General features: G+C 43.5%; 7 protein-coding genes across 14 annotated transcripts; 2 read left to right on the top strand and 5 right to left on the bottom strand.

The window, feature by feature from the left end:
* Positions 1 to 9,378: 9,378 nt before the first annotated feature.
* fstl3 (follistatin-like 3 (secreted glycoprotein)) lies at positions 9,379 to 12,906 on the bottom strand. The gene is made up of 5 exons (XM_078946506.1): positions 12,537 to 12,906; positions 12,241 to 12,426; positions 10,891 to 11,106; positions 10,587 to 10,814; positions 9,379 to 10,517 (listed from the first exon to the last, which is right to left on the bottom strand). The coding sequence occupies exons 1-5, from the start codon at positions 12,604 to 12,606 to the stop codon at positions 10,465 to 10,467; spliced, it is 753 nt and encodes a 250-aa protein (XP_078802632.1). The 5' UTR covers positions 12,607 to 12,906; the 3' UTR covers positions 9,379 to 10,464.
* A 30,173-nt stretch (positions 12,907 to 43,079) lies between these two features.
* cbarpb (CACN subunit beta associated regulatory protein b) lies at positions 43,080 to 68,173 on the bottom strand. Of its 7 annotated transcripts, XM_078945736.1 has the most exons (12): positions 68,037 to 68,173; positions 67,063 to 67,145; positions 62,446 to 62,608; positions 60,959 to 61,031; positions 59,685 to 59,827; positions 58,588 to 58,643; positions 57,028 to 57,190; positions 56,577 to 56,748; positions 56,263 to 56,415; positions 55,649 to 55,883; positions 53,795 to 53,984; positions 43,080 to 48,230 (listed from the first exon to the last, which is right to left on the bottom strand). In XM_078945736.1, exons 4-12 carry the CDS (start codon positions 61,004 to 61,006, stop codon positions 46,730 to 46,732), a joined length of 2,661 nt encoding a protein of 886 aa, XP_078801862.1. In that variant the 5' UTR covers positions 61,007 to 61,031; positions 62,446 to 62,608; positions 67,063 to 67,145; positions 68,037 to 68,173; the 3' UTR covers positions 43,080 to 46,729. The 7 variants fall into 7 exon arrangements, with proteins under 7 accessions (XP_078801862.1, XP_023809860.1, XP_023809862.1 ...); XM_023954092.2 differs by lacking the exons at positions 67,063 to 67,145; positions 68,037 to 68,173 and adding an exon at positions 63,158 to 63,357 and having other exon boundaries at positions 62,264 to 62,608; XM_023954094.2 differs by lacking the exons at positions 67,063 to 67,145; positions 68,037 to 68,173 and adding an exon at positions 63,158 to 63,293 and having other exon boundaries at positions 59,685 to 59,812; positions 62,264 to 62,608.
* On the top strand, positions 68,147 to 70,948 carry atp5f1d (ATP synthase F1 subunit delta). 2 transcript variants are annotated; one of them, XM_023954100.2, is made up of 5 exons: positions 68,147 to 68,316; positions 68,964 to 69,117; positions 69,336 to 69,424; positions 70,609 to 70,769; positions 70,849 to 70,948. In XM_023954100.2, exons 1-4 carry the CDS (start codon positions 68,197 to 68,199, stop codon positions 70,729 to 70,731), a joined length of 486 nt encoding a protein of 161 aa, XP_023809868.1. In that variant the 5' UTR covers positions 68,147 to 68,196; the 3' UTR covers positions 70,732 to 70,769; positions 70,849 to 70,948. The 2 variants fall into 2 exon arrangements, with proteins under 2 accessions (XP_023809868.1, XP_023809867.1); XM_023954099.2 differs by having other exon boundaries at positions 70,609 to 70,773.
* A 323-nt stretch (positions 70,949 to 71,271) lies between these two features.
* On the bottom strand, positions 71,272 to 76,767 carry rex1bd (required for excision 1-B domain containing). Its single transcript, XM_023954101.2, has 5 exons — positions 76,593 to 76,767; positions 75,030 to 75,112; positions 73,191 to 73,395; positions 71,740 to 71,828; positions 71,272 to 71,640 (listed from the first exon to the last, which is right to left on the bottom strand). Exons 1-5 carry the CDS (start codon positions 76,593 to 76,595, stop codon positions 71,568 to 71,570), a joined length of 453 nt encoding a protein of 150 aa, XP_023809869.1. The 5' UTR covers positions 76,596 to 76,767; the 3' UTR covers positions 71,272 to 71,567.
* A 706-nt stretch (positions 76,768 to 77,473) lies between these two features.
* On the top strand, positions 77,474 to 86,049 carry fam78bb (family with sequence similarity 78 member Bb). The gene is made up of 2 exons (XM_004067685.4): positions 77,474 to 80,111; positions 82,419 to 86,049. Exons 1-2 carry the CDS (start codon positions 79,846 to 79,848, stop codon positions 82,939 to 82,941), a joined length of 789 nt encoding a protein of 262 aa, XP_004067733.1. The 5' UTR covers positions 77,474 to 79,845; the 3' UTR covers positions 82,942 to 86,049.
* A 2,656-nt stretch (positions 86,050 to 88,705) lies between these two features.
* On the bottom strand, positions 88,706 to 94,326 carry slc35a3a (solute carrier family 35 member A3a). Its single transcript, XM_004067684.5, has 8 exons — positions 94,030 to 94,326; positions 93,756 to 93,965; positions 92,028 to 92,182; positions 91,813 to 91,935; positions 90,310 to 90,484; positions 89,862 to 89,980; positions 89,635 to 89,768; positions 88,706 to 89,561 (listed from the first exon to the last, which is right to left on the bottom strand). Exons 1-8 carry the CDS (start codon positions 94,058 to 94,060, stop codon positions 89,471 to 89,473), a joined length of 1,038 nt encoding a protein of 345 aa, XP_004067732.1. The 5' UTR covers positions 94,061 to 94,326; the 3' UTR covers positions 88,706 to 89,470.
* A 1,040-nt stretch (positions 94,327 to 95,366) lies between these two features.
* Positions 95,367 to 140,421, bottom strand: notch2 (notch receptor 2). Its single transcript, XM_023954090.2, has 35 exons — positions 140,036 to 140,421; positions 126,069 to 126,150; positions 114,652 to 114,926; positions 114,319 to 114,526; positions 114,102 to 114,235; positions 113,760 to 113,882; positions 112,973 to 113,206; positions 112,672 to 112,827; positions 112,416 to 112,601; positions 112,083 to 112,196; positions 111,886 to 111,999; positions 111,563 to 111,796; positions 109,875 to 109,985; positions 109,610 to 109,802; positions 109,328 to 109,473; positions 108,327 to 108,440; positions 108,121 to 108,240; positions 107,897 to 108,049; positions 106,592 to 106,820; positions 105,808 to 106,009; positions 105,580 to 105,733; positions 105,259 to 105,443; positions 105,041 to 105,173; positions 104,596 to 104,847; positions 104,373 to 104,485; positions 101,610 to 102,136; positions 101,197 to 101,538; positions 100,981 to 101,126; positions 100,714 to 100,918; positions 99,618 to 99,705; positions 99,388 to 99,541; positions 98,989 to 99,305; positions 98,764 to 98,911; positions 98,549 to 98,646; positions 95,367 to 98,041 (listed from the first exon to the last, which is right to left on the bottom strand). The coding sequence occupies exons 1-35, from the start codon at positions 140,106 to 140,108 to the stop codon at positions 96,632 to 96,634; spliced, it is 7,473 nt and encodes a 2,490-aa protein (XP_023809858.1). The 5' UTR covers positions 140,109 to 140,421; the 3' UTR covers positions 95,367 to 96,631.
* Between the last annotated feature and the right edge of the window lie 2,132 nt (positions 140,422 to 142,553).

Here is a 142,553-nt window from a genome sequence, read left to right as displayed (position 1 = left end):
AGGGAACCACAAGGGGCGCTGCTATAGCTGACTGCAGACCAGCCAAATGTAGGACTACATTTGGTAAAAGCTCATTCATAGTAAAAGAATGACATCTGGAACACCAGACCTGCCAAATATAAAGCCCTCTCAGCTTGAAAGCAATTATTTGTAAAGCAAAACAATGGCCTTACTCCAATCAAGCCTGTGAACATTAGAAACACATTTTTACCAGTGTTTTCTTGTAAATAATCTGTATTATAAACGTATTGTATGAGTTAATGGACCTGATCTGCATATTAGCAGTTAGCTGTGGACATGGCATTGGTTGCATTTGAAACTGTAACAATGTTTATTTATCCTGTGCCTTTTAAATAAATAATTAATAACAATACATTAAACCTCTGAAACAGTTGTATTGTGATGTAATGAATAGTTCTGAACACCAATAACCAGTCATCTGTATTACAGCTTGGAAGTAACTTGCATAGACCTGCATTTCGTACACCGAGGCTGTGACCAGTTTCCCCCTCTTCTCACTATAGTGCACAATATAAGACATTCACCATATTGTTAGGGTGTCGGAATTATGGACACTTAAACAAGAACTGGGCTGAGTCTATCACCCCCCCCCCCCCCCCTTCGTTTCAAACAGGAAGTACCCACTGCATTAACTTCAATTAGTTGGAACCGGAAGCGAGGCATTTTCAACGGATGATGCTTATGCGATTTGTCCAGTTATTTCTTATAGTCAATGGCTCGTCTCTGCTCTGTACCGGACCATGTACCTCATCTTTTCTCCTGCTCCTACACCTGGCTGTGGATCCTGTCTCCGGCTTGTCTCGCGCCCCCGCCCGTCCCCCCAACTTCATCTGGATGAAGCTCGTCTCCTGGACTTTAAATTTGTAGTTGTATAAGTTAATTTTTCTCTACGAGTTCTGGTAAATTGCCTGTCCGTCCTGGGGGAGGATCCCTCCTTCATGTGGGCACCCCTGAGGTTTCTTCGTTTTTTCCGGAATCGTTTTTTTTTAGGAGTTTTTCCTTACCGCGAAGGGGGGTCTGAGGGCAGGGATGTCCAGTTTAGCTTAGTCAGTTTGTTAGTTCAATTTAGTATTTTCCTATTGAATTCTATGTATTCATGATCCTTTTGATTTTATGCTTTACCTTTTAAATTACTTATACGAAAGCCCATTGAGACGACTTTTGTTGTGAATTTGGGCTATACAAATAAAAAAAATTTAATTGAATTGGTGAGGATCCACAATTCCAAAATCCAGTGCCCTGGATTTTCCCAGAAGTCGATGTTCATTAGATTGATGAATAAAGACCATAATGCATTGCGTTTGAACGTGTTATCATTTGAAAAAATGTAAGTACATTTTATTTTTTTCAAATCATCCCAGTGGATTCATCAATAGACTTTGTAAAATGTTCATGTTTATCAGGCTTTCACTTCAAAAATTGGCCTTACAAAACATACAGAAAAAGTGGGGAGCACGTGTCCAAAGTGCGTTAAAATCTCAGACACAGGATAGTTCTGCAGTATATGGTCTTAAAACTATATACTAAAACGTATGTGGTCACTTAAAAGTGAACTAACTTTAAACATATAATATATACCGGTTACCTGTATGACTGTGTGGTTGTGTAAACATGAACGTTGCTATTGATCGTTTTGTCTGTATTTTCTGATTTGAGCTCCAAACAAATAAAACAAAGATAATTTTTTTCAAAAATCACATGGATTGGCTTATTTTCATAACATAAAAAATGTTACTAATCCAGACACGCCGGTGTGACCTGAAGCGCCGCCTGCAGCGGTGTTGTGTCTGTGGGAGCTGCAAAGAGTGGTCTGAGATACGGAGAGTCCGATAGCGCCGAGGTTTGTTTTGTCTGCTGCTGACGGGAGTGTTTGTCTACGCCCAGAGCGACACACTGAACGCACATTCTAGAGATGGAACCAGCAGAGTGGGACCGACGGTCAGGAGAAGGTCATGAAGCAGCAGAACACGACCTTCAGAGGTACACTTGGCTGTTTGGGTTCAACTGAACTCATGATGAAAACATGGAATGAAAACAGGGAGACACACCGAGGTTCTCCTCCAACCTCTGACCTAAACATGAACGTAAACATCCAGAAAAGAGGATCAGACGTGTTCACATCTTCACCACGTCAAACACGTTTACAGACTAAAAACGCAGCAGACTGAAAGGAGGGACTCTCTTACACACACTGAATAACACACGCAAACCGAATAACACACACACACACATAGAATAAAACACGCACACCGAATAACACACACACAGACTAACACACCCAAACCAAATAACACACACACCGAATACCACATGCAAACCAAATAACACACACACACTGAATGACACGTGCAAACCAAATAAAACACACACCGAATAACACACGCAAACCGAATAACACACACACACACATAGAATAAAACACGCACACCGAATAACACACACACAGACTAACACACCCAAACCAAATCACACACACACCGAATACCACATGCAAACCAAATAACACACACACACTGAATGACACATGCAAACCAAATAAAACACACACCGAATAACACACGCAAACCGAATAACACACACATACACACTGGATAACACATGCAAACCAAATAACACACACATGAATAACTCACAAACACACCGAATAACACACGCAAACCGAATAACACACACACACACACTGAATAACACACTCAAACCAAATAACACAAACACACACCGAATAACACACTCAAACCAAATAACACACACATCAAATAACACATACACACCGAATAACCCACACACACCTAATAACACACACGCACGCACCGAATAACACACATGACCCACACACACTGAATAACACACACACACCAAATAACAAACACATACATTGAGTCAGTAACCAAACACACATTCATAAAACACATGTACAAGCACACACACTTAAAAACAAAAAACCCAAACTCTTATACACTCTCACACTTATGCACATACATAGCACAGACACACAATCATTGGCCAAGATAAACACACAAGAATGTGTACGCAAACACACAAACAGAAACAAACACACATGCATACACAACATCTGTTCCCTTGGAATCCATCAGAATTCATTTGTATTGTTGCAGTTGTAAAATCATGTTGACCAAAATACAAATGTAAGGACCAGAACTCCACATCTTTGGCTTTGGAAGATCAAAACATTAGTGAGGGTCAACATGTCTTAAAAACACAAACCCGCCCATGGACATGGACGTCCCATGGACATGGACGTGGATGTTGTCCTATGTCTGTTGCAGGAGGTGTCCTTCTGTACGATGTTTTTCTTCTCGTGTTCCCGGACAAAAATCCCATGGTACAGGAATCCCTGGTATATAAATGTTTTGGATTACATCACGGAGCAGCTAACAAAATAGGGATGTTGATGGAGGAACATATGTGGACAATTATCAGCCCAGGTTCAGCGGTCTCTGCTCTGAAGGGAAGCATGGAGTTGATTGGTGCAGATGTTTCTGCGGAGCTGAACCTTTTTTGCTTTTATTTGCGTATTGCTTTAATTTTATTGGATAACTTATATTCAAGTTTCTGTTGGTGAATACCACTGCTGAGTCTGTTTTTGTTTTGAAGCATCCAACGTGTTTTATCTATTTAGGTGTCATGAACCTCAGAACAACACCAGCTGGGTTTGGTTTTGCTGCACGTTTCTTCCTAATCTTCTGTTAAATGGCGCCACTGCTGTCCGCTTTCACGCTCCGATTGTTTTTAAAATGTAAATATGATGAACTTATAAAGCAGTTTTTAATCTTCTTTAAGGGACTTCACAGTTACAGTCCCATTCATTCATTCATTCACTCATTCATTCAGATTTGTACACTGATGGCAGTATTGCTGCCCTGCAAGGTGCCAAGGATACGTAGGTCACAGGAAAAGGCCAATGAGGTCATCTGTTTGTGTAGGAAAACCATCAAACATATGTAATCTGGCCTCAGAAGAAGGATCTAAAATGAAGTGACTTATAGCAATCTTTGTTAAATGAGACAAATAGGATGATAACTGTTACTACTTAAATCACAAGGGGGCACAACCTAGTGCTTTTGTGTGCTGGTCCCAAGTATGGTAAATGCAGAGGGTCATGTCCAAAAGGACAAGTCAGTCATGTCCATCCCCAGCAGGACGTCCTTCCAGGTTGGTCGTGAGCAGATTTATAACCAACCAACACCAGTGCTGTTGACTTAGAGGGTTCTGGAGGAAATTGGACAGTTGTTGGTGCAAGACGGAGGAAGGCATAAGACAGGAGCAAAGGACTCAAACAATACGTATTCTACAAAAATGAATAGTGTGATAAACAACATGGAAATGCATCTGTTTAAGACATTAGTGGTTCCATTCAGTGTGTCAAGCCGCTTACTGGTGGAAAATAGCTTTTAATACTTTCATTCTTGATCTCAGAGATCCAACCCTTGTCTGTAACTTTTCTGGTTCAAAAAAAGGAAAATATTTTAACACTTTTATTAATTGTGTATTTTTGTTTTTTTTTAATGACTGGTGGACTTTTAATGTAGATGCAAATTAATTGGTTGTAATTTCCTGTGCAGAACAGTTTCGACACTTGATTGATCAATTCTTTTATTTCAATACTTTGGCTTTTTAAAATTAAATGTCCGAGAGTTTTCTGGAAGTAAAAATTATAATTATTGTAGCAATAAATATTATTGCCTCAGTTTGACTTTTTTCAAATATTAGCTGAAAATTAGTCTATTTTTAAAACAAAGATGACAAAGCCTGAAAACATTGTCAGATTAAAAAAGTAATAAAAAGGCTTCACAAACAGCCTTAATTTAGAAAATATTTAATCTAGAAAATCCATCTGTTTAGGAATTGTTACAGGTACAGATGAGACGGATGACTGGCTCCGGGGCTGAAGGGCTACTTAAAGGTTTGATGTAAATTTGTGATTTTTTTTTTCCTTCTTCCTGCTTTAGTTTTTTGTGCTGCTAAGGTGAAGATCCGGTCATAAAAACTCACGATGTCAGCGGTTTTCTCAGGTTGCATTGGATGCAGAAATCCTTGATGTCTCATCCCTCGTTTCTGAAGACGGTTGTGTACATTAGAATCAAACCTTGTTTGGACCAAAAAAAAACAAAAACAAAAAAACAAGGTACAATGTATGCTGGGAAACAGATGCAACTCTGACCGGTGAGGCTTCTAAACATTCCAGAGAAACAACTACCAGGTTTTGATTTATTACATTTGTTTTCTAACAATCGGTCTGCGAAGCAAAAAGGAGGGAATTTAACCTTCATCCCAGTTAAAGTTCACACTTTACTGATCTGCATTTTAAAAAACAGAGAAGTCATTTCCGTGATGGTCGACTTTTCTCAGTAAACAAACACGAAAAGGTTCCACTCTGAGAACCCCACAGATCTTGTCTTAAATGATCTTCATGCTTTCATAATGTTCATACCTGGAACTGCTCCACAAACACAAAACACAAACTCCAGAAGTTGCTCCTCAAAGTAGGTCAAATCCAGGAATTACGGTGAGTGGAGCTCCAGCACGCGTGAAAAGAACGCTGATACTTTTCTGTTGTCAGCAGCGACAAGTCCATAAATGTTCTGTCTTCATAAACACCTGAAAACTTCAAAAGGGACAGCAGAGCTCAGGTAGAACTGTGCTCAGTGATCTGTCAAAGCATAGGGTTTGAAAATTTCCTCAAATTAGACTCAAATGGACCAGAACCACCGACAGAGGCCACACAGGCCGCCGCTCAAAGGGTCACTACAGGGCAGAGAAGTAGATCTCCAAAATAATTGGAGTCAATTACAGATCGCACAATTTCCTGTTTCTATAGATTAGAGCTTTGGATTTTTAGTAGACGCGTCTGGAGTTTGCAAAGAACTCCGAAGTCCTGCTGTGAAGACGCGTCCTGTTCCCGACAATCCCTCTGACGTCGTGAAAGCCTGGACTTTCCTCGGCTGCATCACATATCGGCAGAGGACAGAGTTTTATGGAGATCTTTAAAACATCTATGACAAGATCAGGAGCAGAAATGCCGAAGTGTGGGCTGTTATGTCTGGATAACAATCAACTGTCACTGTAAAATATGGAGCACATGTGGCAAATGAAAAGACTTACTGTGTAACATAGCAACCTGGGAAAACACTGTCTGAGAGAGAGATGTTGGGATGGAAAGACAGATCTGAAATCTATTAGTTTCAGCTGTGCAGTGGGCCTGTTTACAATCCAGCGGTGTGATCCAAAGAGTGGGTGGTCTCAGAAACAATCCAGTGTTTTGCTTCATCACGTCAGATCTTAATCCTGGCCGCTAACATACTGGAAGTAACATGGCGTGTTGGAGGAAATGAAACCATGTGGACGTCGTTGACAAAGAGGGTTGACATATCAGATGGTGATTACGCATCCCTGGAAAGTTAGTGGAGTTGTAAACAACTCAGCCGGAAGCGTAGGTGTGATGGTGTGACTAATGCTGTGGTCATAACAGGTGAGCTCCAGCAGGAGGAAAGCATCCGCAGTTTCCTTCCAACACGCTGACTCGAGTAGCTGTACTTTAAAGGTTTCAGGCTGTTTGGACTCAAAGCCCAAAGAAATGCAGAGAAAAAGGCTTAAGGTGTCTTGTTGAGTCTAATAAAACTGGCTCTGAAGTTACTCTGTAATCATGACTGTGTTGCTGTGGTAACAAAGCATCTCCTGCCAGAAGAAGCAGTCTGTCAGTATTTCTATATTCAAATCGTTGTGAATCAAGAGTAGATGAAAAAAGTCTGTTGGAAAAAGATTGTGTTTCTGACTGTCAGAAGTCAGAGATCTGTCTCCCCCTCTGGTCACCAACGGGAGCCGTTTCCAGAGTACTGAATGCACTTCGTCTCCCAGCAACCCCAACACACACTTCCTGGATGCTGCACACCTGACTCTCATTCACTCAATCAACCACAGCATACTTAAGCACTGTACTGAGCCTCAGTCAGTGCGAAGTATTGCTTGCGCCACTCTGCCTTCTATACTGAGTGCTAGAGTCGGTCTCCGGTCTCCGGTCTCCGGTCTCCGGTCTCCGGTCGCAACTCTCACCTGTGCTCTGACTACCCTGTCTCTTCTCTGATGCTCTCATACCTGTTATTGACCCCTGCCTGACCCTGATTTAGCTTTGTGGACTTTTAGCTGACCTGATAAACCTGCTGCATTTGGATCCAGCTGTTTCCTTTTCTTGTGACACTGACATGGAGAATGTGCTGGGCGGAGCCATAAGCTCCATGCTCCTCCCCATTCTGATGGAGATGACTGGATTTATGCATGTCTTTGTTTTCCTCATCCGAGCTGGTGTTTTTATTGCACCGGTAATTTTAGGTTGGGGCTGGAAGCTAGTGGGAGAGCATGTAAACAGAGAAGTCTGTTGTGGGTGATTGGAACGGGGGCAGAGCCCACAACTCAGAGGGGAATTCTAATGAGCTCCTGCCGCTCTGCAGAAACTAAGAAAATGACTCAGGTTTTTACATTTTGGCTATAAACAGCATCATCATAATTAAAAGATCACTGGGAACACTTTGAAAATATCCAAAAATGATCGGAGTGAGACTTCATGTCAAGCATTTGAATGGGAAGGAAGGGGGTTTAAATGTCTGTGAGCTTGCCTTTGTTCCTGGAACCACAAAAAGATCTGAGTGTTGATATATCAAGATTTATCCAAAAATAATAAAATATCTAAATATTTGAGAAGAGATGGTATAAAAGAAAAGCTAAATGCACAACAAAAATCTGCAGAACACCATCTCCAAGTGTCTAAAACTCAGAACAAAAGGACACCTGTGAAACTGAGATGCAAAACTCCTCATTTCAGAGGTGACATCCAGACCAAAAGCTCAGAAATGGATTGAACACCATGAAAGCATGGATCCACTGTCCCTCCAACCAAACCTTCAGGCTGCTGGTGGTGGAGGAACCTGCACAAGGTTGGTTTGTTGATGTTCTTTGGGTCTTCAAGTAAGTTTGTTTTAAACAAAACAGCCCACAGTGCTGTAGACCACCTCCAACCCGTCATGGCCACACAAATCCACTTTACAAAGTGCAGCTAACGAGATGTTAGCGTGCGGAAAAGTCCTGGTGTTTGGGTTTACAGGTGTCCCTCATTCATTGCAGGTCACGTTCCAATGACACATGATGCAGCGTCTGTATTTTCTACATTAACTCTGGATGTTTTAAGGCTGTAAAACTCCTCACTACACACTTTCTACTGCAGATGTCAACATTTTCAGACTTTTCTCTCTCAAAGTTCAAACCTTCAAAATTTCCAGGATTTTAGAATGAAAACAAAGAACTTATCGCAATGAAGATTTATGTAAATGTGTCAAACCAAATGCTGTACCGGAGACGCGGCATGGAGGAGATTGAAGGACAAGGTCCACAGCCAATGAGGATGCAAAGCACAATACACTTTCAAAAAAATAGATACAAAGTTGCGTACAAAAAACTAACTATGAAAGGTTAACCATGATGTAGCAAGACAAGACTAATGTGTGTATTCTGGAGGAATTTACAAATGGAAAAGAGAAGATTAAAATGGAAAAACACTCCACTAGGAGATTTATGTTCTGTGAAAAATAGGAGGGATTTTTAAAATTCAAAATTGTTTCTATGAAACAAAGACACATATAAGAGCCCTTTGCCAGCGTCTCCATGGTCATTCTTGATGGAGTTAAACATCCCCAGAACAGCCTTCAGTCATGGACAAAACAGATTGAAAACATCGACAAGAACGTTTCTGTAAAATGAATTTTTGAGGTTTCATATGTAGGCACAGCAACAGCCCATGTAGGCATTGTTATGTGCCCCATTCAAGCTAACAAAAGCATCAAAATCCCTTTGCTGTGAAATAAAAGGGTACTTGGACAGTATTATATAAACATCTCCCTAAAGCTGAACCAGATGCTGCAGCAGCGCTGGGTCTAGAGGAGTTTGGAGCAGAAAAACAAGGGGTTACTTTATACAGGAAAGCCTCAGTGATTCCAAACTTTCATTCCTGAGCTCCGTCGCCTTCCGTCCGCCTGACCCTGCAGGTCTGGTCCTCAGCAGTGGGACATCCCTGAGGAGACAGGCAGGGAAGCAGGCTGGCCTGGATTTCATTCTGTACATGACCCTGCAAGAGGTCGCCTCTGCACGCACAAAAGAGGAAGTTCGAGCCCTGCACGCATTCGCTGACAGTCTGGCGTCTGAACCACTGTGAACCTGCAGGCTGCAGGAATTGTCGCACTTGGAGGAAAAGTTTAAAAAACTCCTGAGCCTCAAAGAATATGATTTCCCAGCTGTGCACATGATTAGGATGAAAAACGTTCCACAAGAGAGGAAATGAAAGGCAGAGGACACATTTGCATAAATCCTTTATGTTGATTTAGAAAGGCAGTACAAAAATACACAAATGTTGATACAGTGAACCATCAAATTTCACAGTAGATACAAAGGGAGATACACAGGTAACCTTTATTTACAGAAGACCTAACTTTTATATAATGCACTATAAGCCGTTTAAAGCTCAGACATCTGCTTTGAGTTTAGACAGTTGAACTATATCTGTGCTCTGGGTCTGCAGAGCCAACAACAGAACACGCCACAGTCAGGCGCGTTCAGCTGATCCGAATGGCAGACGCCCAGACAAATCCGATTTTCTGTCAGGTCAGGTGGTGCTCGGACTATTTGTCTAAAAAAAAAATCCATTCAAACCGAAGCAGCAAAGCAGCATCAGGACTTGCATGACCTACAAAAATCCAGCCAGCATGGAACAGAGGAACGTCTGTTGAGGGTTCTACTAACAGTTTTCTGGTCTTCCCACAAACACAACAAAGCAGGAACTTTGCACACCAGCGGTGGCTGAGGCTTTGGGGCAGGATCCAGATGGAAAGATGCAGATGGAGAAGACTGCACAAGTGTTTTTGGGATGAATCTGCTCCACTCAGCGCTCCGAAGAAAAAACAAAAGTTGTTTTGTTCCAGTTTGTGGAAACCACAAACCAATGGGTGGATTGTGAAGTGGTATCAGCTCTCCACAACAATTACCATTGTTTTCCCTCATTTGGGGGGAAAGCTATTTGTTTGTGGGCCCCGGACGCCGTAAAAACGCAAAAAGCTGATGCTGCTGTTTTTGCCACACACAACACAAAATAAATAAAGATTTTCACATCTGTTTTCCTAAGAATCTATGACTTTGTTACTGGGATGAGAATAAAAACCATAAATAGGTTTTGATACCTTCTCCAATAATAAATAGTACAGGTGTTGTATTTACAAAGTGCACACACCTCTGCCTCATTCCCACAGGCTGAAGCTTGACTCGCATCGTTCATTTTCTGAGGCAGGTCTTTCAAACAGATGTTGAGCATTGGGGGGCTGCAGAGGTCACTGGAAGCTCTGGGAGTCAAACGTCAGTGGGTTGTTTCGTTCTGACTGAGTCCACCTACAAAGAGTTCTCTTCGCTGCCCTCAGACATGTGGGATTTCCGAGGAGGACCTGCGCACAGATATAAAGGGTCAAAAGATGTTCTTGCCGCCAGCGTGCTGTGCAGGCGAAGCGCCTTACTGTTGCAGTGGCCGTAGTGGCGGACCCCGATGGAGCGGCCCAGGAAGCAGGTGGCTCTGCGGAGGTGGCAGGCGCTGGGGTAGGTGATGTTGTCATTGCCGCAGATGGGCTGCTCAGACTGGCTGGGTATGGGGCATGGCATGGTGCGACACATGACGCAGTGAGCGCTGTTGGTCTGGTCGGTCACGCATGTGTGCGTTCCTGGACACACAACGTTGGAGCAGGACTCTGGAAAACACGGAACGTTGGAGAATGAAAACGTGTGCAGGCTCATCCAGTACAGAGTCGACGGGAGGCGTCCTACTTTTGCATTCCCCCTGGTACATGACCTCCAGGTCAGGGTGACCCATGCAGCGGGCCATGAGGAGGGCACACTCATCTTTGTAGGAATTGCCATCACTGCCACACACGGCGTGCTTCTTGGAAAGGTGGGAGCAGTCTGGAGAACACACACACTGAGGCCTCTCCATCTTCATCTTGCAAACCTTGCCGGGGCTGCATTTCACTCCCTCGCACGTGTCTGCAGAAACACAGTGAGAGCTGAGCCAGTCTGTCACTCCGCTGACATCAGCCGGAGACCAGACTAAAACCTGAGATGTTCCCCAACGAAAACCCAGAGTCCAGAACAATCCTGTGTCTTTATTGACCGACACAGACACGGATCTTGTCTGCTGGAATGTGGTTTGCTGTGTTTTCATAACAGATCTGTGTATGGCTGCACACGAAGTGGGTGGAGCTCCAGCAGAGGCATGGGGGGGTGCTCTGGGGTACATGGAGTTCACATGTCTTGTTTACAGCCTGACAGTCCAGCCTGGGCTCCCCTAACACCTCCTGTACTAAGAAGGTCCAACCCTGAACGGAAAACGGAGCGGAGGCCCGACCAGCCCCTTCAAACTTTCTCTGAACCTCTAATTACCACAGAGCTGGTTGTTGGTTCTAAAAAATCTTTCTTTTTATCCTCCTTTCTCCAGGTTTCTCCATCATTCCATGATCACATTTTCTAAAAATAAAAAGAACACACAGAGGGAATCTGGGGAAGTTTTCTCTGATCTGATGATTTTTGTTGGCGTTGCCAATCGAGTTAAAAGTGCGACCCTCCCACATTGTGAAGCCCAGACGTCTGGGCATGTGGCACGAATTCCTGGCTGCAGGAATGCATTTTCTAATTTGTCAGTGGAAGAAAACAGCTTGTTATTTTAAAAGCTTTTGGAAGTTTTCCGGGTGTACTCTAAGGTTACCAGGATGGAATTCGAACAGGAATCGCACGCTTCTCACTTAAAAATTCTGTAAAAGCCTCCACTGCTGATCCGCCACGTGCAGAAAGCAGGTCGGACTCTTATTCCCCAAAAAATCAGATTTCTACTAAAACATTTGAATTGGTAGAAAGTCGTACAAATTATGTAGTTTAGGTTCTGTTAGGCATGCAGAGCATTGTTAAGGTCAGAAGAGAAGCAAGAGCATAAAACTGAATTGCAAACTTAAATACCTAAAATCTGTCATTACTTAACAGCAGAACCTCCACTCCTATATGTAAACTAAGCATTTACAAGCTTTACAACCATTTGACCATTTAATTTAACCATTTCTTTAAAACCAATTGTGTGGGGGAAAAAAGAATAGATGACCTTAAGAGCTTTGACTCTTGTTTACCTACCTTTGCATGGTTTACAAGAGACGATACCCAGAAAACCCAGCAGGCTGACTTCATTGATGGGGAGGCTGGTGTTGGACCATGCTGTGTCCGGACGACCCCCGGAGCAGCACTCCTCTCTGCTCACAGCCCTCATCAACACCATGTCGCAGCGCTGGTCCTGGCTCCGCTGCTGCCAGCACACCCCCGCTGCAGATGGGCCAAAGGAGCGCATTTCACTCAGAATCGCCTTGGTTAATGTGACTTCTTTTCCCTCACGTGTGTCTCTGGAAGGGATTTTCAAAATAAAGGTCACTCACCACAGGCAGGATTCCTCTCAATCTGACAAAAAGTGAGAGTCAGCCCCAAAAGCAAAACCAAAAGCCTCATGGTGTGATCAAAGTTAGCGAGAATATGGTGAGAGCAAAAACTCCTGGTCCTCCAGCAGGCAGAGCAGGTCGGTCTAAGCTGATGTGAATGGATGGGTTGAGGATAAGTGATGTTGTTCCTCCTCTGTATAAATATTTAGCCCAGATGGAATTATGCAGCTGGGATGGGCGATCCACCCAGCCAGTCATAAGCCAGGGCAGGACCCAGTTCGACTATGACTCAATTTCCAGACTTGGGAAACGATCCGTGCCCTCCAGCTCCAGATGCTGAGATGCTGACCTCACAAAACATTTTCCGAAATGACACTCGCTCCAAATATCAAAAGTCTTCACCCCCTCAGTGAAAGGGTTTGCTGATGCAGGGAAGCAAGAATGAAACATCAGCATAGATCCCCGTTTAGGGCACACGTTTCCACTGTTTTCATCTTATCATATTTTACCCATTAACATCAAAGTGTCTCATAATGTCAGGCTTGTTTGTCCTCCGGACCTGATGCTCGCCTCATTCAGGCAGATCGGGTTCCGTTGTGAGTTCTGGAGACTCGCTGTCACTGAAGGATCAAATTCAGGATTTAAGTTAGAAAGATTTTCCCCACAAATGGTCATTTTCTGAAGAAAAACTGTTTTTTTTGTACAAGGTAATGCTTGATCTTAACCCCTTAATGCCTCAATAACCACTTTGGGTCCAAAATTACCTAAATGTTTCTTCTTAAAAGCAAAAACATAAGTAAATGGTTCTCATAGCTGGAATTCAATTCAGACATTAAGAGGTTAGATTTATTTTATGCTTCAGCGGTTGAATACATGGTATAGGTATGTATCATGAGACAAGCATGTAGTCATCATCTCTGGATCGGAACATGTCTTCTTCCTGCACTCGTTCACCTCCTGGCATGTGAGTCTGCCCACCTGGCTGCAGTAAATGTGAATGATTTTCGGCTTCTTCAGTGGAGTTCCCAGAACGGCTCTGGAATGCCGTCTGATCCGGGACGCGAGGTAAGACGCAGAGGCAGTGGGTGGCCCGCCTCTTCCTCGGGTTTGTGCAAATTCAGACCCTCATATGGTTTGGATCAAGCATGGATCATGAATCCAGCGTGGAGGTGAGTTCTGGAGAACCCATCCTCACCTCTGGGGGGTTAAGATCTGTTTCAGTGGCACTAGATTTGAATCAAAGATCTGCCCAATAATTAAAAAAAAAGAATGTATAAATGATTCATTGACAAAGAACAGAGATGCAGACGAAGCAGGTGAAGAAACAGAGCAACCATTCAAAACAGGTGAAAGCACTACTGCCATCTAGTGGAAAAGGTTAGAAACGCTACTTTGACATGAGACAGACTTTTTTTTTCGATCCACCTCATACTTTTCAACAGAAAAAAAAATAGACACCTGTGTAATAAAACATTAATTAACAAGACAAAACCCATCAGATGACCTGAAAACCAGACACTTAAACATGCTGGGGGCAGTTAGCTGTGAATCATGATAAACCCAAAAGTGGTGTGACTGAAAATAAGGAACAATTCAAAACTGATCATGACGAAAAACTGAAAACCACCAAAATCCTCACAGTAGATACCAGGGGTCTGCACCCTGGGGCTCCATTGTGGCTTTCTGGCTGAAGAAAAATCAAATGACTGAGATTTCTCAAAGAAAGGGTTGCTTAGTTTGCATGAATTCAATGTATATTCTAAATTCCAGTAGGGGATTCCTAAGCAAGTAAATGTGCAGAATTACATTTTCTAAATGATAAAGTACAACAGCATGCTGCTAAATGAGGCCAAAACACAGCAACAATGTGACGTGGTTAAGAAAGGGTCTATGAAGGTAAAAATGGGTCTAAAAGGACGAGCTTGTAGATTGGATGTAAGAACTTGTAAAACAGAATGTGAGAACTTGGCACCAAAAATCTGCATCTGTAACACAGACAAATTACCATTCGCATGTGTTCATTTAGATCAGGGGCGCTCATTACGTCGATTCGGGATCAACCGGTCGATCTTCAAGGACATGAGGGTAGATTGCAGGCCAGTAAAGAGAAATACCATAATAAAAAGTACTTCTAAAAACATTTCAGCGATTCAAAATACTCACTGAGAAGTACGGGAATTGATTGACATGCAGAACAGCCAATCAAACATCCTCTGAGACATATGTCACTGCACATGCATATTTAAATACACTGAGCGCAAATTTTGTCAATGGGGGACCTTTCTGTGTGGAGTTTGCATGTTCTCCCTGTGCATGCGTGGGTTTTCTCCGGGGACTCCGGCTTCCTCCCACCGTCCAAAAACATGCTCCATAGGTCAATTGGCAACTCTAAATTGTCCATAAGTGTGAGTGTGAGAATGAATGGGTGTGTGATATGTGGCCCTGTGACAGACTGGCGACCTGTTCATTGTGTCTCCTGCCTTTGCCCGTAATTGGCTGGGATAGGCTCCAGCAGCCCTGTGACCCCGAAAGGGACAAAACGGAAGGAGATGAATAAATGAACTGCTTTGCACACTCTTGGCATTCTCTTGATGAGCTTCAAGAGGTAGTCACCTGGAATGTTTTTCACTTCACAGGTGTGCCCTGTCAGGTTTAATACGTGTGATTTCTATCCTTATAAATGGGGTTGGGACCATCAGTTGTGTTGTGCAGAAGTCAGGTGGATACACAGCTGATAGTCCTACTGAATAGACTGTTAGAATTTGTATTATGGCAAGAAAAAAGCAGATAAGTACAGGAAAACAAGTGGCCATCATTACTTTAAGAAATGAAGGTCAGTCAGTCCGAATAATTGGGAAAACTTTGAAAGTGTCCCCAAGTGCAGTCATAAAAACCATCAAGTGCTACAAAAAACTGGTGGGGTTTGGGTTAAAGCAGCAATGTGCATTTGGCCACAAGGTTTGTGCTTGGTCGCATGTAAATACTTGCAAATATAATCGACCAATAGAATGTCAAGTTCCATTGAAAATGTTCAGATAGTTTTAAGGTTCATTCAGACTTCAAACTAAACGTACTTATCTTAAGTTATGGATGTTAAGCATTGTAAACAAAGCTGATGTAACGGATGCATTTCTGCCTGGTTGTAAGCTTAGTTCGTGATACGCCCAAAGAAATCTGCGTTGTGTTCTTGTTTTGCTGAATGGATGAAGACACACACGGGGTCGCTATATCCTCTAAGTTGTCTCAGCACTACCTGAGCATTTTACACATTTTCACAAAGTAATAATGATCCTAAACGTGAAGCATTTCTCTTCCTTGATAATAAATATCACAATAAAATAGAACAAAATATTGAAAGTTCTCGAAATGTTCAAATAAATTGAACTAAAAATAATATTAGACTCATCCAGCATTAATATACAGAGCCCTCGGCTCCAGGGGCCAGTGGGTAAAAAGAAAATAAAGTGGACGAATCCGTGAACACGGATTGGTAAACCGTGGGCACAGCTTTGTCCGATTTTTTATTTTTTTAACCACTGGCCCCTGCAGGGCTCCGTATTAATATGAATTATATAACAAACACATGCAACAGAGTCCATACCTGAACATATCAAACAAATAATAAAAATAAAAAAAACTCGGTGATGTGTAGTTCCCTGTTCACACACACGGGGTCGCTGTATCGTGTTGAGCAGACAACAGGAAACCTGTCCACACGTGTCTACAACAAACTTGTAACACATATCTACAGAGTTTTTGCAGTTGACTGAACACTACTGCATGTTCACCATGCACGGTTACACTTACATTTTATGTTGCATTATCAGCAGTAACTCACAAAAAAACATTAAAAATGCAGGCAGAGATCAAAAGCATCACCTCCTGTCAGTTGTCTCAGCACAAACAGAGAGGGTGGTTGGTCCACAGAAAACAATAAAGTTCTCTTACAGCAGTGTTTTTCAACCGGTGTTAGTGTGCCGCGGCAGATGGTCAGGTGTGCCGTGGGAAATTCCCCTTATTAACTGATCTAAAAACATTTTCCATCTCCAGGATGTCAGCTCTTTGTTCATCCAAACAGGCCCTGATAAAACACTGAGTAGTTAGGAATATGAAAGATCATGAAATACTTTTTTCTTTATTTGTATTTGATTCTATTAAAGACATTTTGATAAGAGTGACGGTACCGCGATTTAGCCGTATCTTCATCTGTTTACTGAAAAGTCCCGCCCCTTTAACTGTCTCCACCAATCATTCTTGGAGGCTTAATCATAATTCATCAGTCTGACCAATCAGAAGTGGGTAAAGTCTTTACTTCCTTTTTCTGATTCTGCTCATAAAGTCGCTCAGTTCCAACAAAAATACCAGCTGAAGCTCGTCTTTAGCGGTTTAGCTTTCCGCGGGATCCGATTTCAGACCATGGAAAAAGTGAACAAAACAATAAAGCTCAGAGACGCGAGTCTGTCTGCGATCGGCGGCAGTTTTCACACTACATCTCCCATGATGCATTGGGTCAAAGTGACAGCGTCTCAGCGCACAATGAGTCTTCCTTGTTAAACGTCTTGAAACAACAACGAACACACATCAAACATGTTCTTACTTAACTTTTATTACATCTTTTAAAAAAAACAGCTGCAGCTTCCAGCTTTTTCTGCCACAATTATCACAAAAATGCACGTGAGATTGCAAAGGGACTGTAGATCAATACAGACTATAGAGTTTCTCCCTTTTTTAATTTTTGGATGCTGGTGTGCCGCGGGATTTTTGTCAAGGATAAAGTGTTTCGTGGCTCAAAAAAGGTTGACACAAAAACACTGTCTTACAGTGAAAGTACAGGTATTAGCATTCATGTCTCAAAAATACGATTAAGGTAAAAATGTGTGAACAAGCTTGTCCATAGAAACATAAGTACCTTCATGAGGATCCACCGTGTATTTAGGCGTCTGCTTTTCTGCCTGTCACACATTTGTTTTGTTCAAGTTTGTTTTTTTAAAACCGTGAAGTTTTCACCATCAAGCCTTGTCTCCTGATTTCTAAGTCCTACTTTACCGTCCATATTACATTTTTTTTACGCTAAATAAATTGGAAATAGGAGAACTAATCTCTTCTGTGTTGTTCTTGTTTCCCGTTGAAGGACTTTGCTCTTGGTAAAAAATGAAACCTCGTGTTTTTATCCATCGGCTGAAGAAAGTTCAGGTAGAATCCTGACATGAGCTGAAGTTTCCATGTTTTCAAGATCAAGTCTGAGAGATGACTGAATCTTATTTCTTCATGGAGGTACTTCACCGCCTGCAGCTGAAAGTTGAAGTTGTACATCTTCAGGTTTTTAGAATTACGTTTTCTAAAAGTCAGAAAGAGTCAAAAACCTTTTGTGTCAGAGAAACGATTCAGTAAAACCATCTCTTTCTGCAAATCTGCCTGTTTTATGATCAAATGGCTGCATTAGACCAAAATGACCAGAAGGGGGCGCCTTTTACCTGTGCTCTGTGCTTGAGTTACACAACTAACAGTTTTTCACTGGTCGCTGTCCTCGCCCCTCCCTCTCCTGCCCATCATCCTCACGCTGCTGTCTGTCTGGCCACAGATTCTAGTCCACATCACAGTGGATATTCTCCCTTGCGATGCAACGAGGGAAGAAACGGCGTGCATGTCACAACCATCCCCTACACTGGTCTCCTGTAATATCCTCACACGCAGCAACCATTGCATGGAGCAGGGACCTCTGATCTTGAGCCAGATGCTTATACACTCTCCACCTCCAAGCGGAGAAAAACTTGTCAATGGGATTGAGGAAAAGAGAGTAAGGTGGCAGGAACACTATGACCATCCTTGGATGAGTAGTGAGCCAGGCCCTGATGAGCGGGCAACGGTGGAAATTCACATTGTCCGATACAATAACATATAGTGGTAGGTGAGGCCCTAAAAGTCCTCTCTCAGTTTCAGGGATCAAATCAAAATGAAGGCAGTCCAAAAAGATGAGGAGCTTCTGTGTCTTGTATGGGCCAAGACTGGGGATGTGAGTGGCCCCACCATTCTCAGATATGGCAGCACACATAGTTATATTGCCCCCTCGCTGGCCTGGGACATCCTCCTTCGTTAGTCAAGTAAACATAAAATCACCTGACTGTCAATTGCTGTAATGCATTTATCAAATGTTCCAAGGGATTCATATATCGTATTCATGGTATTATGTTCTTGACTAATTTTGACAATTGAACAGACTACTGTGAATGTGATGACTTACACAATGAAATGATGCTGACTCATTTTGGAGAGAACAACAACAACAATCAGTTTAGATCAACAATAATAATAATAATTATACATTTTATTTATAATGCACTTTTCATTAAATGAAACCTCAAAGTGCTACAAGATATGAATAAAACTCAATTAAAAAGAAAGAATGTGCACAGTTTAATACAAAACTAACTTAAAACTATAAAAGTAGCACTTAAAAGCAAAAAATAAAACTATCAGCAGTCATAGGCTTTAAATAGAAATGTCTTTAGAAGGGCTTTAAAAGAGTCCAGGGAATGTGATCTTCTGAGATTGATAGGAAGGGAGTTCCAAAGTCTTGGTGCAGCAGAACAGAATGCTCTGTCTCCCATCGTGTGGAGCCTGGTGGGGGGGGGCCTGAAGAAGGAAGCTGCCTTATGAACGGAGGACACAGGTATGTTTCTGGGGAATGAGGAGCTCCTGGAGGTATGGTGGTGCCGGCCCGGCCATGCATTTGTAGGTGATGAGGAGAAGTTTGTATTCAATCCGGGATGAAACGGGAAGCCAGTGCAGCGATTTCAGGATGGGGGTGATGTGTTCATATTTCCTGACTCCTTTTAGGATTCTGGCTGCACTGTTTTGGACGTACTGACGTTTTTATATTTTTTTTGGGAATGCCAGAAAAAAGGGAGTTGCAGTAGTCCAGCCTTGAGGAGATAAAGGGATGGACAAGAGTTTCTGCGTCGGGAAGTGATAGAAGAGGCCGGAGTTTGAGAAGTTTCGTAGTGGTGGAATGAGGTCTTGTATAGATCCTTTATGTGGTTGTTAAAGTTTAACTGAGGGTCGAACTGTACTCTTAGGCTGGTGACTGAGGAGGAAACAGTGATGATCTGACCTTCGAAAGTGAACTGGGATATGGAGGAGGAATTTATCTGCTGGGGAGTGCCAACAAGGAGTGCCTCAGTTTTGGTGCTGTTTAGCTGTAGGACAACAAGACTACAACAAGAGTGACCAGATAACAAGATCTATTCACTTGGAAATTGTGCGAAATGTAGGCTACCTGTACTTAATCAATTGCAAAGATTTACTGAGACATTGAGACATGTGCTAAGACATTTGCAATTTGATGAAATTAATGAGAAATTCCATTCTGTTGTGAACAATTGTTGTCCAAGTAGTTTGGAGATTTGTCCATGTTGTTTTGAGAATATAATTTCTGTTTCAAGAAATGAGCCAAACCAATGGAGAAAAACTGTAATTACTTTTAACTGTTAAATTATAAATTGTAATTGTCAATCTTGATATTTATTGCACGTTCCTCTAAAAAGCAGTTGTTATTTTAAGCTCCACCTCTCTCCCACAAAACTAAAACATCCAACTGAACAGTTCTTTACAAGTTTGAAGGCGGAACAGTTCAAATAATCCAATAAATCCGATCATTTCCGTTCTATGAAAACAGCTCACTTGCTGCTCTTCTGCTGATGGAAACTGTAAGCTTCATGCATTTCGGTGACAGCATGTCTGCTTTGGCTTCTTGAAGGGATGAAGTTTGCTGGAGCGTGTTGGCTCTGCTTTCAGGTTCGTTTTATGTTGTTCATGTTGGTGACGTGTTCAACAGACTCTTTTTGTTATTCTGGATGTTGGGATTGAGTCAGAAAATCCGCAAAGAAGATGTTCTGAAGAATGACATCAGAACTGGAATGAAGAAGAGACACAAAAGACTTTGTTTGAAAGATTAGTCAACATTTGGAGACTCAAACATCCGTATTGATTATCTTTTACATGGAGTAATAAGACTAGAACAGCCCTTTCTCAATTAGACTTTTGGTTAATTTCCAGTGACTTACAGGATAAGGATATTTCAGTGAACATCTTGCCGTGTCCATTAAGTAAACATCAAGCTTTCGATTACAGACGTGGAGTTTTGCTCCTTTTATGAAGCTTTATGTTGTGAGGCAGAAAAAAGAAATCTTTGCGTCACTTAGTGACACCATAAAGTCATCGGTGAGTATTTCAGCAGCTTTTATGGGATGTATTAGTAATAAAGCAGAGGAAACAAGGTCCAACCCTACAGGGACTGTTTTATTTGATATGATTCGTTTGCAGAAGAGAAAAAAAAATCGCTTTATTTGAAATTATAGAGTTAAGTCTGAGTAAAAGAGAAAAAAGTATAATGCTGCTTCAGTAAGACTGAAAATAGTAAATAGTCGAGGTAGTAATGGTTAACTCAAAGTAAAAGTTTGGATTACTTTGTATGTTCTAGTATCTTTAGATATTTAAAAAACTAGATTTGAACAAAAAACTATTTGTAACAACAAGGCTTTCACTGATGTCTAAAGCAGCAGAAGCTGAAAAATAAGTCGACTTGTTTATTTCATATTTTTAAGACATTTGTTAGAAGATGATGCCATAAATCAACGTTTTTGCAGACATGAAGTATGCTAACAAGACCCGACAAGGTTTCCACTATCAGGAATTAAATGATAAAGCAAATGGCTGGATCACGCCGGACGGTTCATTCATTTCTGAAAACGACATTTTCCCGCTTATGCCGTGGTCACTTGTGAAATAAATAAATAAATATGAAATCCAGTGTTAGTATTTTAATCTGCTGATTGCTAAGGTTTCCATTGTTTTTTTTTTACAAAAAGCAGACTGTTCGATGTGCGGTGCTGAGAGTTGTCATGGCAACGGCTGCAGAGCCTCCACCAACCTAGCGCTGCAGCGGTGGAGGAAAGAGGTATGGACCTTTATTTTAAACAGAATGATGATGAAGAATTTGTGCCCCTGGAAGGAAATACACAAATTTTACTGAGTAAACAGGTAACTGGCTAGTTCAGGTAAAAGTAGGATTCTATCAGCAGTGGCTTATTCCTGCCCACCTCTGTGTTGGTCACACAGCAGAACGGAGCTCTGCTTCAGGCTGAAAGCAGCTGCATCTTCTGTCCTCTCAAATTACTCCTAATGTCTGTTACTGCCTGAACCACAACTGAAGGCAGCAGAAGTGACTGGGGGGAGGTCACCCCCTCCATCCCTCCTCCACATCAGCCTTCCTTCCTGTGTCAAGCCTCGCCCCACAAAGTCCCTCCAGCGCCTCATTAATGGGGAGGGATGATGCCGCAGCACGCTCTCCCTCTTCACCTTTCTGTTTCCTCTACATGCTTCCGCCCCGTGACCCCCCTCCGGGGTCACTTTTTCCGCTCTCTGGAGCAACCCCCCACCCCGTTGTAGCAGCTTATGGAGGTTGTCTTCCTCCAAATGTGCCTTTTATCTGAGGACTCTCCTCACAAGACAGGAAGGAAGTAATGGTACCAGAGCCGTGAATAAATATAAATAGGAACAGCCATTTTCATTGATCTGGTGTCTGACACGTCCTGCAGTCCCTGTGGGTCCAGTGGTGGTCGCCAGCAACTGAAGAGAGACTGCTGCTAATCTCCTGCAACTTCGGATGCTCTGGCACCTCGTCCGGATTTTCTTCCACCTTTAACCCTTGTGCTATCCTATGGGGTCAAGAGGACCATTGACGTGTTCTCCCTACCATGACAAAGGTGGATAAAGGTGGAAAGATTTCATGTAATCCATGGACACCAGTGAAGATCCCAAATCATTGAAGAAAAAAGGTTCAGCGCACTGTCTAGTGGGCCTAGATGACCCAACTCCCAATGTCAAAGTGCCTAGGATAGCACAAGGGTTATCCCTCTCAGACTCTGAACAGACAATGGACTAAACCAGGGGTCGGGAACCTATGGCTCGCGAGCCATATATGGCTCTTTTGATGGTCACATGTGGCTCGCAGACGAATCTTTTTTATTATACTTTTTTTTTCATTAGACCAGTCCTTCTCGGGCGCGATGCGATGTCAGAGGCGCGGAGTAGTATCGGTGTATGTAGAGAAAAATCAGCGCCAGCATTATCAGTTTACTATTATCTATTATTTCACAGAGTTTGTACCAACTGGAAACCTGTGAATTGCCGTGCCTAAAACTGCGCGCTCCCGTCTCTGAGAAAGAGCGCGTAGATGCGGGGACGGGATGTGTGAGGAAGAAAGCAGAGGGTGGGGGTAGAGCGTTGTGGGGACAGGCAGCAGGTGAATCGCGCAGGGATTGTAAAAACGTAAAACCCGCTGCCCGTCACTCACTGCAGCGTGCGAGTGTGTGTTTGGCTCCGTATCTGCATGTGAGCAGTCTGTCTCACATCTACAGAACATTCAGACCTACGATCACGTTTAAAGTCTCAACGCCTGCATGAAGCAGAAACTCACCATGGATCAACCGGACTAGACCATCAGCAAAACCACCACGAGCAATACTCATCATTTATTAGCAACAGCATAACAAAGTTATTAAAAATAATCCACAGACTTATTGTACTTTGAAAATGTTGAAATTAAATAAAATGCACACATTCACTTGTATATTTAGTTTTAAACATATTGTCGCGGACTGAGTTTTACTGGGCGGCTGTTGGGCCGCGTTAAAAGTTCTGGAGTTCGTTGAACGCATCAAGCAGAGATCTGATTGGCTCTCAGTTCTGTCGCTCAGCCTGTTGTTAGGTAATTTGGACCAATGGGGTTCAGCTATGGGCCGAACAAGGGAAATGGGAGGGCTGGAGCGGCAGTGAGGGGAGACGCTCTCTTGTCTCGGCGGAGAGATTCAGGAGTTGCTGAATTAATTGTTCGGCGTTTGTTGTGGTCTGCAGTCACCAGAATAAAGAACCTTAAAAGAGGTTAAGTCTCCGTGCCTCAGTGTGGAAAAGGGACACTACATTTTTGTATGGCTCTTTCGAAATTAGTTTTAGTTGAACGAATTAGTTGAACTACTGAAAACATTTCCTTAAAAAAGGGGATCATCGAGAAGATGTTTAAAAAACGCATCTAAGGGAGAGTATCTAAATAGATGGTTGATGGGAAGTGGGAGTGGGGTTGCTCTACATCAACACGTAATTCAGAGTTGAATTCATGATGAACTCCTGCCGCTCTGCAGAAACTATGTCCTAGAAAAGGACATAGGTTTTTATATTTTAGCTAAAAACAGCATCATCATAAGGAAAAGACCACTGGGAATGCAATGAAAATTGATCAGATTGACCATTTGAGAGGAACTTTGGGTTTAAAATTTATAAATAACATGAAACAAATCAAAGAAAAGAGTCAAACGAAGAATCCAAACCAAATTCAAAGCTTTTCTTTCATTAAAGCTTCAGGCATGTTTCCCTGCATAGCCTTTCTGTGGTGTGGTCTGCCAACAACCATGTGGTGTCTTCACACTCTGAGCTGCCTTATGTCACTCTGAGAAGCTGCTCACACAAACAGTGTTCGTCAGACCTGTTTGGAGCTGCTGGTTCTGCTGACTCAGTTCCTATTTTCCTGTTTGCATTCTGGGCTTTTGCCGAAACAGATAATTATGAGAAAGTCTGACGTGTCGAGCTGGAGGAGGGAGAGTGACCACCAACCAGGAAGGAGATGAAAAAAGGAAACCTGATCTGAACAAGAGGAAAAATCCTTTTTTCCTAAATCATTGGTGGAGCTCAAAACCAACATTAAACAGGTTTTGAAGAGACAATTGTGTTCGTTTGACACGTTCAAAACCTCATGTTTGCCATGAAAACACAAGTGAGTTATTTGTGTTCAAGTATCCAGCAGCTGTGATGAAAACGACAGACTGGAGCCGGATCTGTCGGCGCTCACAGAGGTTCTCCGTCCTCCTTTCAGCAGTTATCGCCCTGGTTGCCCTTCAGTCAAAAACATCTGAAAGGAACCACACGCGACATTTTATATGAACACGAACGCCACCTCCAGTGAATTTCTGTGGTGTGGATGAAAGCTTTTGTGTCTCCCCATCTAAACCTCAGCCTGTGACAGACATCCGTCCACCAAAAAGACATTTTCATCCTCTTTTGTGTCCTTTTGTTCCATTTTCGGAGCAGCTTGAGCTCTGCAAACACGCAGCAGGAGTCTGAGGCTTTACAAAACAAACAAAACAACAAAAACCTTTCTCTTCGTGTTATATTTTGTCAAATTAAACCTTGAAAGACACATTTGTAACCGTTCATCTTCCTGCTTACTGTACAGCATCTGCAAACTAGCCCTTTAAAGGCACTTGACTGCACAGGAGCACCAGTTGCTATGGCAGCAAATGACTAAAGTGTGTCTGTTAGCAGTGTAATGCTCGATGCCGTCAGAAACAGATAAATAAACGAGAATGTGGAAGGAAAGCTTTTCTTCTCACTTACAAAATGAGAGGTCTTTGTCATGACTGAAGGTCGGGTTCGGCTCTTCCAGCCTAAAAATGAATCATCTGTTAAAAAAAGCTCCTCTGTGAGTCACTGATGACGTTTTGATCATTGTTGACGGCTAAATCCTTTCAACGCACAGCCCATAAGATTGTCCATTTTTTCTAAATGTGGTGTTTGACATGCTGTATAATAATTAGAACAATTATTTCAAAAACACTTTTGATTTTTAAAAAAAAATTGGAAAATGTTGAGTGTAAAAGCGGGGAAAATCCCCAAAAACTCTATTTAAAAAGCAGGTTTGGTTGTAATATGCAAAGTGATTTCTTTTTTACCACAATCCTGATTATTTCTGCTTTAACTATATAACGAACAGTTAACTATTAATGAATTGTTCCACAGATCAGCCATAAATAGGAGCAGTTTCCTCCCGTCAGGTATAAATGGCAACCAGAAAAAAAAGATTAAATATTTAACCACTTTAAAGGGCAGATGAGTCTTCAGAATTAATTACCCCACATAGGGTAAATATGAATGTGAGGCTCAGTGTCATGAGCAGAGGCTCTTTGCTGGAATGTATGCAGTATTAATGAGAGAGCCCCCCATGCACCCCCCATTTAAAGTGAAACCCGTTCAGCAGCAGCTGCAGTCTTGGATGTCTTCAGAACCTTTCCCTGGACGCATGTATGATGCAGGTGGGTCACAGCTTTCCACAGGTCCAGAGGGAAACATGGAGCCTCCACAGCTGTCCATTCCGCCAACACATTATGCAGATAGATGTCAAACTCCCAAACACAACCTTCTTCCCCATTAAGTGGTTCAAATCAGCCGGAAATTCCCCTGAATAAATGTTCAAATCAAAATACCTTAATTTATGTTAGGGGCCATTAAACATGACTGCAGATAATCAAGGCGCCATCCTGTAACCCTTGTGCTATCCTAGGCACTTTACCATTGGGAGTTGGGTCATCTAGACCCACTAGACAGTGAACCTTTTTTCTTCAATGATTTGTTGATTTGTGAACCTCACTGGTGTCCATGGATTACATGAAATCTTTCCACCTTTATCCCACTTTGTCATGGTAGGAAGAACACGTCAATGCAAGGGTGGGGTCACTTAAAATAGCACAAAGTTTAAAACCCAAAATATTAAAAACAACAACTAAAAAGTTCAAACAATTAAAAAAATCAAATAGTCAAAAAATTACACTGATTAAAAGGAAAATAAAATAAGATTATTTAGATTAAACCATATTTCTGATACAGATATAAACCAGATTATTTAAAGAATACATATTTTTACTGTTGGTTTCATCTCCATAGCAACAGTTTTATGTTTTAGTTGCCTGCGGATGACGAAGAGGTCTATGTCATCTGTAGAAGATTCAGCAAAAGTACATTTTTGGATTTCCTTGGAATTGGAGGTTTTTTGTTAACCACACCCACATTCAGCTTGAGCCAATGATTTGTGTATTAAATTTCACAATAGTCCGGCAAATAAATGATGTTCAAAACCTGGGAACCAACATTTTTTCCAGTGATGCTCCTGGAGTTAGGACTTCTCGTCATAGGAGGAGTTTAAATTTGTCTTGTTTTTTCTTTTTAACATTCAAGATGGCGTCCTCTCCCCAAGGTCAAAGGTCAACCAAACATCTGTTGTGGTTATAAACATAAACTGGTGGCTTGGGTGTGAAATTTTATGAAGATCAATCAAACAAAAGTTTTTTCTTCCCATATTGTGAGAAAATCGCAAAACTTTACAGGTTGCCACAAAGTGGCCACCAAGCCGTAGGTCCAGTGACCATCCCATAATAATTTCATAACTTCCTTTGATATAGCTTACATGAATGTTTTGGTTGCCCTAGTGGATTTCGAATTCTCTTTTGCTGTTAGTCTCAGAAGAGATTTGGGCCCCATTCATTTTATTTATTTATTTAATAACTCCTATAAATTTTTTAGATGAATTAAAAAAAAAAAAAAAACAAGAATTAAACCGTGAAGTCCAAAATTCAGCAACACATGAGTCTATAGGTGAACCTTTTTGTATTGTTTTGGATTCCAAACCCATTTGTTTTTTTTTTAATGGGAAGTATTAAAGATGTGTTTATGTCTTTAAAACATATGTTTGATGTTGGAAAACAAGAGAAAAATGGAAAAGTACACTAGGTTGCTGCACAAAATAGTCATTTATGAAAGTGATGGAAATTGACAAAGGAGGCAGAAAAGAGGCCGATCATAAAGCACGCAAACATGGGCCGTTCATGTGACAGCCGCACAAAGAAGCCATTATTTCAGCGCTTCCATCCGCGGTACATCCCACACATCTCACACTCTTAACAAACTCACACCTCCTGAGCTTTGCCCACACAAACCACTTCACAGGGTTTGATTACAAAAAAGTGCTCTTCCAGCTCGCACAGCCCCCCGAGGCTCCGCCTGCATCACCCGCGCTTCCGTGAGCCGTAACAAAACAAGAGCTCCAAACATTACTCACCGCCTCACGGTGCTGCTGACCGTTACATGGACTCACCTTTTCATTCATTAGTCCAGTGGGAGGGAGCTCTTTCCATTGTTGTCCTTTAGAAGCGGGAGGGGGGGGGGCACATACTGAGATTTTTATTGACTGTTCAAACTGTTGTCAAACTGAATCACTGTCCTGTTTCTGCATTTACCATCAAACAGCTTTTTAAACTTTCGTGTCACAAACCTTCAGAAATAGAGATTGTGAATAAACTCATTTTCATCTGCGATTTTTTTAGAGAGGTCGGCTAAAATGGGAAAATCTCAGGAAGAAAAAGAACTACAAAGTTCTGTTCATGCAGTTGCTCGTTTCTATTTAACAAGAAATCTGATAAAACGTCGAAATTCAGAAACGAGGAGTTCCACACAAGAATTTTTTTGATTTTTTTCATAAACCCAATTGTGGTTCATTTTGATGACAGTGACAACAAACCTGTGTAATCAGTGGAAATTACTCATTTAGAACAAAATATGAACAAAAGGAGAATCTTAATACAAGTTGGTCCATCTAAATAAATCCTCATAAAATCCAAAATTGGCACCCATTCTTAAAACACAAATCTACATTTTTCCAAAGTAATGACAACAAATGCCAGTCTGACAAAAATTACTGTAAATCTGAGTTTTAAATCATTGTCAAGAGTTTGGAGCAAAAGGATTTTGACTTATTTTAATAATCATTTTATTATTTCTAGATCCTAGAAAAAGATTATCCACTGTTCTAAGTTTGGGAAAAGCTTGTAAAAGTGTAGAGAGAAGAGAAGTAAAAAAAACTTCAAACCTGCTAAGATATCTTTGATGTCTAAAAAACAGGTTTTATATCTTCGCACATTTGAAATAATTTGCATTTTTAAGTTTTAACAACAATTATCAGTTTCAAAACCTTTTCAACTAACACAAGTCCTTGTATCCATCTCCAGAAACAGCTGAATCCCTTCCCAGATCACAAGGTTTCTGGAGCCCTACCCAGCTACTGTTGGGTGAAGGCAAGGTTCACCCTGAACAGGACCGCACACACATGCACACATAGGGATATTTTAGAGTCAACAATTAACCTATGAAGTATATTTTTGGACTGTGGAGGGGGGGGTGGGTGGATATCCCAGAGAAAACCCACATGTACAAATGGAGAACATGCAAGCTCCATGCAGAGGACACCCAGCTCTGCATGGAGGGGAGGAACAGGGACGATGTTGGGAAACGGATGCTGAGGTTGGAGATACCAGGAGAGGAAGACAAATGTAGCGGAAGAGGACATGAGGAAAGTAGATAAAGAAGGCAGAGGAGGGAGGAGGCAAATGATTAGCTGTGGTGCCCCCTAAAGGCAGCAGCAGAAAGACAGAATAGAAAAAGGTGTGTGGATCCTGCCACTATGTGGGTGGAGTTTCAAACTTCACTTTTGGGTGAATGGGAGTGTGGATGTAAAGCTTTTTAGGCATTAAAGGAAGGTAGCAAAACACTATACAAGTATCCACCATTTACCATTGATGTAACCCTTGTGCTATCCTAGGCACTATAACATTGGGAGTGGGTCATCTAGACCCACTAGACAGTGCTCTGAACCTTTTTTCTTCAATGATTTGTGATCTTCACTGGTGTCCATGGATTACATGAAATCTTTCCACCTTTATCCACCTTTGTCATGGTAGGGAGAACACGTCAATGGAAGGGTGGGGTCATCTAAGATAGCACAAGGGTTAATATATTTAATCCATAGCAAACACAAAACCTTCTTATGCATTTTTTTTTCCTATTTTTTGCTGTTTTGTGGAAATGACAATAAATAAAACTAAATAAAGCTTTTTTTATATAGTGAAAAATCAGTTGATGACCAGAAAATTGTAAACAAATATCACATGTGTGTTTTCTTTGTGTGGGGATGCGGTTTCACTCTGAAATCAGGCCTTCACCTGAATATTTGGTTGAACCTAAACCCAAAACTGAGGAAGCTTTTCTAACCAATCCTGCAAACAGCTGCTTTCACACAGGAGGCTCACCTGGACACCTGCCTTTTTCTATAGAGGTGTTTGTACCTCAGCTCTTCGCAGATGAAAGCTGCCTATAGTCCTCCTCTAACCCCCACCAGGATGAAGTGGGTGACTCTAATGGACGATGAAACAAGTTTTTATTTCTCCCGCTGCAGTCTGGTGGAGTTCGTCACATGCCAGCGGCGGTTCATCAGCTCCCCCGCCTGCTGGTAGAAATGAAAGAGAAATATCTTTTATTTGCTGTTATTACAGGTTAGTCTGAGTGTACAGCAGTTTAGAACTGAAGTCCTACCTGTCTGACAGGTCATGTGGGAAATTATATATTTACCAGCCCATCTTCTTTAATTGTGTTAGTGTCTGAATTGGGACATTCATTTTCCCATAGAGGATCTTAATGAGCTGCTGTGAACAGAGGATGTGTCCACACAGGAGCCAATTAAATGAAACACAGGGCCCGTTCTTCTTCAACACCCCCTCTCTTTCTGTGGTTTCTGCCCCCCCCCCCCCGAGGTGCAGGATGTGGAGGGGCACACGGTCAGATTCATTTTCACTTAATTGTAGATTAAATGTGTCAGACTCTTGTTTATGTGTGGAGGGAAATTAAATGAATTCTTCTTCTGTCTGACATCAGCGTAGCTTCAGGGCGACACAAAAGTGATGAGTCCTGAAGGAAAGTCATTAAAGGTGGAGTCGTGAGGCTTTTTATGGTTTCTGAAATGAAGATGTTGAACAAGATTTTTCATAGAATAACAATCATTTCAAAATTGGGGGGCTTTTGGTTCATGTTTCTGTGTCAAACTTTTGATTTAGGCTTCCAGTAGGCTTTTAATTTACTTAATCTAATTTCTATTTCTCCGTTTTTTTGGTTACTATGATTTTTTTTTCTACCTAAATATCCCTGAAAGTATCCTCAAAAAAATATAAATATCTGAGAGGGAAAAGGGTTAATGCGTGTGACAGTAACTCTTTTTTTTCATCTTCTAATGTGTTTGTTACCTTTCGGGGTCACCAGAGCCTATCCCGGCCACCTGCGGACGAAGGCAGGGGAAATCCTGGACAGGTCGCCACAATCACACATCCATCCACTCAAATATTCACACCTATGGACTATTTGGAGAAACCAATGTTAGCTATGAAGCAAGGAGGAAGCCAGAGTCCCTGGAGAAAACCCATGCATGCACGTGGAGAACATGCTACTCCACACAGAAAGGTTCCCCATTGCCGGGACTTGAACCTTCTTGCTGTGAGGCAAGAGCGTTCACCACATACTGATAACAGAGGAAAACACATTTATTTCAATTAATATACATTTTAGATGATTCCTAAAAATGATCCAGATAAAACTTTTTTATTTGTTAGAAAGGAAAAATGGAGATCTGGTGATCATTTTAAACTCTGAGGTCAAAGGGAAGAACACAGCAACCCTAAACTCCAGAGATTCATATGGACAGATAACATCTGTATTTTGTAATCTAATCGGATTTGCAGAAAAATTCCTCCCAAACCCCAAAAAAGAAAAAGAAAATGTAGGACACCGTAGTTCCTAAAACGACCATGGGGGGCAGTTTCCTATTGACTCTCTTGTTAAAAAGTTAGTCTACAGCTAATATAACATGAACTGTCAGTTTTTAATCATGATTTTAATGTTTATTGCCTAATTCTCCCATCAGGAAAAGTGTGTGTGTGTGGGAGGGGGGGGGGGGGGGGTAAATTCCCCCTCCCTGACCACTTCACTTTCGACTTGTATATTCTTCCATCATTACTTATAATATTAATATTCATCGTATTAATTTGACCTGTTTTTGCACTTCAAAGCAATGATCTGGTGGTGTAAAATGCTCCTGGAAATAGAGACTAAAGGCGCAAAACAAAAGGCAGAAAACATAAAACCCAGTTAGAAACCAAAACTAGAACGCCACATTTTTAAGTCAACGTTTACACTCTTCATGATCGAGACCTGAAAATCTGGGGAAAAAAACAGAGTAAAGCAAAATCTTCTTATATGTTATTCAAATAGGAGCTGGATTTGAAAAAGTTTTGTTTATTTTTAGATATAAATAGCATTGAACATAGTAATGTTATCGTGTGCTTTTACTTTTAAAACTATGTTCCTGATTGAAGATAGAGATCGTATCTCGCATCCTCTGTTGTCATGGCAACCCTCTGGAGGCCTTGAAGTTGCATTCCTGACTCTTCAGATAACATCTGGCCTGACAGCAAGCAGAGCTAGCAACATTTTTCAACTAAACGGATTCCTGCAAAACAATCCGAGCTGTTTGTGTGTGAATGGACATAAATGTTAAATATATGTAATTAGAATTCATGTTAAAAACACATTATATAATACTACACAAGTAGTTTTTAGTATCCTTGAAGAGGAAGATTATATAAGAAGATTTTTTTTAAATAGTTATCTCACTTGTTTTTTTAATGTGGCAAAATGTTTCACTGGAACAGATTTGATAAGAAATCATGGAAAGATTTGAGTTAATTTGCATTACAACAGAAACACTACAGAGGAGTTTTGTTTAGTGTTGGGCTATAGCGGGTATAGAAAATGGATGGATGGATGGATGGACGGACGGACGGACGGACGGACGGACGGACGGATGGATGGATGGATGGATGGACGGAAGGATGGATGGATGGATGGACGGACGGACGGACGGACGGACGGACGGACGGAGGGACGGACGGACGGACGGACGGACGGACGGACGGACGGACGGAAGGATGGATGGATGGAAGGATGGACGGACGGACGGACGGACGGAAGGATGGATGGATGGATGGATGGATGGATGGATGGAAGGATGGATGGACGGAAGGATGGATGGATGGATGGATGGAAGGATGGATGGATGGATGGACGGACGGACGGAGGGAGGGAGGGAGGGACGGACGGACGGACGGAAGGATGGATGGATGGATGGATGGATGGATGGATGGATGGATGGATGGATGGATGGGTGGGTGGGTGGATGGATGGATGGATGGATGGATGGATGGATGGATGGATGGATGGATGGATGGATGGATGGATGGATGGATGGATGGATGGATGGATGGATGGGTGGATAGATGTGTGTGTTAACCTTCCAGGAGCATTGACACCCACACTATTTCACTTCTATAAAGGAGAAAGAGCCTCTGGCCTCTACCAGAGCAGAGAACCTGATCCTTGGAGGTTTGGTTTTGCGTTTGTTCACCTCAGCCCGGCGCGGCATCCACCACAGGCCGGAGTGGCGTTCACCTCAGCCCGGCGCGGCGATCACCTCAGCCCGGAGCGGCATCCACCACAGGCCGGAGTGGCGTTCGCCTCAGCCCGGCGCGGCGTTCACCTCAGCCCGGAGCGGCGTTCACCTGAGCCCGGAGTGGCGTTCACCTCAGCCCGGCGCGGCGATCACCTCAGCCCGGAGCGGCGTTCACCTGAGCCCGGAGCGGCATCCACCACAGGCCGGAGTGGCGTTCACCTCAGCCCGGTGCGGCGATCACCTCAGCCCGGAGCGGCGTTCACCTGAGCCCGGAGCGGCATCCACCACAGGCCGGAGTGGCGTTCACCTCAGCCCGGCGCGGCGTTCACCTCAGCCCGGAGCGGCGTTCACCTGAGCCCGGAGCGGCGTTCACCTGAGCCCGGAGTGGCGTTCACCTCAGCCCGGCGCGGCGATCACCTCAGCCCGGAGCGGCGTTCACCTGAGCCCGGAGCGGCATCCACCACAGGCCGGAGTGGCGTTCACCTCAGCCCGGCGCGGCGATCACCTCAGCCCGGAGCGGCGTTCACCTGAGCCCGGAGCGGCATCCACCACAGGCCGGAGTGGCGTTCACCTCAGCCCGGCGCGGCGTTCACCTCAGCCCGGAGCGGCGTTCACCTGAGCCCGGAGTGGCGTTCACCTCAGCCCGGCGCGGCGATCACCTCAGCCCGGAGCGGCGTTCACCTGAGCCCGGAGCGGCATCCACCACAGGCCGGAGTGGCGTTCACCTCAGCCCGGCGCGGCGTTCACCTCAGCCCGGCGCGGCGATCACCTGAGCCCGGAGCGGCATCCACCACAGGCCGGAGTGGCGTTCACCTCAGCCCGGCGCGGCGTTCACCTCAGCCCGGCGCGGCGATCACCTGAGCCCGGAGCGGCATCCACCACAGGCCGGAGTGGCGTTCACCTCAGCCCGGCGCGGCGATCACCTCAGCCCGGAGCGGCGTTCACCTGAGCCCGGAGCGGCATCCACCACAGGCCGGAGTGGCGTTCACCTCAGCCCGGCGCGGCGATCACCTGAGCCCAGGGCGGCGTTCACCTCAGCCCGGCGCGGCATCCACCTCAGCCCGGCGCGGCGATCACCTGAGCCCGGAGCGGCGTTCACCTCAGCCCGGCGCGGCATCCACCACAGGCCGGAGTGGCGTTCACCTCAGCCCGGCGCGGCGATCACCTCAGCCCGGAGCGGCGTTCACCTCAGCCCGGCGCGGCATCCACCACAGGCCGGAGCGGCGTTCACCTCAGCCCGGCGCGGCGACCACCTTAGTCCGGCGTGGCGACAGCCACAGGCAGACGCAAATGGGTCCCAGAAAACCCCAGACAGCTGAAGAAGGCTGTGACCTCAAGAAATCGCTTGATTTCCTTGCAGAGGAAATTTCTGCTATCAAGATGCAACAAAAGAGCATTCTGGACTTCACTGAGGAGATGAAAGTTTTGAGAGATTTCCTTGCGGAAGAGATTTCTGCTGTCAGGTCACAACAAAAAGGCATTCTGGACTTCATTGAGGAGGTGAAGGTTTGGCGGGTCCAGAAGCAAGAGCAGGACCAGAAGATTGCCTTTCTGGAAAGAAGGGTGATGGAGCTTGAACAGTATACACGGATGAATGATGTGGTAATCACAGGCCTGAGCGTCAAACCCAGATCATACGCCAGAGCTGTGACCACCAACAGAGACGGAGAGCCAGATGAACAAGACATCAGCTCTGTGGAGCAACAAGTTTTGGGTTTTCTAAGGGAAAAAGGAATCCAGCTGGACTGTGACGGCATCGAGGCTTGCCATACTTTGCCTAGGAAAAATGTGAAGGATAAACCAGCCATTGTTATGAGGTTTGTCAATAGAAAGCAAAAGGCTGCTCTGCTGAAACAGGGCAGAAAGCTGAGAGGAACAGATGTTTATATAAACGAGCATCTTACAAAACACAATGCTGATATAGCAAAACAAGCACGTTACCTAAAGAAAAGAGGAAAAATACAAAGCACCTGGACAACTAACTGTAAAGTGTTCATCAAGCTCAACGGGAGCCCCGAGGAAGCTAAGGTGGTGTTGATTAGGGACATCAAGGATCTGGACAAATACTAAATATCTTCTGATATTTATGAGCCTTCTGGAAATTGAGGTAATACACTTACACTACACTTTTCCTCAGATCAAATGTCAATACAACCTCAACCGTCAACACCAGGAACACAAAACATAAATTCTTATTCTGACCAATTAAGGATGGAATCATTGGATTACATTGATCACAATTTACAGGACATGGAATATGACATTGACCCAATCAACCATTTCTTCTCTGCCATCACAGATAATTGCAGTTATTACACTGAAGAGCATTATAACGTCAACATTAAATGTAAAGATAAGTTTTCACTTGTTCATTTCAATAGCAGGAGCATGTATGCAAATTTTGATAACATTAAGGAATACTTGTGCAATTTTTCACAACGCTTTAGTGTGATAGCAATCTCAGAAACGTGGTTCAATGCAGAGAAGGGAGTTGAAAACTTTATTTTGGAGGGTTATGAACTCAGATACTGTAACAGACTAAACAAAGGTGGTGGAGGAGTTGCTCTATATGTGGATAAAACTCTGCATTTCAGAGTAGTGAATAGCATGACAGCTGTTGTTGACAATATGCTTGAATGTTTAACAATCGAAATCTCTCAAGAAAATCAAAAAAATATAGTTGTTAGTTGTATTTACAGAGCACCAGGCTCAAATATGGAAATGTTTACAGGCTGGATGGAGAAAATGTTTGTGGATAAAAATAAAGTAATTTTTGTATGTGGGGATTTTAACATTGACCTATTAAATCCTCATAAGATTAAAGCAGTTGAAGAATTTATTAACACCATGTACAGCATTTGCTTATTTCCAAGAATTACAAAACCAAGTAGGATAACTGCAAGTTGTGCAACATTAATTGATAACATATTCTCCAATGACACTGAAAATAAAACAGTTAATGGGTTGCTAATTAATGAAATCAGTGACCATCTTCCAGTTTTCACAGTATATGACAATAGTTATGTCAACCACAAGTTGCATTTCTCAATGGGATACAGACGAATTAAAACAGAAACCTCCATCAATGCATTTAAAACTGAGCTACTTGAGCATAATTGGGATGTGATTTATCAAAAAGAAACTGTTGATGAGGCTTATGATTATTTTTTGCGGATATTTGGTTCGATGTATGATAAACATTGTCCAGTTAAAAAGTTCAAGGAAAAAATTAAGTATTTCCATTGTCCATGGATTACAAAAGGACTGCAGAATGCATGTAAGAAAAAGAATACTCTTTATAAAAACTACTTAAAAAAGAGAACAAAAGAGGCCGAAATTAAATATAAAAAATACAAAAATAAGCTAACGCAGATCATAAGAACATGCAAGAAGGAATATTATGGAAAACTTTTAGAGGAAAACAAAAGTAATATCAAAAAAACATGGGGCATACTTAATACTATTCTAAGAAAGGGTAACAAGGAAGACTCCTATCCAAAGTATTTTATTAGTAAGAGTGAAGAAATAGATCAAAGGGAAGAGATTGCTAAAAGATTTAATGATTTCTTTGTAAACGTGGGACCTGAGTTAGAAAAGCAAATCCCGGATCCAGGAACATTTAGAAAGGATGTGCAAATGTTAATTGACAGAAATCCCAGTAGCATGTTTCTTAACCCAGTAACTGAAAATGAAATATTAAAGACCGTGAGAGGAATGAAGGGTAAACTCTCTACTGATGTTAATGGCATTGATATGGCCTTGGTGAAAACAGTAATCAGTGGAATTCTGAAACCGTTAGAATATATCTTCAATTTATCATTCCAAACAGGTTCATTTCCTAATCAAATGAAAATTGCAAAAGTTATACCATTGTACAAAACCGGGAACAAGCATCACTTCACAAACTATAGGCCAGTTTCTATGTTACCGCAGTTATCAAAGATTTTGGAAAAAATTTTCATAACCCGATTAAACTCTTTCATCGAAAAGCACAAGATACTGGACGAAGGACAGTATGGGTTCAGGTCAAATCGATCAACATCACTGGCCCTGATGAATGTAATAGAAAATATAACAAATGCTATTGATAATAAAAAACATGTAATCGGGGTATTTATTGACTTAAAAAAAGCTTTCGACACAATTAACCACTGTATATTAATTCATAAATTGGATCGGTATGGCATTAGGGGGTTAGTGCTAGACTGGATCAGAAGCTATTTGAGCAATAGAAAGCAGTTTGTAAAGGTTGATGGTGCTTGTTCCCAATGTTTGGACATTGTTTGTGGTGTCCCTCAGGGGTCGGTTCTGGGACCAATATTGTTTATTATATATATAAATGATTTATTTCAGGTTTCTAACAAATTACGGCTAGTTCTATTTGCTGATGATACTAATGTGTTTTGTGATGGGGATGATTTGCAGCAACTCATTGAAATTGTTAAGAAGGAGATGGAAAAACTGAAGCTGTGGTTTGATGTAAATAAGCTTTCACTAAATTTAAGTAAAACAAAAATGATGTTATTTGGTCACCATAAGGGTAAAAATATTGACATTGACATGCACATAAATGGGGTGAAACTTGAAAGAATTTATGAAAATAAATTTCTTGGGGTCATAATTGATGACAAACTAACCTGGAAAGCACATATTAGCTACATACAAGCTAAACTATCCAGAAGTATTTCTGTCTTAAATAAAGCTAAACTGGTTCTGGACCACAAATCACTCCACATGTTATACTGTACATTAGTTTTACCATATTTTTCTTATTGTGTAGAGGTTTGGGGGAACAACTATAAAACAACGTTACATTCACTTTCAATACTTCAGAAGAGAGCAATACGAATCATACACAAAGTCAGTTACCTTGAGCACACAAATAAATTATTCATAGAATCAAAATTACTCAAATTTTACGATCTAGTAGAGTATTGTACCGCTCAAATAATATTCAAGGCCAAAAACAACTTATTACCCACAAATATCCAAAGGTTATTTATTACAAAAGAGGAAAAATACAATTTTAGGGAAAAAGATACATTTGTCATACATAAAGCACGTACAAATAAAAAGAGATTCTGTGTTTCAATTTGTGGAGTGAAGTTGTGGAACAGAACCAGTAAATGCTTGAAACAATGTCCAAACATAAAAGAATTTAAATATAGATACAGGAAGATGATCATGGATAAATATGTGCAAATACAAAAAAATACAGAATGTCAGCATTTATAAATCTGCATACTTTGACAATACGTTTTGTTATTCATTTGTATGTTGTTTGGAAATGAAAATTACATGTATATATGTACATATACACTTGGGTAGGGCACTGGACTCTGATGGTGGGAAAGTAAGGGCTTAGGGTAAAGGGGGGTGAGAGTTTATAAGATTTTTCTTCTTCTCACTCCCTTTTGGACTGGTGTTTATATCATTTTGTTTTGTTTTGTTTTGTATAATTTACTTGTCTTTTTCTTGTTTTTGTAAGTTTTGTCTCGTTCTTGTCTTATTCTGTTATTTTACATTTGTTTCACTAGTCCAAAATAAAAAAAGACTACTACTACTACTAATGTTTACCTCCAGGTTGTTTTTTTTTACAGAGTGAAATTCCTTCTTTATCCCTTCTCTCATAGATTTTCACAAATGTGAATCTTTTTCCCCCTTAGGTGCTGTTTGCACATTTGTTGAATGCTCACACTAAAGGGAAAGCCTATATTTGTGTTGCCATGGTAACAGGGAAAGTCATGCTGCTAGAGTCACTTCAGTCCATCTCAGTGTGACTGTAGGATTTATGCTTTTCTGTTATATCACCTTCTGCTCTCACATTATCCCTAACACGAACACACGCGCACGAGTGCACACACACATGGGCAGAGGACCACCCATGCAGGGGGTGAGAGACCCTGGCTTCTGTGTTGACCACCATGCTGGTGGTGTGGGGGGTTTACTTCTCTACGTAAAAACGTCATGATACTTTTTAATAAACACATTCTCACTGGCGTATACATGTGGGTGTCATAAAGAAATAAAACATTTTTGGTAAAGTCACATTTGTAATTAAGACTAAAGAAAAACTAATAAAAGTTCAACATGTTCCCTTTTTGTGTAGTTACAATTGAACCCAAACATGCATACATTTTTGTCTTTTCTGTGTGAAATGTATTACCCATGTTGTGATCATATAACATTTAAAAACAATAAAGAACTGTTTTGAAAGAACATATTATTATTCTCTTTTGGTTTTTGTGAGGTTACACAAAATTCCTTGTGAAAAAACTGGGAGGAAAAGCAACTACCTGGACAAATTTTCAACTAATTTAGTTGAAAATCATTATTGAAAACTATCACAACTTTTATTACAACATTTAGGAAAAACAGCTGCAACTTCCAGCTTTTTCTGCCTCAATTATTACTGCCGTAATCAGATCACAGGTTCAGTTCCCGACTTGTGCTGGAGTGTCCTTGGGCAATCCCCTGAACCCCACATTGCTCCTGATGGTTAGAGGTTGGCGCCAGGTTCAGCATCATTGTGTGATTGGGACTGGAGTGGAGTTTGTGATGGACTGGGGTGGGAGGTGGGGGTGGGACTTCTGAGGGAGACTAGAGATGAGAATTACAGTTGAGCGGGGTTATAAGGCCTTTTAATTTATAAAAAAAATATCAAATGACTAAAAAGGGGGGGGGGCTGGTGTAAATGAGATGACACAGCTCAGACATGAAAGAGGAAAATATTCCAAAATGGAGGGGTGAAAAGGGAGGATGAAGAGCAGGTTGCGTAGGCAGAAGACTGGAGGGAGGATCTGCTCATGAAGACTTTCTCGGACTCTCTGCTCCTCTTTTCTCACCTATGTCCGTCCCCCTATGTGTGCCTCTCTTTTATTCATCTTTTCATTCAGTTTTTTGAAAACAGCTTTTGAAAAAAGCTTCATTGTAACTCCGGCCTGTTTCCAAGTTTTTCTCGGAATGACTCATTCTGCTCTGCATCTCGGGGATTCTCCACCTGTTATGTCTCTCGGGGGGAACCTTTTAGCGCTCTTCTTGAAATGTGAAGGAAAATAACCAGAAAATGTAGTATTAACACTATTCACACAGTGTTTTGGTACAGTGTTGCAGTGGATAGAAATGGAAAGAATAAAGATGAATGCATCTCAGTGGGATTTCTGTCGTTTGTCACAGAAAAGCAACAAAATCAGGTCTCCTTAGTTAACATTATTTCACATTTAACATCTCCTGGCATCACTTTTACTTCTCTTCACATAACAAGTGAGAAATGTGGGAGTTGTTTGACTGTGAGCAAAGAGTAACTGGATGAGTCATCTCTAATACGCAGCCACTGCTGCTGTTTCTCTAAAAGGCTACGTCGGGCTGGAGAAAGGCGGGGGAATGAGTGGGTGGAGGGGGCAGGGTGGTGGTGTTGAGGAGGTGGGGGGGTGTTGAATGGGTTTTCCTATCAGAAACATCCCCTGAGTACTGAGCGAGTTCATGGCAGTTGAGGTGAAGTAGATGGAGGAGAAGCAGAAGGCGGAGGGAGAAAGGTGCTCAGCCACGAGTGTGAGACGTGCAGAAGCTGGACGAGGGTGTGATTCCCAGGAGGAAAACAGAGAAAGGCATCATTATCACTTTTCAGAGTCGGAGCTCTCTGACTGGATTCTTGTGAATGGAGAATCCTGAAGAAACCTCCAACACAGAACAGAAAATGTCTTGATTGGCATTGGTGGCTGGTCTGATTAATTTAGAGTAGAATAGAACAGAACAGAACAGAATAGAATGAAATTTTATATTCTGAGATATAGAAATATTCTGAGATCGTCAAAGATATTTGTGGAAAAGTGAAAGAGTTTAACGTTTACTTTGTCTCTAGAAACAGGATCTTGCTTCGTTTCCACATTTTCAGCAGAGGCTTCAGTTTATTTGCACTGACTGGTCCTTTTGGCAATCACATCACTAGTTTACAATGAAATTACATTACAACAGTTTTTAATTTAAAGTTTAACATGGTTGAAGACATGCGAAATGTTTGGTCTAAAACAAACATAAGTGGAGTAGAATAGATAACTGTGATGGAATAAATCATTGTAATGTAGTTCATACTTTAGTGGACCAGGTTTGTTAGATATTTTTCACATTGTTTTTTCTTTATGTTTGCTTTCTTCAAGGATTTATACATTTTATTTGCCTATTTGTCGGATGCATTACAATGGGGCAGAGCATGGAGCTTGTGGCCCCGCCCAGCGTATTTTCTACGTCACAAATTCAATCTTTTTTTTTCGAGTGCGTTTTTTTGTCTGCTCCTGATTCACAATGATTTGAATGAAGAAAGACTCAGTAATTTTAAGCTTAATTGTCTGCCCCCCATCATGAGAAAGATACCACAAGAACACATGAAAAACAGCAAAAACACCATTTTCATGCGAGTGGGTCTTTAAGCAGGTTAAGGAAATGAATGGATGAAGCTAAAAAATGAAAACTCTCTATAAACTACATTGCTATTGCTCAGTCATGAACTTTTCCCTGATGATGCAGTAAACCTTTGGGCGACATCAGGAGAAGCAGTCTGAAGGTTTTCCCTGCAGTAGCCGCAGTCACAGCCAACAGCATCTCCTCCTCTCTGGTGGATGGATCTGACTGCTGGCTTGGCTGTATCCCAAATTTTGATGAGGTTCTTTATGGCTCACTGTGCAACAAGCCAACCCCACAGCAGGAAAAGGCTTTCTATTAAACTGATTCAGCCCAGCTCCATCATTGTGTCAGTTCACTGCAGCAACCCAGAGCTCCAACTCACAGCTTCACACTCAGACTCGCCTCCAGTCATTTCCAGATTAGTCACTGTAGCTTTTGTTTGTGGATGAAAATATTGAATCAGATTACCAGCCAAAGATGATCTGATTATTCACATAAATGTTTGGCTGCTGTTGTTCTTTCAACTTCGCAACTGTGATATTAAAGCAATAAAAACATTTCCCTGACTCTTTCCATTGGCTTATCATCAACCAATAAATAAAAAAGAACAGCTGAGTGTTTCCTATAACATAAATAAATGTTATAGGAAAAGAAAAAGAAACCTCCTGGTTGAATGAACGTCAAAATGAAAACGAACAAAAACCAGCTGCTACCCTTTTTTTTTCTTTTTTACAAAGAAGACACAAAAGAAAAAAGTCACTGAGCTGGTGGTCGATGTTGAAACATGTGATTAGCTTCTCAACAAGGATGTGTGGCTGCATGGAGCTGAATGCCGATGATGGTGTTATTCAAGATCTTTGCATCATCAACCCCTCTGCCAGACTGGTAACCAAACTGAAGTCAGTCTATCATTGGTCTGGTTAGCTTTGTGATGTGATCCTTAATGATACTCTTCATTGCCAGGGATGTTCTGCTACCCCGGCTTCTGCATTTAATGTAATTCCGTAGGGTTTTTCACCGTTATGCAACACTTTCTGTAAGTAATGAAGCTTTGGTGCAAGAACATCTGCCTTACTTACAGAAAAGCTGGGTTTTTGCACCACTCTACACGCCACTCATCATTTAAGTCTTCAATCTAAACTAATCGCTAACTTCTCCACATTTTTTTCTCAGCCAATCACACTCGTTTTTCTGCTTTTGAATTCATGGACGTTTATCTCTCTACATTCTAGACGGTTTTGCTGCCCCCCCAATACTAAGTCGTGGACTGGCCTCAACCTCCATCACTGTCTAGGCTCCAGGGTTTATCCATCTATGGTCTGAGCTCATCTCACAGCCCAGAGCCTAACCGCCAAAAGACTATGGACTATTTTACGCAAACTTTTATATCACAAATATTTATTATTCGCATTCCTAAGATCTGTCCTTATTGAAATGTGTTGCATATCGGAGCAAAGCCGCTTTTCTCCCACCAGAATCAGCTGATTCACATCGATTGCGTAAACGGTCAAAGAGTTATGGTATGTCAGAGGTGGGCACTGAGGGCCGCATTCCTGCATGTTTTCCAGCATACCCTGCTCTGGCATGTTCTGATTGGCTGGACACACCTGAACCAGGTAATCAGCCATGAGTAGAGCAAGACTATCTAGAAATCATGCAGACACACCGGCCCTCGAGGCCTGGAATTGCCCACCCCTGTGGTATGTCATAGACCATGTGTTATTTAGGCATCACCGGCAACACCTCAGGTGTGAAGGGTTAATGTCCTACTTGAGTTGCAGGTCACACTTTGTCAAGTCAAGTCTTAAGCCATCAAATTCATGACTCAAGTCTGAGTCATGTGACTCAAGTTTGAGTCATGTGACTCAAGTCCTCAACTCCTTTTCTACACCTAATTGACAGGAGTTCTCATGAAAAAGGCCCACTCTGGACGGTTGTGCTTACGTCTTTTATTCACAGACTGAGAAACAAACCAAAACATTTTTAAATAACTTGGTTCCTTAAGGCCCAAAAGATTTGGATCAGAAAAAGTAAAACTGCTAAGAAAAATCAAGCTTTCAATTGGCAAAGAATACTAAGACATTTGGATATTCTAAGAGATAAATCAAGGAAATCTCATTTCATCACCCAAGCAATTCAAACTGAAAACCATAAAATACAATAAAAATGTCGTCACACCAATATTTTTATCTGTGCTTTTAACACGCGAGCACATTCTATTGACCTCGTCAGCTTGTTCCTACATCTGTAATCTTGAGGCCGTGTAAAACAGCCAATACGTACATTTTGAGCATTTTCCACTTATAAAATTTAGAACAGATAGTTGGGTGACATACGCATGTTTTTTGGCGTTGGTCATTCGTCGATGTGTGCAGATGTTCGTCTACGGGTCTTTCTGTGAATTCGGTTTTGAGCTGTTCAAAACTTTTGGTTCGTATTTTATCTTGTTTATATGCAATTATTAAGTAAATCTTACGCAATTGTGTGTGATTTTTGCGAAATGCCTACACAAATTTGTGTCTTTCTACGAACGTTCCACGTATGTCTAAAGGGCTTTTCACGCATGTACCACTATAACTTTTATATCCCGTATCCGGTGCATTAAACATGAAGGAATTGCAAATAAACAGCACAATAATCACGCGTGGTTCTACAATGGTTTACGTGTTCTTTGCGTGGTTTATTCGTACTTCTTCAGTGGTTTTAACATGGTTCATTCCTGAGACATCTGAGAAAATTTCACATAAGGACCACAACTTTTCTCACTTTTACCACATAGATTCACGCATGACCAATTTTTATCTGTGTAATATGCGGAAATTGTACGTAGTGGCTGTGGCTTTAGACTAAAACATCAGTTTCCATGCATGGCTATGGACAAATTTAAAACAAACGCCACACTGTCCATTTTTTACTGTTTCTAAGTCAAACAAAGACCTTTAGTTTGAGCCTGATGTGCTTTTCCTCAAAGAAAACTGTTTGTACAGATACACTGCTATTATTCCAGTTAGAATAGTTTTTCTCTGACTGAAGTCTCATACCTGAGAGAGTCATCTGACACTTTTCCTTCACCTGAACAGGGACGGTTTTTCAAAAATCAACGGAAGCAAACCCCACTGCTGTTTAATTCCCTTCCTGCTGATTAGCGTGGTCATTTGGTGGTTCAAAATAATGGCTGATGACATAAGTGTGAATGAAAGGAGGCGATGCTCTCCACTCTTTATTAACATTTTGCTCCTTTCATCTCAGCAATGCGAGCAGCTGAGCTTCTGCCAAAAGAGGAGAATCTTTTCATGCACAAGAGACAGATCTAATCTAGGCATGCAGGAAAAGAGCCTCATCATCCACCCGAACGGAGGAGGATCATTTTATTTCCTCTGTGCGGCAACAGGCTCGAACAATGATGAACAGTAGAGGGGAGGGCACAGAGGAGTTGGCTGTCATGATTAATATTCATCACAACTCTGAATGGGAAGACAGGGAGCCCAGCTGAAAAATGTTTGAAGCTGGATTTTAGTCGGCCAGCACACAGTCAACGAGGACAGGATGACGGAGAATTGCGTGGTCTATTTGCCGCTAAATGCAATGGGGTGGTTCCGGCAGTGGTGGCGTTTAAACAAATGTATTTATATAAATAAGTAAAAACAAAGTAGATAAATAAATAAAGAAAAACAAGCATTTAGTGTTCCGCATTCACCAATAAATACATCAAATCTGTTTTTCTGGAAACATGTCTAAGTTTAACCAAAGAACCTGCATGTCCAGAAGCTTAAATGCAGTTAGAATGGGTGTAAACCTGTACATAAACTGATGTTTGTTCTTTCTAAAACAAACAAACCAAAAGATGCATTAAGATAGAGATGCAAAGTGTTTTAAAATTCGTGAGAAAGTGCTGAAACTTGATTATTGGATCTGTTGGTGCAGGTTCTGCCTTTTTGACAGTTTTCATTGTCCCCAATGCAGTGAAAAACAAAAACAAATCAACCACTGCTTCTTTTACAAGAATTCTGTCATCAAGTTGACACACAAATTTAAGGAATTGAACCCTATTTCCTACAGCAAATGAAGCCACTGGGACATCTTTCTTCAGGTTCTTTCTGTAGGGACCAGCTGGATCCACACGGATCTGTTCTCTGGAAGGCTTAATCAGCATTTTGCCTCCCATAGATCTGGGGAGGAGATTCCAATTTAAACCAATCTTTTGCTCAAATGTGTTCTTGTTTTCAACGAAGCAGGAACGCAGAACCCCTCAGGAACATAGACCCTGCTGGATCACAGAACCTGCTGCTAACAGGTTTTTCCAGATCGGTCGGGTTCCACCTCTCCGTTAGCACCTGGTTTCACAGTGGATCCTTGTGCTGGGAGGTTTCTGCTCCCAGCTTCACTTGGACTGTCTTCAATGGAAATACAAACAGAAATAAACGATTGTTAAAACCATCAAACTACCACTTTAATTTGGATTTTTGTCATTAGTTATCCTTAAAATATCAAAAGAGTTGTTTCGATTATGTACAACTGATAGTCTTCAGTCACATAATGTGCACGCAGACCTGGAGTGCAAAACAGCAGTCCAAGATCGTGGGGGTGTACTCCAGACTAAATGGAATACACAAAAATATGGACAATTTGATTTGTCCTGGATCAAGACTGGTCAACCAGCTGTAATCTGCTAAGTAAAGAGGAAGAAATCTCAGTTCTATCCAGCCAACTGCTAATGCTAGCCATTGACCATGCAGGCTGCCATTACTGTGGTCGGCGTTGTGGACGGGATCATCCAGGACTCTCATTTGTAAAAATTGTTCAGAAACTTCTCATAAAAACTACCTGAGATGCAGCTTGTTGCAGCAGAAGACCAACAACATCAGTTCTACACTAACAAGAGCTGCAGAAGTTACAAAGGGGGCAGATTTCAAATTCCTGGCAACAAAAGGCTCTCTGGGGGGGTCCATCCTCTAAAGATGGAGGCTAACAAAGACGCTGTAAGTTATCACGAAACTAGAAACCCTAGGAAACTATTTTTTTTCTCTAGCAATATTGGGCTTTTCTTTGTCTAGCATCCTTCAGCTCCATATGGATGGCTGCTGACAACCATGAGGGGGGGGGGGGGGGGGGGGGGCAGTGCTGAAACATCATATTCACAACCCAAAAGTTGAGAATGTTGTCATTCCATCCCAGCCGCTCCTTCCTGTGAATCCTTTGGAAGAATGTCGTTCCATCACTCCGAGCTCAGTGATTGTCATGTAACTGATGGATTATTTCCCGATAGAAAGCGTCTGCACTCGTTCCATGACTAATGACTGATAACCGGTGAGGAAAATTGTCACACAAAAGCACAAAAGTGTGTCACATCTGTCTGTGTTGTAAGCTGTGTTACACTTTAGCTTTTCTTCACATTTCTCACTCTAGTTTGAGAACGGAGCTTGCGTCACGGTTCTAGAACTGATGAAAATATGTGCAAAAAAACGACATTTTATAGTTTCTCATAAGTTTGGACGTCATATTTGGAGCTAAAAAGGACAGCTTGAGTTGGAAACAACAAAGGACAAGTGTAAAATAGCAGAAGAGGAGGATGAATGAAGCCCTGCTACACTGGGCTGTGGTCTGGAGAGGCATGTGTGGCTGTCAGGATTACGCCCTCGGTGGCGGGGTCCTTGGTTCTGTAAGGGCTTCTGAACAGCGTCTCGTTTAGGTTAGCAGTCAGCTTGTCAGTGACTTCTGCTGTAATAGTTTGTGGACCAAAGCCCAAGAAATCAGGCAGCTGAGGAGGTGAGCATTCTTCTGGGGTCTCGGGCAGTCGTCCAGATTGTTTCCTGTCCTCCTGAGAGTTAGAGCGCCCTTGAGGTCCTCCTTTTTCAGAAACAGAGGGATAAATCAGTGGCAGAGAGGACATGTGGAGCTCAGAGTCTGTAAGAGGGACAGTCTGTGTCTTGTTCTTTCCTCTGTTCTGCATCGTCAGCTCCATCTTTGGAGTCTCAGGAGAGCAGCCAGCTCCGTCTCCGGCCTCCTCGTCAGGAGCACTGACAATGCGAGGCAGCGGGCTGTGGTAGCTTGTCTCCAGAGGGTAGTTCACGCTTTCCCCTCTTCGCAACGGGGTCCGGTGTCTCTCAAAGGAGGACTGGAAGTGTCGAATACCAGGGTCGCTCCACTGTTTATGGCGTTGCCATTGCTTCCGCAGATGGATACGTGAGCGGTACTTTCTAGGAGACTCCTGCTGGTCAAACTGGGGGTCATGGCGCAGAAATTCGTGGAAGAGAGCGTCCGTCTTCTCGTCTATGCTATAGTCCCGCTGGTGAAGAGTAAGCGGCTGCACTGGAGGCTCAACAGCGCCTTGAGGCGTGATCATCTGGCCGTATGCTAGCCAGCTTAAAGAACCAGCATCGGCTGCAGGAGAAACTGCATTACCGGCACCGAGCAGCAGGTCATCTTCTGGATCCTCCTCAAAGAGATGGAGCTCAAAACTCTCACCGATTGTTCCTGTTCGCCCCGCTTTCGTAAAATGGTGTCGTTTCTCGTGGGCTGTTCTGTCTTTGGGACTCCCGGTTACGCTGCTGCTTCCAAAGAGTCGCAGGTCCTCTGGACCTCGAAATGGAGCCTCGATTGATGTGTACCCACTGTCCATCTGCAACAGTTTACGAGTCCCGGATTCTGCATCGCTTCCGCTTCGCTCTGATTCTGTGCTTCCCCGTTTACTCTTCTGCACCTCAGACTTGTCCTTTATGCACGTGACGTTGTCATCCTCCAACATCTCCACCTCATCTCCCAAATCCTGGGATGAGTAACTCAGGAACCTCTCTCGCTCTGTGTCTGTGCGTCCGCCCACTGAGCACACGCTGTCGGCATCACTGCAGACAGAGTTGCGGTCGTTGTTGCTGCTTTGGTCGGAGGCTGCATACTGCTCAAGCGATGCGCGTAATGTCCAGATGTCTCGGTAAAGTGACTGCGGATCTTGTGTTTGGGGAGGATTTGGGGAGCCGGCACATTCCCTTCTCGCCCCCGAAGGCATCTCCTGTGGATGAAAGGACAGGCCAACATCCTCGGGTCCGCAGGCGCTGCAACCGGCCTCCACCATCACCTTCACCTCTAGCCTGTATGCACACAGAGATGAAGGGATGAAAGAAAACGTAAAACAAGAGATGGGAGAAACAAAGAGAGAAACGACACAAGTGTCAGAGCGGTCAGTGAAATTACAAATTCACCAGAACATTTTCACAATGCACCAAATGGCTTCTATGAGTTGTGATGGCTGCTGCTGTATGTACCACAAAAGCCATGTGAGGTGAGAAAGACATGCATTCATCCCAGGACAAGAACAGCATCAATGCATGGAGAAAAAGGACTGAAGAAAAAAAACAAATCTAGAAAATCACAGAGCTTGATTTTAGATACAAAGGAGCAGAAAGCAAGGATTCGTTCAATACCAAAAGTTCACTTCTGCACTTCATAATGTGACCCTGGTTTCAGTGACAGAGGTCAAAGGTTTGGTCCATTCCTCCATGCAGATTTTCTTCACAGCTTTGCTGTTTTGGGGCTGTTGCTAGGTAACACAGACTTTCAACTCCCTCCAAAGGTTCTGTGTTGGATTGACTGGCTAGAACAATCCAGAACCTTGAAAGGCCTTTTACGAGGTCACTCTGGTTGCCGTGGAGATGTGTTTGAGATTTTTGTCATGCTGCAAGATCCAACCCCATTTTATCCTCACTGATAGACGGAGGTCTTAGATCAAAGTCTCACCAAACATAGATCCATTCGTCCTTTCCAGCATGCGGATCAGTCGTTCTGGTTCCTTTGGAAAGAAGCACCCCAAACCATGATGTGACCTCCTCCGTGCTTTACAGTGGTTATGGTGTCCTTGAGATGCAGCTCCTAACAGGGTGTTTTTACCAAAGAGTTCCATTCTGGTTTCATCTGACCACATGACCTTCTTCTGATCCTCTTCTGGATCATCCAGATGGTCTCTGGAGAGCTTTAGACAGACCTGGACATGTGCTGGTTCAAGAAGGGGAATCTTTGGAACTCTGCAGGATTTGAATCCATGACATCGTGTGATATCATAGTAACCTGTGTTACTGTGGTGCCGGCTCTCTTCAGGTCACTGACCAGTTCCTCTGTGTTGTTCTGGGCAGTTTTCTCACTGTTCTCCAGATCATTTGTTCCAGCAGGTGAGATCTTTCATGGAGGTGGAGGGAGATTGTCAGAGATCTTCTTCCATTTTCTAAAAATTGCTCCAAAAATTGATCTCTTCTCTCCAAACTGTTAGTTTTATCGTAGACTGGTTCATCCCAGTCTGGTTCAAGTCTACCATCATGTCCCTGATGTCATTCGACAGCTCTTTGGTCTTGGTCATAGCGGAGGGCTTCCAGTCTGACTGTTTACAGGTGTGGACAGGTGTCTTTATACAAATAACCAGTCCAAACAGGTGACATTAATACAGGTGGAGGAGAGAAGAGCTCCTTAAAGAAGAAGAAACGGGTATGTGAGGAACAGAATTCTTGTTTTTGGAGATAAATACTTATTTTCTGCTCCATTAAAGAAATAAATTCTTTAAAAATCAAACTATAAGATTTCCCAGATTAATGTTGTACATTTTGTCTCACAGTTAAAGTGTTTTTTATGATAAACATCACAGACTAAACTCAGAATCAGTGACTTATACTCTGACTCTGTAAATCCAGTCTTTATAGAAACAATTGAAATAACGGAGTTTGGGAATTCCAGATGTTGGTGTTGAAATCTGTATGCATTTATGGATTTTTGCTTCAGAGAAGTCCTGCTCTGCAGCTATAGTCTACAGTTACACAACATGGACCAAACCTTCCATGGAAAATGAGAGCTGCAGCTCCGGGTTTTGCAATTCCATCCTGATAGCATGGTGTAAGGGTCTCCTAACAGCTAGTTGGGTAAGCAAGAAACCATCTGGCCCCGAAGTGCTGCTCTTTTTGTAGCAGTGATTGCTCTGGTTCTGTTCGGGGCCCTGACCGGCTTTGCAGAGGCACCAGCCTCACGTATTAGGAACTAGGTATTGGTGCTTGTACGCACCAGGGGCCTCATTTATAAAACTTTGCGTCAGAAGTGGCGTATGGATGAAACATAGGACGTGCGTACGCACAGAAATATTCAGATTTATAAAACCGTGCACACACACATCCTACGGATTTTTCCCTTAATAAATCACAATCAATTCTAAATGTAGCGCAGCTTTTGCGGCTTCATGACACGCCTTTAGTTGCCCATAAATAGTCCGTGAAACGCCCACAAGTTAATATTCATTGATTGCGAAATCATGGCAAACACAGAGAGGAAATGAAAAAAACGTAACTTCACTCAATGTGAAGTAGAAGTTATCGTTGGCGAGGTGGAAAAGAGGAGAAAAGTGTTGTTTGGAGGGCACAGTGTGTAACGCAGGGCCCAAAAGCCCGCAGAGGTCCAACAGGACAGCTCGAGGAAGTCGGAACCGGCTCATAAGCCACTCGTCCTCGTTTGCCAGCAAGTCTTCTTGCTGTCTAAAGATGCGTTCACTCCGAATTCTTCCATTTGCCACATCTTCTAAGAGCGCAAGATCAGCCATTGTGCGTCATTACGCATTGTGATGGGGCATTTTATTTCCATCCATTTAATTACATCTGACAAGCTACAGATGTCGGGAATAATCGACGTGGAAATGGGAAATTGTTCAGCGCAAATTAGGGCTGCACGATATGAGGAAAACATGCGATATGCGATATCAGTGATCAATATTGCGATGACGATATAACTTGTGATAAATGAACAAATAGCAAAAACAACACAAACATTTCCATTTCACTGGAAAAGTTTAATTTAGATAATAGGCAAAATACGTTAAATTAGTCTCCAAATGACTCTCGTCTAATCAGGAGGGCAACATCTAACATCCGATTGGTCAACAACGTGAAGGGCTCCATCTGATTGGTCAAATGCATAAAGGGATTTTTTAAAATGTATTAAATAGTTCAAGTTGCCATAAGATTGTTTTTAACATTTAAGGTTTACCATTTATTGCGATTTTCACCAACTTTTTGCGATATGGATATTGCACAGCTTGAAATCGCGATAACGATAAATTTGCGATTAATTGTGCAGGCCTAGCACAAATGTAACTTCTTGTTGCTTTCTGAATGGTTGAGACATACGCCATACATTGTTTTATCAAAAATAAAACAAACTAAAGGCATATGCATGAATACCATAATTCTGTAGCTTATGAAGAAATGTTTTACTATGAAAACAACTTTCCCCAGTGGACAATTAATACATCTATCTATCCATCTGTCTGTCTGATTGCACCTATATCTGCTCCGCCAGACGGACACATTGACGAGAATATGAGTTTTGTACATTATTTCGTTCTGTTAACTATATTATTTATGAGGATGAATTGCACAACATGCCAATATTGCAGAACCTATTTAACTTTTCTTTTTGCAAATAAGTGTTTATTTGAATTTCTGTTGTAATTTTCGTTAGATTGTTTTGTTTGTTTCACTGCTGATCGATCAAACGGGTGTTCGTGTAGGCTGTTAATTGTAAGACTTGCTCTGTGAAGTCTTCATGTTATTTATGAGAGGCAGTATTGTCATTTTCACTTTAACGTGTTTCTTCCATCTGCCGACGGCGTCGCCGTTTTTCATTTCACCTGTTTTTGTGCGTACGCCTGGTCAGAGCTTGCGTGAAGGACCGCACATTTTCCCGTCAAGTTTGCTTTTTATAAATATCAATTATTGCGTAGAGAGTGGCGTACGCCTTCTTTTGTGCATACGCAACGTTTATAAATGAGGCCCCAGATCTGATTAATCTTGCAGCCAATTGAAGGAGTAAGAAGCCTCACCCTTACTTCAATAGCACAGGAGTTTCTGAAAGAGCCAAGAACAGCGAGCAGTCAACGCCCCTGTGGTCCAACTGGCGTGCCATGATCAGGCCTTAAGACGTAATCCGAACTTTCTGACAACCAAACCATCTTAATCTTCCAAAGACCTCAGAGACTTCTTAGAAATCTGACTGGCTTAAACTATCAAACAAGAATAAGACTTTCAGCTCAGTGGCTATTTGGTAGGAGATTATGGGTTGGATTTATAGGCATATATTACACTGGACTTCTAATCGCTGACATCCCCCCTAAGATTCTGGACACCAACCCAAAAACTTTTTTAGAATGATCGACTAGGCATAAGATGGTAAAGTTGGAGGTCTTTTGAGTCTACTGATGGGTATAGCAATGGGTACTGGACCAAAGACACGCCCCTTTACCATCATCAGAGGAACAGACCATGGTAGATGTTCTACAGATCAATCAAATGCAGGGAAGCAGATGGAGATGTTTGGACACAATGGGAGGAGGAACAGTGATGATGTTTGTAAAAGGGTGATGAGGTTTGAGCTACGAGGAAAGAGGAGGACCAGAGGAGGCTCGTGGATGTAGAAGAGGAGGACATGAGGGTAGTTGATGTCGTCATACGCCCCTTTCTAGCATCTCCCTGTACTCCTGTCTTCTGTTTTCTCCGTGTCACACTTTTTCTTAGCCAACCTTTTTCTCCTAACACCCTCCTGAACCTCTTCATTCCACCACCAAGTCTTCTAAACTGCTCTCCTCATTCCAGAAGAAACCCAGAGCTCCTCCCTTTCAGTCCCCTCGATAGCTGGGGCAGTCAGGTCGTCTGGAAAACCTCCTGATCTTCCAAAGCTGCTTTCAGCCGTCCAGAAATTCTGACATCTCCAGTTTTTTAGCACCACTTTCTGTCCTTCTCCTTCCCTGTCCTGAACCCTATCCATCATCTCTGTTTCCTACACAATACATGATTGTAAAAATCTGCTCCAACAACCACCCTGCCCTTGGATCTCCATGTGTATGTCCTCATCATACACCTGCCTCCAGGATTTCTCCTTCTCCTCCAGGTCACATCCTACGTGGGGGGCACACCACTGACAACATTCACCATCACACCTTCCTCCTCTCTGAGCCTCTCCTCACCTTCACATCTTTGCATTTGAGGTGCATAAAAAAACAAAAAATCACAGTGGCTTGCAGAATGGAGAGATTTTGAATCCTTTAGTGAAAAAATGAACCTTGATGTACAATGAAACTCTTTAGCCTTGCTGTTGATGCTTGTCTGCTTTGAAGCACTTGCCTCTGTGATCTGAAGCTGCAAAAAAATTAAACCTTAATAACTTTTCTTTGCAGCAAACAGACCTGAAGAGATTTCACTCCAGTCTGGATCTTCTGAGGAGCATGAACTTCACGCTCCTGGATGCTCTTTGGAGAGGACAATGGTTATTATTATAAATTTTAGTCAGATCAAAGTTCAACTTTACTTTCCTCTTCAGTACTATTATTCGAATGAGGAGAGCTTCTGCAGACTTGGAGAAAGCTCAGTCAGAGAAAGGAAGAAAGTGGTCTACTGTGTTGAAAGTTTACCTTAAATCTAGTCAGGATTTTGATTCGAATGTACAGATTTTAAACACAGAAAATAATAGATTTATTATAGATTAACAGATGTATTTCTAGATTTGAAATTTCAGGACGAAAGGAAGAATCCGAACCTCAATGTTTCATCTCATTTGTCTTGTAATCTGCAGGAAAATGAGTGCAAATGAGAAAAGCAGTGGACGGGATGAATGGCAAGGGAATTAAAGATACCTGCCAAGGGAAGGGGGTGGCGTGGAGGGAGGTGAGAGGAGGCGTGTGCTGGGCTGGCTTGGAAGGAGGGTGGCCTCCTTGGTGTGGGCGATGTACTGGATGAGGTCGATGCGGTGAGCTTCGTGGTCTTCGTGGTCCATGCTCTCGCTGGCGGCTCGCTGACGCTGAAAGTGCCGCCTCTTCGGGGAGCCTGGCTCACGCCACACGTGAAGAAAAAAAAAGAGCAATGAGCTGCAAGTAGTGAGACAGCAGGAGCGGGAGAGCTGGAGAAAGCTGCTTTTAGCATTTCTGCAGAGGAATTAGTGGTCTGCTTTGGTTTCCTGCTGGGACAGAAGGCAGGACTGTGTGAGTCCAGGATGGTGAAGAACTAAAGGACCAAAAGTGCATCACTGAACCATCCGTCTGGCCTCCACCTGTGGAGCTCTCCGTTTAACTTCCGGCAGTCCAACATGAAACAAGAAGATGATCTTAAACAGATACAGCAGAAAGTAAAGCAAAAGCTGAAGGTCCTTTCTGCACTATTACTTGTTTTATCCTTTTTAAATAATATTAAAAAATGAAATGAGTTAAAGCCTTAGTTATATGCACCCATGGGGGCACAGGTGCTGTGGGTTTTTGGGTTGTCCAGACCCATAGAGGGTCATAGAGCTCGTATGGCCATCTCAGGGAACGTCATGAAAATGGAAGGTACCATTGTTGTGCATGTGGTAAGTACATTTTAGATTATCTGTAGGGCTAATGGAAGTTCTACGCACTTATGGGGTGCAGGTGATATTGTCGTATGGTTTCCTTAAGCCACACTAGTAAATATGACGTTTTTCTCACTAATGTCAGTAAAGGCAACCCCATTTTGAACATTTGCACAATTTTTTACGCAATAGATTTCGGCCTCTGGTGATACATGCGTGATATACGTACCGGTAATTTATAAGTGTTTTTGTGTTCGTCATTTGTTGATGTGCGCAGATGTTGTCGAGAGTTTCAACGGACTAAATTCCTTAAGTGAATTTAGTTTTGAGCTGTTCAAAATTTTGGTCAGTTGAGAATTACGCAGTTAGTGCGTATTTGACGTAGTTTATATGCAATTATTACGTAAATCTTATGCAATTGTGTGTGATTTTTGAGGGATGCCTACACAAATTAGTAGCTTTGCATGACAGTTCAATGTTTGTCTATCTTACTTTTCACACATGTACCACCGATGTATAACTTTTTGCGTATGCGGCGCGCATATTACGTTCATATTACATATTTGACGCATTAATCACTAATGATTTGCATATTAACAGCACGGTTCATGTTCTACGTTGATTTATGTGTTCTTTGTGTGGTTTATTCGTACTTCTTCTGTGGTTTTAACATGGTTCATTCCGGATACATCTGTAAACATTTCAACTACAGACCACAGCTTTTCTCACTTTTTCCACCTATACTCATGGATGAACAATTTTCCTCCATGCAATGTTTGCAAAATGTATAAAATGGCTGTTTCACACGACCTTTAGGTGGGACCGTGCATGAATATGGCACACACATTTTTGCACGTGATCCGTCAGGCTGCAGCAAGGAGAGCGCACGTATCACGTGAACAGTCTGCAGGGGGGGGTTAAAAAAACAAAAAAATCTGTACGACACGCCTGTCTCACCTACTTCCCCCTTAATCACCCTTACGTGTTGTAGAAGTGTTCACTACGCCCTGTCGCCCACAGCAGCCCGTAAAAATGTGCATGAACATTTTCTCTCTACGGGTTCACTGGGCTGTCTATGACGTTCATATTTACTGTAGGTCACCTGCGTGACCCCCACAGGTTTGACCATTTTTCACCAGCAGACAGTTGGGAATAAGAGCATTACCTCTGGTGTCCAGACTGGAGGCCCTCTGGCTGCTGTCCAGCTTCCACTTCTTGATTTTAAAGTAAGGACTGGCCCCCTCCAGACTGGCATGACGCCGCAGTTTACTGAGGAGCTGCAGCACAGGCCTCTGGCTGTCTGCACCGCCGCTGGCTGCAGGAGATGCTCCGTTCCCCACCATGGTCCCTTCTCCTCCGCTGCTGCCTCTGCCCCAGGGCCCGGCTGCCATCACCTCACCCTGAGCAAAGCCAGACACGGTCAGACAGGAAGCCTTCAGACAAATTCTGCTGTGACGGGCTGTACGCCGTCCTCCACGCTCACACATCCACGCTCATTCTAACAGGTCACATTCCAAAGCCCTCCTTTGCTCAGGATGCACCCGTTTTACTGGCTGGTTGCTTTGAAGGACCCCCCCCACCCCACCCCCCGACTGAGGAGATGTGCTATTGGAAAAATGATCAATGAATGATCATTGAACAATCATTGAATGCAGCATTAAGAAACTGAAATCTACCTAAAAGCAGAAGTCCAGCATGTACGTGTTACAAGATTTGCTTATAAGCACTTGTATACATTTTAGCTCTGAGTCCATCTTCCATGAGTGTGAGTTTACGTACAGAGCTGACGCCCGCCTCCTTGGCGCCTGACGCTGGAGTGCCCTCACAGAAGCTGGTGTCCATCATGGAGTTAAGAGTGTCTCCAGGCAGAGCACGACTGGGACTGCCACTCAAGCCGGTCAGAGCCGTTTGGGGCAGGGCGCACAGCATCGGCTGCAGGGAAGCAGAGACACTCGGGTCTGTGGATTGTTTTCTATTGCCGTCAAAAAAAAAGTCAAAAATCTCAAGTTCAGATTGAGATCTCGGGCTGCATTTGGCCCATGAGCCGGTCTTTGGACACGCCGGTTCTCCATCAATGGAATCAGGTTTCTCACCTGAAAGATGGAAAGTGCTGACTTGGCAGCAGGGCGGGTTGTCACGGTGATGGTGTTTTCTGCAGAGTCACACTCGTGGATGGTGACAATCTTGAGAGCGGGAGCAGGGATGTGGAGGTTTGTGAGCCGCGCGTTCTTCAGGTGGTGGAAGTCACCCTCAGTCAGAGTGTACCTGATGACCACGTGAAGAGAACGCATGAAACAGCTTCAAATAAGGGAGATTATTAGAGAACAAAAGCTGAACCTTCAGCAGCGTTTTAGTTTACATTAATGAATGAAAGAAGAAGAAACCCTTTTAGTAAAATAATGACGTTTTCTGACGGAACTAATGCAGAGGACATTCTGACGCTGACATGTTTACATCCTTCCATCCATGAAAGGGTTTCATGCACAACTCGAGCTTCAGATGAAAAGAGGAAAACCGTTTCTGATGTGGGCTTGTCGGGCTGACCTGCGGCCTTTCTCCTGGGCTTTCTTGCTATGATCAAAGAGCGCCGCCTCATTGAAAGAGACACGGCGGCCGGTGGGGCCTGTGGACAGGAAGCGCTCCGTCTCCTGATCATGAGAGCTAACCATGGACAGGCACTCCGACTCATCCACCTGGATGGTGATCTCTACTCAAACACAGAAGGTAGAGGACACAGTGGAAAGGATGAGAGGAAGAGGAGAGACAGAGGAAAGGCAGCATATTTTTTAACAAAATAACAGTAATAAAACTATTTAACCCTGGAGAACCCACAGGGTCAAACTAGGTCACAGTTTTTTAAATGTTTTGTTTTTATGTTTTTATTTAACATTTTTTGATCAATGTTAATGTCAATTCCTGATACCAGAAAATGTATTTTTAAGTTTTTAAAGTTGTATTTTTTTTAATTATTGTATTTTATATTTCTATTTTTATTTTATATATTTCGGCTGATTGTATTGCTTCTAGCCCAAATGTTTCTTCAGTTTAAAAAATGTTTTTTTTAAAATCCATTATTGTTTGGGTTTGTTTTTTTTTGCCCATTATTTGTTGCCGCTACCCAAAATGTAATTTTAGTTGTTTTTATTTGTCTTCATTTTATGAAAGAAATTAATTCTTATATTTTTTATGTTCTGCTACCCAAAATGTTTTTTTTTCAGTTGTTTTATTTTTATTTATTTATTTCAAATTTTATTTATGAGCATGAAGTTATAAAACATTAAATTTAAATTCACTTAGGGCCACTTTTGGACCCATGACTTATATCTCCATTCTCAACAATTCTTTTCTTTTTTTAATAACATAACCTAGTATCTAATAACACACAAAACAGGGAACAGCAGATGCATTACTAGGGAGGGAAGGAAATTTTAAAAAACAAAAAAACACAAGCCAGACATATTCATTACCTCCATTTGTTGTAAATGATTAACATCGAATATCCACTGTGACCATATCTTCAAGAACTTGGGCAGATTCCATTTACAATGTCTATCCAATTGTCCAAGCTGGGTACAGTGGGGAGGAGTGTTATTTTTATTTTATCAACATTTTTTTTCTTTTAGTTTTTGTTTTAAATGTTTTGGCTGATATTTGTTGCTGCTATGCTTTTTCAGCTTAAAATCTTTTTATTTTCTTTATTTTTTGGCCATTGTTAATTACTGCTACCAAAAATGCTTTCCTAATTTTGATCTTTTTATTTTTATTAAGTAATTTATTTTAATCTTTTTGATTTTTGGTTTTTATTTTACATTTTTTGGCTGATGTTTCTTGCTGCTACCCAAAATGAACAAACCAATGAAAAAATGTTGTCAAATTACCTTTAAAAGCTCAAAGTAAATTGTTCTTGGTACTTTAGGGTTAAAACTGACGTTTTTTTGGGAGTAAAAGTCCTCGACGGTCAAACTGTGCAGCAGGAAAACCCTCAACAACATGTGGATGGCGTGTCAAAGAGAGACTACTGTTCTTCATCTCTTTCTCACACATCCAGACAACCTTCCTCCATTTTTCTGAGCATGCTCAGTTCCTGGTGTGTTCTCCACTCACCGTGCGTGGGCTGAGACTCCGTGTAGGTGGTGGTTTTCTCCGGGTCATCGCTGGCCCTGCAGGGCAAACAAAGAGTTCAGTTCTGTGACATGATTGACCCCAAGTTCTGTCCTTCATCTGTGAAGCAGGACGTCGCTCAGACGCTTTTCTGTTCAGTCAGGAGGAGGCTCCTTCTGAAAAGCTTCAGATGCACGGCAGCTACAAGAATGGCATGAACATGAATTTACAAAGGAGGAGTTATTATAAGGATCTAGGCATTGTCAACCCTGAGTGAATAATTGGATTTAAATAAAAACTTTATCGTCCTCTAAAATGTGTTTTAAATTCTACAAAAAGGATTGAATGTGGCAGAAAAACAAGGCAATATTTCTGCCTGATGTTCGACTGTAGCGACGTCTCCACCCTCCCAGATCTGTGCTTTGCTTCTCTTCTTTTTTATTTCCTCCGTGACTCGGGTTTGTGGAGGAGAAGTGCCGGGCCGAGACGCAGCATTAATCACAGCGTATGGCTGCCCTGAAATCTCATTACACTCATTTGCACCGGTCTGGCCGGTTCTGCTTTTCAGGCCCGGCGGTGGGTTTTTATCTGCATCCAGATGCAGAGCTCTCATCAGACAAAAAAAACTCAGAGGATATTATAACAGCTTCCCAAATGCTTGTTTTTTTAAGTGAAAAAAAAAAGCCTCCAACACCTGAGTAGAAGCTGTGCAGAGGCGGCAAACGCAGAGTCATGCCTGAACATGCTTTCACTTCCCTGAAGGCTAACATTTATTCTGCCAAGAGCATGATTTTCAGATTTCTCTTTTTAAAGGATTTTTTTGTGTTGGTAGAATCACTGCAGTGACAGGCATCTGCTATTTATGAAAACGTTTCAAGCATAAATACCCAAGAAAATCGTATTGAACAACAAGCTTAGAAGCACCAATTAATGCGATTTAACCATTTGATGAACGAGCTCAACAAAAGCCTCCATCTGTCGCTTTAAGAGTTCATCCATCTTCTTATTTCATGACGCCCGCCCCTCCTCATCAGTCCTGACTGTGGGCCGCATCCCTCAGGACAAGATGATGATGATGCTACATCCTCTGTGGATCTCACCTGCTGCAGCCTCCACGGCTGCGGTATCGGCAGGCGATGACGAGGAAGGAGACGATGATCAGAGATCCCACCAGGAAGATGGAGAGGATCACCAGCAGGAGCAGATAGCCGTCTTCATGCTCCTCAGTCTGAAGGGGAATTTCCTGAAAAACAGGAAAACGTTAACAGACACATACGTAGTTTGGATTCTTTAAATCGCTGATTCTCCAATACATGATCTTTACATGATTCTTTTACAATTAAAAAAAGGCTTTTTAATTTCAAATGTTTGTAGGTCTTTCTACAGGAATATAATTGCTGCTTTTACTCAGCCGAACGTCTGCTTTCAAAAAGCTTTCAGCACTTTGGGGGTCCAGAGCTGTTCAAGTGTCTTCTGAGAGAATTAAGGATGCAAAAGCGGTGAACAGTGAAACCTTCTTAAGTCTGAACTTCTGAGGTTCGTCATCTGAATTCTGCTGAGGAGCAAAGCTCATTCTCCCAAATGAATGCAGTTACATAAATACACTCTCTTTTTGTTCTAGTTTGTTCATTAATCGCAATCAGATTCTCTTCATGTACGTATAGTTATCTATGGAGCTCCTCCAGGTCCAAAAAGGTGGCAGAGGGTGGAGCTGCTTTTTCTGTGGAAGCTCACTGGGAGGACCCAACCACCATATAAAGAGGAAGAGGGGGAGCTGGGACTCTTCATCTTAGGGTTTTGTTCATAAACTTTAAGAAATCATTTGTTATATTTATTCTGCGTAAGCATTAGCTTTGTTGGACTAATTACATTTTAGATTTATGTAAGTCATGTGTTGCGTACATGTCTTACATGTCTTACAGACCCCCCATTTGCGGGAATGGTCTGAACAGCCATTATATCAGCTTCCTGATGTGTCTTCAGGTCAGTTTGGTTTGGAACCTCCAGAAGTCCTCAAAACAAAAATAAAATTGTTGTCAGAATTCATTTAAGTCCTCCATAAACTACAACTCCTAGAGCCCCGACCCCTTCTCATTTGGTGTGAAGTTGGAAATGTTTCAAGCTCAAAAATAAGATTTTATTTTAGTAATGAAAATACAAAAGGCTTCAGATGTGATTTAAACTATATTTAGATTATTTTTCCAAGGCTGGGGAAGGCGTCATACTGAAAACTCTCTGTTTGGGGAAATTAACGTCCAAATTAGATCAGATATTGGATTATTTCAGGTCCAGGTCAGGATGTTCTCTATTAACCAGTCAATTGCCCAAAACACGAGAGAGAACATGGGTCTGGTGGCGAGCTGCTGTGAATCACCGTGGAGTTTTCTGGTACGACGTTCCAGACGACAGAATCATTGCTCATGGTCCAAGCCAACGAGAGAGTCCGCCTGAAAACGGAAACATGCAAACATGGAGGGTAACCCCATTACAAAGTTCTAGACATTTTACACTGCAAAACAAGCTCAAAAAACATTTTGAAATATTTCCTATTTAAAGGGAAGAAATCTGCCAATGAAGTTAGAAAAACTGTCTTACCAGGAATTCTTATTTAAAGACAAAATTCTCATCGTGTTTTCTTGAATCAAAGATTATTTTTCTATGGAAAAACCCTCCGAAAGACCCACTCTGATCCTCTTCTGATCTATTTTCAACCTGTCTTTTAATGAAGATGATGTTTTTAGCCACAATCGAAAAATCGTTTTCTAAGAGATCGTTTCTACAGAGCAGCAGGAGTTCATCAGAAATTCACCTCCAACTGTTGGCGCAGAGTAAGCTTTCCCTCACTTCCCATCATCCCTTCGTTTATGCTCTCTCCCCCTAGCTTACAGCCCCTCACAACCCCAACCTAACATTAGCAGTGCATCAAAAATGGTGAGCAAGATCAGAGCAATCCAGCTGTACAGTTTGGATCCAGATTCTATGTCAGACGAAGAAAACAAAGATCTATTTGTCTGCAGGTGGATGCATCAGAATGGGGCGGAGCTGGGAGACTGTGGCCCCGCCCAGCGGGTTTTCTACACCACAAATCTTCTTTTTCAAACTGCATCTTTTAATCTGCTCCTGATTCACAACGATTTGAATAAGGAACTACTCAGAAATGCAATTTTGAACTTTTCTAAAATTCTTTTTACATGTCCATCATCATCAGAACATGTTAGAAACAGCAAAAACACCATTTTCATCAGACAGTCTTTATTTAAATTAATTTTCTATTGAAAATCTTTCTTAATAAGATTCTATTTCTTGCATGACAGAAATTAAGACCATTTTGGAAAAACAAAAGTCTTTTTACTTTCCTTGGATTGAGTATTTGCAATGTATGGGCAGAAATAAATTCTGAATGCACCGATAACAGATTCAAACAGCAGTCGATTCATAAATCAATGCATGCAGTGATTTCAGAAACTGTAAAGTCTGCTGTGGTTAACTGAGAATTGATGGTCAATCATCAACCATAGCATTACGTATGCAGGCACACACACAAACGAAAGAAAGCAGAGAAACAGCAGCACATAATGAGCATTAGCTTCTACTGGCCTCTTTGCTTCTACTGTTCACAGCTGTAAACACTGCAGCCACGGCCTCCAACACCCACGCATGCACGGCCAGATCTACTCACCCAGCAGAGAGAAGCAACATGCCAGCAGCATTCTGGACTGGGTTTGCTTTCCACAGACTGCAGCGCTCAGCTTAAGCAACACAAGCATGTAAACCTACTGCCAAGCATGAGAACGGCCGCAGGAACCAGGCTGGAGAGCTTTTCTTTGCGTGGACTGCAGCTCCACATCCTGCTGATCTTACCCTGATGGAGGGCAGTGCTCAGGAGCAGCAGGAGGAGCAGGGGCAGCAGGAACTCTGGATCGTGTAGACGGCCTCCTTCAGCTCCTCTGCTGCATCCTCAGCCCTGTGAGCCACATGAGCAGACTCCTGCTCCTGGAGGCCTTGGAGGAGCAGAGCAGCAGCGCTGCAACACAGACATGTTTTTGGTTGTGAGGTTGGACTGTCAATCAGAAGAAATCCTGCTTCCTCCCTAAAATCTTCCTCTGAGCATCATTTTTTTAAAGCAAACTTCCTGATGGAAACCAGTGCAACCCCCCAGAGGAGCAGAGCAGAGGGGTGAGGAGCTGCTCATTTCCTCAGTCTGTGCTGAATAATCTCCAGAGCAGATGGCCAGACGCGGGCGTCCCCCGCATGTTCGATCCCCTCACGCCTAAATCTGCTTCCTCACAGCGCAGCTTCCCGCCTTAAATTGTTGCTTCAGACCTGCCGCCGTGGAGCACCGCACAAACGTGCGGTTCTGTTCTCAAAGCAAAAGTAAAACAGCCGCCTTCCAGCCGCTCGGCTGGAGGATGACGGCGGTTTCCTCACGAATCTGTTCCTACAGGCTACGATTTTTCAAAGGAAAACGCATCAACATTCACGCAAAGTCACGCAAACAGCCGTTCCGGTCAGAGAATCGTGATTATTTCCCGGCAGTCACGGTTTGATCGGACCGATCTGCGGCACGACTCACCCTGAGGGTTGGGGGGGGGGGCAAAAAGCGGGCAGCAGCGCTCAACTCCCCGGGACCAGAACCACACGGGACCGGACTGACCGAACGGGTCCGTGCGCGCTGGAAACGGGCTTTAAAGATAAAAGGATTTATGAATGAAGCCCCGCCGCTCACGACACGCCCACCACCCCTTCTGAGGCGAGCCACGTGACGCACAGAGTGAGGTAAGGCGGGGGAAGGGGGGTTCGTAGCTGCAGTACAGGTGGGGAAGCCCCCTATGGAAGCGATTCTTTTCCATAATTAAAAATAAAAGTAAAAAGCAGAAATGCTTTTTACTTTTCTTAATGTAACTGCATCAAATGACTTAAAATTAAAATGAAAAATTATACTTCAAAATGCTTTTTCATTTGTACTTAAAAACCGCTTTTCCTGTGTCATAATTAAAATGAAAATGCAAAGAGGGGATTGCATTTGCATTTTAACATCCACCCTGCAAACATTGGCACATCATTCAATTCGAATAAGCATTTCCAGAGGGGAGGCGGGGCGATGACGTCACTTCTTTCTCCGTGTGTCAATCTGCTAAGACAGGGATGTCAAACATACGGCCCGCGGGCCTTATCCGGCCCGCCAGGTGGTTTACTCCGGCCCACACATGAAGAGTAAAAATCATAAGGATGATTTAAAAAAGAAAGCAATTTTCTAGTCCATTCCTGTGGCAAGTTATGATTTTTTAAAGAAATAACCTAAATGTGCAATTCCGCCACTAGGGGAAGCATAGGACAGGAAAAACAGTTGAAACAGCATATCTCTGCACGTGCCAAAAGTGAAACACAACAGCTCTGCGTCTGGGTAGGATGCACCTTTGTTCCTTTTGAGTCTTAAGGCCCGTTCACACCGGGACGAATTTCGCCGGCGATTTTCGCAGACGTTTAACGCCTCGTGATTAAACAAAGGGCACCAATGTGAGTTTGCACACCGACGTGAAAAAACGCCACGCGTCAAAGCGTCAAAAAAAAACCCGCCTCGGGTTCGTTTTTTTTTCGACGCGTCGCGTCGAAATCTATTCGACCAATGAGAATGCCGCTTTTGCACACGTGTCTGGAGCTTCTAAAGTTACAGTAAAACACAACTTGGGGGCGTTCAAACACAAAACTGCCTTGCTGAGCACACATACCAGCGAAGAAGATAGACGCCAAGTAGCGTCTACACTGCCGCGAAGAAATAATGACGGACATTCTAAAATATCCCCGAACCAAGTACCAGTTGGAGCTACTGGTGCTTGAAATATTCATTTTTTCTTTGTATGATACTGACAATCGCGTAAATACTTGCTCTCTTCTTCTGAGTGAAAAGCGACTTTAAGAAGCGTAAAGTTGCGCAGCGCCACCTTGTGTACAGGAGTATTTCTGTTTACATTAAGCGCCATCTAATGTCAGGGAATGAAATTGCATGTTCGCTCGGCTCATCGTCAGCGAAAATCGCCTGGGTGTGAACACAAAAAACGTGGCGAAAAACGCTGGCGAATATTCGTCCCGGTGTGTACGGGCCTTTAGGCTGTTATCTTGCAATAAGGATGATCATTAGCGACACCCTAATGAATGTTGTCAAACGTGAAGTGGAGTGAAGAGCCTTCCAGGAAAAATGGACAGTTTTTTTTTTCTTTCTTTCACGAAGCTGAATGCAAAACCCATATGCTTTGTATGTCATCAACATCGCAGTGCTCAAAGAATATGACATTCAGCACCACTAAGAGACTTACCATAAAGAAAAGTTTCTGGATTGCTTCAGTGTCAGATGTAAAATATTCAGTCTGTATGAATTTGAATAAACAAACTTTTCTTAAATTGAAATTAGTTTTTTTTTATATCCATTGGCCCCAAGTGATTAGGCTACTATGTTGGTTGAGGCATTTTTTCCAACTGAGTATTTTGCTTTTATGTTACTGGTCCGGCCCACTTGAGATCAGACGGGTTAAATGTGGCCCCCGAACCAAAATGAGTTTGACATCCCTGTGCTAAGAGATACAGACATGCTAGGAGCAGTGTAGCTTTGTGTTAGCGGCAGAGGAGAGGGCTTTGTGTTGGCTGTGAACTTCTGATGATTGTACACAGCTTCTCAGGACTACGTAGCAGCATTTCGGCCTCCTGCGGTCCTCCTTCGGACAAGCTTTTCTTCCTCGGACCGGCAGCTGCCTTCGCATAGCGGAGCATGAAGCTCCCGATCGCCGACGCCGGAAATGCTGCTACGATCTGAGAAACCATCATATGAATTTGTGTTTCCAGTGGTGTCCAGAACAAAATTAAGGATGATAAAATTCCCACATATTTATTTGCAGCTTCGCGCTGATTTTGCTGTTCAATGACAGCTGGAGCCGCAACAACAGCTATGGCAGATTTCACCGTGCTAACGTTTGCTGGTTGGACCAACGGCGAAGCTGCAGGAGACTATCTTCTAAATGTGCTTTTATTACTGTTACGATTATTATCAAGGGCCTGTTCGCTCATATTTTTTTAATCCGTGCGGTCAGTGCTTTTTTCTTCGCTGCAAGGAGGATCCGAAAGAAGACGGGTTAGCATTAGGCTAATATGTGCTTCAAACATTAGCCGTGGAGGTACTTAAAACTCTGAACGGGCAATGAGCATCGTGGACGTAAATATGTGGGAATTACATCATCCTTTATTTTGTTCTGGATACCACTGAAAACAGAAAAAAGCAAAAAAGCTTGTCCGCGGTGCGTCCGAAGGAGGATGCAAATGCTGCTACGTGGTCCTGAGAAGCTGTGTAAAATCATCAGAAGTTCACAACCATCACAAAGCCCTCTCCTCTGCCATTAACACAAAGCTACACTGCTCCTAGCATGTCTGTGTCTCTTAGCAGACGGACACACGGAGAAACCACTGACGTCATCGCCCCTGCCTCCCCCCTGGAAATGCTTATTCGAATTGAATAATGCGACAATGTTTGCAGGCTGGATGTTAAAATGAAAATTCAATCCCCTCTTTGCATTTCCATTTTAATTATGACACAGAATAAGCGGTTTTTAAGTAGAAATGAAAAATCATTTTGAAGTGTTGATTTGTCGTTTTAATGTTGAGTCATTTGATGCAGTTACATTTTGAAAATGAAAAAGCATTTCTGTTAATCCATTTTAACTGTCAAATTAGACATTTCTAAATGAATTTTGTTACACGTTTACCAGAGAACCTTTTGAAAATTAAATGTCAAATACGATTTTCTTTATCATTTTTTATTAAGTGACAGAATAAGCTGTGTTGAGGAAGGAAATGAAAAAGCATTTTGGCGGATTGCTTTTTTATTTTAATTTTGAGTCAAAAAATGCAGCTTCATTTTGAAAATGAAAAAGCATTTCTGGGTTTGACTTTTATTTTTAATTATGCTACAGAATCACTTCCATAGTCCCCATGTGATCAGTTCATAATTCATCTTTTCATGGATATAACAGACGGGATAAAGAGAACTTCACTGAGGCCCAGATGACAGAAGGGGAAACGTTCGAAGAGTGTTCCATTAGAAATCTTATTTTAGTTTTACTTGTTTTTTTTGTTTTTTTAATAAACGGCCGGTTTTAAATCTTTTTGCTCAATAGCAGCGGTAGGCCTTCTGTCGCCATCCTGTGGCAATGAAGTGTCATGATTCTTATCCAATAAACTTCAAAGCATGAAGAACCACAAACTGCTTCAATCCCCATAACAAGTAAAAAACAATATAAATTATTATAAAATTGTATTACTATAAATGGGCTGCACGGTGGTGTAGTGGTTAGCAACCTCACCTCACAGTGAGATGGCCTGGTTCAATTGCCAGCTGGGTCTTTTTTGTGAAGAGTTTAAATGTTCTCAGTGGTTTTTCTCCAGCTTCCTCTAAACATGCTTCACAGGTTGGTTGGTGATTGTTAACCTTACCTTAGGTGAGTGTTGCCCTGCAGTGGACTGTCCGGATGAACTCTGCCTCTGCCTAGGAGTAGCTGGGATAGGCACCAGCAACCCTGCAATAGAATAAGTGAAAAAAGAAAATGGATGTGGTTTTTATGATGACAAAAAGGTCTCTGTTGCAGACTGCTACTGTGTATGTAAACCCAAAGACCAGAACAAAATTAGACTTTTATGACTTTTATTCTATTTGAACTGAAACTGATGAAAATACAAAGTTATCATCCACAGGGTGAACATTATATCTCAGAATGCTTTCATATGAGTAATGGCCAACCCTCAATCAAACTGAATACTTAATAGGCTAAGCATGCCCTTTGTAGAATTAAAAAAAAGAGAGAAAACATAAATCAAATCAAGAATTCAACATCTCAAGAGACTATGAATCGTCTTGAAGAACAAGAATCAAGCCAGGCTACAAGCAGCAAGACAGTTGAATATTGTGTCTGATAGAAAACAGACACTTTTATTTATCATTGTCACATATACAACCAAATTAAAGTGTTCTCAGGTCAGTGCATCATTCATTAAAAAAGAAGAACTTACAGTTAGTTACTTTAGCACTAATAAGCTAAAAGGCCATTATTTAGTCAGGAAATTTCAACTATTTAAAAGAATATACAATTTAAAAAGAATGTTAAAATGGTTAAAGCAAGTGTAGTGATAATAATAATGATGATGTTTAATTCCGGGCATAAACTAGAAAAAATAGGGCAAAATTTTAATATACCAAGAAAATGTAGTAGTGAATCTGTAAAGCTTAAGAATTACGATTTAAATCATTTTATTATTAAAAATGTCGAAATGACAGGCAGAGAATTTTCTTTTTCCTGCTTAAGACAAAAAATTGGGCTGTACGTCTGTAATACAAGAAACACAGAACATGTAAAAAGTCTAATATTTATGAAAAATACTCATGAAGACTTAAAACTAACTAACTAACTCACTAAGTCATCCAGTAAACTACGCTTCCCTGTTTGCTTTGCGTTGGCGCAAAGCCTCATGGGTAGCCTGACATCGTCCTTGTCCTGTCTGGCACACGGGCTGAGTTGACGCCGGCGGTTTGTCTGTCGTTGACTTTCACATCGGAATCCTCTTTTTTCAGACATGATGGCAGCAAGGTTCCTCCGCCGGACCGCTCCGCTTCTGCGGTCGGTCCGCTCCTACGCAGAGGTCGCCTCCTCCGGTGCGCCGCAGATGTCCTTCACGTTCGCTTCCCCTTCACAGGTACTGCTGGGACCGCCGCGGAGGCTTTCGCAGGCCCGGCTAGCTAACCAGCGGACTGCAGAGGCTGTGCCAAATGTTTGCGCTAAATGACCCACAACGCGCAGTTTGGAACCAGAAGCTGCTTTGTTGTTTAGTGCATAAACGTTGTTAGCTCACGTGCAGATCAATGAGAGGATGTTAGCCGTTAGCTTAGCTGTTAGCCTAGCATCTGCTCTGCCTTTGAGGAGCAAAACAGTTTTCTTTAGTCTCGCGTCCTGACGGTGGTTGATCTTTGCATTACGTTATGCTCTGAATTCTGGCGCAAATTTTATAACCTCAACAGAAAACTTAAAAAGAACTGGTTTCTCTGCAGCACCACAGAAGTGTAACCTTGAGGTTCATGGATTTATTTCATTCATTGAACTTAATTTTCAAAAATCTTCTTTGACTAATCACTGCACAACAGTGTTAAACTCTCTGGAGTCTCACATGTTTGCTTATGTCAGTGAGAAACCTGACAAAAATAGTGTTTTATTTTATTTGAGTTTAGCACAGCTAAACATCATCAGCTGAGTGACCTTTTATTTGGAAAAGCCGTGTGTTACCAAGGCAACGTGTGGTAGATTCAGTTCAACGTGAAAACGTGTGGTTTTCGTCTGGTGCTGCAGGTGTTCTTCAAAGAAGCCAGTGTGAAACAGGTAGACGTCCCAACGCTCACAGGTGCGTTTGGCATCCTTCCTGCCCACGTTCCCACCCTGCAGGTGCTCCGGCCCGGTGTTGTCACGGTCTTCAATGAGGACGGCACCTCGGCTAAATACTTTGGTAAGAATTCTCTCAGATCAAACGAGATTCCAGTGGTCTTTGAGTGTAAAAGGAAAGCAAGTTGGTGCTTTTTTACTCCCATTCTGCAGATTTGTATGAAAATAGACTTCATTACAATCGGTGTCATGTTTTTGGGATAATGAAAAACGCTTGCGGTGACAGTTTGCATTCAGACTGACCCAAATGTGTGTTGTTTTGTGTGTGTATTATGCTTGCAGTCAGCAGCGGCTCTGTAACGGTCAACGTTGATTCTTCAGTACAGCTGCTGGCAGAGGAAGCTGTCCCTCTGGACCAGCTGGACGTTGCGGTGAGCATCCGACCCTCACAATAAACCCAGATTTGATCTTCATGGCGACATCAGCCTGTGGGATGCGTGTAGGCTGGGATAAACTGCGGTAAATGGTTACTGTGACACCTGGTGGTCCTCTATGCCTCCGCCCCTCACTCAGGGCGGAGAGAGAGGAAACATGTTTTAATAAAAGCCCAAACACTAACAGCCCACACTGTTCTGAACTGACTTCCATTTTCGTTTTGGACAAAAAGGCAGGTCGCCGTTTCCCTGACGTTCAGGTTCTTAGCCGCCTCCTCTTGACTTGACCCGCAGGAGAGTTTTTGTTGACTTTTATTTCAATACAACGGTGCTCATTGGGTGGAAATGATGCGTTTGGGTGCTTTTCGTTTACGGGTAACTCTCATCGTCATAGCAACATTGATGGTGCAGCCTTAGTGGGTATCATGCATGCATCATGTGCATCACAGCGGTTCAAGCCGTGAGACCGAACCTGGACTCTGAAGAGAACCACACCTGTGGAGCCCCTTCCTCTGTCAGCAGAAACCTCATTCTGGGGAGGGGGCTGTAGTCTGATTACTTCTTTGCCTTTCAGCTGCCCTAATCTGCCTCCTCCTCATGTGCTCCTTCAAATCATCATGAAGCTCCTCTCTGGTCTGATAGTGACACCAATGAATCGTGCAGTTCTGTATACATTTGACAGTCCTCTCAACCTTTTTCTAGTGTTTTCCTCACAATTATCTAGACATTTTTATGGTCCTTTCCATCCTCTCCTCAGTCAAACAGTCACTCATCCGTCCACTTAAACACTGTAGTGACTGTAGAGAGGTGTTAGTCTGGACCGATCTTCTCCACTGATGATCGTCTGATCTGCAGCTGAGATCCTGGTGAGGTCAGCTCTGCAGAAATGCACTTCTGCGTCTCTGAAAACGACCTTAAATCAACAAATAACTCTTTTCTTCTTCCAACTGCGTCTTTCTATCATCTATAGTAAGAAAGGACGTCTAACCCCACCCTGTTAATAAGGAGGAAGAGGCTCCAGCACCTTTAAATCAGCCTGTGACAGTGAATTCTATTTCAACCTTCATGTATTTGTTCTCCTTCTGGGGTTTTGAGTTTAGCTGAGGATTACTGCAAACTTCAAAATAAAGTTTCAATGAGGGGATGGACCCTTTCATGACCTTTGTATTTTTTCTTTGAAGGCGGCCAAAGCCAATCTGGAGAAGGCCCAAGCTGACCTGGCTGGGACGAGCGACGAGGCTGCGAGGGCTGAAGTCCAGATCAACATCGAGGCCAACGAGGCCATCGTCAAAGCTCTGGAGTAGAGCTGCGCTACGACCTCACCGTGTGGCCGGCCGGCAGAGTTGGTACCAGCGCTGGTTTACTGCGACAGAACGTGTGGATTTCTGACCTCTCAGGACATCTTCTGGTCTTTTTTTCAGGTCATCTTTCTGAGGGATTGTGAAAGTCGACCGCCTCTGAGAGAGGGTTCCTTTCTTTGTATAGTGGATGAAGTCAAAAATAAATTTATTTGGAAACAAACGATGATCTGTGCTGTTGTCTCGTTCAAAGATGGTTTCAGTGGTTATGAAAATCCGAATCCAGCCGCCGCCTTTAGAAAATCTGGATTTACTATTTCATGATGTCTAAAATTCAGATATTGTGTTGAAATGTTGAGTTTCTGGGAATGTGGCGGAAATTGAGATATGCTCCTTCAGTCCAGCACGACTGCAGCCACAGAAAAGACACTTTTTTCATGGTCTTCTGGAGATTTACTAGAATTATAATAGAACTTAATTTTTGTAATGGATTTAGTTGTTTTAAGCATCAACAGTTTGCTTAGTATTTTGATAAACCTCAAAGTATTGAGTTGTTTATCAGGCTTTTATTCTGAAAAAAAACAAAGATTTTTTTCTATTTTAAAATACAATTAAAGTAAACCAAAAAAATATTTTAAGTTACAAACTGTTCATGTCATAAGAGAACAAACATGTCTGGTGTTTTTTTTTTTTCATAGTTTCAGTGACAGTAGGAGGAGCTCTTATAGATTTGCAGAGAGAGGGAGGAGCTATGTGTAGAGAAGCAGGGAGGGGGAGGAGCTTCAGCAGATCATCAGGTGTAGGGATGGGGAGCCTCCTGCAGGTTTCTGGTCGGTCGGTCGTCATCCGCTCTCCTCTGAATCGTACTTAAAGTCCTGCATGATGTCACTCAGAGCTTCTCTGTTCTTGATGATCCTGCTCACAGAATGAAGGAAAGACACAGGCGATCTTCTGCGTGAACAGGTTGGTGCTGCGCGGTCCAGGGCGCTACCATGGGAAACCCGCTGTTCTCACCTGTGCTTGATCTCCTGGATCTGGTCCTGACAGCCGTCGTCCTCCGGGTGATCCTGGGCGCGCTGCCTCAGGAGCTGCAGCTCGGCGGTCTTTCAGAGAAGATTTACAGCGGGGTGGGAGAACGTTTAGCACACAAACCAGCATTAAGCTCCGCCTCCTTTTACAGTTTGGAGGTCAAAGGCAAAAAAACATCTGGACTCAAAAAGACGGGCAAAGCTTTTCCGGTTAAGATTGGAGATTTAAAAAAAACAATCGATGGGCGGCTGACTCGGCAAATAAATCAACACAATGAAAATCATTTTGTTCTATTGACTCAAAAGCCGACAAAATAAAACTGAAGAAGAAGAACTTTATGTGGAAAAAAACAACCTCCAGCTGACGGCTCGAGACGCAACACAACCCAGAAAGAAACAGAAGATGATCTGAAGGGCATGTCCAAAGTCTGGCCCTTTAAAATAGTGCATGAAATTGAGAGCATAAAAATGCCTCCGAAAATGTTCTGCATGTGCGACAATGCAGTGAAGGCCGTCAGCAGAGCGGAGCTTTGGAACATTTAAACATGGAATTTTATCAGAAAAATGTTGATGTTTCGACACGAAGCTTAGAAACGATTTTCAAAATGTCTGAGCTTCAACAAACCAGAAAGTCTGAGATATTTTGGCACAAACCAAACGAAAACTAAACTTGTGTTTTATGTAAATAACTGTATTTTTACAGAACAGTTTATATTCATATTCAATATAATATCAGAAGATAAGATCAGGAGCTTCAAAAATGAAACTATAGTTTTATATGATGGAAATGTAAAAAGCAAGAAAATATGCATTAACTGTTGTGAAACAGCTGAGAAAAAAAACCCTAAAAATGTACGAATGAGAAGGTTTTGGGGTTTTTTTTGTAGAAAAACAGAAAACAACCCTTCCTTTCAAATTTAAAAAGTCTAACAGATATTTAGAAAAATAAAAGCTGTCAGGTCAAAGAAAGAAAATGTTGGTTCCCAGTCAGCCTTTTCAGCTCCAAACTGCTGTTTCTGCAAAGTCTGGAGACCTTTTCAAGCATTTTGAGTTCTTTTTAAAAGGCTGTTTGTGTAGGGGACTGCGCATTCAGACGTGCATCCTTTTTAATATCTTAGAGGACACTGCCCTCTTGTGGTTAAACATCGACATTGAATAAAGTGATCAAAACAGTTTTGAGAAAACAAACATCTTTTAAAGTCACGTGATGGTGATCCCGCGAGAGTTTTTCACAAAGATTTGGCAAACATAACAACAAACATGAAGATTAGTAATTAACTAATTACTCATTTAGACAAAAACATTCAGTTTTTCCTGAATTACAGGTAAGTAAAAAAATCTTTTCTTAATTCCTCCACGTTCTCATCAAAATGGATGAAAATGTTCAAAGAGCTGTCAGCGTTGTTCATACGTCCCGTTTTCTGGGCGTTCACCTACCAGCTGAAGTTTCTCCTTCTCTTTGCTCTGTAGCCTCTCTATGTGCTCAGAAAGATCTGCTCGGTCAAACTGGTGGAGTAGCCGGTCCTTGATCTCCAGAAGCTCCTTGGAAATGCCGCTGAAGGCCTGTGTGATCTCATGGACCAGCTGCTTGTAGTGCTCAAAGTCATAATGGGGCCCCGTCTTAAGGTAGGCCTCGTGTCCCCTGGGAGGAAAAATAACAAAACAACTGAAATAACACAGCAAAAAAATGGAGAGCAACTCTCTACTGACTGTCAATGTTTACAGGTGAAACTAGAAATTTACACGCACCACATAAAAACACACGTGCTTTTTTTTCTCACCGTCTAGAAAGTCAACTTTTCCTGTTTTAGGTCAATTACAATTAACAAAATTATTTATGCTAGATGTCCGAAGAATGAGACGGGGGGGGGGGGGGGGGGGGGATTTTTTTAATCACTTTTATCAAAGTCAAAAGGTTCAATGCGCTAAGATCACTATGCCTTTAAACAATTTGGGAAACCCCAGATGATGATGTCATCTCTTGGTGGGAAGCTTCTGATACGTTTATTGACAGCATTTGAGTCAATTAGAAACACACCTGTGGATATGTATTAATTAGGGCGCATTTCAAACACACTTGCTTGTTTGTCAAACATCATGGGACAGTCAAAAGAAATCAGTCAAGATGTTAGGATGACAATTGTGGATTTGCTCAAGTCTGGCTCATCCTTGGATGGAAGTTCCAGATGCCTGAAGGCGCCACGTTCATCTGTTCAGACAAGTATAAACACCATCGCATCGCTCAAGAAGGAGCCGGGTTCTGTGTCCCCGATGAACGTACTTTGGTCCAACATGTCCAGAACAACGCAAGGACGAAGGCAAAAGATGTTGTGAAGATGGTAAGAATGTGTCATTATCAACAGTGAAACGAGAACTGTACAGACATGGACTGAAAGGCTAACCTGCCAGGAAGAAACCATCACTCCAAAAGAAACAAAGAATAGCCAGATTTAAGTTTGCTAATGCACACAAGGAAAAAGACTTGACCATCGTTATGTTTGGAGGAAAAAGCCGTCATCCCAATTGTAAAGCATGGGGGTGGTAGTGTCATGTTGTGGGGTTGTTTTGCTGCTGGAGGGACTGATGCACTTCCCAAAATAGATGGCATCATAAGGGAAAAAACAGTATGTGGAAATATTGAAGCAACAACTGAAGACATCAGCCAGAAAGTTGAAGCTTGGATCTTCCAAATAGACAACGACCTGAAGCATGCTGACCGCCAAACTGGTTACAAAGTGGCTTCAGGACAACAAAGTCAATGTTCTGCTGGAGTGGCCATCACGGAGCCCAGATCTAAATCCAATTGAACATTTAAGGTCAGAGCTGAAAAGGTGCGTACATGCAAGGTGACCTACAAACTTGGCTCAGTTACACCAGTTCTATTCAATTCAGTTTTATTTCTATAGCCCAACATTATAACAATAGTCGTCTCAATGCGCTTCATACCAGTACTGGTATGTTCTGTCAGGAGGAGTGGACCAAAATTCCAACCAAATCTTGCCAGAAGCTTGTGGAAGGAAATCCAAGACGCTTGACCCAAGTACTGCAGTTTAAAGGTAATAGTACCAAATACTAATGAAATGTATGTACATTTATGACATGGATAAAAGTAATTAAAACTTGTCAAAAAGAACTCCCAGTCTGATTATTCTGACATTAAGCAATTAGGAATAATTTTGTTAATTGTAATTGATCTAAAAGAGGAAAAGTTGACTTTTATTTCAGAAAACATCGGAAGCGGCAGAAAGTGTTGGCGCCTCGTGAAGCTGAACTTACTCCTCAAAGAGACGGTATGTCTCCACCCTCTCAGACTGAAGATGGTAGAACCTCTGGATCACTGCAGGAAAATCTGTGGAGACCTGCAAGAGTGACGCACATCCTCTCAGCTGATCTGCAGACTCTGTTTTGATATTATTGAACGATTGAACATGACAGAACGGGGCTTAACATGCAGAAAAGGAACAAAAAGTTGGTCACTGCAGCCAGAAAAAAACAGTGACAGAGCAACAGATCATGAAAAAAACAAAATAATGACAGATTTCTTAATGCAAGGCTTTTTTAAGGTTATATTGAAAACAAAATTTAAAAAAAAAGATAAACAAAACAAATGTTGTTATATGTTTAAGGGTCAAACTATTTACAACATTTTAATATACAAATCCTTATAAATTTCCCCAAACATATAAAGTCCCATCCATTTGGATTTTTTTTAACATATTGTGTACATTTTTTGCATATGTGATACTTTAAGGATTTTATATACATTTATATACATTTCCTGTTGGGGTCTTTTTTCTTGAATAATAAGATTACAAAACATGGAACTAAACTGAACAAGACATAGCGTGACATCACAAATACGACAAAATCTTTGAGTGACAACAAAAATCCTAATTTTGTATGCAAGTTTCTTCTATTTTATTTTCTAACACGATGCCAACTATGTTGTTGTTTAATAAAAATGTTGGTAGTTTGGGAGACATATTTTTAGCCAATTTTGTAGTTCTGAACTATTTGTATTTGGGGCCAAAAGGAACACAAATGTTGCGTGGTTTCAATGTTTTGTTTTGGTTTTTCACAAAACATACACATTATATAATTGATATTATATACTAATCTTAAAGGTTCTGTAGATATGTAGATGTAATTTAGTATTTTAAAATGAGTTTCTTAAATAATAGGAAAAAATACGGGATTTTAAATATAAAGTTCTTAATTTATTTACTATATCTGGATTAAATATATCTTAAAGATTATTTTATTAAGATTATATATGCAGTTAAAGGTCCCTCTTATTCATTGATTTTAACTCTTTTTTTAATCTAATATTGATGTTTCTTGTGATAATAATTGGTTGATGTGACAGTGTACCTTTTATTAGATCAATATATTCCAATGGAATAGCTTGGAGGATTTTTGTATAAACCAGTTTGTCTTCCACAAAATTATATTTCACACTAAACTGCTCACAGCTGGAAAAAAAATCCCCTTGCTACCTGAAATATGAAACAAATGTTCTTTTCATCATCTATATATTCACTAAGAAAAAGTCGTTTTTTCTGGAGTTCCACAAAAAGTACAGAGTATGTAGGGAACGTACATTTTTTTCTAGGAGAGGAGAATTTGTTTGTGAAAGGTTGATTATTTAACTGGTAATTAGTAAATATTGAAATGTGCTCTCTCTGTATGTTTCCAGTTCAACAAAGAAACAAACAGAAAGGATGTTTCAGACTTCCATCTTTCTCTCTTCAGACTTAGCTTAGCATACAGCTAGCAGCTTCACAATACCACGTGACATTTAGTTTTATATTATTAGTAAAGTTTAAAAATAAAACTTACCATGATTCTCCCCCAGAGATCAACACCGCCGTCTACTTTCTACAGTAGTGGCATAACAGGTTTATGATCTACACTTTTATTCACTTCAGTTCCGGATTAGCTCAATGCTACTTTACCCGGAAGTGACAACAACATGTCGTGAACAAGTTTGGCCTTCAAAGTAAAACACCCCCCAAAGTTGGATCATGAACTCAACTATTTGGATGAGTAAGTGAATATTTTTTTACATGTCATTTACATGTGAATTGTTAAGTTGAAAAAGGGGAAATATTTAAATATGATTGCATTTTAAAATTTAGATGAACATAAAAATGTAATTTTGTATAAATAATAATGGTCCATCTCTCAAATAAAGTAAAGACACTTTGCCGAGAAAAGTTCAGGTTTGACCAAGACCGATGAGGTAAGACAAAAAAAAAATCAAAATATAAAGAATTTATATAAAAAACCCTTTTGTATCGTGAAAATATTTTATTTTGGTGACACTGACCTCCTGGGCCAGTATGTACCAGCTGGACCTCTCTGGTCATCTGGATTCAGTCTTTTGTCAGTTCCTAGAGTTCAAACCAAATGTGTAGAGACGCTGCATCTATGCTCCACTGATTTAGAAGCCTTGGATCCTCTAAAACCGTCAGTGGATTTAAATCCAGGTTAAAGACCCACCTGCTGTTCTCAGCTGCCTTTGATTTGTTCAAGCTCACTTTAAATTAAATTCTGTTTAACTGTCTTGTATTTTTAACTTTACTGATCCCCTCTTTGACATTTCATGTAAGTGCTTCTTCCAACGTTGTAATGTCAAGCAGTGATGTGAGGAATCAAAGCTTTTGAACGGCTCATTGACGTGGTGGAAATCGACTTGCCGTCGGCTGGGAACCGTTTTTTATTCTATTCTTTATTCCTCCGTCCCCTAAGTTTTATACGTTCACATAAATGCTCAGACAAGCTCATCCTTCTAACTTCAGATGCAAATATCACATGAGTTGTGAAAACCGATTCAGGCGACAACCTCTGTGAAAAAAGAAAAGAGCGGCACTCAGTCGTTGCTCTGGGGTTGTAGTCGTGAGTTTAAGTTGTTGTTTGTTATAAATGTTCTTTTGCTAAGACTTTTCACCAGAAGATTTTGCATGGAGCTTCAAAGTATCCAGATTAATTTCTTGTATATCAATATCTTGTGTATCAATAATGAGTTTGTTACATTTTGTTACTGTATTTTTTTATTGAGATGATCTTATAATATTTAATTAAACTTGTTTTTAATCACTCCTGACATGACACTAAAATAAGAGGCCGTCTGTGTTTAGTCAATCCTCCAAAATGTACACGTCAGATTATTAATGATGATTAAATCTATTGTCAAAATGGTTTAAATTTAGATTAAGTTTAAAGCTGGTGTTCTTATCTTCTGCTGCATAGCACCTGGTTTCTGTTCAGAAGTTCTCAAATGACAGAACTGCTTTATAATAAGTGCAAGTAAATTTAGTGCTTTAGGAGGATCTTGGACACATTTTTATTTGGAAAAGAACTTGAATGTGCTGGGTAAAATAAATCAAAATTGTTATATAGCCTATTGAAAAATATAACACTGTTATATTATAATAATTTACAAGCTACATGTCATATATAAATGGCCCAAAGGCCGCAAAAAAGTGTGTTTTTACATACATACAAATTTTGCAGCCCAAACTCAGTTTTGTCAGTAAGAAACTGGACCAAATGGTTTTTTTAGAGGTTGCAGACCCCTGGTATAGCTGTTGCATTAATAGGATCATTCAAAGTACTCATACACACTCCTCATGCCTGCATATGCTCACAATATAATATTAACTATGAATCCAGATCAGACTTTAACATCTTGTCCACACATGTCAAATGAAGCTATGGTTGGTATTTAAATATTTATAACTTGAACTAAATTAGAGTTGGAAAATCTGAATTATAACTATTCTGATCCAGATTTCAGCTCATCCGTCCTCCCGGTGATTATTTCCAGGATTATATGAACAAACTCCAGGCTGGCTTCTTAAAAATGAACAAATCTGGAAAAAGACAAAAGAGGCAGTCTTTTCAACAGCTTTTTGAAATTAATGGATCCAAAAGATTAGGCTCCCTAAAGGAAGCCATGAATCCCATCACTAATGTAAAGCTGTATTTAACAGAACCAAATGACAGAACCAAGCGGCGTTTTATTTTGAAAAACTGTTTGGCCACATTGGCAACTGACGGAGACTAATGAGAGCAGCCTTCAATCAAACTATCTTCCATTTGTCAGCTTTAGTGATATAAATGTTGACAAAAATCTGGGCTGAAACCTTTTGTGTTTCCTGAAACACCACCGGGACAAATAGTTGGGGTAATTCCAAGCATTTGAAACTAGTTCGGTTTTATAACCTGCAACAGCATCTTAATGGATGTGTCTCCACCCTCACTCCCATCCCTCCATGTGACAGAAATAACAAAAAATTATGTAAATAAAGTCCAGGAGTCACAAAGTGCGCGCGGGTCCTCCCCCGCTTCCGTCGCTCATTGGTCCGTTCCGCATTTTCAGCACCAAGCAGCTGAACAGCGACACGTCGAGGATGCTGCCGCCGCCGTTACCATGACGCCATCAACCTGAAGCTGTATCCGGCAGTGTTTGATGTGTCCACGAGCGCGGCGGGAATGCCAGCAGCTCCCGCGGCTGTGACCGGGAGCACGCCGCCGTTATCTGCTGGTTTGGTGAAGATGAGCGCTCCCCTTCAACGCTGACGCTGTTTGGGTTTTCCTCCGCGGATGCGCAGGCATGACGGATTCCCCTCACGCCGCGCAGCAGATCACATCCGGCGGCGGCGGCGGCTCATGCACCGGATTGCTACTGCCGCCGCCCGAGCAGCGAGCTCCCCTCCCGGCGACGGGCCCAGAACGCCTCTTGTGACATGACAGCTCGGGGCAGAAAGACGAGGATCGAGGGTAGCAGGCAGGGGTCACGACACGAGCGGAAACGGATCAGATCCTGGAGCAGAGAGAGCCCAGAAACCGGGGGTCGGGACTTTCTGAGCGCAGAGGATCCAAACACCGATGTGTTCGGAGAACAGCCTGGTTACGGGTCTCCTCTGGGTCGGAACATCCAGAGAGTCAGTAGAAAGCAGACCAATCCAGGTCCTCCTGGCATCTGATCCCCAAGCCTCGGTGCGGGTCTGAGTCGGGGCTTCCTCCGCCTCTCATCCACGGCGGATGCGCGGCCTCGCTGTGGTCGCAGCCGCGGACACGCGCAGCCATGGGCTGCATTCAGAGCATCGCCTGCAACAAATCGCGAATTAAGCGCGAGAACATCCTGGTGCAGGACCTGTCGGCCACCATCGACCACTGCCCGACCGTCATCGAGGAGAACTCCCCCATAGTGCTGCGGTACAAGACGCCCTACTTCAAAGCGTCCGCGCGGGTTGTCATGCCCCCCATCCCGCGCCAAGACACATGGGTAGTTGGTTGGATCCAGGCGTGCACCCAGATGGAATTCTACAACACCTATGGAGACATCGGCATGTGAGTCCCGCCTCTGTCCACGCATGGCTGCGGGCTCCATCACTCAGCGGGGGCTCTGCCTGAGCATAACACGCACGCATTTGTGCGCGCAGCAGGTTCAATGAGCTCGTGCGCCTTCTTCATTCAGACGCCCACCAACACAGTCTGTTCCTGCGACTCCTCTATTAGAGGAGCTGAACAACATCCACGCTCCCCATTACACAGCGTGATCTAGCTAAAGGGGGGGGGGGGGTGAGGGGATGAGGGGCCCGTTGAAGTATTAGGGGCCGCACCAGATGACCGAACGACAAAGTGATGAGGATCAGAATTCTCTGCACTTTTTAAACTTCAAACCGTTTGCTGGATGTGGCCCTCGCCTTGTCGGGGTCCACTTCTGGCCACGCGCCCACACCATCTATTCATCCATCCATTATTCCTTCATTTATTCATTTGTTCATTCCTCTTTTTATCCATCCATCCATCCATCCATCCATTATTCATTCATTCATTCATTCACTCATTCATTCATTCATTCATTCATTCATTCATCTACTTATCCATCCAATCATCCATCCATCCAATCATCCATCCATCCGTTCTTACATCCATCCATCCATCTATCTACCCATTCATTCATTTATTTACTTATCCATCCATCCATCCATCCATCCATCCATCCGTCCATCCATCCTGACATGCATCCATCCATTATTCATTCATTCATTCATTCATTCATTCATTCATTCATTCATTCATTCATTCATTCATTCATTCATCTACTTATCTATCCATCCATTCTTCCATCCATCCATCCATGAACAATGTAGAATTTCTTTTTACGTTATTCATCCTTTGACACCATGGAAACACATTTTGTCTATAAGTTTCATTTCATCCTAAGTATCAGAAGGTTAGATCACGTTAAAGAGGGCAGTGATGACTGTGAAGGCTCTGCTGCACTAGTAAACATCTGTTTGTAAAATCTGGCAACAGTTTCAGCGTTCAGCATACTCAGCATTTTAGTTCTGGCCTCTTAACGTGTCAGAAGTTCAACCCTTGTGTTATCCTAGGCACTTTAACATTGGGAGTTGGGTCATCTAGACCCACTAGACCAGGGGTGTCAAACTCATTTTGCCTCGGGGCCACTTTCAACCCGTCTGATCTCAAGTGGGCCAGACCAGTAACATTATAGCAAAATAAAGCAGCTTTGTTTTTGTTAATTTACTCAATTGGTAAAAATGCCTCAACCATGGTAGCCTAATCATTTATTATTACACATTCATTCATGGAGAGCGAATATATCTTAAATAAAATTAATTTCACTTAAAAAAAGGTCTACTCAATTTTTCACAGACTGAATATTTTACATCGAATGCTGAAGAAATCGCAATAATAAACTCAAGAGGGGCTGCGGAAAAAAATGAAACACCCTACCTAGAATGTAAATGTGCAAATCAATGAAAAATTGAACTAAGTTAAACTTGCAAACATTGAACATAAGAATGTGGAGCTAACCTTCTTTCTCCCCTGAAACTTCACCCTGCCATCAATATCAGGATTCAGAACCTGTGCAAAAACACATTTGCTGTCATTCAAGTGAGCAAAACAAGATGAAATGTCCAAGAGTCTTTTCCTGGTTTGCTGCCTGAATTATCTGATAACACCTGCCTTCTTCCTGACCGGTCTGTTCAACACCTCTAATAAATATGTACAACTGTACATATTCTGTGATGTTGGTGCTTTCATCAATAGTGACTGAAAATACAATAAATGACTGGATTCCTTCATTTGGCACCCAAGTCTCCTCAGAGATGTTGGATCTGTAATTGTAATCCTTGATAGACTCATGTTGGCAAAAGTCGACTGCTTTTTGGGAACAAGACTTCTGCAGCCTTCAGCATTTTTTCATAAGTTCACCATCAGAGAATGGTTTGGATTCATTCATGTGTGGGCCACACTAACCGCGGGCCATATGTTTGACACCCCTGCACTAGACAGTGCGCTGAACCTTTTTTCTTCAATGATTTGTGATCTTCACTGGTGTCCATGGATTACATGAAATCTTTCCACCTTTATCCACCTTTGTCATGGTAGGGAGAACACGTCAATGAAAGGGTGGGGTCATCTAAGATAGCACAAGGGTTAAGAGAAAATCAGTATCCACAGATTTTGTGATTTCATGTAAAGTTAAGTGTTTCAGATGTGATTTCTTATAAAATTGTGAAGATTAGTTTCTTTTATAGTTAAGTGTTTACTTCAGAGATGCGACCCTGCATTTTCCAGAATCACCCTTAAGGTCTCTTAAGGTCATTTCCTCTCTTCTTTCAGGTCAAGCTGGGAGCTGCCTCAGCTGCGAGAAGGTTTGGTGAGGGCCATCAGTGACTCTGACGGGGTCAGCTATCCTTGGTACGGAAACACCACAGAGACCGTCACCATCGTCGGCCCCACCTCCAAGCCGTCCCGCTTCACCGTGAGCATGAACGACAACTTTTACCCCAGTGTCACTTGGGCTGTGCCAGTCAGCGAATCCAACACACCCTTACTGACTAACATCAAACGGGACCAGAGCTTCACCACCTGGCTGGTGGCGCTCAACACCACATCCAGGGAAAAGATCCTGCTCCACACCATCAAGTGGAGGATGAGGGTCGACGTCATGGTGGACCCCTCCCAGCCTCTGGGCTCAAGGGCCAGGCTGGTGGGCCGGCTGTACCAGGACCAGCCGCGGGTGCTGGCCCGCATGGAGCCGGTCCCCTCCAACGCCATGGGAAAGCCAAACGCCAACGACGCTCAAGTCTTAATGTGGAGACCAAGGAGGGGCCCTCCTATTGTTGTCATCCCCCCCAAGTAGAAGAATATGATTGACAGGTCTTCAGTGTAAATCACTGAGATATGCAGTATTCCAGTGGAGACGATGATGAGGGCAAATGATGGCTTGAAGGGGACTTATTGCCTTAATGCAGTTTCCCTGACATGCGTCAGAAATTACACAGAAACAAAACGCCACGTCTTTGTTTCCATCACAGGTCATGGCTGGAGTTCCCTCCGCCCCCGGGGGCAAGCCTCTTTCTAGAGATGCTCAACAGCTTTGACCCGTGGACACAAATGCCCGAGTTCCATGGTCCAGGAAAACCTGAGGTCTTTGGTCTGAGGGTTCAGCAGTGAAAACGCCGCTTGCAGTTGAAACCTTCTCGTGAGTCACAGAAACACAGAATTGCAAACGACGCTCACCGATGACAGAACGTTAAAAAAAAACTCCTCAGGCGGAGGATAAAAACCTCCCAGTAATAGTGGTGGAGCAACTTTTTAGGCTGCTTTGACTAAACATGTAAAAATCCTCATCATGTATTGTTACACAGTATGATCCTTGTTCTGTAAGACAGAAATGCAGAGTTGGAAACCCCCGCCTTCTGTTCGCTGAGCCACCTGGCTGCCCTCCCACTGCGGTGAAGCGCACCAGAGTTCACCTGCAAGCAAACGGCAGCCATGTTTCCAGGTGCTCCCAACTCTGGGGTTGTGTCCCAATTCCCTCACCACTTAAAGCGCCATATAGGGTGTTTTCTTAAGGGTGTCCAAATCTACAGTTCCAAAATCCAGTCCCAAATTTCCCAGAAGTCTCTGCAAAAAAATAGTTTGCATCCATGCTCAATAGATTGCTAAATATAGACCACTACGCATTGCGTTTCAACAATTCGTAGTTTGATAAAAATGATTTAAACTTATTTTTGTATAATTTATGGAGCCCCTAAAGAGACACTGAAGTATTTTCTCGTGCGCACTAGATAGCGACTGGTACGCTCGAGCAATCAGAAGTTTTCTTTTTTTGTTTTACTTGGATGTGATAAATCATTCAGTGGATTTATCAACAATCGTCATCTTTTCTAGGTTTTTACTTCTGAAAACGGGTGACATCACATTTTGTGTTGAAAAAAAAGTAGTTCTCATGTCTCCGAATCGCATTCAAATCCATGGCACCCTACATAGTCCTACAGGGCTTATGGCGGGAATTCAGACACAACCTGGGTGAGACCACACATCAACAGAGAAAACAAACATCTTGACTTTGGAGATCTGAAATGAGGAGGAGCTCACAGACAGAGTAAAGTCTGAGCGGCTCCCTGAATATTTCCAGGTTTGGATTTGTCTTTACAGTTTTGGAGTCTTAGACCTTCAGGAGCCCGTAGAGATGTCCCCTTCATGCTGAGAGTTTGACGGCACACATCCGAGTGAACGTTCTGAAGGGAACCCTGCCTTAACTCCCCACTGCTGCCTTTGAAGACTCAGACATGTTTCTTTGCTTTGGTGCTGATGAGCTGTGGTGAAGCGTCCGCGCCTTTGCCAAACGGGAAGAAACTGCAGGTGGATGGAAACCTGCACTGTAGCTTCTCCAACAGGAGACATGAAGTCTTCACACATGCAGGTTGTTTCAGCCTGAATGGAGACATTCACATCTGACAAACCGCTGAGTAAGCGTCTCCAAGAAAAGAGGTTAGTGTTTCAGCTCCCAGGAGAGCAGCGCCATCATGGCGGCGTTTGTTCCTATCAGAGAATCAGCTGCAGGAGGAGGGTGCTGGGTTTGTGTCTTTTCTTTCATGTGGATCCAGGCTTGCTGCTGCCTCACACCAGACTGCCTCACACACATCCGAGCCTCATTTGATTTGATCTCACACGGTTTGGTGGTTTCAGCCCCGCGTCACAGCGATGCTGTCGTCCTCAAATGAAGCCATGCAGACGGACGTTTCCACGCCGCAGAGCTTTTCCGGTTCTGCCTTTAAAAAGCCAGAGTTGCCTGTTGATGACAGCCTGCGACTGTAAAACCTGAAGGTGTCTTTTGCCCAGAGAGGAGGACAGCCGTGATGCTTTCATGACCGGGGGAGGCGGGGCAAACAGGTGTATGTTGCCATCAGAGCAGTATTAGAGTATCTGTAGCAGTGTAGAAAACAGTCCAGCAGCGGGACCGTCTCCGCTGCTGGAGCCTTAAAGACTGAAAAAGATGCCAAACAGTCTAAACGGTTTACACAAAACCGAGACATAAAGGTAAAAACGAAAGAAACGACGATAATCAGCCTTTGTAGTTCATTTGGAACAAAGGCGTTTGACAATAAAAGAGTATTTGAGATCTAAGAAGAGCAGATTTTTTTGTATCCTAAGAGATTTTTTGAACTTTTTTGTGTACATTGATGTTCCTCAGCAGATCATTTGTTAGTTTGGCCCCATTTAAAGTCCCACTCTGATCTTCTTCTGATCAGTTTTCACAGTTGCCAGTGATCTTTTAATTACGATGATTCCGTTTTTAACCTAAATAAATGGAAAAAAAAACCTGTCATTTTCTAGAACATAGTTTCTGCTCAGCGGCAGGAGTTCATTAGAAACTCCCCTCTGAGTTGTGAGTGGGACTGTTGTTGGCGGGGACTAAGCCTGCCCCGACTTCCCATCATCCCTTTGTTTACAATCTCCCCTACTAGCTTACAGCCCCCCACACCCACATCCTAAGATTAGCGGTGCAACAAAAACGTTGCAATATCGTAGCTATCCAGTCGTACAGTTTGGATCCAGACTGCAGCTCAGATGAAGAAAACAAAGACGTTCATGGATCCATTTATCTGCAGGTGGATGCATCAGAATGAGGCGAAGCTGAGCCCCACCCGGCGCTTTCTCTACATCACAAATATGATCTTAGCCAAACAACATTTTTTCGTCTGCTCCTGATTCACAACAATTTAAATAAAGAAAAACTCAATAATGCAGTTTTAAGCTTAATTTCCTTTATACATGTCCTCCATCATCCCAAAACCAAAAACATATTTTTTTTTCATTCAGAGTGGGTCTTTAAATGCCTGATTTGTCCTAAAAATAGTAGTAGTAGTAGTAGTAGTCTTTTTTATTTTGAACTAGTGAAACAAATGTAAAATAACAGAATAAGACAAGAACGAGACAAAACTTACAAAAACAATAAAAAGACAAGTAAATTATACAAAACAAAACAAAACGATATAAACACCAGTTCAAAAGGGAGTGATAAGAAGAAAAATCTTATAAACTCTCACCCCCCTTTACCCTAAGCCCTTACTTTCCCACCATCAGAGTCCAGTGCCCTACCCAAGTGTATATGTACATATATACATGTAATTTTCATTTCCAAACAACATACAAATGAATAACAAAAAGTATTGTCAAAGTATGCAGATTTATAAATGCTGACATTCTGTATTTTTTTGTATTTGCACATATTTATCCATGATCATGGATAAATGAAAAATGAATGAAACAAATCATCAGAACCAGCTCTTGGTACTGGACCATTGTTCTGCTTCTATTTAGAGCAAGATGGTTGAACTGGTGCATGGATCAAGGCCCTCAGCATGGTTTGAAGTTCCAGAACAGTCTTTGACAGGTGAGGGATGACCTTTAATGGACTCTCAAAGAGGTCAGTCTGTGTTTGTCATATTGTGTCACTTATCTGTGGTTACATATTAACCTGCTAACGAAGGACACGTCTCTCACCTGAATCAGTTTCTGTTTTTGGCTTCAAATAAATGGACTTTATCAAAAACTTCAAAGTGTTTTTTTTTCTTTCCCTTCTCAGTTGGCTTCACGCTTTCTCAGATCAAGTGAAATAAATCCTACTTCCGAACCTGTTCCTTCTCACGAGTCACACATTTCAGTGAGAAAAGTTTCAAATAAGTTCCTCAAGCTACCAAACTATGAGTTCAAACATCTGGAAAAACCTCTGTTTTCTATGCTAACCTTGACAAAGTGTTAATGCCAACAGGAACTGTAAGTCCAGCTGAGCAGTTTAACCCCTTCCTGCCGCATGTTGATAACTTACCATTAAATCCAGGACTCTAATAATTTATCATTAAATTGAACGGGAAAAAAACTATTGAAGGCCATTTCTTCAATAACTGGAAATAAATTCAGGCATGAAAGGGTTAAGCATCTTTTTGGAAAAATTTGATTGAGTCCTGCAAATGTCTGACCTTTTCCTAATGTTCATGATAAAAAAAAAGTCTGGATCAGAGGATCTGGTTGATCAGAGGAACAGCTCGTTGTTTTCCCGGCAGACCTTCTCACATCCTGGTGGGAGAAGGTGCTTCTTTCTGTCTCAGCAGCCAGTGAAGCTTTCCCTCACATCTTCATATCTGCAGCAGCGGTGGAGGCGGGTCCACCAACACGCCTCCACCTCCACACCGTCTGCAGCTCCAGAGCAGCTCAGGTGATGGACTGACACACCTGTGGGTCTGAACAGAAATTCCAGTTTGTCTTGACTTGAACAAGAAAAGGCTGCAGAGCATGCTGGGAGTGTTTTCCATTACCAGCTACGCCTGTGGACTGGAGGGTGGAGCTTCAGCAGTGATGTCAGTCCAATCTGGACTGCAGTTCTGATCAATGAGTTATATCGCTAGAGGATACATCACATGATTCCTCATGGGAGGAGAGCACTGCCATCTTGGTGAGGTCAAAAGAAGGAGGAAGGCATAACATTTTACAGTTAAGGACTAGGCTGCACGGTGGCACAGTGGTTAGCGCTCTTGCCTCACAGCAAGAAGCCCCCTGGTTCAAGTCCTGGCTGGGGGACCTGAAACAGAACATCAATGGGGGGGCCTTTCTGTGTGGAGTTTGCATGTTCTCCCAGTGCATGCGTGGGTTCTCTCCGGGTCTCCGGCTTCCTCCCACCGTCCAAAAACATGCTTCATAGGTTAATTGGTCAATCTAAATTGTCCCTGAGTGTGAGAGTGATTGGATGTGTGATTGAGGACATTCTACCCTGCGACAGAGTGGCGACCAGTCCAGAGGCCCCTGCCTTAGCCCACAAGTGGCCGGGATAGGCTCCAGCAGCCCTGTGACCCAGAAAGGGAAAAACGGAATAGAAAATGAATGAATAAGTTAAGGATGTGTGTGTGTGTATATATATGTGTGTGTGTATATATATATATATATATAAATATATATATATATATATATATATATAAATATAAAAGCTACTGACATGTGGGCACTGTCGACCTCACCAAGATGGCGTCGCGCTCCGCCACCGTTGGCCAGGCTTCCCAAGCGGGCGTGTCTCCTCTAGCGATATAACTCATTGGTTCTGATATTCTTGTTTTTCTCCCGCTGCTGCTTTTAAACCCATCAAAATAATTCTAACCTTAGAGTTCGTATACAGGTAACTAGTTACTTTTCTGAAGTAACGTTTAAAAAAAGTAGTTTTACAGCAGCATTCCTGAGTGGTTTCAGGATGAAGATCCGCCACTCTTCCTCCTTCACGCTGAACAGCATTTGTTCCAGCAGGTTTTTATGTTCTTTAATATCTTTTAAAACCATCATTTGTTCGTTAAACTTCAACTTTGTCAGAACAATCAGAATAATTCATCATTTCAGTCCTATGTTGATGATTAATGAGGATTTCTTTATCGTTATTATTATGAATATCCCTGCTTGGATCATTTAAGTTTTATTCCATTTTATCTAAGAAAAATTCCCACAAGGGCTTGCTGTAAAAAAAGTAAATGTAGCTACAAAGCTTGAATCATTTCCATTTTTCACCTAATTGACGTTCATTTTCCTGCTTTTAAATGCCGTCTGTTGGATTTAATAATACGGACACCAGAAGATTGAATTAATTTTTTACTAGAGCAGAAGTTTCCCGTCTGAAAATAAGTTTGGATGAAGATCAAAACACCACGTTCCCAAACGTTTCTTTTACACAGAAGATTCACACATCCATCATTAAAGTAACAAGAATTCATAATCATACCCGCTTTTTCCAAAGAGCATCTCCAAAAACCATCAGGTGTCACAGGTGTGACCAAAGACCTTCAGGTGTGACCAGTGACCATCAGGAGGCATGAACCAACGTGTAAACTGAACCCAAACTACATGAATAAGTTAAAAGTGAGAATGTCAGAGTAGCTTCTACCCACATCGGATGAACCTTCATCAGACTCCGGCAGACGTCGGAGGTCGGAGACCCCCAGGCGTCATCAGCAGATGTTCAGGAATTGCCTGCAGTCTTAAGCTTTTTGCCCTGAGTTGTGCCTTCCAGGCAGACAAGTCTCTTCGATTTGTGTCTGTGGGACAAACTACTTCAACTATCAGTGCTGATTGACTCAGATGCACAGCAGATAGGGGGCGTACCCCCGGAGGGAGGGTAGACGTGGCTGCCTGAGCTCAGACTCTCAAAGACATAATTGCCTATTTCTTTCTCAGCCCTTCATAGCGGACAGCTTTGCTTTGAGACCCACCACCACCTGGAGCTTCACCTCTCCTCCACATAAAGACCACAGATGACCTTTCCCCCCTTTTCTTTCACTAGTCTCTTGGTCCTCCTTCTCGTTTTGACCTCTCCACACGGCCTCCTGCTGCTGGTCGGGGTCAGCCTACGCCCTGCTGGGGTTGGGAGACGACTTGCCTTCGTAGCCGTACAGGAATGTGGCCATGATGACCAGGATGGCTCCAAGGAAGAAGACGCTGCAGAGAGGAGGAGACACCACCATGAAGACAAAGGCCGAGACCACGGACCCACGCTGGAGCAACGTCTCACCTGGTGGGCTCAAAGTCCTGCAGCAGGAAGTAGGAGATCAGCGTGGACAGAATGATGGACAGAGACGTAGCAAAGCCTTTCAGGATGTTGTCTGCATATTTTATGACCGCTGCTATGACCAAACCCCCCAGCGCCTGGAAAACAAACACAGACGGACGCGGGCGTGACCTGCAGGTCTGAGCCAGCGGGGTGAGGCGAGGACATGCACGCCTGCTGTGGAGGGTTACCTGCAGAGCCACCACCGTCCAGGTGACCGTGCTGTAGCCCTGGAACATACCCGCCTCTCGGACCCTCTCCCCATCGTAGGCCAGCATCCCAAAGAGCCCAAACACCAAACCAAACATCCCTGCAGACAGACGCAGGGGGAGGGGGGCAGACAGACAAATCAGTACATATTTTTTTTTAACTGGTATATTTTGAAGATGTAATACATGAACCGTTGGTTTAAGCTGAGGGAGGGGGCAGGTCGTGCCCATTTAGTGCCCACAGCTTCTATTTTACATTAAAACTGTTGACTAGTCGTCTATTCTAAAATGCATTTTTAATAAACAAAGAAAATAATATTTTTTCTTATCAGCTTGGTTTTGGACTTTGACATGATTTCTGGAGGACTGAAGCTCCGCCTCAGATGGGAACCTTCATCGGTCTGTTTGAAAACGGCGTCTCCTTACTGACCCAGCTGGATGTTACGGATCCAGACGCTCTGTTTGCTTTCCTTCAGGATCTTCTCAAAGTAGACGCCGGCAAAGCCGCTGGAGCAGCACGCCACCAGCACTGCTGCCACGCCCACAAACTGCGACCCAGCAGAGGCGGGCTCCTTCTCCGAGGACACGGCGGAATCCGACGGCCACTGTGGGAGCAAAGACAAATGCCGGGATTTTCACTACAGTCACCTGGTTACTGCAGACTCAGAAAAAATAGAAACTTCCGGAGTTTCCAAACGTTTCTTCAAACTGGAAAAGTAAAAAGACGATTTTTAAACGTTAAAAACACCAGAGGACAATCTGACAACCGCGGGAAGAACAAGAAGGAGGTTCATTCAGATCGTGGAAATAAAGCTGAAAATGTAAGTGACGTGCAGCACACATGGACACGCCCACTCTGAGGACACACTACCTCTAAGGGGGACACACCCACTCTGAGGGGGGAAAAACTCATTTTAAAGGGGACACACCCACTCTGAGGGGGGAAAAACTAATTTTAAAGGGGATACACCCACTCTGAGGGGGACACACGAACTCTAAGGGGGACCCACCCACTCTGAGGGGGACACACGAACTCTAAGGGGGATACCCCCGCTCTGGGGTGGGACACACTTACTTTGAGGGGGACACCCCCACTCTGAGGGGGGAAAAACAAATTTTTAAAGGGACACACCCACTCTGAGGGGGACACACGAAATTTAAGGGGGACACACCCACTCTGAGGGGGACACACGAACTCTAAGGGGGACACACCCACTCTGAGGGGGGAAACACTAATTTTAAGGGAGACACACCCACTCTGAGGGGGACACACCAACTCTAAAGGGGACACACCCACTCTGAGGGGGGAAACACTAATTTTAAGGGGGACACACCCACTCTGAGGGGGGAAACACTAATTTTAAGGGGGACACGCCCACTCTGAGGGGGACACACGAACTCTAAGGGGGACACACCCACTCTGAGGGGGGACACACGAACTCTAAGGGGGACACGCCCTCTCTGAGGGGGGAAACACTAATTTTAAGGGGGACACACCCACTCTGAGGGGGACACACGAACTCTAAGGGGGACACGCCCACTCTGAGTGGGGAAACACTAATTTTAAGGGGGACACACCCACTCTGAGGGGGACACACGAACTCTAAGGGGGACACACCCACTCTGAGGGGGACACACGAACTCTAAGGGGGACACGCCCACTCTGAGTGGGGAAACACTAATTTTAAGGGGGACACACCCACTCTGAGGGGGACACACGAACTCTAAGGGGGACACGGCCACTCTGGGGGGGATGCACCCACCCCAGGGTGATGCAACCAACCATGAGGGAGACCCCCCACTCTGAGGGGGACACGCCCACTTTGAGGGGGACACACTAACTCTCAGGGGGACACAAATCATTGTCAGGTAAAGAGGAAAAAACTTGTTCTGAAGACAGGATGAACAGGTGTGCTTGGTATTTAAGACGCACCTGCACAAGAGCCACTCCGCCCATCAGGATCAGCAGTGATAGCCACTGGTAGATGCCCAGCTTACGTCCCAACATTGAGACAGAGAACAGAGCTGTGGTCAGGATCTTCAGCTGGTACGTCACCTGGAGGGAACCAAGATGGGAAAACATTCAACCCAGGAACCAGAGGACTTCTCCTTCCCACACAGTGTCCCCCTGCTGCTCAGCTGCCATACCTGGTAGGTCGCTGCATCCAGGTTGGACAGAGCGACGTACAGCAGGTTGTTCTGCAGCGTGTAGATCCCCGAGGGGATGGCCAGCTTCAGCGTTTCCACGGGTTTCTGGAGGATCTCCTGACGCAGGATGCTATTCAGAGCTCTGACGCTGTAACCTAAAGATAGAAAATGGTCGGAATTATAACGTCAACGATCCATCAACGCTGGTTCCGCATGCAAGTACAGATAGAACCACCACAGTCCAACCCACACATTTCAGGAAACACCACTGGATTGTTCTTTAGAGCAACTGCAAGGTTCTCAATATTCTAGAACAGTGTTTTTCAACCTTTTCTGAGCCACGGCACACTTTAACCTTAAAAAAAATCCCGCGGCACACCAGCATCCAAAAATTAAAAAAAAAGGAGAAACTCATGGTCTGTATTGATCTACAGCCCCTGCACAATCTCACGTACATTTTTGAGATAATTGTTACAGAAAAAGCTGGAAACTGCAGCTGTTTTTTTCTAAAAGATGCAATAAAAGTTAAGTTAGAAGATTTAAAAACAGTTTGTGTGTTCGTTAGTTTCAAGACGTTTAACAACAGATCTCCTTTTGCGCTGTCACTCTCACAACCCAATGCATCATGGGAAATGTAGTGCATAAAACGGCCGAATATCGCTTTTCGGAGCTTCATTGTTTTGTTCACTTGTTCCACGGTCTGATACCGGATTCTGTGGAAAGCTACACCGCTAAAGACGAGCTTTAGCTGGTATTTCTGTTAGAACTGAGCGACTTTACGAGCTAAATCGGGACAAGGAAGTGAAGACTTTAAGCACTTCTGATTGGTCAGACTGATGACATGTGATTAACCCCCCCAACACGGGACTTTTCCAAAATACAGCCGAAGGTGCAGCTGAATCGCGGTACGTCATTCTTATCAAAATGTCTTTAATAAAATAAAATAAACGCAAAGAAAAGGTATTTTACGATCTTTTATATTCCTAACTCCTCAGTGTTTTATCAGGGCCTGTTTGGATGAACAGAGAGCAAAAATCCTGGAGATGGGAAATGTTTTTAGATCAGTTAATGAGGGCAATTTCCCACGGCACACTAGTGTGCCGCGGCACACTGGTTGAAAAACACTGATTTAGAAGATGTTTGAGGCTCATCAGCTTCTTTACATTTTCTTGTTTAAGTGAGAAGCATAATAACTTGCCTTTTGAGTCCTCTGAAGAACAGAAATCCAGTCAGAAAATAACCGAGAACAGACATCCAGGAAACCGTTCCGAAAAGTGGACACTTTGACACAGAGGAACCTGAAGGTTCTCTGCCAGGCTCATCAGAGGAACCAGAAGGTTCTCTGCCAGGCTCATCAGAGGAACCAGAAGGTTCTCTGCCAGGTTCATCAGAGGAACCTGAAGGTTCTCTGCCAGGCTCATCAGAGGAACCTGAAGGTTCTCTGCCAGGCTCATCAGGGGAACCTGAAGGTTCTCTGCCAGGTTCATCAGAGGAACCTGAAGGTTCTCTGCCAGGTTCATCAGGGGAACCTGAAGGTTCTCTGCCAGGTTCATCAGGGGAACCTGAAGGTTCTCTGCCAGGTTCATCAGGGGAACCTGAAGGTTCTCTGCCAGGTTCATCGGGGGAACCTGAAGGTTCTCTGCCAGGTTCATCAGAGGAACCTGAAGGTTCTCTGCCAGGCTCACCAGAGGAACCCTGTACAAACCTTTGCTGTCAGAGTGAACTCACTATGCTCCTTGAAGACCAGCAGCACGCAGGCGACGATCTTCATGAGCTCCGCCACCACCACGGCGGAGGAGGCCAGGTACCGTGGGCCATCGCCCTGCAGAGTTCGGGAGTACCGCATGGTGAGGACCAGGGAGGTGGTCTGGAACACCAGGACCCCCAGGGAAAGGTACTTCAGCTGGGATGAAGCCATGTCCGCCGCCCGTTTAGAAGCTGGCAGTCGAGAGAACACCGTGAGCGCGGAACCGGAGAAAACGGCGGCAGATCCGGTCCTCACCTTTAACCTTAACGGCGCCTCGTCTTTGCATGAACGCACTGTGTCTCTCTGGTACCGCGGCAGGTTCAGGTGGTCGATCCAGTTGTCAAAAGAGCAGCTCAAGAGTCCGGACGTCCATTGACCCGAACCGTCCGCATGTTAATGTTCAACAAAACTCCAGACTGACGAACGCGTTAAAAAAGAAACCAACAGGACAGAAGTTCGACGAGGAAAAAAAGTCACTGAGGAGAAGTTAAATCCTGTTGGACTTCCGCGTTCGAGGCTCTTCCTCAACTTTCAGAAGCGGTTGTCTGTGGAAACGAGCGCCCTCTGCTGGTCCGGTGACGCACAGGGAAAAAAGCGGAAGTGATTCGGGGTTTGTTGTTGTTCCTCGCCCTGCAGGCTTTAAAGGCCAACTTTAATCTTTTTTTCAACATTGTTGGTCATTTAATATTTATTAAATTACGCGGTATGTTTTCTATTTATTTGTGTTTTTTTTGTTCCTCAGCTTTTTACAGCATAAGTTTGCTTTTTCTTCTTTAATCTTTATTTTGACATTTTTGTGAACGTACTGGGATTTGGAGTTCATGTTTTTCTCTAAGGTTTTTGCTTAATCCAAGCTACTTTTAATTAATTACTGTATAAAGTCTCATATTTTCCCTCATCTTTGCAGCTTTTCTCTGTGGCCAAAACAAAGTCTATTTTAATTTTTTTCTTGATTTTTTTTTTTGGAAATAATTCTTCATCAGCGCTTTGACAAAAGCAAGGAAATGTGCGGAGCTTCTGTTGCACTCATTTCCACCTTTTCCCATTCAAAACAGTTTACTAAACTGCCCCCCCAGAATAATTTAATGCCCCCCCCCCCCCCCCACCCATTTAGAACTGTTCTTCACACTCAGCAGTTTTTCAGTGTAAAAAGAAAAGCAAACGTAGAGGAGAGGTTTTCTTTTGAAAGCAAACTGAATGAAAATTATGGGATGGAATCAAAGCTTCGTGTCGAACACGAGGACAAAGATGAAATAAAGCAGTTTGGCTGCTTCAGTCCACATAATGAAGTCTTGATAATAATGATAGTAATGTGTGTCCATTGTTCATTCATACAGGGTGATGGTAAACGACTGATGTAGCCACAGTTGCCCTGGGGCAGACGGACAGAGGCGTGGCTGCCAGAACGTGCCCCTCTGATGGGTGTTGCCTTTCTTTACATGATGGATAGAAGAACCCCCCCCCCCACCACTCCTGAACTCCCATCGTCTAAATAAACCCTTTATTCTTCATTCAGGTGTTCGAAATCTTATTTTGACGCCAGGAAATGTTCACCTGTGACTTCCTGAGAAAGGAAAGTGGAGCTGAGAAACTACAAAGATTTGTTTTTTATTATTAAAACGTCTACTGGTTCTTAGTTCTACTTTCTACAAACATGGCGACTAGCTTGATAAAAAAATGATTAACAGAAGAACATCTGGCAGACAGGAAGTACATTTTACACATGACGGAGGCGGGTGTGGCTTCAGTCCCACAGGTGACGTGGCTGAGGTGTTCTCCCAGGTGACCCACATCATCGTGAACGTGACGTTTGGCTGGTGCATGATGGGAGATCTGGATCAGAACTTTGACAACATTTTTCCAGAAGAATGAGCAAACATCTGGAAGCCCACTCGTTCTCACATGTTCTGCTCTTTTTAAAGCTTCCAACACTTAAACGGTAAACGATTGTCCGTGTTTAACGAGCCGAGGCCCCGCCCACCCACACACAGAACAACAGGAGCCCCTCCTCGGGCGCGTTCAGCATGAAAAGTGCAGATATGATTGCAGATAAGCAGAGATGTTAATATGACGTCAAAGCGGCGGCGGACAGCTAAAAACGAGCAACTCCATCCTCCAGCCTCAGGAGCCCATCACAGGTTGAGCTCGGCTACAACAAGCAGAGTGTGCTTTACGTTTATGTACATTTAATGACACGACAGCTCAGTTCCATCTGCTAGCATCAATATCAGGGTTTTTGGCGTGACTGTGTGAACCTTCAGCCTCCAGTCAGGAATAGTGGTTTCACAGAGGCAGGTGTCGCTCAGGTGTGGGTGTTTGAGTTGCCGCCCCTGGCTTCACACCTCCTGCACAACCTGCATTTCGTAAACTCTGTGTGTAGAAACATCATCAAACAAACAGCATCAGGATCCTCCATCACAAACGGGAGCAGCGTGGTCGTCATAGCAACGGTGGAAAATGCAAGTTGGCATCAGTAGAGGCGACAAAAACACAGAGAGTAAACTGGAACAACTAGAATTTCCATGATGGCATCGTCTGACATCTTAAGGCCCGCCTCAGCGCCCGTATCCAAGGCCGCTCTCTTTGTGGTGACGTTCCACAGTTATCCTAGAACAATCCAAAGACTAGGTCGTGAAAGTCTCCAGAAGTCGGGTTGATCCAGGAAAATTGCTTGTTTCGGGGAGAGAAATTCTGTCCAAAGAAGTTCTAAAGTCAGGATTTTAGTCGACAACCGTCAAAAAAACGTAGAAACGTTACACAGTTTAAGTGCAAGGACACGATTTCATGGGGCGGGGCTGATTATCGTAAACAAAGAATCAGAAATGTCCAGGTGCTTAAAGACCGGCGGGCTTTGGGTCTACGCAAACACCTGCATGTTCCCCATCTGCGGCTGCTGAGAGGCCGGCTGCGCCTGCCTCTGCTCTGGAATGTGCGTGTGCTGGGAGGGGGGCCGTGCATGATGGGAGTTTCCCAGCGGGGTGGGGCTGGTGGTGACGTCAGACCAGTCTGAGTTGGAGTGCGGAGACGAGGAGGACCAAGCTTCGGGAGAATCCGGGGAAGGAGTGAGGTACGGGTGCTCACTCGGCGGGTGGGCCGACTGTCCCGGGGTTGTGCCCTCTGACCCCGCGGTGGTGTAGCTGTGCTGGGAGGGGGGAGTGGGGTATTTATCCACGGGGCTCTGCATGGTTGGGTAGGAAGGCAGGGGTCGAGACTGAGCATCTATCCCAGCGTGGCTGGCGTGGCCGTGGGCAGAGTGGTGCTGCAGGGGGTGGGACAGCCCATGAGCCACGCCCATTTGATCAGACATCTGGTACATGAGGCCGGGGCCGCAGTGCATGGGGCCCGGTCCCCGCTGACCGTGGACCTGGCTCTGCCCGTGGGACTGAGTGACCTGCACCTGGGGCTGCTTCAGCATGGGCTGGCCAGCTCCGGGGGCCATCATCTGGAACGTGACTATGGGGGGCAGCTGCTCCCGGCTCATGGTGACGTTCATGGGCGTCATCATGGGGGGCTGGCTGTGGTGTTGGCCCATGCCGTGGTGGGATCCTCCCATCTGGTGCGACACCAGGCCGAAGATGTGGCTGTTGTAGCCGTGCTTGTTCATGCCCCCCCAGCCGGGCTGTTGTCCCAGCATGTGACTGACGGGGGGGAGCATCTGCCTGGAGGCGGGGCTGCTCAGAAGGGTCGGCGAGTTTGCGGTGGTGGTGACCGTGGTGGAGGCATCGCCCGTGTAGGAGTGCGGGGACTCCAAGGAGTCCACGGGCGACATGGTGACGGAGCTCTCTGGAAGCCCTCCCGCAGACTTCAGGCCGTTTGTGGCCCCCGCCCCTCCCCCATTTCCTGCTCCCCCTCCAGTTCCTGAACTGGAAGCCTCTCCACCTGCTGGTTTCTTTCTTCTTTTTGACTTCATGTCTTTCAGCTCTTTAGCCCCTCCTCCGACGCCTCCCGCCTTGGCTCCTCCCCCGCCCCTCCGGCTCTTCTTGCCCTGAGGTCCGGGACGTATGCCGATGTAGCCCCCTCCGTTGGCCCCACACATCACAGAGGAGTTTCCCCCGCCAGCCATGTGGTTGGGCCCGCCGTGTGGGCTGTGGACCAGATTGTACTGGTCCAGCAGGCGGACGATGTCATGATGCATGCGCTCCTGGGCGGTGTCACGGGGGAGGCGGTCCATGTGATCAGTGATGTCCCGATTGGAGTAGTGGTCCAGAAGAACCTGCGCCGCCTCAAAGCTGCCCTCTCGAGCTGCGAGGAACAACGGCGTCTCCTCCTGAGGGACACAGAGGAGGCAGAAGGTCAGTCTCTGAAACGCCATCTGTCCCTCAGAGACCATCAGGTTTTTAGGGACACTGAGAAGATCCAGAACGTCATGATTTATTTCTTGTATTGCTTCTTTTGTGTTAAACTTAATTTAATATGTTTAACACCCGAGTTTTAGCTCTGGCGTTGACATTCTCTGAGTTACCGACATTAAGGTACTTCTGAAGCTGAGAAAAGAGGCTTGGCGTTGATATCTGTTGGAGTTACGACTCAAAAGCAGCTTCAGAATCCTTTGGAATTACGTTAATCGCGTAAACTGTCGCAGCGTCGCGCTAGCTTGAAGAGCGCGTTTTTCCCTGTCGCCCGGCTGGCTTCAGCATTTAGAGGTCAAGCCTCCACGTTATGAAAGAGACAGGAAATAATTCTCAGACCAAACTCCACAGCATCTGACAGAAACCTGAACACCAGGACAGGAAACTGGGTTCTGCAGACAGACAACTATGGCGTTCAGAAGCACCTTGTTGTCCTGCATGTCCCGGTTGGCTCCGTTCTTCAGCAGCACCAGAGTGGCCTCCACGTTGTTGACGGCAGCTGCCCAGTGCAGAGCAGACTTACCTACACCCGCAAAGACATCCATGTTAACCAAACAACCTTTACCTCGCTCCAGAACACTGACGGTTCACAGCCACAAATCTCGTGGTCTGCCCGTCCACGCTGTGACGCTTCTCTCACCGTGGTCGTCCACGGCGTTGATGTCGGCGTGGCAGTGGATGAGCTCCTCCACCATGCCCTCCACTGCTAACCTGGCTGCCAGGATGAGAGGCGTCGTGCCGTCGTTCATCCGGGCGTCCAGTTCTGTTGCTCGATTCCGGATGAGAATCTGCAGGGAGAACAGCTTCAGTCTGACTGAAGGGGAAGGGGGCTACCTCCTCCTCCTCCTCCTCCTCTGGGCCTTACCTGGAAGACTCCCTGAGCATCAGCGGCCACCGCGGCATGCAGCGGGGTCCTGCCCATGTTGTCGTGAGCGTTGGGGTCGGCTCCAGCATCCAGCAGCCTCTTGGCGGCGTCGGCTCTGGCGTAGCGGGCAGCCAGGTGCAAGGCGGTTTCTCCCGTCCGATCCGTCTGGGCCATCAGAGACGCCCCCTGAGCAATCAGGTCCGAAATGATGCTGGGCCCGGGTTCGTCTCCACTCTCTTCCTCTTCTTCTACGTGCACGCCGCAGTCCAGGCCCCCGCCGTTACGCAGGGAGGCTACCATCAGGGGGGTGAACCCATCTGCGGGAGGGCAGAGGCATTTCTGAGGACTCCAGGGGGGTTAAAAAATTTCTTTTTAAACATAAAGAGAGCTTTTTCTCACCAGGTCCTTTGACATTAACGTCCAGACAGCCAGCATCCAGGTCGTCCTGTGGAGGGGTGTGGCTAATATCAGCCGCTTTGCGATGCTGCAGGGTCCATTCCCTCTGATCCACACCTCCATCCATAGTGATGGGCAGCAAAGGTTTGTCCTCCGTCTTTAACAAGGACAAACGCAGATTAACAAACAGCATCGGTCGGCTATGTTCATTGAAACCATGGAGATGGATTTACTCTGCTCTTCTTGGGCGGGGCTTCGTCTTCATGCCATCTCTGACTTTGGCCTCCGTCCATCAAGCCTCCATCCTGCGTCTTAAAGTTCCTGAAAAGACGAAGAAGGAAGGTTTTTATTGTTTAACCCTTGGAAGTCGACAAACGCAGCGGAATGCGTCTACCAAACACATTACTGTGGGTTAGTTCAGACTTTAACTTAAGGTTTCAAAAAGGTTTTTAGCCTAAACATTTTTGGTCTTAAGATCAGACTTATAACACATAATAGATGAAGCCCTTCCTATTTAAATGTCCTTTGATGAATGACAGGATTAAGACAATGATTCTAAGTCGGATCTTGAAATGGATGATGAGGTAGATCCTTCTTACCGGGTTGAAGAGGAAACACCGGACGCTGGAGGAGGAGTGTCCATTACAGGTAACATAGGAGTAAATATCTATTTCTATTTATAAAATAATAAATATACTGTATAAACATGGTTCATTGCTACTCCTAGCACTCTCACCAATCAGGAGTGAGCTTGTTGGAAGGCCACACCCCTACCCTTGAAAGCGAGTTACGTGAAATCTGTCAATCAAACATTTTGAACGCTGACCGTGGGGGCCAGCGGGCTCCACCTACATTTACTGAGGCATCTGATTGGTCAGTTTATAACTTGAATTTGTTGCAAAAAGGAATAAAAAAAAAGAATAAAAAAAAAAGGTATCAGACTCAAAATGACTGAGGAACAGCTTTCTCTGTAGAAGTCTATGGGATTTTGAGGGTACTTCTTGTTTGGAACGCCAGGGGGGCGGGGCCACTCAGTCCAGTATGAAATATACAGTTAATGGTTGAGGTCGAAATGCATCATTTATTACTTGGAATTATGTGGGGTTTTTGTTGAGTTTTAGGTTCTATTGTTGAATGTTTGTGTAGGTTAATGAAAAAAAAGGAATAATGAGGTTGTGCTAATTAAAGGATAAAACACTGTTTTAAAGGTAAATTATTGGAGCTGATCATAAAATAGAAAAATCCTTCTAATACTAAGGGTTAATGCTCCTCAGTTTCCAGCTGAACACAAAGAAAACCTCCAGAAGTTCAGCTTCTTCATAGACTCACTTCATGTCAAAGTCGTCTTGTCCAACAGGCTCCCTCCTCTTATCGTTGTTGGAGACCACAAAGCCTTCGGGAAGCCACAGGGCGCCGTGTTTGTGCTTCCGTTTGACGGCCAGCACCCCCAGCACCAGAATGAGCAGAATGACCACCACGCCCGCCCCCACCAGATACATCAGCATTGAGGGTTTGGGAGGGCCTGGGCCTATGCCTGCAGGATGCAGAGGTCAGCACCAGCCACACTCATGTCATCTGAATGTCAGGCAGACTTACTATCGACGGACACCAGAGGGTACGGGAGCTCAGGTTTCTTGATGTGAGTTGCTGCGATGAAGAACGCCACGTTCTCGGTGTGGGAGAAACAGTGCGAGGAGGTCCGTGAACATTCGCGGTTATCAATCTCCAGGTAAACCACTGAGCTGGAAGGTAACGGAAGTTAAAACCAGCGCTTAACAAACGAATGTAAGAAGTGTCCCGGTATGAACTTACCCAATGACCTCCTTCTCCAGCTCTCGCTTCCCTCGTCTCTCCTGTGATCGTTGTCCGTGCTTGTCGTCCACGCCGTAGTAAGGGAACACCATCGGCTGATTGTTGTCATCCCGCTTCACCTGAAGGTTGGAGTGCACCAGGGCCCCAAGAGACCGCAGGAAGCCCCTCAAATCTCCAAGAAGCTCCTCGGGCTGAAGCCGAACCACAATGACCAAGGTTCCCATGGCCAAATTTGCGGGGATGTGGCTGGAACAGTCCAGGCCGTCCCAGCCGCAGGCCTCGTGGTTGCAGCTCTTGTCGCAGATGCCATCTCCATAGTGGTCTTTGCAGTATTTGTCATACCTGCAACAGAGGAGGGTTAGATCTGCTCCCCGACACGCAGCGGCGCTCGCAGACGGCGGAGGGTCACATACTTGCAGATGCTGGGGGGCGTCTCCTGGCACTCAAAGCTGTCAAAGAGGCACAAAGCGTTGTTGCATTCTTGATCGCATTTCCCATTTTGGAAGAGGTCCCAGCATTGGACGCTGGCGGTACAGTTGACCCATGGCTGCGGGCAGGTGAGCGAGCAGTCCCCCCCGTCCCACTGACACTCATGGTTGTTGCACTGACTGTCGCACACTTTGTCTCCCGACAAATGCTCGCACTGGGGGCAAGAGGGGGTGCGTGCCACCGCCGCGCTCTTCTCGCAGTAGTGGCCAGAGAAGAAGGGCGGGCAGCGGCAGCTGTGCTGGAAGGGGTTGGCCGGGTCTTTCACGCAGGTGCCTCCGTTCTGGCAGACGACGGAGCACCTCTGTTCGTTCTCGCAGTGAGGCCCGCTGAAGCCCGGCGGGCAATGGCAGAGCGGCTGGCCGCTGGACAGGAGGCAGCGCCCCCCGTTCCGACAGTGCAGCCCCGCGCAGCTGAAGTCCTGAATTTCAGCACAGCTTAATCCGGTGAAACCCTGGAAAACAGAGCAGATGTTGGGTTTAGATGTGCAGAGAGCAGAGGTCCAGCAGGTTCTGGGGTGGTTGGTCCTGCAGCCTGTTACTACCTGAGCTGGGGGGGGCCCTCTGAAGCGTGCAGAAACGTGAGGAGCGAGAGGTTAGCAAAGAAAAAACAGTTTGAACAGCAAGAACTGACATTAGGAATGTCCCGATCCCATCATGTAGTTTCATACTCAACCGAAATCAGACGTTGTTTCCTGATCAGATATTTATTTTATTCTCATTTTTATGATCAGAGCTTTGCTTGTGCTATATTTCAATCTTCTTACTACAGATAAATACTCCACTAGAAGTGTGCTTATCATAAACGGATCCTGACATTTTATAGCCGTAAATCTCAGTGGAATACGGCAGCAGTTTGAGGAGGAGTTCGGTAAAGTTCACAAGACTTCTGGGATTAATAACTATTGAAATAAATATTTAAAACTGACAGCAAGTGTCTCTATTGGTTTGTCTTGATGCAAACAAAGACCTACAAAAGTATTTCAACAGAAAAAAAAATGGTTTCTTTCTTCTTTTAATGAAAATTAAAGGTGGAGATGGCTGCTAAGGGAAAAGCTCAGAAAAAAGATTTTAAAAAAACAAAGCCTCAAAAACAAGCAAAACTATTAAATGGTTCAATTGATATGAGCGAGTCCTGAATATTCACCATCATATTTATGCAACAACAACAATTTATAAAGAAAGTCAACATCTTTCACCTTTAATGGAGATGGGAATCACATCTGATTGAAACTGTTCAATAGTTCTGAAGATCCAAACTTTCTCACACGACTAAATGTCACCAATTTTTCCCGTTCAGTTAACCGTTTTTTGTTGTTTTATAGTTGTCCCCAGTTTGTTTGTTGCACAGGGCTGCATGGTGGTGCAGTGGTTGGCACTCTCGTTTCACAGCGAGAAGGTTCAAATCCCAGCTGGGTTCTTTCTGTGTGCAGTTAGCATGTTCTCCAAAAACATGCTTCATGGGTGAATTGGTTTCTGTAAGTCGGGGGTCTCCAACCCTGTTCATTGTGGGCTGCCGCCCTGCTTGTTTTGCAGTTTCAGTCATTGCTGCTCACCTGGATCAGGTGTGTTCAGTCAATCAGAAACTGGGCTGATTCAGTCCAGCTAATCAGCATCTACTGAAGCAGGGTTAGCTGCTGAACAAGCAGAGCGGCAGCCCACCAGGAACGGGGTATGAGACCTCTGCAGTCTAAATTGTCCTTAGGTGTGAAGTTGTTAGTGTTTGTGTGGCGCTGCAACAGACTGGCGAGCTGTCCAGGGTGTGCCCCGCCCTCGCCTAGCAGTAGCTGGGGTAGGCTCCATCAACCCCAAAGGGATTAATGGATAGCTGCACTATTTTTTGGATTGTTCAAGCTACCTCACTGAAGTGCTCTGTTTAAGTAAATGATTAAATAAGGTAACTGAAAAAAAAAATCATAGCAATAAATGTTTTATGTTTTACAAAAGTATCGGATCAAGATTTGGTCTCTAAAATCCTATCTGGGCCAAAGAAAACCTGATTGGGACATACCTAACTGACATGAGGAAGCAGAATTTGACCAGAACCAACCCGATTCTGTGTTCACATCCCATAACCTCTTCACCGGGGAAACGCAGCCTTTCAGAAGCGGGATTTCTTTAGGTCCAAAACTTTACAGCAAATGATGTGAAAACACTGAGATCTTCACCTGATGTTATTTTTTTTCATCCATCCCTTTTCTTCTTCTTAATTTGAGGCCTGCTCAGCCTGGAAGTCAAGTTCTAACTTAAAAAGTGGATGAAAAAGGTTTTTATAATGCAGAAGAAACAAAAACCAGCAGAGTTGACATGAGTCCACTTCTATCTGCGTCTGAGGACTTCGATGTCCCATTTCACAAAACGATGATTCGCTACGTTTTAATCCAACAAAACTGACTGAGCTCAGGTAAAGCCCCCCCACCGCTCCCCAGGGTGGGTGGGGCAATTCATCTACAATGTGAATGGCATTTAATTCTTTTTAGGAATAAAAAAAAGGATGAATGAGTTCTTAAAGAATGCTTTAACCTCACCCAGTACTTGCAGGTAAATGACCCCCCCCCCCCACACACACACACACACACACACACACACACGGATCTGGGGACTTTTTTCAGTTAGAAACCGGTTCACATCATGAGGAACAAACAAAAGATGAGATTTCTACCAAAAATGAACTGGGATCTTAAAACTTACGGGCCGACATGAACAGGTGTATCCTTGCACTGAGCTGCTGTTCATGGAGCAGACCCCCCCATTACGACACGGTTTGGACACACACAGGTTCACCATAGCCTCACAATGACGACCTGGAGGGACGCCGCAACCAGAGGAGAAAGGTGGAAGAACATTAGGAAAAACGCACAAAGTCAACACAACCAGGGGAAAGACCTCGATTCTCATTGGTTAAAGACCGTACCTGTGTAACCAAGGCGACAGAGGCACCTGTAGTCATTGACCAGCTCCACACAGTCGAGGGTACCGGGGGCGTGGCAGGGAGCAGACAGGCATTCGTTGACATCCCCCTCACAGTGTTCTCCAACGAAGCCCGGGGGGCAGGAGCAGGTGTAACGGCCCACGCCGTCTACACACTGACCCCCGTTCAGGCAGCGCGGCTCCGACGAGCCGGGCCGGGGGGCGCAGTCATCCTCGTTGACCTCACACTGCACACCTGTGGAGCAGCAGGTGGACAAGCATCAGAAAAAGCTTCTGCCAGCGGGACGACTTACAGAGATTTCATTTGAGAGACAGTCAAACAAATGTTTTATTTTGAAAATCCACAAGATAATCTCTGAGCCTCTTCAATGGCATTCTTGAGTCTCCGTCTCATGGCGGGCAGACGTGGAAGGCGCTCCTCTGCTTACCATGCGTTCCAGGTGGGCAGGAACAGGTGAAGCGGTTGATGAGGTTGATGCATCTTCCTCCATTCAGACACGGCTTGGAGTGGCACTCATCCACGTCGTACTCGCAGTTCACCCCCTGGAAACCGGGTTTGCACTGCAGCAACAAGACAGAGGCTTCTGGTGTCGGCTCGGTGCAAATGTGAAGCCCAATCCCACCCCTCCCTCAGAAATGGCCTCACCATGCACTCGTAAGCCCCCTGGTAATCCTTGCATGTGGCCCCATTCCGGCAGGGGTTGGACAGACACTCGTCCACCATGTCCTCGCAGTAGCTGCCCGTGTACCCCGGCTGACACTGGCATTGGTGGGAATGACCCACGTTCAGGCACCGCCCCGCGTTCTTACACACATTCTCCACCTCCACACCTGTCAAGGAGACACTCCTTCAAAATAAGACCTGTGGATCCACACCTTTCAAGCCCAGGCTGTTCCTGACCTAAAGTCAACATTTCAGAGATGATTTCCTGATGCTTTAGGTTTTTTGGTAAAAACTACAACTTGCCTTTTCTGGCAGCAAAGTCCTGACAGGACATGTTTGGAACGTCACAGTAAAGTCCAGTCCAGCCCATCTGACAGCGACACGTCCAGGCGGTCGCTGTCTGAGAGCAGGTGCCGCCGTTGTGACAGTGCACCTCCTTGCAGAAGTTCACATAGTTCTGCACACAGAAAGGGTTAGATCCAGACGCTGTCAGGACCAGGAGCACGGTCCACGCCCGGCCTGCAGCCTCACCTGGCAGTTGGAGCCGCTGTATCCCACCGGACAGGTGCAGCGGTAGGTGCCGAGCCCATCGGTGCAGCTGCCTCCGTTTTTACAAGGCTGGGAGTCACATTCGTTATGCTCGTACTCACAAAAGCGCCCGTGAAACCCCGGGCGACAGCGGCAGGAAAAGGTGTTGATGCCATCGATGCACGTTCCATTGTTGAGGCACGAGCTGAGGAGAAGAAATGAGAGAAAAGACTTTAACGTCATGCAGCTCAAAGGCACTAAGGCAGATTGTCCTTTTATTCAGTAACAACCATTGACTGTATCAGAAAACTGGAGTGAGCACACGAGACATCATCCGTAGAAAATGGTTTCTTCCCCCACCAAACCAAATCAAGCCATGATGGAGCCAGACATAGTCAGTAAACTCATTGGTCCAAGTTGGTCTAAGTCAATGTCCTTAGTTCACACCCATACTCCTTAAAAGCGGGCTACACGAAATCTGTCAATCAAATGTTTCAAACAATCAAAGCGAGACCACCTACTTTACTTCTTACGCATCTGATTGCTCAGTTTACAACTTGAATAACTTGAACTACAGAAATAAGATGTTAAAAAAGGTATCAGATGTTTATTCTGACCAACAGGATGACTGTGTAACAGCTGTTCATTTCTCAACAGAAGTCTATGGGATTTTGCAGCTATCACCTGTTTGAAACGCCAGGGGGGCGGGGTCACTCAGTCCAGTTCTCACATATAGTTAATGGTAAGAACCAGCTCCAGAGCTGGTGAGTCAGATGGTGGGACTCACCTCTCAGTGCATTCTGGGATGTTGTGCTCACAGTGAATCCCCTTAAAGCCTTCCGGGCACGTGCACACAAAGCTGTTCACGTATTCGTGGCAGGTGGCCCCGTTCTTGCAGGGGCCGCTGGCGCATTCGTTCACGTCCGTCTCACAGCGCTTCCCTTCAAATCCCGGACGACATCTGCAGGAAAAACCCGCAACCTTGTCCACACACGAGCCTCCGTTCAAGCAGGGGTCTGTGGGGGGGAGAGGGGGGCGGGGCGGCGCTGAGTCAAAACTTTACAGTTTGAATGCGCAAATCCCAACCTTTACAAGTTAAACATCATATTTTGATGCTTGTTTTGTGAATTTTGGTTGATAACTTTGAAATAAAAAAGAATTAGCGATTTGATAAAAATAATGAAATCATCAAATTTAGTTAAAAATAATTTTTCTGGAGTAGCGTTCAGGAACTGGTATTAAACTCGGAAAATCTCAACTTTTGGTGCGATGTTCATCCCTAAAGAGTAAGCCGTGTGTAATGTCTGCTGAAGCAACGAAGAATAATGTTAAAAGGAATAAGTTTCTGTTTATTGTTACACTCTAAAAATTAACCACAATGATTAACTTCCTGAAGCAGGATTTTAGTTGCTTTAAGGCTGTAAAACACTTTCTACACTTTTCTCAGACATTAAACTGTTCAGTTTCTCATTTATTATAATCTAATAATTTTGGATTTTAAGTATTTATACTAAACAAACTGGTTGCGTTACTGTCACAGGAAGTTAATAAATCTTCAGAATAAAATGTCGGTGAAGGTTTTCCTTTTCAAAGTAAAACCATTTTCATGGATTAAAACATTTAGAATAAAGGTTAGTTTACTAACCTATTTTAATTATCTTAGATAATTTGAATAAAATAGATATACAATTAATAATGTTTTGAAAATCATGTGATCAACGATGTGATGTCATGTCTGCTATCATGGTGGAGAAGCCGTACAAGAACACAGCTGGAAAATGTTCAATGTGGGAGTTTTTTTATATTTCCAGTAAAGCTTAAAAAAATAGGCAGTTTATAAAACTGAAAAACTCAAGACAGTGACATCTTTTAAAGTGATAAATATCATTATTTCTTTCTAAATCTTTGTGTTTTTATCTGTTTTTTGATTCTGATCTGCCTTTTTTAAATAAGTGTATAAATGATGATGTTTAAATACATCCAGACAAATATATTCGTAATGATTTATGAATCAAATCGGCGCCTAAGCAACGATCCACAGTCCTATTCACGAAGGCGTGATGAGTGCGTCAGAAACCATGAAACGTCTCACTGGGAGAGCAGTCGTCGACATCCGTTTGACAGTTGTGTCCGCTGTATCCGCGCTGACATTTGCAGACGTAGGTTCCCCTCCTGTTCTCACACAGGCCGTCATTTCTGCAGGGGCTGCTGAGGCACTCGTCCACATCCTCGCTGCAGCGAGCACCTTTGTAGAAAAGACCAAAATCAGCGCTGCATACTTTCAGCCTATTAGTCATCCACTTCCCTCGTTGGTACCTTGCCAACCAGCCGGACACCGACAGGTAAAAGAGGAGTAATCTGCAGACGGAAGGCAGACTCCGCCGCTCTCGCACGGATGAGAGGCACAGGGAACCTGCTCCACTTCACAGTGTTTACCTAAAGAGACCATAACAGTGTGGTAAACATTTCCATCAAAAGGTGCTCTACGTTCGTTGCGAAGGTCGGAGGGTTAAGCCACTCACCGGTGTAAGGGGGGCTGCACCGGCAGGTGTAGCTGTTGACGCCATCGATGCAGACGCCGTGATGCAGGCAGGGAGCAGAAGCACATTCATCCCTGTTCTTCTCACAGTTGTTACCTGAAGACATCCACCACACGTTTAAGAGCCGGTAAACTGCTGCGTTCACGCCGCCCACAGCAACGCGCGTTCAAGCGGCCTCTTCCAATGAAAAGACTATGTAAATGTTCATCAACGCACGATTCAGGCTAACTTTGACCAATCAGGGAGTCCGATTTGGTTAGTTAGTGAGATTGGGATGGCGTTTAAGTGACAGAAGTGCCAACAGTTTGAAAATTGATCATGGCGGTTTGTGTGTAATTCTATGACACCAGGTCTGTCATTTATGGCATCCCTGAACGTGCGACACCTGCCTGGTGTGTCCGTAGCGTTAATGTCGGACACGCCTTCTTTCTCCCCTTAGTTCAAACCTGATGCCCCGCCACACTGACATTCTCTTCTCTGATTGGCTAATTTCTCAGGGCTTGTTTAGGTCAGAACTAGCAGGACAGGTTGTAAACACACTGAAGTATGATTTTGCAGAGAGAGGGGGGCAATAACAAAGGCAAATTCCTGGGTTAATAAAAAACAGATCAATCCAATTGATTTTAGATTAAGTTACCTTAATTAGAAAATACTACATTAAATCCACAGCTTGATTTTCCTTCTTTAGGAGCAAAACAGCTTTAAGATTTGTTTTCAAAATGTAAAGCGCATTTCTTTCTAAATAAAATGTATTATTATAATTATTAAACACGTTTTCAAAAATGCTGACTTTAAATTTGACTTTAGGTTTTTAAACTTACAATTACAAATATAAAAGGCAGCAAGTCTTTTATAAATATAATATAATATATATATATAATAATATAATATTATAATATTGTATAATACTATAATATTGTAAACATACTTAACTGTGAAAGTGGAGGTGTGGTTTAAAAGAAGCCTAACCAGGTGGTTCTTACCTGTGAAACCTGGCTGGCACTGACAGGTGTAGCCATTGTGTCTGTCCACGCAGTTCCCAGCGTTCTGGCACGGATTCGGTTGACACTCGTCCTTCTCTTGCTCACAGTGAGCACCCACCCACCCCGCTTCACACTCACAGCGATACCTGGAAAGGAGGGAATCATGCGTCGATGACGTGCAGGTAGCAACTGGACGATGAAGGCTGGCATTAGTCTTCATTAACATGATTGAAATGTTTCAAACTAAAACTGAGATTGATGAGATCAAAAACGTTCGCTCACCCCAGTTGCTGCTCGATGCATTCTCCATGCACGCAGGGCTGGCGGGCGCAGTGGTTTGTCCCGGACAGGCACAGCGGGCCGTGGGTGTTGGGGGGACAAACACAGTGGAACCCGTTCACCTGGTCCATGCAGGTCCCTCCGCTCATACACGGGTTTGAGTCACACTCATTGATCTGCACGTCACATTTGGGTCCTGTTCCGGAACAGAGCTGCTTTCAGAACGCTGAAGGAATCCCCGACGCAGAGAAAGTCTGCCGAAGCGTACCTGTGTATCCAGGTGAGCACACGCATTTGTATTCACTGATGCCATCCTGGCACTCCCCGTGCTCACAGGGGTTGTTGGCGCAGTCGTCTTCGTTGATCTCGCAGTTCACACCTGAAGTGTGATGAAGAAACAGTTTGATCCTTTTAGCTCTGAGCCTTACAGCTGCAGAAACGCAGAAGTAAGACTCTGCTTTCTACAGGAAGACAAAAGCTTGATAAGTAAACTAGTGATGTCCCCGCAAAAATCCATGGAAGTCTGTTTGTTCGCCACCAGGGGGCGTGTCACTACAAGCAAAGGCAACTTCCAGAAGACAAGACAAGAAATAAGAAGAAGCCTTCACTGAGGCAGAGGACTGCTACCAAGATGATTGAAAATACCAGAAACAAGAAGACAATGGGGGGGTGGCGGGGGGTGGGGGGCAAAGGAGGGGGTAGATGGGGGAGGGGGGTATCTGACTAGTAAACCGGACAGGGTGACCCGACACCAGCTTAGGTACAGGGAGCGCAAAGCAGATTTCAGTACCAGGCCCCAGGGCGGTACTAAGAACACTGAAGTGAGCTTAATACCACATGTTCCTGGCTTGTGACACACACATGCCTGCACACACACGCGCACACACACTTATGAACTTTACAACAGAACGGAGGAAACACAAATACTTAGAGAACTCCCTCAAATCTATGCTCTGATCTGACCTTTGGAGGGCAATTTCACACTCAAACTTGATTGAAATGTAAACCTTCGTTGGGTTGGATTCCTTTCACACTGATCGGATCAAACCACCTGGAAACCTCAAACGAAATCCAAACAGGACCCACTCCTCCCCATCAGTGGAAACCTCACGGGGTTTCCACTGATGGGGAGGAGTGGGTCCCGTTTGGATTTCATCTGCTGCCGGAGCCGGACTGATACTTTGGGGAGGATTTGGGGGCTTAAATGGTGCTAGAATCATTGCATCAAAGATTTTTTTTAAAGGCCAATTTTTCCCAAAAAGATTTAAGAGGAAGCAGTCTGGGGAGCCGACAGTCTGCACTGCAGCGCTGCATTTCTGTTTTCACACGCGCTGCTGACGTAGACACGTATTTCACCGCTCATCGCCACGATGACGGCCTTTTTCAGAGCATTGCACATGTCACTTATATCCATCAGCTCGCTGAATTTGAGCCTTTTGTTGTAAAAGTAGAGACGAACTTTCGCTCACTCCACCTTAAGGATTTTGTCAGAAGCTCTGCCCACCCTCACAGCTTCACCCATTCTTATGTGTTTGTACAATATGAAATGAATACAATAAAGGTGACTGACATATTTAAAACGAAGCATCAAAATTCAGTACCGATATTAGCTTTTTTATTCGTTGCCGGTAGTATCAGCAGTAACCTATACGGTACCAACTTGGGACTGAGTTTTAGTACCATCCTTATTTGGGAGCTGTTTTTTGTGCAGAATCTCATTAGGAAGAGGGCATGGTCTAACCCCACCATACCACGTTCGTTTTATTTGGAGTCAAACGTCCTTTAATTTAGTCGCACGTTTCTCTGGAGCATTCTCACTGATCCGCACTAGAGTTTACTAGCAAAGAAACAGAGATTTTTACTCACAGACAGACTACTAAAAGGAGACTCTGGTGTGGACCAAACCAAACCAAATATGTCTAAACATGCCACATTTATGAGACGGGGGGGGCTCACCTGAGGTTCCGGGCAGACAATTGCACTGGTAGGCATTGACTAGGTCAACGCAGCGTCCTTGGTTCTGACAGGGGTTGCTGTGGCACTCCTGGACCTGAATGTTACAAATGGATCCAGTGTATCCAGGATTGCACTCACAGGAGAAGGTGGCGATCCCGTCTCGACACACGCCATAGTGGCATGGTGGGGGGATGCAGTCATTTATGTTCTTCTCACAGAGCAGACCAGTGAACCCTGGAATGAAGTATAGAAAAATGAAAGGATGGTGAAACAGGTGAGGGTTGCAGAAAACTTCCAGCATGTTTGGTTAAAACTGTGTTTACCTTCAGCGCATTCGCAATCGTATCCATTGGGTCTGTCGATACACTTGGCTCCGTTCAAACATGGCGTGCTGGAACACTCGTCTATGTCTATTTGGCACACCTCCCCACTAAAGCCTGAGAACATCGGACAGAGCAACACATAGATGAGCCCCAGCGGTCAAATCTGGTGGTGAATTTGTAAAGACGACGCCGCTGACCTGCTGGACACTCGCAGACGAAGCGGCTGACCTGGTCCAGGCATTTGCCCTGGTTCAAACAGGGGGAGCTGAGGCACTCATCCACCTCGATCTCACAGTGACTTCCCATGAATCCTGCAACCACATGAGACCTAGGTGTGACCCCAGTCTGCTGTGGATTTACCTCCACCAGAAAAGATTCAAAACCAGCATACCCCCCACCCCCACCACCACCAACAACTACTTATGACGCAATGAACAACCCAGAGGTTGTTTACGGCCATGACGGTACACATACAGGTTCCTCTGCCTGCTCTCTAAAGTGTAAATCCCTTTTCCCGTCAGTGAATTTACCTGGCATGCAGATGCAGGTGTAGTCCCCGATGCGATCCAGACAGGTGCCGTCGTTCTGACAGGGGTTCGAGGCGCACTCGTTGACATCTTGTTCACAGCGAGGCCCGGTGTAACCCTTGGCGCAGTTGCAGGTGAAGGAGCCGTCCGTGTTCACGCACTGGCCGCCATGCTCACACGGGTTGGAACCTGAAGATGAGGAGGGACGATTGAAAGGAGAACGGAGCGAAGGGTGACTCTTCTGTGGGTTACGACTCACCGATGCTGCACTCGTCGCGGTCGATGTTGCAGGTGCTGCCAATGTATCCAGGCGGGCAGTTGCAGTTGAAGTTGCCGGTGATGGGGTTGGTGTCACACTGCGAGCCGTCTCTGCATGGGTTACTCATGCAGGCATCTTTTAAGTGGCAGAGCAACCCTGAAGACAGAACAACGCAAATCGCATCATGAGAGCCACCAGAACAGCGTCTTGCAGGATGAAGAAACTCCTCCCACTTTCCGTGGACAAACTTCCTTGTCGGCTTCAAACAGCATCTGGGTGTGGTGAAGGAGTCTGGACTCACCTGTCTTCCCACGGGGACATAGACAGATGAAAGAGGCGACGCGGTCAATGCAGGTGGAGCCCTCGCTACAGGACGCCTCAGCGCAGTCGTTGAGGTTCTCCGAACAGTCCACTCCACTCCAGCCGTTCACGCACACGCAATTGTAGCTCCCAAAGCCATTGTGGCAGGTGCCCCCGTTCTGGCAGGTGTTCGGCTGCAGCCGGCACTCGTCTACATCCTCTGTGCAGTGCTGACCTGTGGAGGAGGCAGGAAAGTTACCAGCTGATGAAGATACAAACATAAAGGATCTTCTTGACGTTTCTGCTTCTTTATTCTAGTCAGGATGTCCTCTTTGAAATATTCATAGTATGAACAATGTTTGCTCGTCTTCCTCAAGAGGCAGCAACAGTCCATGTTTGGTTTTTACTGTAGTTTGGCTTCATTAATCTGAAAACTTCTCTGGTTTGCATCCGAAAACTTCGGACGCCCGTTTTGTGACTCCACTGGAAGATGGGTCACCATGGCGATGACTTCAACAAAGCCTTTGCATAAGCTTTCTAAGCTATTAGTTTTTTTGAAAAAGCTGTAGTAAGGTTAATGGATTTTTAAAACCCTCCTATGTTAGGAAGAGGAGCAACAATCTGCAGCTAAACAAAACATCGTCTGCAGAAGCTGACAGTGTGCGTAAACTCTGAAAAGTTTGCAAATGAAAATTGAGACTTAAATATATAGAATTGTGTGTTTTATTAGGTGTTCTTGCTCCGAAAAGAACACCTTTTTATAGAACTGCACATAAAAAAAGACTTACCAGTCCATTCTGGGGGACACTGACAGTTGTAGGTGTTAACTCCATCCATGCAGGTTCCTCCATTGCCGCACTGATGTTCAGGGCAGTCGTCAATGTTGTTCTCACAGTTGGTTCCGTTAAAACCTGCCAACAGGCAAAGCCAGATTTGTGTCATTAATTTTGGAAAGTATTGCTTAAAGTGTGATGCTGCGTTGTGGTGCTGTCCGAACAGCAGCGGCGTGGCTGTTACACCGCAGTAACTTAAGGCATCTTAATCAACCTGATGTAAGCATGCAGAGCTTTGGTCTGTAAGCACAACTGTAGGTCAGCGCTCAGGCAGCCAGGTAACCTTCAGCATCTCACCTGGGAGGCAGTGACATGAGTAGCTGGTTTCGGAGGTCTGGTGGCAGGTGCCTCCGTTCACACACGGGGACGGCGAGCACGGGACGTAGGAGCTTTCGCAGAGTCGGCCCGTGAACCCGGCTTTGCAGACGCACCTGTGGTAAAGGCAAAGCTCGATTGTTACAGTCGAGGACTCTGGTGCTTCCGAACATCGTCTCCTTGGATGTTTTGGACTCACTTGAAGGAGCCGGGGGTGTTGACACACGTGCCGTCGTTCTGACAGGGGGAGGGTGTTTCTGCACATTCGTCTGTGTCGTTGAGGCAGCGGGAACCTTTGTAGCCAGGACGACAGCTACAGGTGTATTTGCCACCAGACTTAGAGCTGCATGTTCCTTCATTGGCACAGGGACCGGACAGACAGCTATCCTCATGTTCACAATGTGAACCTGGCAGAAAAAACAGCATGTGGTTAGGCTCTCCTGAGTATCAACAGACAAAACATTTGCGACATTTCCAGGCAGCAAAGGATTCTCAAATAGCAGCGAGTCCTTGTCTTGCCAAAACCGCTCACCTGTCCATCCTCTGGCGCATTCACACTTGTATTTGTCCAGCGACAGCAGGGTGCAGACGCCTCCGTTTGCACAGGGGTTGTTGGGGTAGCATGTGGAGTTCTGGGGCGTTTGGCAGCGTTCTCCAGTGTACCCCAGAGGGCAGGTGCACAGGGCACTACCTGGTACAGGTACACCATTTGGCATGGACACGGAGCAGGTGCCCCGATTCAGACAATGGCCCGGCTGACATGGGTCCTCGTGTTGACAGTACTCGCCCAAAAATCCTGCAGCACACCTGGACACAGAATCACGAGGGTTCAAAGGTTCCCATTGCTCCGCACAAACATCAGAAGACTTCATTGAATGAAATGACAAATATGTGCCTGACAAAGAAAAGACTGAGGTGAATGTAATGTACCACATCAGACGGGTGCTAACAAAGACCTCAGGCACACACAAATGCAAACACGCACAAATCCACACAGGCTAAATGAGAGAGTACACATTGTTAAGCCTGAACTGCTTTGTAGTGACCTAAAGAGCAGCATGTGGGGAACCACATCCCTTAGTCGGAGTGTCAGAGACGTGTAAGAATGACTCTTTAACTACCTTAAACATGAAATGATTAATGGATGTTTCGAATTCAAAGACAAAGAGAGATGTAAAGATTTCTTTAAACCTCACTGCACCCAAATGTTTGCAGAACCCGAGGCTTTTTCACATCGCTGGCTTTATTGTAGGACTAAAGCAGCAGGAGCAGACATGAATTCATCCAATAACTCTAAGATTACCAGAGGAAGTGCTTTGAACCCAGAGCTGTTGCCCCATAAACCCTCCTAAGAAAGAAAAACAGAAGCTTGGCTTGGTAGAGAGGTGAAGCCGAGGTCACGTTTCACAAAGAGGAAGCTGAGATGCAAAAGGACAAGAAGTAAAGTTTTCTGGAGTTGTTTTCTTAACTCTGACAGAGACCAAAAAAACAGGTGAATATGGCAGCTAATGTTCCTACCAGCTGTGAATAAACTCGGTTCTCACTCACGAGAACATAGAATCAAAGAGTCAAGAGGAGCAGATGATCTGTGTAGTTTCCATGAGTCTATTCTCTGTATCGTTCTTCATTTTCACGCCAAACTCTAGGGAATATTTCATTTCTTCTGTTGCACTGTGTCCAGCAGGAATCCCATTAGGAACCATGGGTCGTTGTGACTTTCTATTCCTCTGTTCTTTCTCAGTTGGAGCTGCTTTCATTCGTCACTTCCTCATATCACACTGTTTTTGGCCAGAAGACAATTGTTATTCATGTGTCTGCCTTTCAACATGTATGCGTGTACACCTTTGTGTGTCTGCGCCTCTGTTTGTGCATATGTGTGTACATGTGCGTGTGTCTTCAGGTATATGTGTGTCCATAAAAGTGTCTGTGTGCATGTATATGTTTGTGTGTGTGGGCAGCTGTAAGGTGTGTGAAGGTGCATGAATATGCGTGTGTATGCGTGTATATGTGCATGTCTGTGTGCACGTATTTGTCTTTGTGTGTGCATGTGTTTGGGCACCTGTAAGAAGGTGTGAAGTTGCATAAATATGTGCATGTGTCTGTATATCTGAGTTTGTATATGTCTTTGTGTGTCTGTGTGCATGTATAGGGGTGTGTCAGTGTGTGTGCGTGAACAGGTGTGTGTGTGTGAGCAGCAGAGCGGCCCGCCGCCTCCCCTGGAGTCTTTGAAAGCGAGCTTCCCTGGGGGTCTCAGGTGACACCACAGTGTGCAGAAATGTGACCCACAATAGCAGACGTGTGTCATTACAAATCCATAAAAATACTCCTTGTCCCTCTGAGTTTTACTCTGAAAGGACATCAGAACGGCGTTCACTTCCTTCGGAGCTGTGTTTATCACAGATCACTCCACTCCAAACATTGAAAACATCAGAAAACAACAGCATTGTGGTTTAGGAACCATAAAAAAGAGCGGGCGTCACGCCTGAGTCACCGAACACTCACCCTAAAAACAGAAAACAAAAATTCCCTCTGATTCATAAAAGCAACAAGCAGCTCGTTGAATGAGATTTACATAACTGTATGAAACCAATTTGATGCGTAGAAAGTTTAGACTTTATCTTGCTAATCTCTGCCTCAGATCTAACTCTGGGATTTATCAGATGTCAGAAAAGTCATCAGTCTCATTCCTTTTAAAAACACGTTAAAGATGCTCTGTAAGTGTTGCAGCCATCTCTGGTGTTCACTGGCTCCTCCCTTATCTACAGTTAATGGAGCAGACCAGAATTTCGGGCTTCCGCGTCCGCAACGCTTATGATGGTGCGTTGCTACGAAAGTTTTTAAGTCTGGTTACAAACTCTACTACATATCATTGATATGCTCATTGATCGCGTGCTGATAGTTTAACCGGTTGAACATTTTTATGCTGAATGGTAGCACTTTGACCAGTCGGGGACTCGGATTTAGGAGTGACCTGTGGGTGGCGTCTGTTTCAAAAGCCGAAAGTACCAACTGTTGTAAACATGATCACGAAGGAAACATGAATAACTGTGGTTTTTGTCCGGTCGGATTAACACAACGCCAAGACGGGTATTTATAGGAACAGAGCTGTAAAACCAAAAAAGCCTGGAGCAAGATTTGCGTGATTTGCACCGCTTTGACTCTCCCTATTGTAGATGGCGGACGAGCGCCAATAAACAGTGAATACACAAAAGAAGAAGAATCTTCTCCCTAGCGCTCACTGCATGTCTGGCACTGGTTTGATGTGAGCACCACTGGGCGGATGCGCGGTCATAAAACCAAAGTGGCAATAAAACAAAACGACGCGTCAACAATCCCAATTTATATAGTTGCTTATTCGACGGCGTCCTTAAATCACTGCTTACTGACGACGTCTGGCTCCAACATGGCGGTGTCCAAGTTCCAAAAAAGGGACGACTGAATTGACTACATTTGGTTGAAACCAGAAGTAAGCAGTTTCCTGTTGAATGACGTCACCCACTCACTCCAGTTCTCACATACAATCAATGATCACGACACATCTGCAGAGCGACTCCCAACACACGTTAGAAGACACTCCTTTGTCTGTCCTCAAACGCACCACAGGACGGCCACCGATCACGGCTCGTCTACCTGTGCATCACAGTAACGGCCATCAGGTGCAGCCGTGCACGCCTCAGTACAAGCAGCCCAACCCACTGGAGAGAACAGTACAAATATAACAGGGAAGGACTCGTGCACTCACGGCACAGCAGCACGGACTGTCAGCTGGGAGGGAGAATTAATGCAGACTTTTCCTCTCCTCAGATTGATGTGATGTTTGCTACTCTCTCAGGTTTCCTTGGAAATAACGTTTTATTTCTGCTTCACAAGCTGTTTTTTTCTGGTTTCACTAAACACTAACAAAACTTCAGACAGTCAAACGGCTGCAGAACAAGTGGAGTGGATGGGACCGGCTGGGGTGACGTCAGGAACCAGCAGCTCGTCCCACAGGTTTCACAGCCACAAAGAGAGCTCATTATTAGCCTGCGGGAGCATCACTCGCGCCCGAGGCAAACAGGCAAGGCCGTGCATGATTCACATTATGATCAGGGAGTGGCGTCTTACTGAGAAAGCTGTGACCTGCTACACTGTCACCAGACTGAGGCTAAAAACAACACAGAGATACTTCAGAAAAAAAACCTGAACAAAGAGTTTGCAAAGGTGAAGTAAGTTCTGCTTTATAAGAAACACGGCCGCCAGACTCGGCTCTAGTTTAGCTCCATGAGTCCTATTTTCCCTCCACTTTTCCCCGTCGTTTTTTTTTTTTCTTACTGCGTGCAGTTTTCTTTTCTTTCTCAGAGCTCCACCGCTGGTTTCTGTCCCACTCGAGGTGTTCGGTTTCTACAGCTGGTTCCCATTAACCCCCCTATCCAATGCACACCCTTCCTCGCTCTCTGGACTCCATTTTCATCCTCCACCTCCTCCACCTCATGCTGACCTCTGCAGCGTTTCATGCCTTATCTCCTGCAGACAACCTTCATTCCAAATTCCCAGGTCCCAAGGTGCTCCAGGTCTCTGATTCTGTTTTCTTTGGCATTACTCCTTCCTGGGGACCTATTCATCTTCGGCTACAACCCTCCCCACCCACTCCTCTTTCAGTCACTATTCCAGGCTCAGCTATGCTTAATAACTCTGACATGTCCCCCCCCCGCGGCTGTTATGAAGACATGGTGTGAGAGAAACAGAGGCAGAGCACCAGCCGGCTCACATTTCAATCCCCGGATAATTCCCTGACTTGGCTGGAGCATAGGTGGCCCATTCACTGTTCCTGTGTGTGCATGCATGAACATTACCCGCTAGGCGCACACTTCTGAGTGGCGGAGAAAAATTCCCAAGCTTAGTGAAATAGCTTGTGTTGCAGTACAGTTTAAAAAGCTTTGCATTCAGATAAAAAAAAGCTTTTCTAGAAGCAAGGATGAATGTGAGAAAGTACAAAGATTAAAAGAAAAAAAAAATGCAATTACAAAAGAGAATTTCTACCAAACGCATTAGGATGATGCGGTTCTGTCCCTCGGCTGTGGAACGGCAGAACACAGCTTTTGTGTGGAGCGTTTTCAGGAAAGGAACTTTAAACATGATGTTGAGGGGGATTTTTGGCACTTTGATTGTTTTTTTTTCTCTCTTTTATTTTGAAAGAGACAAAGTGGAAATTCTCTTCTGGGGTTGGTGGGTAGCTGTGGGGGCACAGAACACCACCATGGTATGTCATAATGAGAAAAGGTAAAGTATGACAGTAAAATGTGGGAAGAGAGCCATGCATGCCGCAGAAAAAGGCAGGATCTCAAAGCAGAGGTCTGATGCTGAGCGGACGGAGGCGTGGGCAGCAGGGTGGAGTCCTGAATTACTGTGCGGTAAAAGTTTGGGTTGTGTTTAAAACAAATCCTAAAAAAAACATGAGAGCAAACAGAACCAGAACCACTCCGTCGTTTGTCTTTAAAGGAAAGTCTCTAGCAGTGAGTTTAGCAGTAAAACAACCTTTTTTAACATAAACCAAAGAAACATTCAGCCAGAATCCGACACTTCAACATTTGGCTGTTTTTCAACAAGACTGTCCTACAAAGAAATCATTTTAACATGTAAACAAAGCTGAAAAGGTTTGGAAAAGGGCCTTCAAGTTGTTTAAAGCCTTTGGTCAAATGGTCCAGGGGGTCTGCAGAGGGAAAGCAGCTAAAGGGGGGGGGGGGTAAAAACAGAGTTCAGATCAGGTCCAGGATGAAGAATTTTAGCAAAATAAAAGCATGAACTGCTAAAATCTGATTCTCTGCAGTGACGGTTCTAAAGTAGCAGATGAACTCAAAGATTTTCCTCCCTGTTTAGATGCAGAAAAAGCGTGACTGTGACCAAACACACAACCTCGCTGTCCCTCATTTACAGCCTGTGTGACAGAGACGCCTGCTGCCCGCCTGCGTCTGGTTTTATGGTTTGGTCGTCACATTCCCCAGCACTCTGAAAGGCGTCTGCTTCTGAGAGCAACATGGATTTCTGCCCCCCCTCCACTAAGTAGCAGCACCGCGAAGAAAAATGATCAATCTGAAGACAAACTGCTGTCACTTGGAGAGAATCCCAGGAGGATCTTCTGGTTTCTGGTTTCAGCTCCACTGATGTAAAAAAGAGGAAAACTTTTATGTGAGCACACAGAACCAGATATAAACCCATTTCTAGATCAGTACTGCAGAGGAAAAGGAGGGGGGGGGGGCATTACTCCTCAGGATGCAAAGCCTTTCTCCATGTAACCCCCTCACCCACCCCTCTTCATCAAAAAAGGATTGGGGAACCAAAGTGGTGGTGCTGGAGGTGGGGGGGGGGGGGGGTATGTTTAGCACTGGTCAGGAAAACTACCTGCAGTTTGAGTCCCCATGCAGGACGCTGTCGCTCAGCCAAATCCACCAGATAAGAAGGTTGTTTTATCCATCCATCCATCCATTTTCTTAACCTGCTATATCCCTCACGGGGTCGCCGGTAGGGTTGTGCCGATGGACGATATCATCGTCCATCGTGATGGGTGACTGACATCCCGATGGAGAGACCACCATCGTGATGCCACGCCCCCGCCACGTTGCGCGTCGACACCATAAGCCGCGGTTACATGTACAAAATATCTTGATGGGATCAATGGTCGGATTGGAATCCAACCGTGTACATGGGCCCAGAAAAATGTTTTCAGAATATAAAAACGTTCACTAAGGTCACAATTTCGGTCGGAATAAATCATTCGCACATGCGCAGTATTCGCACATGCGCAGTTTGAAAACCGGAAGGGGATACAACTTCCGCCGAGCGGCTTTTTTTCCAAACTTTATTGGATGTAACAATTCAATACAAAACGATAACAGCACCGAGCGGCTATATATATTGACATGTCAGCTCGGTAAAATACGAGATGATCTTCTAAACGTGCTTTTAATAATGTTACGGTTATTATCAAACACCTGTTCGCTCATCATTTGAATTTTAATCCGTGTGGTCAGTGCTTTTTCTGTACGGAGCCAGGATTAGCAGTATGCTAACACGGGCTAACAACATTAGCTTTGGGTGGCGCTGCACGTAAACGTGTAAGAATAACATCAGCCTTTATTTAGTCGGGACACGACTGGAAACACAAATCCACGTGATTGTTTGAATGTTTTTTAAGGACTGAGCGACATTTCTGCTTTGATGCTCAAACCGCTGTGTGTCTGCTGACGATCCGAGCTGTGCTCAGACACATGTTTAGACCCGGTTCTGAGTTCGGTTGCTTGTACCCGTAGAGCTGCGGGACGGATCGCAGTCTTAAATCTCCCACACATACCGCTCATGTACCCCCCTCCCATCAAACACAAAGCTTTAAGTCCGCGCTCCGCCGGTCCACTTCACTTATTAAGTGCGGGAGCGACTACACTTCTTTTCTATCTTGCTTGTTACTTTTTCTGTTAAAGTCACTTCCCTCAGTTTATACTGGATCATCGCGGATTAGTCATTAGTTGGGAAATAAAATGAAAAAAGCAAAATAACGAATAGCAGTTATATAAGAACGAAAAATGTAAAAATACCCCCCCCCCCCCCCCCCCCCCCGACGATGTCATCGTCCATCCCGATGGTTGACAGCAAACATCGTCAACGGCCAAATTAGGGGACATCGCCCAACCCTAGTCGCCGGGCAACCAGAGCCCGTCCAAGCTACTGTTGGGCAAAGGCGTGGTACATCCTGGACCGGTCACCAGTTTGTCGCAGGGCAAGCTTGTTCAAATCTTCACATTTTTAGAACAACAGAATTCATGTCTGCTCAGCTACATATGATGATGATCATCCAGTCTGTCATCTTCTGCAGAAATGCAATGAAACAACGTCCAAATGCAAGCACGCCAGAACGCCAAACTACATGCAACAAAGGGTAAACCTAAACATCTCGACATCAGGAGGCTCTGCAATGGAAGCTCCTAAAGAAGGAGAACCTACATACAACATGGATGACCAGAAGATCCACTTTTTCTGTGCGTTCATGAAGATAAACTGTGTTTTTTATATCAGACACTAACGGAGTACAGAGAAGTCCACCAGTTCTGAGCCTGAAACACCAATCACACCTTGACAAGCAAGCCATGGTCCCACACCAGCTGTGGGTGAAACCTATGGGCAAAGCTCTTCCAGGTGTGTTCACTTCCACAAAGGACAGAGGTAAAGCACACTTCAGTCTCTGTCCCTCATGAACCCACGCTGATGCGCTGACACAGATGTACGAACTCATGTGGACGTCCCTGATGCCTCCTGTCCTGCCAGCTGAGAGCAAAGCTCCTCTGTTTTAAGAAAAACCTCAGGAACAGATCCCAAATATCCGAGTATTCAGATACTTGTTTCAGCCCTAGATGTAAATGTGTCATGTTTAAATTTGGGATCAATATCTTAGTAAATCCCACAAACTTCAACTCAACTGTTCGTTTTACAGACAGATCAGATCTTTGCATCAATGTCTGCTCATATATTCCATGATTTTTTACATTCACCAACATATGTGACGTGGAACTGGGTATCTAGTAACAACAGACAAAAAGCTCCAACAGACCAGTAACATGGGCGGAAAACTGAGCGATGACCTAGTTTTTATCTCTTTAATGACTCAGGAAATGAAGCTTTTAAATAAAAACCCAAAGATCTGAATCCCTGAAGCAGCAGGAGGAGGAGGAGCCACGGATGGATAAGTGACAGCTTGATGAAGGAGGCGTAGTAAGAGGGAAATTGCATTCCTCTCCACACTTCTCCAGTCTCCCTCCCCCCTATTACTGCTCTCTCAACGTTAGGAAGAAGTTCTGCTCCAAGGTATTCCGCCTCAAATTACCTGAAAGGAGACATCCTCTTTTGTTTTGGGTCTCTTTCCTCTCCTCTGCCCCCCAGCTTAATTCTACCTGTCAGATCAAACAAGTTCACAAAAACACAAAAACTCCTTCTAGTTGTTTTTTACATCTAGAAAAAGAACTTTCAGGTAAATGTGGGGAAAGCAGAGGAGAAAGGAGGGCCTTAAGAGTGGAGAGGAGTTCATCACTGTGCACCGCAGCAGAGCAGAAGACAAAGACATGCTGTTCTGGAGGTTTGGACAATATAAAGTGTGCAGTCGCACTCTTGCTTTACCGCCCAGGAATGAAGCGAGTATCAGGAATCCTCTGACCCAAAAACAGGAGATGTGACTCCTAAAGGTCACGTTCTCAGCATTTGTTGGCTTCTTTTGACTGTAGATTTGCCCTGGAATCAGGTTGGTGTAGGAGTCTTAGGATCCATTACCACATAAAACAACGTCACAATGTCAACACGGTACAGACATTCTGTAATCATTGAGAAACTGCTATATTCACTGGAAAACATGAGCCAAAACATATCCCAACTTTTCCTCAAATTTGCTAAATAAAACTTAGTTTATATTTCATTAGGCATCTGCTACAGTCATCGTTCTGTCCAGTGAACCTTTTCCAACACTTTGCTCTCCAGCAGCACAGTGGAGAACTGATGAAAGATGCAGAGACACACAGAACATCTCATGGTTTTTTTTAACCTCTCCATAAATGCAATAAAAGGCCTGATGATATACCGTATTAAACATAGCTGCATTTCTTTTTGCACAAGCTCTTTGAATCTACGACTGATGAGGATCCCAGAGTACTGTAAATTTCAAGAGCGCACTCTGATGGAAGTCGCTGATCATTCAGGATATTTAGCCAACCTGTCTGATTTTGTGAATTGTAGTTTTTCTAAAAGGGTGGGTGGTATCTTTTAGAAGGTGGGATAACTAACTTTTCTGTTATTTATCAGGAATTATTGGGCATTGTGGGGGCATTATTGTACCAATACCATGGTCACTTACTTTTGTCCAGATGATGAAAAAAAAGTTCATTTCAAAGAAACAAAGTCCATCAGTAGTTTCCATAGATCATTTTTGATTGAAGAGATATCCACCATAAAGTAGAACTGTATAGTGGAATAACGTCTGTCCACCGATGTTCTGAGTTTCTGTTGTTCCGGTTACCAGCTGTTGTTTAGAGCAATACAATAGAACATTCAGGCTATGTGTCGAGGTGTCCATTATGTAAGGGCTAATGGCCGACGAAGTGTGCGTTATCTTTTTAACGCACGCCGTGGAACCCTGAACCGTCTGACTTCAGGCGGGGGACGGAAGCTTCCGCAAAGTGCGTTAAAAAGTGATAATGCACACTTTGAAGGCTATTAACCCGCCTATACCATGGTCACTTACAAAAGAAATACATATTAACCCGTTTTTAGTCCTTAATTATTGTTTGTTCCCCAAATTGGATCGCTTTTGTTTTACAAAAAGCGGACTATTTGTTACGTGGTGCAGCGCCTTGTCATGGTAACGTGACATGGGGCCGCACCACCGCTGCGGCCAAGATTCTGCGATATAAAGCGGTATATATATACATGCTGATGGTCCCGATGGGTTGAATAAAGCATCAGTTCAGAGAGAAAGTTCACCTTTTCCTGGTTGTTTTTGATGATGATGAAGCTAAAGGTTGTTTTAAAGAAGCCGTGATACAGAAGATTTTAGATAGGTGACCGGAACTTCTTTTTGGGCCGTGCAGTTATCACTGTGCGTTATCACTTTTTAATGCACACCCAGCAGCCAGTCAGAATCGAGTATTCACCCGGACCATGGTATAATACTTTTTAATGGACACCCTATTATCCAGACTACGGTATAAATCAACGTGAAAATTGGCCAGGATTACAGATTCGGTTGGCTACCATGTCAGCCACACAAACATGTTGCAAAGTGTCATTCACAAATCTCCACAGACTTACTCTAGTCCAACACCCTCACAACCAAAGACCTGCGGACTCACTGGTTAAGCAGCCTCTTCACACCTCGCCATGCAATGCGCCTGAGCAACCCCTCCCACTTTCTTTACACTCTGAAGGTAATTCCTATAAACCTGCTATGCAAGAAAGCTACCAGGCATTTCCTGACTCTTCAAACAACAGTCTGAGTTTATGCTGCAGCGCAGAGGCAAATAACACGATGAATCCCATTCAAGTCACAGAAAACGCATCAGCGGAGATGTTTCATAAAAGCTTCTCAGTAAAAAGTGAAGCTCCAGTTCCTCAAAGAATAATCTCTGTCTGCAGATTTAATTTCACAATTTAATATAATTCTGACATTTTATTGTTCTTACTATGACAATTTAGTCAAGTCTTTGGTCTTTTTCCACGTTGATCCTAAACGACAACAATTCAATTTACTACTCTTAAATATTTTCTCAATTAATTAAAACATGTTACTTTCCCTAAAACTCCAGCAAGAATGCAGAAAACAGAGATGTAAAAAGGCAGAGGGTTTCAGCACCTGCAGAGAAGTTTATTAAACTGTAAACCAGATAAAAGATGCTGGTTTATCTTTATCTGCACAGCCAAGTGCTACAATTCCAAAAACTCTGGGAACAGACGCATCACAGAATTCTCATCACTTTTGATGAAACACGATCAGGTTCAGGAACAAGTCATGGTGTGTTTTTGTTGGGAGGTTGGCTTGGGAGGGGCAAGACAATTAAAAAGACAGCTTAGACCTAATTACAAGCCTGGCTAAGCTGTCAGAAGCTGGAAGCTATTTCGTTCGTTTAAGTTATGCCACCGTCTCATTACGCCAGTAAAAATGGAAACACTTTTTTAACATTTTTCCAGGCGTTTGGATGATATAAACTTGACTTAAGAAACCCCTGGATACCGCTGTACTTCAGCTAATAATCTACAGAAGCATAGAAAGACTATAAAACGTTAGATGGTAAAGTGTGTGTGTTGGTGTTGTTCCCAGAAAACAGCCTTATTTCCAGGTTTGTGGCTCAAAATTGAGTCTGTGTGTGGTATGTTTGGTTTACAACCACATCTGCATCACAGTGCTGTTGCCGGGAACATGCGTGGTGCCGAAGAACTTACCTGCAATATTCGGTGCCATTATCAAAGGTCACACATGTGGCGTTGTTAATGCAGGGCGCCTTATTGTCCACACATTGCAGCCCTGCAAGAAAGCAAAGGGTGGGGTTTTAATGGCAACAATCAAGAGGAGTCAAACTATCAACCAACCAACAGACATGTGATCATGTCTTCATGAACTATCCTGAAAATTCACTTTTATGCAACGTTTGCATCTCTTTGTCATGTTTAGGCAATATCAAACCGCTAATGCTCTTACCTTTCAAAGTTACTAAACAGAAGAGCTCATTTGTTTGTGTTTACAAACACTAAAAATTTTAAAAAAGCATTTTCAATAGTTGCCATTTTAAATGTGACACATTGCAAACTTATGTTTTGTGTTTAAAGATGCATTTACGCCTTTTTAACAGTAAATGATGCTGTTCTTGCAGCCGCGGTCACCTTGAACTTGCGCTTCAATGTAAACCTACAGACCTGGAAGATCTAGCAAGCTAGCAAGCATGGTCTTCTTCCACAACCGAAGGAAATGCACCAAAAGAACCAGAACTTTAACTTTTTTCCAGCAAGCCGCCTATATAATTAGTAATCCAGATGGTAAGCCAGAGGCCCCAAGCCAGCAATGGGGGGGGGGGGGGGGGGGGGGCACAAAAATGAGCCCCTGACAAATATAACAAAGCCCAACTATCTCCTCCTCAGTGATCCACACAGATGAAGACACATTAGTCATTGTTCCGTCAAGACTCAGGAGGTCTTCACGCGTTCCACATCAGCCCAACCCGCCAGACACACGTGTCAATGTATTTATCTGGTTTTCACTTAAATTGAATTATAAATGTCTAACAACTAAAAATATTTTAATAAGCCAAAGTAAGTCACATGAATGATTTCACCACCACTGAAACACAAAACTAAATGTATTTTTAAACATAAATATAAATAAAAAAAAACAGGAATATGATACCATAATACATTATCGTTAAATATTAATCGTATAATTGTCATTGTAACCATATAAAAAATGAAATGCTCACGCGGGTCAGATATCCTTCTATGCCAGGCTGTAGGTGAACCTTGAGTTTAAAAGAAATGTAATTATGCTGCAGAAAACCTTGAAAAATAAATACATGAAAGAACAATAAACAAAAAAATAAAAATAAAAATAGGGCTTTTAAGTAAAGTTTGCCTGGTTGGTCTTCAGCACTGACGATGCTTTGTGGCGCCATCTTAAACCATCTCCTTGGTTTCATCAACATTAGTCCTGCACATAAGAGCGGTTTTCCGGCCGATGTCAGTAACTCAGCACTACCGTTGGTTACAAAAGGATCAATTTCCTTTCCTTCTTGCCATTGTTGACGTCCAGCTACAAAACTACTACAATCTGAAGTCTGACTTCATTAATGATCATTGATGTTTCCAGGTATAAGTGTTTGGCAAAGGAGCTAAAGTACTGGATTATGGGATATGCAGTCAGTTTTTTATTGTTGCTTCATAATATCAGACCATTCATAACAAGAATAACACATTTATAAAAAAAAATGAAATGCTCCAGCGGGTCAGACATCCTTCTATGCCAGGCTGTAGGTTTTGAATTTGATGCTTTTGATCTAAGGAGGTGAGTGGTAAATGTCTCTGCTTAGCTCCAGTCAGGTCAGCTGACTTCGAAGAAACGCCAACAAAGTCTTCTTGAAACAGTGCATTACAGGAAGTGTGCTCAGCAGTAGCGTTACTTCCTGCACCAGCATTAATCACAGTGTCACCCAAGTTAGAGACTCCTACTCAGTGTTTAAAACACATCTTTTTCAGACAGATGTGCTGCTGAAGATTTTCATTTTATGCATTTGTCATGAAGTCTTTCAGCCTGATTAGAAACAGCAAACAGCAAATGATGCGTTAAGAGTGAAAGACTGTGGTCTTTTATAAATGGAGATGCTAAACATAACCACTGTGAAATTTATACACACTTCTATTTTTAGTCATAGAAGTGTTGTACTAACGTTTTTTTTAAACCCTCCTGAAGCACAAAAGGTAAAAGGAACTTCAGTCTGTTGGGATTTTCTGAAGCCTTTCTGCTGCAAAGCTGTTGTTTCAGGTTGAGTCTTTTGACTCCGATCATTACAGAAGGACAGAAAAAGGCATCTGCTTTAAACGGACTGGACAGACGGGTGTATTGTAATTCAGACTGTAACGGTCAATACTGCATTCTTTGTCTCTGGAAGTTCTCACAGTTTCCTATCAATGAAGCATACACAGGAACGTTTCCCACCAGCAAAAGCCTTGATAAGACTGCTCCACAAAGTCAACACTGACTGCAGTCAGATGGAGCATCCTTTTCCACAGACATGGAACTAACACAAACGCCACCAACATCTGAGGTTGATTCCCACCTAGGAATCGATGCTGGAGGCGTCTGTTTTTGAGCAGAAAGCTGAGATTTTTTTAAACCTCTCAATGACCTGAAAACACACCTAAATACTCCACTAACTACATTTATAAATTACATTTTAAAATGGTCATCAGTGCTGCTTTATTTCAATATTCATATGACATCTGTAACATGTTTCTTTCGTCTGTTTTTGCTTTGTTTTTCACCAGCACGTCCTTCAGACTCAGTGACAAAAACATGTAATGTTTCAATAAAACCAAACTGTCAGAACAGACAGGGGGCGCTGTGTTGGGGAAACAGGAGGATTATCTGGACTGTGTCTTAAGGAAGTAAAAGGTTAAATGTGGTTCTTCTGTCTACAACTTATCTCTGTCACCTACATGGTTTCACAGCTACACACGACTAAAAAAGCCACAAAGTCACCAGAACCTAACAGAAAGGTTGGATGTAAGAAGTCGAGACTAACCTTTTGCACAACTGGTATAAAATGTGTTGTAGAAATGCATTAAGCTCTTTCGACAGTTCAACCAAAATATATCAAAACTGGTCATAAATGCATTTTTGTCAGCCATCGCCTGCCTACTGCATTACATTATTGGCTTTAACGAGCAGGGAAACAGGTTAACCAACACTATTGGACACCACCAGAGGACATTTAAGGATTACACCCCCCAGCCCCCCAAAGATTCTATATTTACATATTAGTAAATCATCAGTGACAATGTAGATTATTTGGTTCGATCATCTGCCTCACAGCCTTGAAAGTCACATTAAAACAAACAGTTATGAATGATTTATTTCCTGTAAAAAAAAATCAAATACAGCATTTATGTCATAGTAAACTACATTTTTCTGAACTTAAAGTTCCACTTTAATCATCTTTTTAATCTATTTTCAAAGTGTTCCTGGTGGTTTTTCATAAGGATGATGCCATTTTTAGACAAAATCTAAAAATAAAAGCTATGTCGTTTTTTAGGACAGAGCCGCAGGAATTTATCAGAAATCACCTCTTTTTGTAATTCTACCCCGTCCTACTTTTTATTCATCCTCCAACTTCTTCGACCCTTTTTTCTCTCCTTTCTCTTGTGTTTTATTCCCTATCTTTAACATCCACCTCTTTTCGTCTCTTTCCTCTTTTCTGTCCGGTCCAACAAGAAATGTATAAGTTTAGCCTCAAATCCAAAAGGGGTTTATTCAAATGTACACCTTGTGTGTCAGAAGATTCATAAGCCCCTGTTGTAAAATCTGTTCAACACGGGAAGCCTTTGGCTCTGATCTGTTTGTTCATCTGTTGGACAGGACAAGTTAAAAAAAAACTTTTCCCTCTAATGTGAGTGGGACCAGAAACAACCCCGCCCCCAATTCCCCTCAACATATCTAAGAGCTCTGAACAGGGAGCTTGTGGCCCGCCTGGCGTATTTTCAATGCCACAAATACGATCTTTTCTAAACAGCATGTTTTTGTCTGCTCCTGATTTACAGTGACTTGAATAAAGAAATACTCATAAATGCAATTTTGAGCTTTATTTTCTTTATAAGTGTCCTGCATCATCAGAAAAATGCCACAAGAACGGGTTGACGACACCATTTTCATCGGAGTGGGACTTACCACTGTAGCTGTGTCAGGCAACAGCAGATAAAACCCTTTTTGAACTACTGTAGCCCTTTTACGCAATGAATGTCATTCCAACCGATTATGAAGTTTTCTCCACTTCAGATTCAGCTGATTCAGATTAATTGCATAAACACTTTAATACTGCTTTCCTCCGCTTTAGAATCTGCTGGAATTATGTTAATTGTACAAACGGTTGTAGAGTTACAGCAATTTCAAAGCACGCCGACACTAGAGCTAAAGCTTTGGTACTAAAGGGTTCAATTTGCTGGCTGTGTAGAGAGGATCAACACAACTGAGAAGTCAGTCTGCTGGTCTGTTTTTCATAAACAGATTTGATTCGTCTGGAATTAGGATTTTTATTCATGTAAAATGTCTGGTTGATGAGCAATATGAACCATAATTAGTATAAAGAAAAAGACTGGGTAAAAGAAATCTAAATCTTTTCTTTATCCCCTCTGGCCCCTCCACTCCATCCTACAAGCTCACATTGAAAACTTCACACCATTTCAGAACACCATCATCACCAAAGACTGCCATCACTGACTCATCCACTTAGTGTTCTCAGCACTGATGTCACTTTAAACTGCCACTTTGACCATGCCACTGTTCTTTAGCACTTATTCCTCTTACTATTACTGTCTTTTTATCTATTTTTTTAAGTAATTTATTTATTATTTTATATGCTGCTTGCACTGTGGGGTGAGAGAAAAGCAATTTCATCTGTGCTGTATGTCTTATGGATGCAGCATATTTGACAATAAAGCTGACTTTGAATTTGACTAAACTATTCCATCAAATCTAAGAATCCATTTTCCTTAAAACTCATTTTTAGAATGTTTCTGGCAAACGACTGTTTTCATTATTTAAATTATAATTTTATCAATAAAGTTTCCACATTCCTTTAACTTAGACCACTCGTTATGTGAAAATGGTTTTTCATAACTAATAACATTGGCTTTAATTGTAGATCTAAAAAGAAAAAACAAGAGCGCATTGATAAATCAAACTGCAAAGTCATAAATCAAAATCAAATCCTTTGTCAGTTGTATCCAATTCTGTCCACTCAATTAGCTTCTTCTTGCAGAGAATCTTAAATAAATGCGGTCAGTTAAGTCTTCAGTATATAATGGCCCAACAGAAGACCTTCCAACAGAATGGGAGGGACGGAAACAATAATGCGTGCTCGCAGCTGTAGGCTATGGGTCTTTGTGAAGGAGGGTAAAAGTTCATCAAAAGATTTTGCCAGTAAATCAGTTGCTGTTCAGATTAAAAAATCTCTTCGCTTTGAAATGGCAGTAAGAAAACAGACATCACACCCGACACACAGACAAAAAGAAGATTTGTCACCTCCTTCACAACTTTATCAATCAGCTTCACCGTCACTGACGAGGTGATAAGATGTAAACCAACATCAAGATCCGGCAGGAACACAGCCGCGAAGATGGAGAACAAAGACGGCACGTGAACTGGAGTTTCTGACTCCTGGCACACTTCCACTAAAAAGAGGCCAGGAAGTTGTTCGCACTGAGTGAGGAAGCCACCCCATTTCCTGGAGCTGCTCTACAAGCCTCTATAAGCAGTGGGCTGAACAGTGGTCATGGCAACATGCAATAAAATACCCTGAGCTCAGCATGGAGGGAGAAATGAAACTCCCTCTAAACACGTTACCCTGAAGGGAGCTTCACTGGCCCACACAGGCAGAGGAGACACGAAGCACCAAGCAGTTCAAGGATTAAGTCTTTCAAGACCCCTTTAGTGTCTGATTAGAGCACAAAGAAATAAAAAAATACAAAAACCTGTGGATTAAAAGTACAAACATGGTCTTTTAGTTTGAAAAATTTACCTTAAAATGTGTCTCAGCGTTTGTCGTAAATATCCAGTAGACTGTCCAATTCCTGAAATTGATTTCTGAGTGTCTTTTACCTAAAGAAATCCTAAACCCAAACTCTGACACTAGTCTGAAAAGACTAGACACAGTCAGGGAAACATTCTGGAATTTCCCCTTTTTACCGCTCAAATGCGTTGTGTGATTCTTACGGAGGAATTTCAACAGAGAACATTTAGGTCCAACAAGATTCACAATATACAACTGCTCTGCTGCCAACAACTGAGGCTGTGTGTTTGTGTCCATGTGTGTGTCTGCACGGGTGATTGTGTGGGTGTGTCCCTGTGTGTGTCTACATCTGTATGTGTCACGTGTGTGTGTGTTTTTTTTTGTGTGTCTACATGTGTGTGTCCATGTGTGTGTCTGGGTCTGTCGGGCTGGGAGGGGTCAAGTGTGTGTTCTTGTGTGTGTCGGGGTATGTGTGTTAATGATGGGGGGTGGGAGAGGCAGGTGTGTATTTTTGTGTGTTCATGAGTGTGTCGGGGTGTGTGTGATGAGATGGTGGAGGGGAAAGTGTATGTATTTCTGTGTGTTCATGTGTGTGTTTCCGGATGTGTGTGTGATGGGGGCGCGGGTGAGTGTATTTTTGTGTGTTCAGGTGTATGTCAGAGTGTGTGTGTGTGTAACGGGGAGTGGGAGAGGCAGGTGTATGTATTTTTGTGTGTTCGTGTGTGTCAGGGTATGTGTGTGTGATGGGGGGGGGGCAGTTGAGTGTATTTTTGTGTGTCTGTGTGTGTGTTGGGGTATGTGTTTGTGTGATGTGGGTGGGGGCAGGTGAGTGGTGTATTTTTGTGTGTGTGTGTGTGTGTGTGTTTGTGTGTGTGTGATGGGGTTGGGGGGGTAGGTCAGTGTATGTTTGTGTGTTCGTGTGCGTGTCGGGGTATGTGTGTGTGTGATGGGGGGCAAGTGAGTGTATTTGTGTGTGTTCGTGTGTGTGTGTCGGGGTATGTGTGTGTGTGTGACGGGGGGGAGGTAACTGTATTTGTGTGTGCAGGGGTATGTGTGTGTGTGATGGGGGGCAGGTAAGTGTATTTGTGTGTTCCTGTGTGTGTCGGGGTATGTGTGTGTGTGATGGGGGGGGGGCAGGTAAGTGTATTTGTGTGTTCCTGTGTGTGTCGGGGTATGTGTGTGTTTGATGGGGGGGCAGGTAAGTGTATTTGTGTGTTCCTGTGTGTGTGTCGGGGTATGTGTGTGTTTGATGGGGGGGCAGGTAAGTGTATTTGTGTGTTCGTGTGTGTGTCGGGGAATGTGTGTGTTTGATGGGGAGGCAGGTAAGTGTATTTGTGTGTTTGTGTACATGTTGGGTATGTGTGTGTGTGATGGGGGGGCAGGTGAGTGCAATGGGGGAAGAAGGAGACCAAAACATGAAAAGTTCTCCAGACTTGATAAATTCAGGGAATTCCCCGTCTCTTCTACATCAATAAATGTTTCCTTCTTTCTGATCTTTAGACAAAAAGAAAAGTGTTGTCGTTGGAAAATTGTTTGATTTTGGTAAAAATGGTGACAAATGGTTTTTGTCTTTGGTTTAAACTGTTTAGCTGACTCTATTTATTCTTTAGAACTTTAGGTTATAAACCTAACCCTACCCCAGGATAGACTTATAACAATTTGAAATAACAGTTTCAAATAAATTCACTTTTTGTGAGTTATACTATTTCCATAAGCATTTTTCACAAAAGATCCTTTTAAATTCTTGCCTTTTATCCTTTAGACATTGCTTACTTTTGTTTACAGATAAATTACTTAAGATATTAGGCTTAAATGACTTTTAAAAGGTGGAATTGATTGTCTGTATTCTCTTTTAAGGATTTTGCAGAAGAGAACAATTGTTATATTATTAATCCTTGGTGTCTGTGAGTGTAGGAACTTCAAGTCTGTTGTGTTAAATTCAGCTGTTTTCTTTATTGTATTGTCTGGTCTTATCTATTTTAGACACAAACTCCAGAGAGTTTGTGATTTCTGATGCTAAAGTGACCCTAACATATATAAACACACAAGTTTTAAGCTGTAAAAAGTAAGTACAGAAACAAAACAAATGTAATATTATTTTTAAATACTGTATAAAAAAAGACATAGAATTGAATTAAAATGACATAAAAGTATATTTTAAAATGGCTGGTTTTAATTATTAAAATGGTAACTAAAAGAATTCCTGCATAATCTAATGTGTGCATAATCGACGGACCTCTGCATAGCAGCGGCTGAAGCAGCTGAAGTGACGGATCTCTGGCTCTGTCCGAATTCCTTATAAAACTATACAGTGAGGGACTATAATGCCCCGAATTCTAAAAGCAATTCGGACACCATGCTCACTACTTTTTTTTTTTAACGGCGGATATGACATCATCGATTTCACAAAGTTAAAATCTCATTGATATGAGCATTTTGCGACAATTATTTATGAATCCACTGTCTTTTGAAGATGAAAACGTTGATGTTGTATTATAGAAATACATAGAAAGACTTTATCTTGGCAAAAATTGATCCAACGCAATGCATTGTGGTCTACATTCGCCGAGCTAGTGAGCATCGATGCGCAATGGTTTTTCGCAGAGAATTCTGGGAAATTTCTTGGGCACTCGATTTTTGGAATTGTAGATTCGGACAGCACTACGAAATGGCGAACGCACTACATAGTGCACTATGTAGTGAGTAGTGAAGGAATTCGGACACCTCTGTCTTTTTACTACGTCAAACAGTAAGTAAAAATCCCTGAGCACAGACACTGATGGACCACTTGAGAGTTGAAGAGTTTGGGTTTCGTTCATTGACTGTATATAGAGGACTGGATTGGGTGACTCCGCCCCCCTAGTGTTCCTAACAGGAAGTACCCGCCGCAGGCTCCAAGAAGCCAAAATTCAATAGAGAACCCACTTTGTGTGCAACTTTATTAATAGTGGCTTTGTAACACGACAGAGGGCTGCATCTTTACTGTCAATAACCAGAATCCAAAACATGGTTATGTTTTTAAGTTGTTTTAGTTAGGATTTCATGTAAAAATGAATCAACTCGAGGCAGAAATAGGAATAAAGTGCATTTTTTGTCAACAATCCCCCCTGCTTGTTTTCTCAGCAGGTTTTCATTTGATTTTATAGTTCGATGACATTAAAGACGTCTTCATACATTAATAAATTACTTTTGTGCAATGTCATTTTCTTGAAAAAGTTAAGGAAAGAATTTTCCTTAACTTAAATTGGTTCAGATTTCAGGCGATTGACTGAAACCCCTCTTCTCATGTCGCCATTTTTCAGCAAAAAAACACAAACAACTCATTTGTGATTGAAAATCAAACATTTCATAGACGGCGGGAAAACGCCAAAGCAGAGAGCAAAGATTGATTAGACATCATCACAGGAAGATCAAAGATCATTTGTTTTTATCTGATGTTTTCATTATGTTGTGACTTCCTCTCTGCATTTAACATAATATCATTTTTTTAAATAACACTTATAGTTTATCTTTGTAAAATAATGGAATAATTTGCTTGGTAGATTTTTTTTTCTACCAACTTGTTTGGTGAGTCAGAAATCAGACTTTGGTCTCTGGGGTTGTAACTTCAAACTTGGAGCATCAAACCAAACGCAGAAAAATCCTTTTCAAGCCTGTTGTTACCAAAAATGCTCTGTCGAGTCCGTTCTAGTATTTGTCTTTATAAGATGCTCAAGCTAGCAGTAGCTCACAAAACATCGGCTGCATTAATTGTGTTAGAGACAATTTCCAAAGGAGATGTTAAAATAAAATAGTTTTTGTTAACTATATTCCATCATTTATAATTTTCATTACAGAAAGTAAAAGCAGAAAGAAAAAAAAATTGAAGATTTGATTTCTTTGGCTCTACTGTGAAGGATTCTTGGATTAAAACCAGGACTGAATCCAACAAACTTTCATCCAATCCAGTTTGTTTGCAGCAACTTTAGGACATAAACAGGTTTATCTTAGTTCATGAAGGAAAAATTTATCCTTTTCCTTAAATAAAAAGTTCTATTTGTTCTATTTGCATGTGAAGTTTTTCAAAGCCAGTCATAACATCAAAGCTGAAGATTCAGATTACACAGGATTGTGTAAATGTGCTAAAGCATGAATGTGTCTGCTTCACTGAAGCTGCACAAAGACGAAAGGAAAAAATTAAAGCTCTTCAAAAATGTTTTCTGTTGTATAAACAGAAAACATTTAGTGTTTCTGTGAAAAATATGAACAAAACCAACTGATGGTGTGGATGTTTCCCATTTAACTGCAGAGCATCATCTACCATCAGAAAGGTCAGAAAGGTCACGTTAACTCCGTGGACCAAGGGAGAGAGAGAGGTGGAGGTTAGGGAATGATGCTGCAATGTTTGTAGGTAAAAAAACAAAATCTCTGTCCAAAGCAGATTACTGCCCACTAGACCCCAGCATAAGTATATAAACAAGGGTGGCACAATTGCTGAAGTTTGTGTAGCAGCATTTCTACCCACAAACACAAATAGATACGCAAACGCATGCTGGCAGTCTGCAGCCCTCCACATGCCCGAGCAGGAGGACCGCCCCACGTCGTGTGCCGCAAACAAAAGGACCTCTGCTTCACCAAGAATGAGAGCACTGTGGGCCCAACTTCACCGCCCCACACACAAAAACTTTAGCAGGGACGACTTGTGCTAATGTGGGTCTCCTGTCACACTGCTCCAACATTTTTGACACCTTAGAAGACCGACCTTCAGGCTGAAAACTTCAAGATTGCTCAGTAGAAATGGGGGGTTTAGAAGAACTTATGCTGCTGCCAACATTTGGACTGATGTTGCTTCATCCCTGTCCTTCCAGAAATCTCTGCCAGAAGACTCTGTCTGAGGTTGTGTCTGAATTCCATCACTGCTCAATGCAATATACATTCATTTCCCAGAAGTCTCAGCAAAAAGCAGTGAGCATTGTTGCTCACTAAATTGTCAAATAATGACCACAATTGACCATAAATCATGAATCATGTGAAAAAAAAATGTATTTACATTTACCGGTAATTTTTAGAAATTATCCACAATTTCATCATCAGAACACGGTGGATTCATAAACAGGCTGTGCAACACATTCATATTTATCAGGTTTTTACTTCGTAAAATAGATGGCGTCATATTTGCCATTAAAAAATAAAAGTACTGAGCATGTGTCCGAACTATGTTAAAATCCAGGTTACTGGGTAGTTCAGCACGAAATATTCTTTTTGGGTTATATAATTCAGAAACCAAAAACCTGTGTGGTTTTCTAGGATATCATTTCTGTATCATTAGAAATTCTCCTCTGAGTTGTGGGCAGGACCAATGGCACTGAGTGAGCCTGCCTTCATTTCCCATCATCCCTTTGTGTACATGCTCTCCCACTCGCTTACAGCCCCTCACAATCCCAACTTAACATTAGGGGTGCAAACACAATCAGAGCTATCCAGCCGTACAGTTTGGATCCAGACTCCAGCTCAGACGAGGAAAACGAAGACGTTCATGGATCTATTTGTCTACAAGTGGACACATCAGAATGGGGCGGAGCTGGGCTTGTGGCCTTGTAGTTTGTTTGTAACAACTGCAATCTTTTTCAAATGGCATATGTTCTTGATTCCCAACGATTCGATTAAAGAAACGCAGTCTTGAACTTAATTTTCTTTATATATGTTCTCCATCATGAGAAAAAATACAACAAAAACAAGTTAAAAAGAGGATTTTCATTGGAGTGGGTCTTTAATGTTGTGGTCTGTGAGTGTAGCATATGATGTTCCCCCTAATATCTATGCATTACACTGTAAAAATGGGTAAAAAGCAGAGATGAAGAAAAAAACTAAAAAATTACATCAAGAACTTTAAACATGACAAAAAAATCAAATGAAGGAACATTTTTTGACACCAAACAAACATTTAAGTTTTGCTGGGGGTTCTGGGTCAGACACGGCCTGCTGATAAAGGCATCCATGGAAGTGAGACACCAGACTATGTGTTGATCCATCATTGTGGGTCAAAGGTTATGACAAAAAAAAGCTAAGCTAGAAAAACCAACAACCTTGTGTTTTATCAAGAGGTCTGCATATGTAAAAGTGTGTGTGTTTGTGTGCATGTGTGTGCATGAGACACAGCGCGACAACAGAGAGGGAGTGAGGAATGTCAAACACCAGCAGCATTCCTGTGTTTCACCTTGCAGCGCCTGTGGTGCGTTGCATTGTTTTTTGGTCTTTTGTGTAACTGCGGTTAGCGTATGTTACCAACTGCCCCCTAAAGAAAATGCAGGAATGGAGAGGTGGGCAGTGTTTGAGGTAAGACAACAGGAAATACATTTAATGTTGTTGGTTCCCTGACAGAATCAAATCTAACCACAGAGAGAGTGGATGTCCTAAGAAAATGTCGTCTTTAAAGATCCACACTGCTGAAAATGGCGTTTATGGTGCTTTTAATGTGTTTTTTTTGAGGAATTTTTCTGATGATGGAGGACAAATTAAGTTTAAAATGTATTCAAATCAGAAGCAGACGAATAAATGCGGTTTATAAAGATCATATTTGTGATGTAAAAATTGAATGGGCGGGGCCACAAGCTCCCTGCTCCGCCCCATTCTGATGCATCCACCTGCAGACAAATAGGTCCATGAACGTCTTTGTTTTCCTCGTCTGAGCTGGAATCTGGATCTAAACTGTACGTCTGGATAGCTACGATATTGCTGCCATTTTTGGGGGGCTGTAAGGTAGAGGGGGAGCGTGTAAATACAAGGTTTTCAGCAATAGAAAGGGGAAGAGCAAAGGGGTTGCTCTGTGCCAGCGGTCCCGCCCACAACTCAGATATGAATTTTTAATGATATTCTGCAGCTCTGCGGAATCTATGTCTTAGAAAACGACTCAGGCTTTTAAATTTTGGCTAAAAACGGCATCATCATGATGAAAAGACCACTGGGAACTCTTTGAAAATAGATCAAAAGATGACCGGAGTAGAACGATACAACATGTTTTTGTCACATAAGTCACAAACCATTTTTAGTGTCCAACGGATTAAAATCAGAACAGCAGTCCCAAACGCCCAACCTTAAAGGATGCTGAGATCAAAACCTTGATGAATCTCACCACTACTAACGAAAATGAGAGCTTTCTGATTAGTGGGATCCAATTCACATCCTGCAGCATTTTTTAGTTCGGCTTTAAGGAGGGGGCTCCTCATCTGTGATGTCATGTCCCAAGCCTAACATTGTTTAAGAGAAACAAGAAATCGTAGGTTAAACGTGAAGTTGTACCTGCTAACTATCAAATGGTTGATGTATAGTTTGAGTTAAAAACACAAAAGAGCAGCATTTGTTGTTTTGTTGAACAACAACACAACACTGTGCAAATGCATCCATGTTGGTTTGAGCTAAGAGCCACTTCCCATCTGGTGTCACGTGGACTGAAACCCATTTTTCTATCAGATTCATTCACAGGTGTTGACATTATACATTAATAAAGTGTGGAAAGTGTGTTGTTGAGTGCGCGCGTGCCTTCACATCTATGAAGATCCAGACTCCAACGAGTTCATTTCTACCAGAAAAAATTCTGAATAACTTCATATTTAGGCTTCAGTGTTAGTTTGCACACGCACGGCACGCATCCATGCGGGCAATAGCTAACCTCTGCCCGCACAGCTGTATCTGTTCAAACTCCTCATCCTTCACGTCGCGCAGAAATCATTTGACGTGCTACCACAAGGCGGAGGAGAGCCGCCATCACGCAGCAGTCACGCGTCCTCGCGGCCAAACCGGCTTCTCCCGCTCGGGTTCAGCATCTGGGCAGCTGTTGCTCAGCTGAGCCGCGGGCCGAGGCATCTTCAGGGCACGAGCCTCGAGTTCCCTCGGGGGGGCCAAATGCGTCCAACCCCTCAAACTTAGACCTAAATCAGATCAACGTGCACATCTCACCTGGCGCGCGCTCAAACTTTACTGGGAAATTAGAATTTTGTTCCGATGAATGTGCCGCCTCTCCCTAAGCGCTGGTTCTCCTCACGAGCCATTTCCCCCCCCCAAAAAAAATCAGAGAAGATGCTAGGTCTGCCCTCAACAACACGGCGTGATCGTGACAAGTCGGGGTTTTTTTTCCCCACAGAGAGAGAGCTGTGGACTTACCTAGGCACAGCGGGACGAAGCAGAGAGCACAGAGAAGAGATGTTCCCACGGAGAAACCGGGTTTCTGCTCCATGATGTTTCAGTAAAAATCCACATACGGCCGCGCGCCCTCCGTCCAGCCGTCTCCTCGAACGGGAACTTCTCAAAAAGTTGGTCGGAGTTTCTTCACTCAAAAGTGAAATATTTGGAGAGAGAAAAAAACGCCCCCGGTGCTGGATTAAAACATCTCGACTCTTTTCTACATCCGTCCCGCGAGCTGTTATGTCGAAGTAGATTAGAAACGACGAAAAAATAAAAGTAAAGTTAGCTCTGATCACGCACGGGGCCAAAAAAAGCGACTCGCACTTCTTCACGCGCCCCAGTCACTGAAGTCACAGCGAGAAGCCAAACACATATCCTTCCGCCCAGACTGGAGTCAGTCGATGACCAAAAAGACGCTCTACAAACGTAACCAAAAAAGAAAACTTGAATATGAGATATTTAAAACGACAATCTTAACTAAGTAACACAAAAAGGAGTTTTAGTTGTTTACAAATCAATTTTCAAAGTTTTCTTTTCTTGTGGATGTGTATGTGTGTGTGTTTACGTGTGTCGTCGTGGCGGAGGAATTTTTTCTTCATTTTTACTTCTCGCAAAGCGTGATATGAGTCAAATTAACCCGTTCAACGATTCCAGTTTCCTCTCACATTTTCTCCAGTTTTCACGATTAGTATTTTAAAAATGGGGTGAAAGTTGTAAGCTGTTTTTCCAAAAACAACCTCTGCCCGTGTGTGTTGCCGTTTTTCAGGTTAACCGTGATGCTGCAGCGGTTATCAGGTAAATTTGGGGTTGAGAAAACGGGCTGTGGTTGCATAAAAATAGTCCCTCTGCACCGATGCTTAAATCACGATCTGGTGAAGTTGACTTTTATTTTTACCTGCATGTTCAGGCAAACAAAAACACAATATTAATATATTTTCTTCAGACATGTAAGTTATTCTGAAAGGTATACATATGTGGTATCTTGTGTCTGCGTGTGTTCTTACTGTTTCAATGAAAAAGAGGCCTCATCCTTTACCAGGAATACCTTTTATTTCTTAGCTTTTTTACATACAGACTTTGCAACAGAAATTGCAAAGAAAATTGCAACAGAAAAAGCTCATTTTAAACCCAAGCTAAAGCGTCTCCTCATGTAAATGATCTAAACTGCTTTTGTTTTCCCGTTTAAGTTAAACTTGCTTATTTCTGGAAGTTCCTCCATTGTTTTTGTCTAAAGGTTCAAACAGGCCCATGCATCCTAGGATCACAGTAAAACACAGACTCCTTAAACCTAATCAGGGTGAATAATCCAGGTGTAAATCACAGGCTCATCCCAACAACAAACCCACGTCTCAGCCAGTGATTTGTTTGTCTTTACACCCCATTAGAAAAACATTGCCGAGCCTCTTGCTGCTGCGAGCGGCCCTTTGTCCTCTATTCAACCCCTCTGAAAGGTCTGGAACCAGGGGACAGCAAATTGATCTCCTCAGGGGTCCGGTCACACAAAGCTTTTGTTGCTGTGGCACATGCTCAACTCTTTTTTTTTTTCCTTGGCTTTCAGGGTGCTGGCATGACAGCTATATGCTGCTCAGGCGTTTGATGCATTTCCTCACATGTCAAATGCTTTTGTCTTCATGCAAACATGAATCTTTTATTGAGGTGAGGGCGGGACAGAGTCCTAAAAGTCAGGAGTAATGAGAGTTGCATGTGTTCAGGGGAGCACGTTGTCTGCGGTGCTGTTTTCTTAATGAACTCACTCCAGATGTGGGTTTCTAAACTATGGGCTGAGGGAGGGTGTGGTGCTGCAGCACAACTATAGAAACTTCTGATGAGTTCCTCTTTTCTGCTGCTGTGCAGCTTCAACACTGACTACAAGAAACATTTGTTTTGTTTCAAACTTTTCAGGCGACCAAAGATTAAAACTAAGTGAAATGCAGTTAATAAATAAACGCAATTTAATAATCTGGGAAAGACGTGCTGGAAATAAAACCTAAAAATGAATGCACCTAAAGAGAAAATAAAGTGAGCTTTATTGCAGCCCCTCTGAGTTTGGTTTTGTTTTTTTCTCCTGCAGGTATGCCGCAGAGTTGTAATAAAAGCCGTCCTGGATCAGAGCCACGATCCGCTGCCATGCCAGTCAGAGAGCAGCCTTCATGGACGATGGAGCCCCTCGCTCTGACATGGAGCTCATCCGTCAGACTCCAGCTGTCAGCCGTAGATTTACACAGCAGACCACGCTGTTCACAGGCCAGATAGCAATGACCCATCAGACCAGGGAGGGTGTGTGTTCTTGTGCACTCTCCTTAACCATAAACATGCCATCTTCCCACAGTGTGAAACCCATGGGAAAGCAAGCCCTCCCCTGTTATTCAGGCACAACCTCTGACTTTGGATTTATCTGTGTTGATGCTTTGCTACAATTTGAAGCAGGAGCAAAAGATGCATTTCTTTGCTGGGGCTTCTTATTTACTATCATCAGCAGTTGTGTGGAGCTGCTTTT

This window comes from Oryzias latipes, chromosome 4 (genome assembly GCF_053564925.1).
Source record: "Oryzias latipes strain Hd-rR chromosome 4, Olatipes_Hd-rR_3.1".
Taxonomy (NCBI): Eukaryota; Metazoa; Chordata; class Actinopteri; order Beloniformes; family Adrianichthyidae; genus Oryzias; species Oryzias latipes.
This window is presented reverse-complemented; position numbering and strand designations above follow the sequence as displayed.

Bases quoted from the DNA above. Each gene is read 5' to 3' on its own strand.
- fstl3 (XM_078946506.1), bottom strand. From the start codon at position 12,606: ATGAGGCTTTTGGTTTTGCTTTTGGGGCTGACTCTCACTTTTTGTCAG. The intron at 11,107-12,240 runs GTAGGTAAACAA...GTGTTTCTGCAG, and splicing joins CTCTTGTAAACCATGCAAAG to ACACGTGCGAGGGAGTGAAA. The intron at 10,518-10,586 runs GTAAGGCGCTTC...ATCTGTGCGCAG, and splicing joins CCACTACGGCCACTGCAACA to GTCCTCCTCGGAAATCCCAC.
- cbarpb (XM_023954092.2), bottom strand. From the start codon at position 62,283: ATGTTGCTTCTCTCTGCTGG. The intron at 59,828-60,958 runs GTGATTCACAGC...CCTGTTTTTCAG, and splicing joins TCGTACCAGAAAACTCCACG to GAAATTCCCCTTCAGACTGA. The intron at 57,191-58,587 runs GTGAGTGGAGAA...GTGTTTGAGTAG, and splicing joins GGAGTCTCAGCCCACGCACG to AGATCACCATCCAGGTGGAT.
- atp5f1d (XM_023954100.2), top strand. From the start codon at position 68,197: ATGATGGCAGCAAGGTTCCTCCGCCGGACCGCTCCGCTTCTGCGGTCG. The intron at 69,118-69,335 runs GTAAGAATTCTC...TTATGCTTGCAG, and splicing joins CACCTCGGCTAAATACTTTG to TCAGCAGCGGCTCTGTAACG. The intron at 69,425-70,608 runs GTGAGCATCCGA...TTTTCTTTGAAG, and splicing joins TGGACCAGCTGGACGTTGCG to GCGGCCAAAGCCAATCTGGA.
- rex1bd (XM_023954101.2), bottom strand. The intron at 73,396-75,029 runs GTAAGTTCAGCT...TTTTCCTCCCAG, and splicing joins ACATACCGTCTCTTTGAGGA to GGGACACGAGGCCTACCTTA. The intron at 71,829-73,190 runs GTAGGTGAACGC...CTTCTCTGAAAG, and splicing joins AGAAGGAGAAACTTCAGCTG to ACCGCCGAGCTGCAGCTCCT.
- fam78bb (XM_004067685.4), top strand. From the start codon at position 79,846: ATGGGCTGCATTCAGAGCATCGCCTGCAACAAATCGCGAATTAAGCGC. The intron at 80,112-82,418 runs GTGAGTCCCGCC...CTCTTCTTTCAG, and splicing joins ACCTATGGAGACATCGGCAT to GTCAAGCTGGGAGCTGCCTC.
- slc35a3a (XM_004067684.5), bottom strand. From the start codon at position 94,060: ATGCAAAGACGAGGCGCCGTTAAGGTTAAAG. The intron at 91,936-92,027 runs GTATGGCAGCTG...GGTTCCCTCCAG, and splicing joins TGGATGCAGCGACCTACCAG to GTGACGTACCAGCTGAAGAT. The intron at 90,485-91,812 runs GTGCGTCTTAAA...TTGCTCCCACAG, and splicing joins GCGGAGTGGCTCTTGTGCAG to TGGCCGTCGGATTCCGCCGT.
- notch2 (XM_023954090.2), bottom strand. From the start codon at position 140,108: ATGGAGCAGAAACCCGGTTTCTCCGTGGGAACATCTCTTCTCTGTGCT. The intron at 109,986-111,562 runs GTGAGCCCCCCC...ATCACACTTCAG, and splicing joins TTGTCTGCCCGGAACCTCAG to GTGTGAACTGCGAGATCAAC. The intron at 108,241-108,326 runs GTGAGTGGCTTA...TGGTCTCTTTAG, and splicing joins GTGCAGCCCCCCTTACACCG to GTAAACACTGTGAAGTGGAG.